General features: G+C 40.5%; 4 protein-coding genes and 1 long non-coding RNA gene across 10 annotated transcripts in view; 3 read left to right on the top strand and 2 right to left on the bottom strand.

The window, feature by feature from the left end:
- SIRT5 (sirtuin 5) overlaps window positions 1-10016 on the top strand; it is a 24501-nt gene extending 14485 nt beyond the window's left edge. For all 3 annotated transcript variants that reach the window (XM_061592815.1, XM_061592834.1, XM_061592826.1), the window contains 6 exons: window positions 3917-4142; window positions 5470-5557; window positions 7530-7583; window positions 7759-7876; window positions 8490-8605; window positions 8939-10016. In XM_061592815.1, the coding sequence (XP_061448799.1) occupies window positions 3917-4142; window positions 5470-5557; window positions 7530-7583; window positions 7759-7876; window positions 8490-8605; window positions 8939-9014 (678 nt within the window). In that variant the 3' untranslated portion in view covers window positions 9015-10016. The remainder of the gene's footprint in view (window positions 1-3916; window positions 4143-5469; window positions 5558-7529; window positions 7584-7758; window positions 7877-8489; window positions 8606-8938) is intronic.
- A 4785-nt stretch (window positions 10017-14801) lies between these two features.
- Window positions 14802-21511, top strand: NOL7 (nucleolar protein 7). Of its 2 annotated transcripts, none has more exons than XM_061592787.1 (8): window positions 14802-15028; window positions 15818-15878; window positions 17053-17111; window positions 17741-17772; window positions 18171-18255; window positions 19452-19573; window positions 19650-19727; window positions 20790-21511. In XM_061592787.1, exons 1-8 carry the CDS (start codon window positions 14853-14855, stop codon window positions 20855-20857), a joined length of 681 nt encoding a protein of 226 aa, XP_061448771.1. In that variant the 5' UTR covers window positions 14802-14852; the 3' UTR covers window positions 20858-21511. The 2 variants fall into 2 exon arrangements, with proteins under 2 accessions (XP_061448771.1, XP_061448778.1); XM_061592794.1 differs by having other exon boundaries at window positions 15028-15116.
- Window positions 21512-21828: 317 nt separating this feature from the next.
- Window positions 21829-72798, bottom strand: RANBP9 (RAN binding protein 9). The gene is made up of 14 exons (XM_061592759.1): window positions 71778-72798; window positions 64378-64489; window positions 44564-44616; window positions 38266-38433; window positions 37095-37117; window positions 35986-36170; window positions 34238-34350; window positions 33428-33536; window positions 32074-32264; window positions 31303-31450; window positions 26904-27025; window positions 24090-24241; window positions 23346-23457; window positions 21829-22785 (listed from the first exon to the last, which is right to left on the bottom strand). Exons 1-14 carry the CDS (start codon window positions 72190-72192, stop codon window positions 22655-22657), a joined length of 2034 nt encoding a protein of 677 aa, XP_061448743.1. The 5' UTR covers window positions 72193-72798; the 3' UTR covers window positions 21829-22654.
- LOC133368511 (uncharacterized) lies at window positions 71095-94661 on the top strand. Of its 2 annotated transcripts, none has more exons than XR_009758659.1 (3): window positions 71095-71254; window positions 87423-87547; window positions 94588-94661. It is a non-coding gene; the product is annotated as an uncharacterized LOC133368511 (long non-coding RNA). The 2 variants fall into 2 exon arrangements; XR_009758661.1 differs by lacking the exon at window positions 71095-71254 and adding an exon at window positions 73167-73347.
- MCUR1 (mitochondrial calcium uniporter regulator 1) lies at window positions 91095-112987 on the bottom strand. 2 transcript variants are annotated; one of them, XM_061592770.1, is made up of 9 exons: window positions 112356-112976; window positions 112112-112231; window positions 111354-111457; window positions 106359-106460; window positions 104916-104957; window positions 98343-98414; window positions 97363-97416; window positions 95033-95147; window positions 91095-94301 (listed from the first exon to the last, which is right to left on the bottom strand). In XM_061592770.1, the coding sequence occupies exons 1-9, from the start codon at window positions 112678-112680 to the stop codon at window positions 94246-94248; spliced, it is 990 nt and encodes a 329-aa protein (XP_061448754.1). In that variant the 5' UTR covers window positions 112681-112976; the 3' UTR covers window positions 91095-94245. The 2 variants fall into 2 exon arrangements, with proteins under 2 accessions (XP_061448754.1, XP_061448762.1); XM_061592778.1 differs by lacking the exon at window positions 95033-95147 and having other exon boundaries at window positions 112356-112987.
- Between the last annotated feature and the right edge of the window lie 23272 nt (window positions 112988-136259).

Raw genomic sequence — 136259 nt, 5'->3', positions numbered from 1 at the left:
CTTTCATATCCATACATAGAGATCAGGAATACCATGATCTGAATGAGCCTGACTTTAGTGTTCAGTGATGCAGCTTTGCATTTAAGGACCTTTTCTAGTTTTCTCATAGCTGCCCTCGCCATTCCTAGCCTTCTTCCAGTTTCTTGACTATTGTCTCCATTTTGGTTAATGACTGTGCCAAGGTATTGATAATCCTTGACAAGTTCAATGTCCTCATTGTCAACTGTAAAGTTACATAAATCTTCTGTTGTCATTACTTTAGTCTTCTTGATGTTCAGCTGTAGTCCTGCTTTTGTCTTTAACTTTCATCAGCATTCTTTTCAAATCATTGCTAGTTTCTGCTATTAGTATGGTATCATCTATATATCTTACTGATATTTCTCCTTCCAATTTTCACATCTCCTTCGTCTTGGTCCAATCCCACTTTCCGTATGATACATTCTGCATATAGATTAAACAAATAGGGTGATAAAATACACCCCTGTCTCACATCCTTTCTGATGGGACACCAGTAGGTTTCTTCATATTCTGCCCTTACAGTAGCCGCTTGTCCAGAATATAGCTTGTGCATCAGGACAATCAGATGCTGTGGCACCTCCATTTCTTTTAAAGCATTCCCTAGTTTTTCATTATATACGCAATCAAAGGCTTTGCTGTATTCTATAAAGCACAGGATGATTTTCTTCTGAAATTCCTTGCTCCGTTCCATTATCCAACGTATGTTTGTGATATGGTCTCTGGTGCCTCTTCCCTTTCTAAATCCAGCTTGGACGTCTGGCATTTCTCGCTCCATATATGGTAAGAGCCTTTGTTGAAGAATCGTGAGCATTACTTTACTTGCATGGGATATTAAGGCAATAGTTAAATAATTACTGCATTCCCTGGTATCCCTTTTCTTTGGAATTGGGATGTATATTGAACACTTCCAGTCTGTGGGCCATTGTTTTATTTTCCATATTAGTTGACAAATATTTGTCAAAATTTGGATAGATTCATCTTAGTAACTTGTAGAAACTCTGTTGGTATGCCATCTGTTCCTGGTGATTTGTTTCTTCCAAGTATTTTAAGAGCAGCTTTCACCTCACATTCTGAAATTTCTGGTTCTTCATCATATGGTTCCTCCGTGAATGAATCTGTCATCCTTGCATCTCTTTTATAGAGTTCTTCAGTGTATTGCTTCCAACTTCCTTTTATTTTATCTTGTTTAGTGAGTGTGTTCCCTTGTTGATTATTTGTCATCCCTACTCTTGATTTAAATGTCCCTGTAATTTCTCTAATCTTTTGAAATAGATAGGGCTCTTGTTCTACTTGTTGTTCGCTTCTATATCTATACAATAACTATTGTAATAGTTCTCTTTGTCCCTACGTACTAGTTGTTGTATTATTGCATTTAGGGTTCTGACTGTTTTTGTCTCCCTTGCTTTTCTTCTGTCTTTAACCATTTTAAGAGTTTCTTCAGTCATCCTTTGAGGTCTTTCTCTCTTTTTAACTAGAGGTCTTTTTGCATTCTTCCCTGATAATGTTTCTGACTTCAATCTATAATTCTTCTGGTTCTCTGTCAACTAAGTTTAAAGCCTCAAACCTGTTCCTTATTTGATCTTTATATGCTTCTGGGGTGTTATTTAAATTGTATTTTGGCATTATGATTGCTTTGTTGTTCTTCTTTAGCTTTACTCTGATTTTCGATACGACCAGTTCATGATCTGTACCGCAGTCTGCTCCTGGTCTTGTTTTTGCAGAAAGTATGGAACTTTTCCATCTTCTGCTACCAGTTATATAATCAATTTGATTCCTATATTGACCATTGGGTGATGTCCATGAGTACAGTTGTCTTTTCAGTTGCTCAAAAAAAAGTGTTCGCAAGAAACAAATTATTGGCTTCACAGAATTCAATAAGTCTTTCTCCTGCTTCATTTCTGTCTCCTAAGCCCCATTTCCCCACAATTCCTAGTTCTTCTCTGTTCCCTACTTTTGCATTCCAGTCCCCCATGATTATCAGAACATCTTGTTTTGGTGTGTGATCAATTTTTTTCCTGTACTTCTGCATAAAATCTCTCCAATTCCTCTTTTTCTGCGTTTGCCGTCAGAGCATAGACTTGGATGATGGTTATGTTAATAGGTTTCCCGTTTAATCTCATTGATATCACTCGCTCAGACCTTGTGTTGTAGCTCCTAATTGCTTTTCTCTATTAAAGCAACCCCATTTCTTCTTAATTTCTCATTTCCTGCATAAAATATTTTGTAGTTGCCTGATTGAAAATGTCCCATTCCCATCCATTTTAATTCACTCACGCCAAGTATTGTAATGTTGATACATGCCATTTTTTGCTTGACAATTTCTAACTTTCCCTGATTCATGCTTCTCACGTTCCATGTTCCTCTTGTGTGTGCCGTACAACTCCGGACTCTCCTTTTGCATCTGTGCGCATCAGCCTCTGGGCTTCCTTTCGACTTTGACCCAGCTGCGTCATTAGTCACAGCACTACTTGTACTTGTCCTTTGTTCTTCCCCAGTAGCTCGGTGAGTGCCTTCTGACCTGGGGGTCTCATCTTCCAGCACTATTTTGTGTTGCATTAATAAAAATCTGTTATATCATAATCAAGCAGTCACATAAACAAATACCTTTCTAGTCTTCGATGCCATGCTAAGAATTCCAAACGTCCAAAAAAATTCCATCTTTCCACAAAGTCATTAACTCCTAGCAAGATAGACTTGCTGATCACATCAATCAATACATGAGGGCAAAAGCTAGAAGTACAATTCCAGACTGGAACATTGTGCAACATTGCACATTTGCAGCAAATATTAACATGGTTAGTTCAATTCTCTAGACCTACCTTTCATGTTTAGGCTATAGTGATTAAGTAGCAAATATTTAAGCAACACTGTGTGTTTGGTTATAGTGCATCAATACATCTATCTCCCCTCCCCCCCATTTTTGGGACACAGATAGCTAGACTGTTTTACCTTTTCCAAGATTAGTCACTTTTCTAAGCCTTTCATTGCAATGCAGGGAATGCCCTGATTAAGGTGTTTATTTTGACCTGTCTAGGACTTTTGCTGATACTCTCTTGATTTAGAGTTACTGACATTCATACTTAATATATTAACTGTTTCCAATAATAGGATTTATTTCATAACAACAAAGGAAGGAATTCATGGATGAGAGTAGTATAGTGGTTAAGCATGTGAGGCATGTTATCCCTATTCAAATCTCATATCAGCCATGAATTCACAAACTGCCCTTATATTAGACAAGCCGATATCTCTCAGCTTGGTTCCTTCATTTGCCATATGAAGGGAAATATTGCTCTTATTTTATTATTTATTTATTAGATTTATATCTTGCTTACAGCATAGTTGGAAGTATTGCTCCAAATAACCAAGGCAAGTAAAGGTAACTTTATTTATCCATAAGAAAATACTCCAGAAAGCACAGTTGGGCAATAACTTTATCAGGGCCAACCAAAATGTTACAAAATAGTAGCAAGGTTTTGAGATAAAAGACAAAGTAGTTATTGTACAAAGTGGTTATCTTTGCAGTAGCAGTCAGAAAAATTGGAAAGGATTTTGTGAAGCTAAATGCATTTTAATGTTATGGAGACTCTCTGATCTAAATTCTGTATTGTTTGATTGCCCTGTTAATTGGCTTCTCAATTTTCAGTTGTGTTGTGAGCTTGTGTTTTATATTGTTTAATAAAATTCTGCTTTGTTATGATCTGATATAAAACAAATAAAAGACTTAACGTGATCAGATTACTCCAATAACGAAGCACTGAACACACTAAAATGCATTATGTAAATACCAGTTTTTGTGCTCTTACAGCTGCTTACAAAAAATGTGAGGCTTTATAATCGGATATGGACATTATTTTTATCAACAAAGCAACAAATTATTCCTCCCTTGCCCCCACAGGAACTAGCTACTCCAGAGGCTTTTGCACGGAATCCCTCTAGAGTGTGGGAATTCTACCATTACCGTAGGGAGCTTATGATGAGTAAACATCCAAATCCAGCACACATTGCCATAGCGGAGTGTGAGGCCAGGCTGAGCAAGCAAGGCAGGAGTGTTGTGGTCATTACACAGAACATTGATGAGCTCCACAGAAAAGCAGGAACAAAGCACCTCTTAGAAATTCACGGTGAGAACCCACAGTAAGGTATTATAGATAATTCATTCAACTATCCTTTATACAGGTGTTCTGGTATTTCGAACCATAAAAAATGCACATCAGTAAAGACCTGGGAATTAAATATGATGGGACATTTTCCTCCCTCAAATTTCATTGAAGGCATGATCAAAATGGAACGTGTAATTATAATTTGAAGGCAAAGGGCAAATATGTTTAGAGGGAGAGCTGTACCTCTGTTTTTCCTTTCCTGGGTTAAAAGCACAGGAGGGGATTTTGATAGGTAAATGACATGGAGAAAAGAATTAAACATCCCCCCCCCCACCATTGCTGCTTTAATCAAATTGGCAAAGGTATGGCTGCATTTCATTAAGGTAAAGGTGTCCCTGCACTTATAGTGCGAGTCGTTTCTGACTCTTAGGGTGACGTCTTGCGACGTTTACTAGGCAGACCGTATATATGGGGTGGGATTGCCAGTTCCTTCCCTGGCCTTTCTTTACCCCCCAGCATATGCCGGGTACTCATTTTACCGACCACGGATGGATGGAAGGCTGAGTGGACCTCGACCCCTTTTACCGGAGATTCGACTTCCTCCTTCTGTTGAAATCGAACTCCGGCCGTGAGCAGAGCTTCGGCTGCATTACCGCCGCTTACCACCCTGCACCACGGAGGGTCTTGCATTTCATTAAAAAAGAAAATATTGTGAAATCTACTTGAGGATTTCCTGTATAATGTGTAAATCAGCCTTGAAAGGCATATTAGGAATGATCATAAAGGGATAAGAATGACATTATTAAACAAATCAGGATCCAGAGGGTCGTACACAGCCTTTCATATATGTACAGGTATGTTGAGATGCTTTCCTTTCCCCTTGAAGCTTCTTATCTCACCCTGAGCTGTCCTTGAAAGTTGGGAGCCGTTCAAGGGACTCCATAGGAAGGGGAAATGTAGAGTCTGGAAACCTAGGTGCACTAAATAATCTGGTATTAACTATGTTTTGCAAATTATACAATTTGTGCGTGTATAACTTGTATTCAGTGGCACCAATAGTACTTTGGGATATTTTGAAAATTATTTAACTATGATCTTTTATTTATTTGGGTTTGTATTTTTGTAGTGCCTGTGTTGATTAAATGTTTCAACAGATGGCCAGCCAGTACATTATTTCACCAGTAAATGCTGTATAATATTATTCCAGGGTAGAAGTGCTGATTTAGGTAGTTTTCGGTTCTTATAAAATACGTTAGAATCATACTGCTGGTATGATGTGTAAGCAGTTCTGTATTATCAATTGCGATGTCCAGGTTTAAAATTGTAATATGGGATTGTTACTTTACAGGTAGCTTATTCAAAACCCGATGTACCAGTTGTGGAAATGTGACAGCAAATCACAACAGTCCAATTTGTCCTGCTTTGGCTGGGAAAGGGTAATCTATCTATGCTGTGATATTTAGTTTGTGTTTGTTGGCTCCAACATTTTCTCCTAAGTAGATTAGGTGACCATAGAGTGGGTGAGATATTGCATACTTTCTAGGGCATTGAGCCAGAGGGGCCTTCAAACTTGAGAAGATTTTTTTCTGCTGGTGGGGTAGGGTGCCGCTTGAAGATGGAGATTAAAAGCTTGTGTGTATGAGCAGAGCAGCCTCTCATACCAGTCCAGATCCCTCTGATAAGAGTTTATATAGCCTAAAAAACCTTGAAAACATATTTCTTCAGAGTTTACTAATTTTTTTTACTCCTGTTCATTCTATAGGACATTTGAAAAGTTACAGATTTCTTTTTTTAAAAAAATTACTGGACAACAGAAAAACAACAAACTTTTTTATTACATAGAAACTGCCAAATATATGTCTTCACTTCACATAAAACTATTTTGTCTGGTACTTTAAAACTCTAAAGTAGTTGCAGCTGCTTCACTCAGGCTTTCATCAGGAAATGATCCATAGGCTGCCTCTAGAAGGCCACTTTGACAGATAGGCAGTGCTGCCCACCTGTCAATCACCTAGTATCACCATATATCAGGTGACCAGTTTTCATTTGCAGTGCAGCTTGAGTTAAAGTCACTGCCGAACAGTGGCTTTTGGAAGGAATAGACCATGCTCTAGAGTTCCCGATCAAAACTTCAGATCTGGTGTTTCTGGTGTAGCCAATGTAGGAACTGAAATCACTGCTGATTGGCTCTGTCCCTGCTTTTGGAAGAGATTGGCGAAACTCCATAGTGAAGCCAATCCCAGTGAAGCTTGAAGTTACCCTGATCAGTGTTGTCTTGCTTTCTGGAGAAACCACTTCCAATTGGGGGCTCCCAATAGAATCCATCCCAGTCGGGCTTGCATTTGGAGCCAAATTTAAAAGGTGCTGAATACAAGCCCTGCTTGCTAGGGAACAACTGAAAGTCCATTTTAAGATTCAAGATTGTTCTTTCGCAGCTGTTGCCTGAAGATTTGGCTACTGTAACGTGCTGTATATGGGGCTGCGCTTGTATCTAATCCATAAGCTGCAGCTTGTGCAGAATGTAGTGGCTTGACTGTTCACAGGAGCAGGTTAATGGCAACATGTAACTTCTTTCCTGAGAGAGCTGCACTGGTTGCCAGTTTGTTACCAGGCCAGGTTCAAGGTTCTTGTGTTAATTCACAAAGCCCTAAACAACTTGGGTCAGAAGTACCTTAACTCTCTGAGATGGAGCATAAGGACTGATTCCTTACGCTCTGCCTTGATCACTGAGATCCTCTGCAGGGACACTTCTTGTGGTTCCTCACACACCTGAGGTTAGTTTGGTCTTTACTAGGGACTGAGTCTTCAGTGTGGCAGGCCCTGCCCTGTGGAACTCCCTTCCAGTAAAGGATGGGCAGGAATCATTCCTGCCTTCTTTTAGACAACTTCTAAAACCTGAGTTATTCAGACAGGCCTTTGCAATGTGGATATCTTTTTACCAGCCAGTATTTATTGATGTTTTTACTGATGTTTTTATTTGTAATTTTTTATGCTGTATCCTGCCTTGCTGTATTTTTATGAAAGTGCAGTCTATACATTATTTAAATAAATAAAATACATGATGGAGTGGGTGGGTGTAACTTGTGGAAAACTGCCTTGCAGGCCAAATTAGGACCCCTGCCAGGCCTAATTAGGCCAGTGGACTGTTGATCTAAAGCAGCCTTTCCCAACCAGTGTGCCTCCAGATGTTTTTGGACCACAATTCCCATCTTTCGTGACCATTGGCAATGCTGGCGTTGTGGTCCAACAACATCTGGAGGCACACTGGTTGGGAAAGGCTGATCTAAAGCTAGAAGTCTCATTTATATGAGGGTGAACATAAGACATGATGCTGATTTTAATATATTTGATTTCTTTTCTTTTTTTACACTTGCAATGTTCACATTTTTTGTTTAATTGCACTTTTAGTGCTCCAGATCGAGATGCTGAAGATAGCAGGATTCCTGTAGAAGATCTCCCTCGGTGAGTGTTGAGCTGTTGTACCATACAAAAACTGGATACATGCAAAACAGATGCTCTATCACTGAATGTGTTATAATTGCAACAAAGTTTATAGTAAACTAACTGAAGATTTTTAATTGATTTACTTTCTTTCTAGCTTTGCTTCAATGTATATCTCCCTAATTTTTCTTTGCAGGTGCAAAGACTGTAATGGCCTCTTGCGCCCACATGTTGTGTGGTTTGGAGAAACTTTGGATTCTGATATTCTTACAGAGGTTGAAAAAGAACTTGAGATTTGTGATCTGTGTTTGGTGGTAAGTGCTTTTTACATTTACTTTGTGTTTTTGTCTTTAATTCTTCAGGTCATATAACTTGATAACAGCTACGTTTTCCAGGAAAAGATGCTTGAAGGTAACTGTGAAATGTAACATTAGACATGAAGTTTCACTATATTGACATAACAACTGATTGAGCAACTGATTGCTCAAATATTATCAGCTAATGATCAGAGCTTTTTAAAGCATTAATTTTGTTAGAACAAGCTTCAGCAGGTTTGATGCTTGTGGTAATTATAAAAGAAAATGTTACCTATTAACGTGAAGTCCCATTGCACTGAGGCTGCTGTTACAATTTAAGCATGACTTAAGTACAGCTTGAGGACTGCACTATCATTGGATCCAACCAGATATGTCTGCAGCAATGTAAGGATAATCATAATTAGTTTTAAACCAGAGTCTGTAGTTGGTTACAAACCCTGGTTAAAGATCAGCGCAGTCCTCAAGCTGTATTATAATGTTGAAAAGTGAGGATGAGCCTGTAAGGCACTCCCAATCTCTGGATGGAAAAAGTGGTATCTCCACCAAGTCAAAGTTGTGGGTAGCTAGGTTACTGCTTGTTAATCATTGTGTTGTCTTCTCTCTTTCTCAGGTTGGAACCTCTTCTATCGTATATCCTGCTGCTATGTTTGCTCCCCAGGTATCTGCCAGAGGAGTGGCTGTTGCAGAATTCAACATGCAAAGCACTCCAGCCACAGATAGGTTCAGGTAACACCCTAATACTATTCATTACTAGGGCAGTTAGATTGCATTATTATCAGACTTTAAAATGTTTGCCAGGAGAGATAGTGCCATTTTCTCCCTTGCAGCCTGATCTACAGATTTGACCATAAGTGTCTTTAACACTATAGAAATAAGTGGTATAACAAATAAAAGTAGATGATTTACTGGCTTATGGAATGGGGGAGTGGGCAAAATTCTAGCAATGCCTTGACAGTATGTTTGTTTTGGTTTAGGGTTAAGGGTTTGAAGTATTTGCCAAAGAACATTTATATTATTTGATGAAATGCTTTATATAATTTGAATAATCTTCTGTTTCAGATTTCATTTCCCAGGTTCCTGTGGTACCACACTGCCCCCAGCACTTGCTCGCCATGAAACTGAGATAATCTCATGAACATTCATCAGAAACACAGAGGAAAAATAGTTGCTACAGTCAGCAGGGTGCAAACGTAAGAGGAACTTGGGACTTGTATAAAACACCTTGCCTGCAGTCCACTCTAAGGATGATGCTGAAGAAAATAAATAATGCTTTTCCAATTGATTACAAGAATGAGCAAAGGAAAGGAGTTATCATGGACAGGGACATTGGACAAGCCACTACATTTTTGTCAAAAGTGGTGGCAAGATAACATTTGTGCTTTGAAGTTTTAGCTTACACATTTGGTGGATCATAAATGAGGGTAGACTTCACCAGGACTGTACGCTTTGTGACTACGAGATTCACAAAATAATTTTCTAAACCAACTGTAAAATTCTGGGGGGAAAATTAAGAGTAAGCAAATGGGGCAAATGACAGCTTTTAATATAGCCTACGCTCAGTATTTTTCTAGGAAAACAATAAAACAAGGTGTCTTTTTCATGAGATAGCATACCCCTCTAAAAAGGTTCAGCTTCCAAGATGGTATATGTTTCTCTGTGGTTATTAGCATGAGAAAGCAATTGAAGGCACACGGGCAACAGCACCGATGTACAAAGTATACATGCTTCTTTTCACTCTTGGACTTGTAAGAATGTATTTGTGGGCTTATTTTATTAGTCTTCTAATTATTTTGTCTACTGTTCTAAGGCACTGAAATAACCTTAAATGGATGCTTTGTCTGTATTGTTCCAAAACTCTTTTCCTTATCAAAACACAAAGATGTATTGGCAGATCTCATTATAAGGTTAGTGCTGCAGTAGATATCACACTAATCTTTATACCTGCTCTCAACTATGATAAAACTTAAGTAATTGGGAAATGGAATGGAGCTCAGTGTTGAGTTACTGTGAAACAAAAGTGCCAACATTTTGATTACAATATGGCACTGCAGTTTCCATTTTGTAATTTAATTCTAGTATGTAATATAGAATTTTGGAATGATCAGTGTAATTCACATATATTATCATTGTAATTGTATGTTAATTGTAAGAAGCTTTTTCATAGGCAAAGAGAACATATTTCTAGGTCTGGAAGGAATATGAAGCTGGGGGGAAAGTTTGGCACCTTCCTCAGTTGCTTAATGACCCATACTAGTGATAACTGCTTTTGAATTTTTCATCCCCCAATCCGTTCCCAAAAGCAGACAAAAGCCCACTTCACATGTAAAGCTGAGCCAGACCATGACTTCATGCGAATGTACAACATTGAAGATCCCGAGAGAGAAGATTGTGATCACTTTGCTCCTCTTCTGCTCCTGCTGCTGTGAGCTAAGCCAGGGTTTGATTATGTCCAAATGCAGGCTGGTGGTTTACCTTGCTTCAGACCAACCATAAGTTGTAGCTAAGGTTTATTGTATGACTTACTGTATGTGGTTTGTCTGAAGTGAGATAAATCAACAGTCTGGGTTTGGACATAACACTAAACCAAACCATGGTGGCGGCAAGACCAGAGGAGGAGCAAAGTGCCACAATCTTCTCTGTGGGAACCCTCACGTTTGTTCATTTGTGTTAAGCCATGGTTTGGCTACCATTATGTGCAGACTAGGTCAATTTGAACTAATTAGCATAAATAAAGGACAACCCACATTAATAGGAACATCCATGCTTAATAATACAAGCTATCAGTATTTACTTGGATGCTTTAGGCTTGGGCATTGCCAAAGTATAATTTAGACAGATTTAAATAAAATAACAATCGTACTTAAACATTTTCCTGTTTTCATAGTGGGGAAAATTGCAGTACATGCAGCTTTCCTCACTAGAAGCTGAATTAAGCTTTCTAGGTAGTAGTTAAAAGGACACTTAGCTATACTGTTAGGTCTACTAATTTAGGAGTAAGCACTGTTGGATTCTGGGACTTAAAACTTGTATGTTACATAATTCAAATAAGCTTTGGATAATTTGGAAATCTGTATATCCAAAATCCTGTTTTGAATGGAGAGGGAAGAGACCTTTCACAAACTTTTTATGTCAGCTTTGGCCAATGCGCTTTTTTGTTCATGTAAACAAATGGCCTTAGAAGGGGAAGGTAGTAGGGCTTGGACTGGCAGAATGTGGAAGGAGTCAGCCTTACATATGAATTACTAATGCCAGTTAAGTTCAGAAAGATGTACACCACCCTTAATCGTACTGGAATTTGATATATATAGCAGAAGAGTGAAGAAATAGTCTGGTAAGACTGGGCTGAAATAATAAATGTGAGGTTCATTACTACTGGGGGAAAAAGTCATTCTGACTAGACATACATGTGGCCACTGTAGAACTATGAGGCTTATACTCAGACATCTCTGGGTAGAATCACAGTCACTGTTCTGCTGGTTCCAGTATGTCTTCATTTCTCTCTTCTGAAAACAGGCACATAATGCTAGTGAAACCCTGCCCCCTTTTAATGTGAAACCTGGTGGAAGCAGCTTGAGTCTTGTTTTTTTTAAAATCAAGCTTCAAAGAGATTTTGAGTGGTAGATCAATCTGTTCCCCAGGTGTGGCTAACAGAAATGCTTTGATATGGCAACTAGTGTGTTTTCAGCCTCTTACTGATTTGAAAGGAAGAAGGAAGTAAAGTGAAGAAAAAACTTAAGTAGTTACTCAAGAAGGAATCTAAGAAGAAAAGGTTGCTTTCCGTCTATTTCCCACACACACACACACTGATTCAGGTTTCTGGTTACAAGCGCTGGTGATTTCCAACAAACCTCAGAACAATCACATTTAAGAAATTGTGGGTGCCTTTTAGAATGAGCTATTTAGCCTGCATTCTACATGCTTACCTAGGAGTAAACCTAAATGAATACTATGGAATTTAAGAGTAAACATGCATCAGATGGCGTTCTGATACAAGATTTTTCCATGCTCTGTTAAATCATTAAAATGCAACAAAAGCTTTTTGCCTGCATCTAAGGATGAGAACCTTAGCCTGATCCCTAAGTGCAATTTACTTTCTGGATTTCAGAATCTTGGCAGTGGATCAGAAATTGACCACTTGCTATTGCATAGACACCTTGCTTGTGCCCTAGGAATATGGGGAAAGTGTGTCTACGTTCTTCACAAAAGAGACTAAACTATTGTTGTTATGTGCCTTCAAGTCGATTACGACTTATGGCGACCCTATGAATCGATGACCTCCAAGAAAGTGCTGATCCTAGAGAAACGAACAGTCGGAGTTACCGATATCAAACTGAAAGCTGCCATCGAGCCTACACCGTGGCGGGACTGAGCCCCTTGATTCCCGCATGAGGGATATGGAATGATGTTGCGTAGCGCTTTGTCCCAGATAACCACAATGTCCAGACTGGTATAATTGCTCTTTATTGCTTCATAAGACAAGCATACGTAGTACAAGTCAACACCTCTTTTCTCTTCAGTAACGTAACATTCCCCCACACTGAGCTGTTCCTTGCTCCTGGTTTATATGGCCTTGAGCAGTTAATCATCGGCTGATAGCCAGCAGCTGCTGCCTGCTGCACACAATTAACCCCTCACTGTCGTTTAGGAAGAATAGACATAAACCCTGGCCGGCAATTGCCAACAGTCCCCACCTCTTCCTATAAGACTTTGTTTTCATACATTAAGGTACAGACTATACATAGGCATATCACGCATAGCGACTTCGGTTTAGTCATGAAATCAGCCAGTCGTATGCGAGTTTGGTTATTACACACATGTGATTAACAACGTTTCCCCTTCATTGTCTTGTGCTGTCTCACCCTCTCTCATTTGGGACCGAACAAAAAACGTTTGGTGTCCATGTGTTGTCTTTTACCTTCACATTATTACATACTTTGAATCTTTCAGGAGGTCTGCCCTTGTTTACCCTTTCAGACCTTCTGACTGTTATTAGGGGCTTTTCTTTTTCTGGTTCGTCTATGGGATGCACACTACGCTCCTCTTCCTATTGTTTGATTTCTGGGTCTGTCCTCCTATCCCCTCTATCCCTACACCAGTGTTTGTGTCTAATTCAGGTATTGTTATATTTGCATTGTGTGAGTTTCCCAGTTCCACCTGTACCCTGGTCTGCCAATCTTGTTCCTGGGCTTGCACACTCCTGCTTAAACTCACTTTTCTTTGATTTGGTAGCCAGATGCGATAAAATGCATGTTGGAACCCGAGCATGACTCCCTTTTGTGCCCTGGGAACCAACTTTCCTGTTCGTTTTCCCTTTGGCACATGCACACAACACTGAGCACGCGAATGTGCTGTAGCCTGGGCTTCTCACCATGCAATTTTTCATAAGGTGACATTTGTATGGCCCTATGGTATAATCTATTTTGTATGTATGTTGCATACATCATGCCTTCGCCCCAAAAAGAGTGTGGCAAGTTTGCATCTTTCAGCATAGCCCTGGTACCATCCTGCAATGCTCTTTTTTCTCTCTCTACGAAACCGTTTTGGTGAGGAGAAAATGGGGCCGTTAGCGCGTGTTCTATTCCTTCTGTGCGCAAATACAGCTCAAACGACTGGCTAGTGAACTCTCCCCCTTGATCTGAATGCATTTGTCTTATATGTGTACCGTGTTGTCTTTAAACCCTGTTTATGAATAGTTTCAACTTTCCTTAGGCCTCATTCTTGGCTTTTAGTAAATATACGGTACAAAAACGAGTATATTCATCCAATATGACCAGGACGTAGCGGGCTCCACCCTGGGACCTTTGAAATGGGCCTGCGAGATCCACATTATTGTTTGATATGGCCTAGTGGTATGGCTCTCCGCTTCCTTACATGCAGGAGCCACAGTGGCCTTGGTTCCTTTACAGATCTCACAGTCTATGTACTTCTGCCTTTTTTCTGTATTTCTCTGTCCTTGTCTCTTACTAGAGATAGGAGTAAGAATGAATCGAGTTCTCTGTAGAATATACGGGTTCCTTTTGATTTTTTTTTCTCAACGGGAGTGAGAGCTGTTCGTAGAAAACAATGGAGGAAGCTAGGTTGCCAGTGTGTCCACTCGGAAACAAAAGGTGGCAACAAAAATAGTAGTTCTGTTCTCTATAACTAACGTAGCAGTGTGTGTGTGTGTAGAATGGTGTGTTTCGGGGAAAAAACATTTGCCATAATCTCGATATCAACCGTTGCGGAAGGCCTGTAGGTCAGTGGTGGGGCATTTTGCCTTGCATACAGAAGGTCCCAGGTTCAATCCCTGGCGTCTCCGGGTAGGGCTGGGAAAGACTCCTTGAAACTCTGCTACACTGTAGTCAGTGTAGACAATTGTGAGCTAGATGGACCGTTTGGCCTGGTTCCTGTGTTCAGACAGATCATTACACCCATATTACAGGTTTGGAGAGGGGCTTATGATACCCACGCAATGTACTCCACCTTAATTTTTCAAATGAAGAGTTGAGGCTCGTTTGGGTTACAAACAACAAAACAAAAACAATACGAAACATTCCTTAGGTTGCAACAAAAATCATAAAATTCCCCCGCCCTGATCTAGTAACTGCGTACAGAAACGTTGCTATTTTAACGGTTTAAATACTCAAATTACACTTTCACACGAAATAAAACCTAAACTAGAAAGAGCAATATATGTTATATTACAATGTTGATTCTGTTGCGATCTTTTGCGGATGAACGGGAGGAGGCAGGGCATTCTTGCTAAAACCTCATTCGGTTCCCATATGCATCTCTGACTTACTTAATATTAATTATTAGATTTATATCCTGCTTTTCCTCCAAGAAGGAGCCCACGGAACATCAAAACATGATCTTCCAAGCCTACCCGGAAGATCTTTTCTGTGCGCGAGTACAGTGTGATTAGTATATGGTAGCCTTCCTTCCGCCTCCGGGTTAAGGGATAAAAGGTCAACCGGAAGTTAAGAGTAGAACGATGGTGGCGCGGAGGGTTCGCACCATGGCGGGGAGAAAGGATGGTGTCGAGGTTGTTTCTGCAGCCGTCCTTTCCTCAGACGAAGAAAGCGACGAGGCTCCAGAGGAGGTTACCTTCGAAAGCGCGCGAGTCGCGGCTGAGACAGCGCGCCGATTGGCTGGGGAGTTCGCGCGCAGGTAATGCAAAGCGAGAGAATCTCTCCATTCCGTGACCAGCACAAAATGCCACCGTTTCTGCTTTCGGGATGCCACCACATCGGTCTAGGTAATGGTAGTAGCCGTATTAAGTTGCCCGACGCATGATCTCCCTATCCTGTGGTTGGGACGTGCTACCGAGCGCTGCTGTGGCAGCATTGAGCCCGTCGGCAAGACTAAGACGGAGAGGGAAACTGACATTGCCGTCTCTTGGGCGTTAAAAGAGCTGCAGCATTTTGTTTTTCTTCGTCCTGCTCCGGATAGCTTTGACCTGTAAGAACGCGCATGTTTGTATGGTAGGAAAATAGTAACAGGTTTACGGAGAGCTTGAAGCGACAGGGAGTTGGTGCACACAACCATCCCAGGCTTCTCCTGTAAAGAAGATAGATTTTCTATACATACCGAACCAGAAAATGTTGGCTGTGATTCCACCCAGAGAGACTTCATTTTATTTATTCATCTAACTTTGTCAAAAATTCTGGGTGGGATTTTTCGTGGCAGATGTTGTTTGCTGGAAGTAAATTTAAACATAATGCATAGTTCATGTTATAAATACAATTTACCTGTACTGCATTCCCTCCCTACTCAACACAGAGTTATGACTATTGCGATGATGCATCCTTTCCCCCTGATTGCTCTGGTTAACTGTTTTCTCTAACTCTGTAGACTGTGTTTGGTACAAACGCTCATAATTTGAATCAAATATATATTGATTCTTTGCATGCTCATGGCCTCTTATGATCATCATTGTCATCTTATTTGCTGTCTTAGAGAGAAGACTACCTTGAAAGAAAAGAGACGACAGAGAGAAGAACTATTTAAGGAGCAAAAGGTTGTGATGTTGCACCTCCTTTCTCTGCTTTTTGTACCTACCAATCTCCCACATGCTGTGTAACATTTAATAGTTGTCCCATACTGCACTTAGACACCATGAAACTGAGATAATCTCATCAATACTCATTCCCGAGGTGCTCTATCGAAGGTGCCTGTGTGAGGGAATGGCATGTGTAAAGGCATTTTAAAGTGTATTTTTATAGTATTTTATTACTATGTTGTATTCAGGATGTTGTTTGGTTCTTGTATTGTTTGTATGTTTTTGTTTTTTGAGTTATGGTATTTATTGTATTTATATATTGTCCTTGCTTTTACCTTTTATGTACACCGCCCAGAGAGCCTTCGGGCTTCGGGCGGTATATAAATTAAATTAAATAAATAAATAAATATACAAATGTTGCTTGCAAACTAACTTTCATGTTTTCCCAACTCTCAAAAAACAAGGTTTAATATTTAAAAACCAATGAAATGTTATATACATTCAGTTTTGGACCACTTGTTACTTTAATAATAGACTCTATTAATGTAAACTGTTTCACTATATTTTTATTCATTAAAATCCTAGCCCCTTGCTTTTTTGTGTGGCAATTTACAGCAGTACACACAGGATCCAACACAGGCACTGTGTTGCTCAAAATTGTAATACCTTTCTAACACAGTAAACTCTTTCTTTGTTCACTCCTATCAGAGTGCTCTTATGAGGTCCCATAAACAAAGTTAAGAGGCTGGATTAAAAAATGACCTAGGCAATGTCATTCCGGGTCAGGAAAAAACTCTATCAACTGCTGTGTCCTTAAAACAGCAGGCAACCAGATTCCTCTGGGAAGTTTACAAAGTATGATAGTGATAACCTGCCCTCAGCAAAATTGAAAGATGACCCCTTCCTTTTCCCCCATGATGAGACTTATGTGATATTTTAATCTAGGATATCATGAACCTTAAGTAAATGTCTTGTATATAGCCCAGCTATTTGGTCTTTCAGCCACAAAAGGGCAAAGACAACTGAGATTTCCACATGAAGCCTATTCCCCTATCCCACAATAAAACATGGTTTGGTGCCAGTCTATCCACACATGAACATATGCTAGCAACAATCGGCTAGGTTAGGCATACAATTACTCATAACGGTTATTAGAAATAAACCTTGACTTGCTAAAGTTGGTTCTTTTTAGAAAAGAAAGCTGCTTCCTGAAAATGTGTTAGAGGAGTTGGCATCATCAACACAGAAAAGGTAAGCGAAAGATGTTCTGGGGCACAAACAAATATTCCAGTAAGACTGAATTGTGTGTTGCCTTTGGCTGCAATTCAGAGAAATGGGACTGCAGTTAATTAATCAAATGCTGTAGGGTATGCATGCAGTTTTGTGTAGCCTGAAAGAGAGCTGGATTATGTCCTACCCTTAAAAATGTTTCTAAGAATTAAGGGATTTCATCATCATAACTTTATTTGTATGCTGCCTTTCCACAACAACAACGAAATTGTGCTCAAAGTGGTTTAAAACAGAGAACAGCAGTAAATCTCAAAATCAACAATGGCAAGAATTTCCTTTGGACAGGGATTTTGCACAGTCTAGTTCGTAGACACTTGCAGAAATCTTTGTTTTCCAATAATATTCATGATAAGTAAGCACATCTGTTAACTGTATTTGCAATATATTAGCACAGTAAAGAAAAGTGCACATTGTGTTTTATATAAATGTGCCATTGCTGGATTTGAGAATAATTGGTCAATAGATTCTTTACTAAATTGTCGTATGGTTTTAAATTGTTTATTCTATGCTCTGCAATGGCCTATGGCTAAAAGCAAATAAAGCACTCTCTGACTAAATGTCTTCCTAAGTTCGGCTTTTTTTTCCCTTAGCAAAAACCAGCCATCTGACGCACCTGAGCAAGGTATGTGTACAGTTCTGCCCAAGATTAAATTAGCTTTATTCTATACTTTGTATAATAAGTATTTGCATCTATTTGACAATGTCAGTATATTACTATTACTCATTAAATGTGGAGGTGCTAAATGTTTTTGGCTTTCTCATTCATCTTTTGGTTTGTGATATTACTTTTCCTTTCCACAAAACGCATAGTGCTGTAAACTGTGTTAATTCACATAGCCACTTTAAATGTGCTGGGCCCTAAAGTAACTGCACCTCATTTTCTGATAAGTGACCACTAGCTTCTCTTACCACATGTATTTGTGAATAGTTTAGTTCCTAAAAGGCTTAAAAATACTTGAGTCCAGATGGTATCCATTGTGATGTGTAAAATCTTGAGGATAGTATCAATTGTTTTGATAGGTCAGAATGTTGAAGATGAGTCTGAAAGTGAGCATGGCAAAAAAGATACAAAAGGCAGCAGTGGAGAAGAAAAAATAGCAACTAGGTATGGATGAGCAATTTTTACTTAGTATGTCAATTGATTCACTCTGACCTGCTCTGGAAGTATTTCTGACTTTATTATTCCATGATATACCATAACAATTTGGTAGCAAAATGTCAAATCACAGAGAAATTCTGTTGCGTATCAATTGTATAAAATACAGCGTTCTCAGCATGCAAGATTTGGATAGTTCTATCCATTAGTTCAAGAACACCTTGGAAGGTGGTGTGTTTTACATGAAGAAGGGTCCACATTTAATCAATACAATCTGCTTTAAAAAAAAAATCAGATATTGGAGAGCCACTGCCAGTCAGAAAAGACAGTACTGACATAAGGCACCTTTATTTATTTAGAATTGCTTAGATCCCATTTGATCACTCAAGAGGCTCTTTATTCATTTGATGGAAAAGCATAGTATGTTTTGAATAAGCCTGAATTTTGGTGAATCTGTGTTGTGATCTAGAAAAGAAATTACCTAATTTTACTTTGATAAATGAAGGCTTCAATTGAAACATTGTTTTCAAGCAATTTCTGAAGTAACAGAGGCTTGAAAATGTGCCACCATAAACATAGGTAGATGTTGCTACCACACATTTACATCCATATTATGGCATCCCCCCCCCCCCCAAAAGGGCATCTCCATTTTAGTATGAAAATATAAGCTTAGCGGCTGTCCCATGTACTTACAAAACCATCCTGTATGGGATGTCACTGTACGAGCCAAGCATCTGAAGTAGTGCACATGGAGGTAAGCCTAAACCTATTAAGTAATAATCTCTGAACTATGAACACCTAGTTCATCAAATTAAAGGTACAGTAGGGCCCCGCTTCTCAGGACCCCACTTGTCGGCATCCCGCTAATATGGCACCAGCGGGGCGATCAGCGGCACTTGATCTGCACGGGAAGAAGGGAAGATCAGCTGTAGCGCACTACAGCTGATCCGCTTTTCGGCGGTTTTCGTTTTCCACCGGGGGTCTGGAACCTAACCTGCCGTATGAGTGGGGCCCTACTGTATTAATTTTGACTCTGAACCTAAGCCTTATGTATGAGATCTTGATGGCCCAAGTTTTGTTAATAGGAAAATAGCATATTTGATCAAGTGTAAAGAAGTTGGAAATTGGATAGAACATCCTGAATGTAGCTCTGCTTCAGTAAGATAAACTACATCACAGACAACTAAGCATTATTTTATCATTAGGATCCAAGAAAACTATATGGCTGTGCGTTTAAAAGATCAGGATTTAACCAACAAGCAGCAGCAAAGAGCCAAAGCCTTCATACGAAGACACCTCTATGGAGCAGGCTGCAATCGAACTACTGGTAAAGTGGCTTTTTGCTTGGTAATTTTGTAGTGCTACATATGTAACTTAATCTAATGATTCTCTTGTTTTTTCAGCAAACAAGTATTTTTCTGTTGCAAACAAGAAAAGTGTAGTCAAAAAAGCTGCATTCCAGTTTGTGAAAAACTCTTGGGGTAAGTTTTTTAAGTACCTCTTTTTGTGTGGATAGTGAACAAGGGCTGTAGTGGCATAGAAAAAATCCCCGATAAGGTGCTTGTCACGTAGAAGCAATTTAAAGGAGTTGTAAATGCTATGTTCAGGCTTCTTGAAAGGGGAAGTATTGAAAGGAACTGAAAAGCTGGTCAAAAATGAATTGCGTCTTTACACTATTTCTTACATTGATGTGTTTGTGATTAAGAAACTCATGTGAAGAGCCACTGCTCAGTGGTAGAACACATGCTTTTCAGATGTTCCCAGGTTCAATCTACAGCATATCCAAATTGTAAAGGGGAAGACTCCCCTGTCATACAACCCTAGAGAACTGCTGCTGGTCAATGTAGACAATACTGAGCTAGACAGACCAACGCTTTGACTTTGGTGTAAGTCAGATTCTTATGTTCCTAAAGAAGTCTTGCTTTCTGTCTGTGGGTGATTCAAGATGACAAGTTAATTCAAGATGGTGGAATTATCTGACAGTGACCATATAAATTCCAGGTCAGATGTAGTATTTCTGAGCATAGTGCTCAAAGCACCTTGTTCTCTCTCTGTCACAAATACAAACAAATATCATCCCGCTAAGGTAGAGAGCTATTTTCTAGATATTGTATAATGAAGGGGCTGAGAGAATTGTAGCTTGCCTACTGCCATGTGGCAAGTTCTTGAATGATATGAGACTTGTTAAACCAAAACTTACTTCATGTACTTAGCTTTTACTTGTCAGAGGCTCTCACATAGGTAGGAATGTTTGGGATTCTAGTGTATTTTGCCATTAGGCTGCCTTAATTCTACTTTTCAAATGAAATTCCTATTAGCAATGAAAATAATTCAATAATGAAGCATTTGTACGGAAAGCTTAAGATCACATTAAGGAAGGCTAATGTACTGTAATTCAAAATCATGGATGGGATAGGGGCAGTAGCACATCTGAGCTTCTTTAATAGACAGTTTGAAAGGGACATGGCAGCAGCTGTTCGTAAACCCCTAGAAGTTTGGCAGAAGTCCCAGCTACATTTCAAATCAACCTTTTTTCCCCCCAGGTCGAATGGAAAAGCAAAAAGCTAAGCAGTTTACAAAGCACTGGGTTTCTTCAACGATAAACTCCTGAAACATATTGGCTGCATTTTGACATGTTGTTGTGGAAAATATCATCTTGAGGACTTGCGTTTGAGTTTACATTGCATAAAAGCTATAGTCAATATGCTTTCTTACAAAATATGTTTAAAATTATAGAAAGTTTTGATGGTACAATAGTGTTCATTACATTTTAAAGCTTAAATGTATATGCTGCTTTTTGGATAAAGATTTAGTCCTTGCTAGTCTCTTCTTCAATGTGTAATATAGCATTTTATCTTTTTGTGTTTAAAGGATGGCTTCTCAAGGAAATATTGCACAGTAATTAAATAGAGTGAGGGCTTTATCATGTTTGTATTGTGCATCCTCCCCAAAGTAGTATAGTGTACTTAGTAGTTTTTCACATTTAATCTGAATTTAAGAATGCAAGTCTTTTCCTCAGCTTGCTTAACTGTGCAAGGAATTTTATACCATTCCACAGGAATTGTTTTATATTCTGAGCTTTTTTTTTTTTAATCTCTTAATTCTTACAGCTGCAAAGGTATGCGTAAGCAATATCTGCTGGAACAACAGAAGGCAGAGGTACTGATATAAGTGAAATTCTCAATTGTTAAAAATGGGATGCAAAAGAAAAAAATAGAATTGTACAAAATTAAAAAACCCATTTGCTCAATATGGATTTTAAAAATCCAGTTTCTTGGCAGTGAATTTCAACTTTCACATACAACTCTACACTCCTGTGTGCAATGAAGATAATGTATTTCTTCTGAAAGTTACCCCTCACATACTGCTATACTTTGATATTATCTGAACAAGACTGACAAACGCAGGCAGTTCTGACCTCTTATGAGGTGGTTCTTTAAACCATTTTTAATACAAAGGGGCCACCATAATTAGGTGCCACAATATGATTTGTCCCCTACCCATGATACTTTCTTTATAACTCTAAATGCAAGTTTAGAGATTTGCCTATGCCAAGTCCAAAACACAACACAAGCAAAAAGGTAAGGTAACCATCCTACCATATGTAGAAGTATTTAATGGCTGGTTAATTATATCACTACATTTTATTGCAATAGAGTACTCATTTAAGCACTTTAAAAATGCAGGGTGTACAAAGATTAAATTAAGACTGAAACTGACTAAATATTTGGTTTTTATATAAATAGGCCATAACCACACTGTGTTGACATATAATACTGTTATAATACAACAGTTAAACAGGTGAGTCTACAACGTAAGTTGTCTGCAGTTAAACAAGAAACAGAGTTGAAAAGACCATGTTAAAACAAAAACCACTAGGAAACAGGTTGAGATTGTAAGTAGCAACGAACATATTCACTCAGCTCCTGAGTATTTCAAGTTTTACAGTACACATTAAAAATATTTCTTCCCATCAATACTATACAGCCAAACTGTCAGGTACTTATGCATTTTGCAAATTACACTGATTGATCTATGTAATAATGGGGGTGGAAGTTGGCAAATTATCCTGCTTGAAGTTTACATCACCCACATACTAACACATCCACAACATTATCTATTTTGTCCCACCTTCTATGAAGGCAAGACTTTTTTGGTTTGTTTGGAACAATTCAAAGGTTTGTCAATCTGATGTTACCGATGATATTTAACTCTGGTTAAAGATGGAAAATTTCTCCTAACAGTAGGTTAGAAAAACATTTGCATCATGCTGTAAACTAGGAAGCAATGTAAAGCAACAGATCTGTCCTTAGTACATAATTTAAAAAATCTGAACTCCAATCAGCAGAGCTGGTCTACATGTTGAATATAGCCACATTATACACCTTGGACATCTTCGTATGCATAGCTAGTGTAGATAATCTTCCACTGTGGCAAATGCACAGGATCCAATTCCTGACCGGGCCATCAATCCTAGACACTGTGAAGCCTGTCCCATCGCAAGAGCAAGTGGAGGTTGCTTTGGTAGATTGTGCGTCTCTGAAAAGATTTTGTAATATGTTATACTCCACAGCAGGGGGAAAACTTTACTCCAATTATTTTTCGAGAAAAATATCCTGCTTCCAGAGTTACTAAATTGGACTATAAATTCTTCCCAACATCCCAAAATAAATTTGCCAGGATGACACCACTGATACAAATTTCAAGTCATTTCTAGTCTATTCATAGAAGGCATCAATTGTTACAGGTGCTTCAATATGTGGATATCCAACTATACATTAGTTTTATGGTAAGTATCAAAACCTGATGAATAATTTACAGGTTATTCTTAAAATTGAGATATCCATTGCATAATGTCAAAAATTGTATCATTTGACTGATTTGGGGAATTTACCATGTAAATATTAAAGTATTAAAAAAACACGCCCATGATGGAAATAGGTATATAATTTGGACACTGACTGATAAATGAGGCACAAAGGGAAATGCTGGAAATTTTGACATTCTCATCATTTACTATTTTGGGCACAGAATACCACAATTGCTTTATGTTAGCACATTTGTTATGTTAAGTTATGAAGACAACTGGTAAACCTTACCTAGTATTGCACTGTTGAGAACTGAACACACAGGCTCTCTCTGAATGGGGTCCAGCTGATTTCCTACTGGACTACTCCAGGGATCTGAATATGCAAGTAAACTGAATGCATCCTGTTGAGAAATCAGGGTCGATTTTGTCACGATCAAAGTTCATGCCCAGTTAAAATAAAGAGTATTTTCTGTATTATTTTTTATCTTCCTCAAATCAAATTCAAACTCATGGTAGAGGACACAGTTTAATATTTGCCAAAATGTAAATTCCAAATACACATCTTTAAAATGAAAAATGTTACATCTGTAATAAAAAAAACTAAAAGTCCTAAACACAACATGAGATGGCCAGGCGAGTGGAGGTGGGGCAGAAGGTGTTTGTAAGAAAAAGGAAGCTGATTTCATTTAGTCATTTTACACAGGAATTTTCCACTACATTCTCTAGAAAATGTTACATTTGATTTCTCTGTTGGCTTACACAGAACAAAAAACCAGAGCAGTTTCCCAATACCTAAAACACAAGTCAAACTACTTTTCAGACATACGTTGTACTAGTTTTGTTATTCTAGTATTTGACATGAAGAAATGGGCGCAGTCATATTAATGCTTCAGAAAGAACAAGTCAGTTTGTGCTTTTCCCAACCCCTCTTCCTTGGCATAGATCACACTGCACTTGCAGACCAAAGCATATCTGTGTGAAAATAACAATACATCAATTACCACAAGTTCACTCGAAAGGCATTTTAACTTACTTTGAGCATTTTTTTATTTGCTGTGTTTTTGCCACACTCTCTTCTTAACTGCTCACTCATGGCTTGCAGTTCTCTGCCAAAGTGAATCATTCTTTCAATAGCTGCTTGGCTACCTCCACAAAGTTGACGTCTTAACTGACTGGAATCAACCTCTGTAAGAATGAGAAGGCACTATCACTAATACAGCACAACGAGAACATGTAGTGTTTTGACTATATACGGACTCATTTAATAGTCAAAAGAATGACTGTGGTTGAACAATTCAGAGTTTGGACTTATGCTTTTAAGACTTGAATTTCTAGGCCACTTTACAACTTTGAGAAATGCAAAGCAGCACACAGAGTAATTGCAACATATGTAAAACCAATAGGAAACAGCATAATACATAGTAAACAGCCACCACCATGCAGCACAAAATTTTAACAGGTGTGGCAGAATAAAAATAGTTTTTGTTGTTTTCAAGGAGCCAATGATGTGGATCTGGAAAGTTTTCTTGGGAAGCAGTTCAACACCAAAACTGCATTGTTCCTAGCAACTGAGATCTTGTGATGAGGCCAGCAAGATTATAACATACATTCTGGAAATGGAACTATTTAAGTAACGAAGATAGGCCTTGGCCACAAGGAAGTATTGGCTGAAAGTAGAAGCTAATTAGGCATGTTTAGGGTGTTTATAGTAGCCCAGTGGATAAAAACATAAGAACTATTCCAAAATTGGCTTTTGAGTTTGCTTTTCCCTTCTTCCCTCCCTGCCCCTTTCACCTTGTGTGTCATGTTTTTTAGATTGTAAGCCTGCAGGAAGGGACTCTTGTATTAACTGATTGTATGTAAGCAATGTTGGGAGACTTTTTGGCTGCAGAGTGAGGTACAAATGCAATCAACAAACAAGTAAGTATGTTCCCCATGCTACATTATAAGCTGATGATGAAATGTCTCTCATATTCAGAAGCAGCTATCTGTGAAGTATGCAAAACAACTGTCCAAGAAAACAGTAACACCTCCTTGTGTTCGTGGAACCAGATCCTGACCAATGTAAATAGTACTGCTTATGTAAATGACTCTTAAGGGGTGATAAGCTGTCTTAAACCATGCAGCTGATTTTAGGATTTGCTGGTTGATAAAATAAGTATTTGAAATGGCATGTTCTGGTCTCACCACACCTCAAGGTAATATGCTACTGTTTCAGACAGGCTGGGTTTCAAAGAATTGGCCCATGTGTGCATAAAACCATTTGCATGTGCATGAAAACTGTGACAATTTCCCCTTCAGCCTAGAAGCACTTGTGCTATGTTGGATCCCCTCCAGAGATCCCATAACTTTCAGAAGCAACCCTTCAGTGCCCCCTCTACCATAGGGAGCTTGCTGCAGGAGAAACAGTACCTTTTTCTTTATAAAAGTGCTACAGAACCATGTATTTGGATATGCGCAATGTAAGCAACTTTTTAAAAAACTAAATAGTGCCAAAAATGTGGGTGGGGTGGGGAGAGAAAATAGGAGCATTAGTTGTCACAGACACTCCAATACAAACCCACAACAATAGCACTAAAATTTACAGTTATTGCAACAGTGGTGCTTGGAGGGTGTGTGTATTTGGCTTTTCCGACATACACCTTGGAGCACGACAAAAACCTGAAAAAACAAACTGATCACAGTGGAGTGCACACATTCACTAAATTTCTTCTATTCTCTCCCAAATGTAGTTCCCATTCCCACTATATCTAACCTTATTTATATTTAGATTGCTCTGTACCTTAAATGCTGGGTCAGTGCTTCTCCATAAGTCTGCAAGACAGGAAGGCTTTTGGGACCAACACCAAAAACACACTTGAACACTACCCTTATCATGCAAATGGAAATAGTGTCCATGTATTATATTGTCTATAGCACTGGTGAAATGATAGCTCATTATGTAGAACAACCTTCTCCAACCTGGTGCCATTTTAGACTATTAATATTTTTTCTTACCTGCCCTTCACCGTAAGGTCCCAGGGCAAGTTAAACAATTTAAAAATTCAATATTAAAAACAGTTAAAACAAATTACAGTCAGGAATAGGGTGGGTCCTGAAAACATGTATCTCAGCTGTCAAGGTAAAGAGGTGTCTTAAGCACACAACGGAAACTATATAATGAAGGTGCCTCAGTGAAAACGGAATAGCAGAACCTAGGTGCTGCAAAGAGAATGTCCTCTCTCATGCCACCACCACTCTGAAATTCTGAGGGTGGTGGAACGAGGGCTCCCTCTGCTGATCTTTACACCCAAGAGGCCTGCAACTCCCATCATGTCTGATCACTGGCCATGTTGGCTGGGGCTGATGGAAGCTGTAACCTGAAACATCTGGAGGGCTGGGGGAGACAGATGTACATTGTTTCTACCTCAGTCACTATCGCGAAAAATGTGATGCTGGTGTGGAGACCACACAATAAGAATTACATACAAACTGGTGTGGAAAAGACACAACACTCTTTCAAGCAGCATGTGTTTCATAGATCCATCTCTTCCAAGATTATATAAATTCAGAAGATGTTTTACAACAGCTGGGAAAGGAAGGGTCAGTATTTCAAGCCACAATGTTGAATGACAGAGTGAAAAGAATCCAATACAAACTAATTAAACATGCAGGTATTACATATATAGAAAGACTTCCCACTGAGTATTTTCACTGAAATGTAAAGTTAAGTAAAGCACTTGAGAGCTATCTGAACTACCTGAAAACAAGTTAGGTATGCCTAAATTTCATTTGGAAGTCATTGCAAGTAAATTAAACAAAACATATTGGTGGCAGTAGTAAATACGTAAGAAATTTTGCTGCAGACCCATTTCTGTGTCACATTCTTCCATTTCGTGATCATGTTTAGAACTACCGTTAAGGAAGCCATTGGATGACGTCTCAGCAACCCCATTGGAGTAGTGATCTGTTTCCATGTCTACATCATTGCTGAGAAGAGGAAAAATACATCATTAACTGTATAAAGATTTAGAAGTGAATCGCCTTGTAAATGTTCGCCTCACTATGTCCCATAACACAACTGTGGATAAATATCCATTTTACCACATATCTGCATCTGATGTATGATAAAATATTAGCTAATGATATTATACAGCCACAAGAGTGGCTATATACTATAGCCAGCGTGGATTTTTCACATTCCGCAATGTTAAATTGAAAATACCCCCCAAGCCATTCTGATGCTTCTGATAAGCTCATTTCAAAACAAAACCCTACAAATCTTATAGTCCTGAACTCAGAAACGCTTGCTTAACAACACTCTCAATTTTCATGGTGATACATAAAACAGTCAGAGAGAACCAAGAGTTCAAAGTCGAAAAAGAGAGAAAAAAAACCCCAGAGCCCTTTTGGACTTCTTTCTCTTGAGAGTTCTCATAATCTATTGAAATTCATTAAAAATCAGCCATGTTCACAGAGTACCTATAATCCTAATACTGACCTTGCCCCATACTCTGACCTTCATCTTCTGCAGTTTAAAAGTTAAAAAAATGCCTGTCTGATTTTTAATTAATTTAAGAAATTTTGGCTGGCAGCCTATAACACGGGGCATGCTCAGTAAGAGCCAGCTGTCAGTGTTCTAAAAGCCTCACAGCTGCTTGACTTGCCTAATCAGGGGACCCCACCCACTCCAGACTTTGATTTCACGTAAGACAGTCATGGCTTCCCTCAGAGAATCCTGGAAAGTGTAGTTTGTGAAGGGTGCTGAGAGGAGACTCCTGTTCCACTGAGAGTGCTTCAGTGGCCAGACTGCTTTAACAGTCAGCCACTCTCATTAAAGGTCTGTGAAGGAAACAGGGTGTCTCCTAGCAACTCTCAGCACCCTTCACTAACTACACTTCCCAAGATTCTTTGAGAGAAGCCATGACTGTCCAAAGTGAAATAAAGGCCTGGTGTGGATGTGGCCAGGGACAGCTTTAGTTTAAATTTGAGTGACAGGCTACACATGCCTGCTGTAGAATAAAAAGGTGGGGGGAAATGCTGAAAAACAATGATATTGTTCACAATGTCTTTCTTTTGGAAAGTAAAGGGGCTTCCCTTCTGCCCAGTGCCCACCCATCCAATCTCCTCCCCTCCCCTCCCTTGGGTCAGTGTTGGACTACGACCTGGGAGACCAGGGTTCGAATCCTCACACAGCCATGAAGCTCCCTGGGTGACCTTGGGCCAGTCACTGCCTCTCAGCCTCAGAGGAAGGCAATGGTAAAACCACCTCTGAATACTGTTTACCATGAAAAGCCTATTCATAGGGTCGCCATAGGTCAGGATCGACTTGAAGGCAGTCCATTTCTATTTTCAAACATGATTGCACAGAAATAAATCCCATTGAACTCAAAAAGTATGCGAACGATCAAACCCATCCTCCCTTCTCCTCCCTCCTATCCCCTCCCTCTTGCCCCTTCCCTCCCCCGTCCTTTGCCCCTCCCTCCCCATCCCCTTCCAATACCCTCCTTCCCCTTCCCCCTTCCCTTCCTCCTCCCCATGGTCAGTTTTACCTATCTTAAGCATGATTGAATGGAAGTAAATACCACTAAACTCTATAAGCATGCAAATGATCAAAACTGCCCTCCCCCTTCCTTTGCCCCCCTCCAATACGCTCCTTCCTCCTCCCCTTCCTCCTCCCCCATGGTCAGTTTTTCCTATCCTAAGCATGATTGCATAGGAGTAAATCCCATTGAACTCAATAAGCATGCAAATGATCAGACCTGCTTTTCCCCTTCTTCCTCCTCCCCTGCCCATTCCAGCCCTCCCTCCCCCCGGTCAGTTTTACCTATCCCAAGCATGATTGCACGGGAGTAAATCACACTGAATTCAATAAACATGCAAATGATCAAACCTGTCCTTCTCCCCTCCCCATTCAGCCTGCTCCCATCCCAGTCCTCCGTTCTGCATTTCCTCCCCTCCCTCCTCCTCCTCCTCCTCCTCCCCATCCCCTGTGGTCAGTTTCCCCTATCCTAAGCATGATTGCAGGGGAGTAAATCCCACTGAACCCAATAAGCATGCAAATGATCAATCCATTCTCAGCAAACTTGCACAGGATCCCATTTCTTACCTCCCGGATTAAAAAGCAGGGAAATTCACTAATAGGCAAAAAAACCTTGCGGTTTAAGAATGTAGCTATAGCCCACAGATACTTCTATCAAACTTTAAAAAGCAGGGAAATTGGGCAGCTGTAGTGAATGCACCAGGGGAGCAGGAGACCTGGCCTCTCTGAGATATTGTACTGCCCTACAAATTGGTCAAAATGCAAACACAATTTGGGTTGGTCTTTCACAGTCCAATCCACTTGCTGTGTAGCTTGCAAGAATTTGGTAACACATGCCTCTGAGAATATGGTGAGTGGTGGCAACACCTGCAATCAGCCCAAATAATAGAAAGAAGATATGTGCTGTGCTGATCTCATTTTAGCAGGGAGGAAGCAACATTATGAAGACAGTTGATATAGTTCAGATGGTCACTTTAAATATGTCTGATTTACTTTGCAATTTTAGTGAAGTTTCCTATAGGAAATCATTTTCTTTTGTTTCTATTTCTGTGAACATGTGAAGTACAGCAACGCTGCAAAATGTACACTAAAAAAACTCCACACATAATTGTGGAATAATGGCACTGACTTCTGCTGAAGAGTCTCCAGTGGATCTCAGGAGAGTCTCAATTTGCACAAGATAAAACAATGGGAGGTGAAATATATTCTAGCAAAATTCTAGGTGTGCCCTATGTTTTTAACTGACCATGCCCACCTTGACTTAAAGTGGTTTAAACATAACAGGCTCAAAACATGCATCCTCTTTTTTCCAACAGCTAAGAGTCATTGCTGAAGTAGCAACATATTGTAATCAGTCTGATTTTACATCAAACTGCAGTTTCAGATTCAACTGTTAATGCACCTAAAATAGAAATAGAACATAGCCTTTTGTGTTGAAGGTTGTCTTCACCATCATATGACACTGACCAATAAAAAGGCTTTGAAATTAATAAAAATAAATTTGACACAGGTTTCTAGGATGAATAATGAGGGAAATAAAATGTTCTAGTTTAGATTCTCTGTAGAAACATTAGTAACACAGGAAAGCAAAGTAAGAACGGCAACAAACATACAAAAATATAATTCTCTATCTTTGGAGATGGCAGGTGTTACCACCACTCACCATATGCTCAGAGGCACGTTACCAAATTCTTGCAAGCTACACAGCAAGTGGATTGGACTGTGAAAGACCAACCCAAATTGTGTTTGCATTTTGACCAATTTGTAGGGCAGTCCAATATCTCAGAGAGGAGGTCAGGTCTCCTGCTCCCCTGGTGCATTCACTATAGCTGCCCAATTTCCCTGCTTTTTAAAGTTTGATAGAAATATCTGTGGGCTATAGGTGCATTCTTAAACCACAAGGTTTTTTGCCTATTAGTGAATATAGACTACACTTAGGTGAGAGCTCATCCTCTGATAGTCTAGTCCTCTGTATGGGCTCTTGCATATGGGCTCTGTATGGGTTCTTGTTGTTAAAAGCATCATTATTGAAACATGAGAAAGCTGAATTTAATGATATGTCTAATACATTATGAGGACGTCTTGATAAGGGTTGGCTCAAAAATTATGAAGGCAGGCCCAGCAAGCAGGTTGCTCTGCAAACCTGAACTTGCTGGCAGTGCCATCTTAATTATGCTGCCCCTGACATGCATGTGGGTGGCATGGCAGTATCCAACATATGCATATGGGTCTACTGATTTGTAGCTCACTTTAAAAAATCGACAGACACATATAGGATTGTCTTGTTCCTCATCTCTCAGAGATTGAAGGATATCTGAAATATAACCAGACCTAAGGTGGTATGTGTATCGCTCTAAACTCTCTCTTTTACTACAGAGGGTTAGAGAGGGAACAGAATTTTACAGAGAAGTGTGCACTACATATCAAGAATGGCAAGTGGTTATGTGGCTGTTCATTGTTGTGATGGGAGAGGAGAGGAGGCTCCCTGATTAGTAAGTGCTTGATATGGGGAAAGTAGTGATTAGTGCATATCCCATATTAAAAGCAGAGAGAAAAATATTTGAATTGTAGCCCATCTTTTTGCCCGCTATAGTGAAATGAAGGTACTGAAGCCAGTGATAACCAACTGCTTATACTGGAAACATCAGTACAAAACTACATTTTGCAAAGCACAAATGGTGGGGGGTGAAGAATAGCAGCATCTGTTTGGACTGAGTGTACTTACCTAGAGTAGCTGTTAATCTGCTGTGATCGTGTTACATTTATGTTATTAAGTTCTGGTACATTCAGACTGGTGGACTGATGTTTACTGTGACAGTAAGACTGATGTGCTTTGTTTGATATCACTCCGTTACTGCAACTACTTTCAAAACCTAAAATCAAGAAAGTGGAAACTGATTTTTAAAAAGTTTGCCTGTGTTGAATATTTCTAATTCCATACAGTATGCTTTTGCATGACATAATGCAAAGGGCAGGCTAACCTTGAAGCAATGTGGTTTCAGCCTTGGGGCACCTGAAAGGAAGATTTTTTCCTAGAGTCTCCCGTCCCCGCAACAGTGGTACAAACAAGTTATTCATTATTTGCAGGCAAACTGTGGGAGGGGGAGTGCAGAAAGAGAGGCCCCTCCTTTTGCCTACTAGACAACTATACTGAGCTCTGAACTTCTAAGAGAATTCTCCTTGATTGATCTTTATTTGCTTCTTAAACAAGATGAGAGCAGAGGCAACTGCCTACTAAGCAAGTGATTAGTAGAGGGAGCTGCACCAGCAAGGATTAGTAGAGGAAGTGGTCCCCTTGTTCCCAACTCACAGACAATGGGGACATGACCGTCCCCACTGCTAGTAATATATTAAGTATGTAGTTATTGCTATGGAAGGCAACATTTGCAGGACACCAGCCACAACACAAACCATTTCATATGCCAATCACAAAGCTATGAAGACTATGTAGTGAAACACATCTGTACAACACCTCCCTCTGCCACCTCAAACTCACCAGAACAGTGTGTGCTACTGCCTTTGCTTGTTGCTAGACTGTGAATATTCATTCCATGGCTGGGACTCATACTAGGACTACTAAATGATCGAGGACTAACAGGATAACTATCTTGAGATTTTGGACTGTGACCTCCTAGACATCGTACTTCACTGTCTGTACCATTGACCATTTCTATGAACTGCCGTACCCTAGGAAACATGAGAGAAGAGTTAGTTTATGAAGCTAAGATCATTTCAAAAATATAATTCCTCTCAGTATTATTAAAGATTTTCATGACTAGTTTGGCTGCTGATTAATACTAACAAAGATCAGAGGCACATATTGTTATTGCAGAATGAGAGCATTTTCTTCCTCTCCCACTTTCCACAGCTATATCAGTAATTACAATACTGCCACTTGGCAACTATCCAAAAATAATAGAAGTTTGGGGTGTGAAGGAAGGAGATTTGTGGTGGAGGAAAGGCCTTTTTTCAATTCCTAATTGCAGCTGCTTCCTTAAGTCCCATACATGTCAATGGCATAGTGAAATTCACCCAATATTGTAAGGGGTTTCTGAGACTATTATCTTAACTTCTAAGGGTTTTTAAAACAAAGAACAAAAGACAACATTCTTGAAAGTGCCAGAGATATCATTCAAACAAAAAACGTACTTCAAAAAACAAGTGAAAATGTTCTTGAAATGATGGGACATTACTCTGTAGGCGAGAGTAGTCTTGGAGTAGTTTTTTATTCTTCCTTTTAAAGAGGATTACGAGGCCAACAGTGGATACACACATACTTTAGTCTATTCGAAAAACTACTCCAGCATCGTAGGAGAAATGGGTGGATTGTATCAGTCACCTTCACTAACAGAAGCACTATTTCTTTTCTTTTTAACATGTTACATGATACCACGTTACTGTATTTTTTAAAAAATCTGGTCCAGGTGTTGGGGAAAGAGATCTTAAAAAGTAGTGGTTATTTCTGTGACACTGGTGGGCAACAGACATGCAGAAGCCAAGACCAGGATGTATGCAGCGTTATTAAAAGGTTCACCGACACTAGGTGTAAGATAATATCTTCACCTTCCAAAGTTTTTCTACAGAACTATCAGATCAAATCAAATTTTATTACAGTAAACAGACCATTGAATCAGAATTATAAATGCTCTTTCAAAAATAAGAGGATAACTTTGAGGAATAAAAGACTGTTTGAAGTTGTATTTTGCAATTCTCTGTATGAACATAACCACACAGATTCCTAGATAACCAACAGGGTAATTTGCTACTGTGGAAGCGTCAAAGTTTGCAAGATTGTCCAAATAAACTCCCTTAGATTTACTAACAGACATCTGCTGTGCTTTAAAACTTACTTCAAAGCAAATAAGAGATTAGGATTTCTTTCTAATAAACTTGGATACAATTGTTGTGTTGTTTCTATGGCTTCTCCCATTCTTCCTGCTAAAACCAGTTTCTGAATTCCTGTTTACAAAAAGAAAAACACAGTTTAACAACTGTATATTTTTAGGGCACAATGAAGACATATTTAAATACTTCTGAGTCCCTCTGATTTAAGCGAAATTGTTGAGCGTGTAAGTTCAGCAGTGAGCAACATCTGGCCTGCAAGCCTAATTATGCCAGGCAGGGGTCCCAGTTTGGGTCGAAAGGCCATTCCTTACAAACCATCCACACCTGATGACTTATGTAACGACAGATGTTGGGCAGGTATGGATATGGCTACAAAGGAACAATTAGGAGCTTAAAATGAGGTCTCGATTGTTTATTGGCCAATACATTGTTGTAAACAGTAAGAGAAGGTATTACAGATGGCCTCTCAACAGTTCAGTAGCCTTTGTTTGTTAAATTGGAAGTTATACATCCATCAGTATTTCAAAAATGCACTCATACTGAGGTTTTAATATGTGAATTCATTTAAATGTAAATCAGTTTAATTAAACACATTCTTTTATCAGGTAGTAGCCCTGCTAATTCTATTTAGATAAATATTTTTCTATGTACCATATTAGAACATCTGCAGTGGGAACAAACAAACCACATGACTGCTGATTATTTTGCAAATCTGAACAATGAGCAATAGAAGTCAAAGACAGAATTTCATAGGCCAGACAACAAGAATCATTTTTATATTTGAACATTTAAATCACAGTATTTTTCAGGCTTACTTTGTCTATTTTTAATGGAAGCTAATTCTTCTAGTACAGTCTGATCAGTAGATCTAGCAAAGGCCTCTGCTGTTGCACAGTACCCATGATGTACTAAGTAAGATGAAACCATCCTATAAAAAGAAGTGAACACAGGCAAGTAAAAATATAGCATGAAGGCAACTTTTCAAACAAAGAACTTGACAAAATCCTTAAGAAATAGTTTAGGTAAGTTTCCTTTATGTAATATGCTGGGATAATATTCTAATTTAATATTCACTTTTATCAATACAAATATCATTATCAACAGCTTCCATATAAAGTTACAATTTATCTGCATTTTATGTTCTCACATGAAAAATGTACGCTTAGGTACATTTCAAATACATAGAAACATTTATTTAGTTGCTTGTTACTAGGAGACTGAAGACACAAAACATGAGAGTGCCCAAGCTAACAATCCTGAGACCACTTCTTCTAAATGGCCCATTCAAGACAATGGAGCTTCTCTAGAAGAGTTAAATGATTTAACACTGCTGCCTGAATCAAATATTTAATTTAGAAATACAAAGCAACAATGTGCACAGGAAAATGCCCTGGAACTTAAGGCAGTTCTGGATGTTAACACAGAACAGGAGAGCAATTTGCACTTCCTTAGAAGGGCAAGCAAGCTGCTTTTGAGGTCACTGGCACATACTTGTACCTTTAAGGAGACATGGTTTTGGTTGTAAGGTAGTAATAGGCTAATAGACAATATATACATTTGGTGTTTATAGAAAAATAGAATGTGTAAGCCTATCCCTCCCTCATTCGAGCAGAAATAGGGTCTACATTGGGAAACAATGTCCACTGAACATGGAGGGAAAATAATTTATCAGTCAGTCCAATCATATGCACATGGCCAAGGTTTTCAGAATCCGTTCAAGAGAGAAAAATCAACAGTACTTTAAACATTCTTAATTTTGAGGTTTTTATTATTACTAATACAGTAAAAAAGAGGTACTGACAAGTGCTCTTGGTGTTTAACTGGCATGATCTAGTATGAATTGACAGTACAGAAGGGATCAGCAATTAGCCCTACATTACTAATACCCTAATTTCTTCTCCCGTCCCCCAGTATTTTAATTACATTATTATTTCTTTCTGAAGTATCAAAATGTAAAATATACAAAACTAAGTCAACACTTGATTGTAAATCAAAGCAACTACTGACAATTACCCCTAATTCTTGCACTCATGAACCAAAAATTATTGTACATGTCATGGTTCCATCATTATTTTCAGATATAGGAATGACTCAAGGTAGTCAAGTCTTTCAACCACTATACAGGGCAAGCAGGCCTAAAACCAGCAACTCTAACTTCCTGCATTAGCCATTCCAAATTTATACATATTGAAGGCAACTATCATAACACAGATTTTTTTAAAAAAATGTGATGCATAGGATGGTTATTACACTGCTGAAATTTGAGAGAAAAGGCTATTGCAGATACCAATGGGCATTGTTTTCATACCAAAGTACTTCTGTATCCTTTCACTACATGAGCAGAAACATGGCTTTACACAGAGATAATTTTACCAGATAAGTTAAGTCTCCATCAAACAGAAATGGCACATTTTAGTAGGCGTTGCAAACTTACTTCCATCAACAGAAATGTGTGCAACTACAGAAATACAGAATAGGATTTCTAAGCATGAAGATATCAATTTTAAATCTCTCAAATTTGAATAGGAAATTAAGGAAGAACTCATAATCTTCAAATGCTTACTTTTGGATCATCGTCTGCCATTCTCCTTCCCGATCTCCTATAGGAAATCGGTCAATCTGAGCTTGAATTTTGGTTCTCCATTCTCGCATATAGTCTTCAATATCAAACACAAATGGATGCTGTCCAAAATTTGCATCCACAACTTCTCCTGGTGTTTGAAGTCCAACTGTAGGATACAGGTTTGGCTGTAAGAGAGCATTGCAAGAGAGAATTGTCTCAAAATCCAAATGTATTTACTTCAAACTGGCATTCAAGCAAATTACTGAAGATAAAAAGCAACAAACGTCTGCAAGCTCTACTCGCAGAAAATAAAACCATATCATGGAATACAGGATTGCTCATCTTTTCTACAGTAGTACATTTCCTTCATTCAGTATTTCCACGTTTGTAGAGGTACTCCAGAGTAACCAAAGAATACCTGAACTGTTCAATATGCCCACATTAGCTCTAGAAAGTTCCAAAATGAAGCCATGCACAGGCACAGAACCTACATGTGCGACTCCAGAGACCACAAAGAACATATAAATATAAAAGTCCAAGGGTCAAGCCCTGGCACCTTCAGTTAAAGAGAGATTTGAGGCAGTAGGACCAGGGAAGATCTCCATTTATGAACTTGTAAAGTTGTTGCCAATCACAATAGAAAGTACCAGGCTTGATAGATTTAAGACATGAATCAGCATAAGGCAGCTTCAAATTTTTGTTCTAAATACCAGCCCTCCTCAAAGATTCTGAAGTTATTCTCATTGATGTCTGCCATGATATTGAACATTGCAAAGCTACCTTATACTGAGTCAGATCACTGATCCATCTATCTTTCATCTAGCTTTAGTCCATTAAGCGAATTTCTAGGACAGATGTCTGGCTTGCACAAACACACCAAATGCAAGGCAATCTTTTTAGCAGTTTCTTGTCAAATTAAAAATTGCATAAAAGCCTCCAACATAAAAAATTACAAACATTTGTCTTGACTGCAAATTTCTATTTTGCTCTTCTGGTTAGCATTTTAAAACAGAATGGAAATAAGTAAAATGAAAAATATATATTACACAAGCAGGGGAAAGTATATTTTACACAGGAACGTTACTGTTTTTTTAACATATTTATCTTACCGGCAAATCTGTGAAAGCGATACCTGTAATCAAGAGACATGAATTAAAAATTGTGCTGCCACAATCACATAGAAAAATGTATTTTAATAGTCAATACAATATCTTAGTGTTCTTATAATCTCAGCTGAACATTTTAGATCTTAATAAGCCAGAAAATATTAATAGTTAGGTATTTCCATTTACTAGAAATTGTTTAGGTACAGTGTTAAGAAGCAGGCAAACTATTGGGTGTACCAATGAAAATGCAACATAAAAAGACAATAAATTAAGGAAGAAGAGTTAACGATCTTGTATTGCCAAGCAATGAACTAACTCAGTTTTCAGCATCTGTTTGAGGTAGCTGGCAACAGTATGCTGTTCATTTGAGAATTTGTTCACTTTTAAATAACCAGACCTAATAGTCACCCTCCACAAATGGATGGGCTCTCCATAGAAGGCTTTTGATACAGAGGGGGACTCCACTGGCAGAAGTTACTTCTGCTAATTCCCCCTTCAGCTACCTCCCACATAGCTCCAGAAGCTCTTCTGACCCTCTGGAGCAGATTTTCAGAGGGAGCAAAGGGGTTCAGGGAGAAAGGGGAATCCCCTTTGGAAAGTTGCTTCCCAACCTTCTGCCAGTGTGTGTGAACCCTAGATCCAAACTGTTAACTGGAAAGCTATTTTCAGATTGCCAACAAGGTTTTACAATTTTCATTATTAATTTTGTTTTCTGCTTTGCTGATAAATACCAGAGCAAAATAGTACCAAAATTAATTTTGGTTTGGGGAACTACCAACCCAGCAGAACAAAAACAAAATTATGATCCACATTATTGGGATATAGAAAGCTATAGGGTAACTTGCTACGAAGCGTCACAGTACTTTTAAATTTAATTTTCCTCTAATTTTAAATTCAATTTTCCTCTAATTTTAAAGTAAGCAATTTTATATATTAGATTCCATAAAATTTGAAATCTTTTGAAATGTCAAAGAGCTAGTGATGACAAGAGATCTGACAAGAGTCTTCATCTCTGAAGAATAGTATTTGAACTTTTGAATTAATGTTTCCTATCAAGAATTAAGCTGTGACCAAATTTTTATAATCCTGAACATCTTAGATTCATAAAAAGCCCCATCACAATTTCATTAGATGCATCTATAGAAGTTCAATTATCAGTTATTCTTCTTCATACCCAAACTGTGTCCATTCTTTGTGTAGAAGCAGGTATTGTTGATAAGGTTTACACAACAGCCAATGACATCGCCAGTTGTAAATGTTGGCCCATACGGTTGTCCAGTTCCAGAGGAACAAAATGAGTGTCCATCATCTCCATGGTAACCATATGAATGTTTGTCCCAACCTAAAAACAAAATACATAACATTTAGCATTTTACCATGTCATTATGATGCATCTGAAAATAGACCCAACTGAATCAGAAAAGGTTAAACCATATGCATACACCTAAAATAAACCCAAGTCTAAACTGGAAATTTTGAAGTTGTGCAATAAACAGTTTTATCTCAATGTGGGAGAAGGCACTAGGAGAAGAGAACTGGAATGCTGGAGGGAAATTCAGATGTAATGCAATACTTATGTTCTTATCAAACGTAAACTGACTTTACTACTTTAAGAACATGAAAGATATTGTGTAAATAACCTGACACATAAAACTGTATTTTGGCATATTTATGGAACTTTAGAAAATAAATGCTGTGTTGTATTAAAATAAGAACTATAAATAAGTATTGGAGCAGCAAGCTGATATATCCAAATGGTAGGTTTTGGAAAACTACCATTCAGTTTCTAATATGCTATTCAATATCGATATGAAACCATTGGGAGCTGTCATCCAGGTATTTGGGACATGGTGCCATCAGTATGCTCATGACAGAGATCTCTGTCTCGATTCCATCATAATCAGGAGAGACTGTGAAGGTATTGGACTGGTGCCTGGACACACAGTGATGGGCTGGATGTGGGCCAATAAACTGAGGCTGACTCCTGATAAGACAGAGGTGTTATGAGTGGGTAGTTCCCATGTCCAGGAATTAGGAGTACAACCTGTACTTGGAGGAGTTGCAGGAACAAGTTCATAATCTGGGAGTACTCCTGGATTCCAGCTTGTCACTGGAGTCCCAGGTGGCTTCTGTGACTGGGAGTGCATATGCCTAACTCAGGCTGGTGGGCCTGCTATGGCAGTTCCTTGATTGGGATAGCTTGGCCTCAGTTGTCCATGCTCTGGTGAACTCTCACACCTAGACTCCTGGAATGAGCTCTATGTGGGGCTGTCCTTGAAGACAGTTTGGAAGCTGCAGCTAACGAAGAATGCAGCTACTTGGTTGGTAAGTGGGGAAGCACAATGGGACCATGGGTCACTGGTCCCTACAACACTGCAAAGGCTCCCCAAGGTCCAATTTAAGGTATTACTACTAGCATATAAAGCCATAACCAAAGTACCTTGGAACCAAAGTATCTAAAACAGCACCTTACCCAATACCAATCATATGGGGCTGTATGATCAGTAGGCAATGGCTTGTTGGTGGTGCTGCCACTGGGGGTTGTCTAGTTGGCAGTGACCCATTACAGAGCCTTCTTGGTGATGGCTTCCAGTTTGTGGAATGCCCTCCCTAGTGAGGTGTGCCAGTCTTCCTTCTTATTAACTTTTAGGAGAAATTTTAAAAGATGCCTGAGAGTAGGTGATTCCTTTTAGGCGTTTTTAACTGTTTTTAGCAGGTTGTTTTTAACTGTTTTTAGAAGTTTTAATTGTAAGGAAGAAGGCTGGGATATAAATTTAATATTATTATCATCATTCTTTTATATAGGCCATCAAACCAAGAACTAGCAAGAGAAAGCACAAAGGTGAGACCTCAAATCAGACAGCATATTTGTTGGGAGGCTGGGAGAGCAGATATGCTTCTGAGCCCAGGACAGCAACAGCAGGTGGTGCAGAGGGGGGGGGGGCAGACCAATGGAGTGTCCGTATACTGAATTAGGGGAAAGACTGTGCCTTCAAGCCATCACCAGCAATAGAAGGAGGGAAACCTTGAAAATGAAACTGCTTTCAGCACACTTGTTTATCCATCATTCCTTTCACAATTGTGTTCCATTGCGCAGAGCTGGATACAGGAATACCCCGCTATACGGACCTTCACTTTAAGGACACTCACGAGTACGGACATACTTACAGTAGCACCACTCCCCTGTTTACGTACGCTCACTTCGCAAGAATGGACACTTAACCTTTGCTTGTGGCCTTTCGGTGCATGGGGTGTGTGGACAAAGACGTGATGGCGCAACCGCAAATCAGCTGGGAGGCGCGATCGTGATCAGCTGAGAAGTGCAGCAGCGCAGCAGCAGAGGCGCCGCAGCGCAGCAGCAGAGGCGCCGCAGCGCAGCAGCAGAGGCGCCACAGCGCAGCAGCAGAGGCGCCACAGCGCAGCAGCAGAGGCGCCACAGCGCAGCAGCAGAGGCGCCACAGCGCAGCAGCAGAGGCGCCACAGCGCAGCAGCAGAGGCGCCACAGCGCAGCAGCAGAGGCTTTCGCGCGGGGCTTTGAGGCTCCGCATGAAGGAGAGGTGGCACAGTGGCGGCACAAGTGAAAAAAGGTAGTGCTTCACTTTAAATACATTTTCGGTTTACATACTCGCTCTGGACCCATTGCGTACGTTAATGTGGGGTATTCCTGTACTGCCTATTTGGTTCTGTGGGGCCAGGGAAAAATATGTCCAGAAAGTTATTTGGGAACTTGCAGGATGTTTTAGTTGCTGCATCCTTAATAAATCTATTGAGTTTTGCATGTGAACGAATGGTGATAAAAATTAAAGCCTAGTGTATCATGAAGAGATTAACTCTTCCATTTCAGTGCTCTTCCTCCCTTTCCCTTTCTGTTCCTCAATAAGGCTATCCAATGAATGTCTATTTAGAAGTCAGTCCCACTTGACTTCAATGGTACTTACTCCTAGATTAAGTGTGCGTATGGTTGTAGTTTAATCTTCCATGAGGAACGTGTTGCAGCAGCAGCAAACCAAGTAAATTTCCTGTACAGTTTGCTTAATACACATAATGCTGCAACCAGTCCCAGACAAAGCCAGACTGACACAGGGTGACACCCAATAGTCCCAGGCTGACAGTACGTCTTCTCCAATGCCACTATAAAACACCTCACTGTATCTAGGCTTGTCAGAGGTTTATAACTGCACACAAACATCAGTATTCTTTGTTCCTTTTTTAAAACAAAGGAATAAAACACAAGTTTTACAATTGCTTTCCTTTGATTACTATATCTTTGATATAGTAATATAGATCACCCTAAAGATTTTGCCTCTCTGACCCCAACTGCCCAACGAAACACCAGTTTAGTTCAAGCAATTAGCAACATCTCCACTAAGAAAGTAAGACCAAAGAAAAAACTGGGGGGGGGGGGGCAAATCTCAACCCCAATGCAAATACCGTCATCAGATTAGACAGACTGCAGTCTGGCAGAGTACCACTACATTGCCAAACCAGCAGCACCCTCGTTACATGCAGAAGGTCCCAGGTCCAGTTCCTGGCATCCCCTGGAGAGCAGCTGCCAGTCAGCATAGACAACACTGAGCTAGAGGGACCAATGCTTTGACTCAGTACAAGGCAGCTTCCTATGTACCACTCCTCGTTAAAAAATAAATTACTTCTTAGGGAAGGTTCACAAAATTGCTATAGGAAACACCAGTGTTGGAAGCAATACTGTTTAGACCAAGTACTCGGGAAGTCTTCCTGCAGTAATTCTCATATGTCCAGCTGCCCTAAATTCAAAGCTACAGGCTAGCAGAACAGCACAAGAACTGCCTGGGGGAACTTATCTGGGTAACATCCAATGATGTGTGCCTGCTTGCACAATAGGACTTCCGGTTTCTCTTATCTCCCCTCTACCCCCCCCACAGGACCCCAAAATCTGTACCAGAGGGCCCCCCAAGCCTCCAGAGCTGATAGGAGGCATGGGGATTGCAGAAGGGATGAAAGGAAGGAGAGCCTCGGTTGTGTAAGCAAACACCCACTCACACTACCCTCTTATACACCTTTTTCTTCTTCTGGTGGAGTTTCTGTATCAACAGTTCTTAAACCAAAACCCCAAACTGCTTTTTTCAGCTCAGATTGAAAAACTAATTGGGGCTTGCTAGGCAGAGCTGTTAACTGGGGATACACATGACATGCTGAACATACTTGCTTTGACCATTTTCATAGAAAGACCTTATTTTTGTATGAGAAGCAGTTCAGGTGGCAGTACATAATGCAGTAGGCAATCAAGCATGTCATATTGGACTTTTTAAAAACTTAACAGACTCCAGTCTACCCACAGTTGATATCCAAGTGCCCCTTTCCAGTTTTGGTATACTGAGTCCCCCCTTTTTTCTCCAGTTATACATGTAGAATGTGACCTTCACCTTACTTATGAAACTATTAAGATTGCAATTAATGTTCTCTCTCTCTCTCCCTCCCCCCCCCTCTTCCAAATGGATTCAGTTGGAAGGCAATTAATTACATTTATGCCATCATTAAGAACTCCTTCTTTTCCCTTTTCTCCCCACTCATTTCTTCAGAAAACATTTCCAAATGAATCAATTTATTAATCAAATTATGTTCCCAATTTTCCCTCATGTTATTTTGTTGCGCTCTAAATTACTCAGTTTTTTCATGCCGCTAACTTATTCAATGCCCACCACTGAATAAACTGCTGGGTTAAAGTGCAGCTTGAGGCTGACAGCTTTAAATTGCAATGCTTTGTCCTGCTAACACTGCAGTCCTTTGGGCAGCTCTCAGGGCTGAATGGTCAAATAATTCCCCTTTGACAGGCAAAGCATCACAGCTTCCGGAAAGAGCCAAAGTTAAGGCTATGAGCGCATGGAGTGTTCACAAGGGCTCAGGAAGCCCTATGAACATGGAAGTTTGCTGCTAAAAAAAAGTTGATTCTGGAGGGAAATTTAAAGGAAATCACCTGAAAATACCCCAAAATAACACTGTGGTAGGCAAAACTGTAGGACGCACAGAAGTAAAACCACAAAAAAAATCAATTTATAAAAGCAATTTAAAAATAAGCTTTAAAAAAAAAAAAAAAAACAAAGGGTGCCATGAGCAACTGAAGGTGTCTTGGGGGTCCACAGTCTGCAGGTTAGCTACTCCTGATGTAAAGCAAACACAGCAGCATTTAGAGAAGACATATACGTCTATCTGTATTCCTACCACTAACTTTCAGCTACCCAAGGTCTTTTGTGTCCCCACTTCATATCACAGTACCACTCCAGTCCCAACCCACAAACTACTCTTGAAACTGTGGAGCAGTTTTTGATGCAATGGCCTGGGTTCACACATCATGCTAGACCAAAGTTAATTTCTGGTTTATTAAACAGATCATGCTTAAATCACAGGGCATCCTATTGATAAACTAACAAATCTTGGCTTGTTTCGTGGGAGTTTGGCCTGTTTCTCCCCTGCCTTCTTCCTGCTTATTTTGTACTCCCTGCCCAACACCCCAAAAGGCTTTGCAGCACCCTACTACTGGCACTACCTCACCATGTTACCATGCCTCTTCCTATTAGCCAGCAGCAAGAGTGAGGGTGTGGAAGTCTTCTGGTGTTCTTCACCCATTCTCATCAACAGCAGATACCCTCCCCTTCCATCAGTTCACCCTTTAGATGGTAAAGGTGAGCTATGTGAACGTATCTCAGTGAGGAGACACAATCTAACATTGTTGCAAATACTCTGAAAAAACAACAACAATGCTGGACAGGAGGGACAAGATTCCATGCCCAGAATCTGCCACTTGCTTCCTTCGGGAAGGGGGATGAAGGGTGGGACTTCATTGTATGTGTCTGTGTAGGTCTTGGGAGTGTTCTAAGGGCAGCCAGAGTGTTGCCTATCTCATCCCCTCTCCTGTCTGTTCCCAGCATTCTAGTGCTTCCAAAGTGGCCTGAAGTGCCCCCCTTCCCTTTTTACAATTTAAAATCCAGCTTTGGCGTTTTCTGATGTGCTTACAATGCAGCCCAGCTGTAAGCCCCATTAAGCTTAATGGGAGTTTACTTCTGAGTAGACATGCATAGAATTGTAACGTAATGTTGACAGCAGAGTGAAGGAAAGACGATAATAAAAATTGTGCTTTGAAATGGAGCCAGGGGGACAGAATCCTTCAAGGATAGTAAGTCAACAATAAATCATGGCTTGTTTTCATTGGGTTTGATTTGCATGCACTGCTAAATGATGGTTTATTAACTAAGGTTTATTTAACCCATGGTTTAAGGTTACATACAAACCAGGCAACTGCAGTTTGAAAAGCAAATCAGGCACATTTCAATGCACTCCCTGTTCTCTAAATACCAGACAATAAAATGCTACATTATAAAACAAAGACTGTTCTAAAAACAGTTTCTCTGGAAGAAATATCTTTTAAAAATGACCTGGTCAACATCTCACTCAAATAAAGTAATGTTTTGAAAACCAAAATAATTATTTTATCATACCTGGTAGTCTGTTCATGTTCACACCTTGAGCAGACAGCCCAATCCCCATATAACTGTAAAATTTTAAAAAAGAGAGTTTATCTTTTTTGCATTTCAAATAAATTGCCACTATAAAACAGAGCAACATTACAAGAAAATCTGTTAAATTACAGCAGCCGAACAATCAGTTTCTCACACAGCACAAATTTCACATTTGTTCTTTTGTCAGGTACTAGCAAAATATTTCAGTTTCTTTTAAAGATGCGCTAAAGGCCCAGAGAAGCCAAACATATTGGCTTTTTACTCAAACAGAAAACAAAAATAAGAGTATTTACTGGGAGTATTAGAGACTCATAAGGCAAGCATGGAAACCATTAGCATTATAGTTTGCCAACCTTTTCAGAGGACAGCCTATTTTAGCCAGAATCTTGACCTTGTACTCAAAAGGTTTCCATTCTCTTTTCCAGGCATTAAGCTACCAGTATCTTTTATTTCACCCCAGAGGTAATCAGGAGAAAAATTATTATTTTTAGTAAATGTCTGGTGTCCACCCTGTTCATGCTCTGAAACTAGTCTATACAATGGGGTAGCCAAGTTGGTACCCTCCAGATGTTTTGAATTACAACTCCCATCATCCCTGACCATTGGCAATGCTAGCTGGGGATAATGAAAGTTGTAATCCAAAACATATGGAGGACACCATGTTGGCTATGCCTGCTATACAACATTAGCTTTCCAGGATAGATTTAGATAGCATCATTTCTTCCAGGAGCACAACAAAGATGTCTCTTCAACTGTGTCTTGACTTTTGTAATCTCATAGTGCTTGAGACACAGAACATGTACACCATGGAATGGGAACTACAACTTGATCATCCCTGACCACTGACCATGCTGGCTGGAGCTGATGAGATGTGAAACCCAGCAACATCTGGAGGATCACAGGTTCCCCAACTCTGAAGCAAGCAATGGTGCAGACCTAGCTTAGAATTCCTAGATGATTCCAGAGAACAGTAGGTGGGATTAAGGTAAGAATAAAACAACAGGGAGAAATTCTTTGCTGGAATACACTAAAAGGTCACATGCTCTCTTGGACAGATATCAAAAGTAGTTTGCAAACGAGAAATGATGGTGGTATATGAAATCTCTCTGCCTGAAAAAGGTGCCATAGTCAGTAATCACAAAAACATGCAAAGCATCCCATTTATAAATAATTTGATACAAAAAGGAAAATGGAATTTGTCTGTTAAAGCCTACACTTACAACCTCTTTAAAATGAAACATAATCATCTATCAAACACTGAATGAAATGCCACTTCCTTTGTGAATGGGGGAGGGGGACAGCTTATGAGGTTACAAGTTATATAAATGATACAAGAAATCATGTATTATGTTTCCTACAGTTTATTATTTATTTAGAAAAATATTTGTATACCGCTATTTCATTAAAAACATCAAAACGGTTTACAACATGTTTAACACAACCACCACCACTACAGAATAAAAACATTAAAAATACAATAAAAACAAAGGTCAATTGTTGCAAAAAAAGCATATTCTTAATTGCCTGAATAAGCCCAGCAGAACAGAAAGGTTTTCAGCAGGTGCCTAAAAATTAAAACAGAAGGCACCTGCTGAAACTCTGTTGTCAGAGCATTCCAGAGAACTGGGCCGATGACACTGAAGGCTCAATTTCGTGTCGATGTTAAATGAGCCTCGCCAACCTTGAGGACAACCAAAGCCACTCCTGCAGATAGTATCAGTGATCCAGCTGGGATATAAGGGTTCAGATGGTCCCTAAGATACCCTGGACCTAAGTTGCTCAGGGCTTTATAAATTAATATAAAGACCTCAAACCTAGCTCGGTAGCAGATGGGCAGCCAGTGCAGATGTTTTAAAAGTAATGGCCATGTGCCCCCATCACTATTCTGGCCGCCACATTTTGCACCAGCGGGAGCTTCCGAATCAGGACCCAGGGCAGCCGCACATAGAGCACACTGCAGTAATCCAGCCTCAAGGTTACCAAGGAAGGAACAGAGGTCAGGCTATCTCTGTCCAGGAACAGTCGTAGCTGACAAAGCTGGTAAAAGGCACTCCTAGCCACAGAGTGGTCCTCTAGTGACAAAGATGAATCCAGGAGTACCCCTAGGCTACAGACTTGGTCCTTCAGACGGAGCGCAGCCCCATCCAGAACAGGTAACTTGCCCATCCCCCGGATAGGGGAACCACCTACCCAAAGAGCCTCCATCTTCCCAGAATTCAAGCAGTTTATTGGCCCTCATCCAGTCCATGACAGCATTCAGACACTAATCCGGAGTGTTCACAGCCTCCCGACTCAGATGTTATGAAGAAATAGAGCATATTGCTGACACCTTGCTCCAAACCTCCTAATGACTATTCCCAACAGCTTCATATAGATGCTGAACAGCACTAAGAAGAGAATATCCTGTGGAACCTCACAGCACAAGTGCCAGGGGGCTGAGGAACACTCACCCAGTGTTACTCTCAGGACGAGACCCTGATGGTAAGAACAGAACTACTGTAATGCAGTGCCTCCAATACCCATCCCATTGAGTCAGTCGAGGAGGATACCATGGTCAATGGTATCAAATGCTGCTGAGAGATCGAGCAGAAGTAACAGGGTTGCACTGTCTGTCCCTCTCACAATAAAGGTCATCCATCAGGGCGACTAAGGCTGATTCTGTTCCGAAACCAGGTCTGAATCCAGACTGTGATGGATCTAGATAATCAGTCTCATTCAGGAATACCTGCAATTGCTCTACAACCATCTTCTCCACCACCTTGCCTAAAAAGGGGTGTTGGCAACTGGTCTATAGTTGTTACACTCCACTGGAGTCAGTGTGGGCTTTTAAAGAAGTGGACGCACCACTTTAAGGGCAGAGACCATCACACCATCACACAAAGATGCGTTGTCTTCACCTGTGACCCATTCAGTCATCCCACTCCGGCCAGCTTTAATAAGTCAGGATGGACAAGGATCTAATGAGCAGGTGGCCGGGTACACCACTGCAAGCAACTTGTCCATCAGGCCCCACTAACTGGAATTCATCCCACAACACTGGGTTTGATGTTGCACTGCCACAATAGTAGCATCTAAACCACTGTGGAGCTGAGTGACTTTGTCCTCTAAGAGTTTAGCCAGCCAGCTATAGTGGTACACCGTGTGCTCCAGAAGTCCATCACCCCGGTCAGAAGTGACAAACCTCTGGACTACGCAGAACAACTCAGCTGGGCTGAGGATCTCTTTGCTGCCCGCACTGCCATGCGGTAGGCCCAACTGTGAGCCTGAACACGTGCTCAGTCTGCTCTGGAGCAAGATCTACACTACTTACACTGTAGCTCTCACCCAGTCTCTTTTATTGACTGCAGCTCCTCAGTATACAAAGGAGCAAAACAGATTCCATGGCATCAGAGGGTGTCGGAAGGCAGAGCTGGGGTCCCAATCCCGGGGAGCTGGATCCCGGAGAGTTGGGAGAAGAGTATTCGGATGGATGGCAGAGGGAAGGGGGAGGAACTTCCCCCCTTTGGAGCGAAGACGAAACAGAGGAACTGCCAGTGATAAGGTCGCTTAGCAACGGGGAGCCTGAGCCCTCCCTGGACATTCTCACGCCTCCCCCTCTTTCAGGCTCAGAGCAAGAGGGGGAAGAGGGAGGGCTGCTCACAGCCGAAAAGCGGGGAGGCAGTTTACCATCAGCCCCTCCCCTATCCCCCATCCTGGCATCGGAAACTTCAGAAGAGGAGGGGGTGATGCTTCCCCCCTCACCGCGCACACGCAGACAGCTGAAAAGACAGGAGAGAAGGGGGGGAAGGCGGGCAGTACCTGAGGGGCAGTTAAGGAGGAGCGAAAGATTGCGCGCCCGTTTGGCTCCTTCTTAAAGAACAGGCGGGAAGAAGTCCCTTGCTCTGTCAACTTTCTCCCAATGCCGCAGGACCTGTATCCCTGTATTGCTTCATGAGAAAACGCAGTCTTTGTTTGGACATTACCCTAATAAAACACGAATTAACTACAGCTGTTGGTCTGGTTCCTGAGTCACATCCTGGGCCTGACAGAGGGGGCTCTCAGGAGCTATCATGTCAATGGCCCTACAAGTCTCACCATTCCATAGTGAGACTAGGGCCTCAACATGATCACCTGCTATAACCATTGGAAAATCCCGCAGAGCATTCCATTAGTCTCTGGAGGTGTTCCATCCTAACCGGTCCCCTAACCCTGCAGGGGAGAATTGCCCCTGCAAGACCAAACCTCACCAGGAGGTGGTCTGACCCTGACAATGGGGTGATAGCCATTCCACCAATTTCCAGATCACCACCCTCCCCACATGGAGCAAAGACTAGATCGAGGGTCTGCCCTACTCTGTGTGTTGGACTGATGACTATTTGAGACAGGTCCATAGTTGCCATGGAGGCCATGAATTTCCAAGCTGGACCTGAGACAGTCATCCAAAACCACCATTCTGGGTTCCTCCAACACCACTCCCGAGACAACCTCAGCTAGCTCAATCAGGGAGACTGTCGAGCAGCAGGGTGGGCTGTACACCAACAGAATCCCTAATCTGTCTCTTTGGCTCAACATCAGATGCAAGCCCTCCAGTCCTGCTACAAGACAGAGGGGTTTCCTGGTGATAGAGAGTGAACTCCTATGGACTACAGCAACACCTCTCCCCACCCCTCCAATCTGGGCTAATGTTGTACAGAATACCCAGGTGGGCAGATCTGAGTCAGATCTGGGCCGCCCAGCTCCCCCATCCAGTTGGCTTCCTACTGGATTCAGAGACTAAGAAGTCATCAAAAGGGCTAGAATCCAGATGACACCATTCTGTTTCTCACAAGGATCATCCATTGCACCTGTTGGAAGTTTGGCAAAAGCAACTCCTGTTTTGTTCTTTTGTTTATGTTCCAGAAGGGAGATAGAGTTAGGGTCCTCCAGATGGATAGGTTTGATTACCTTTACCTGTGATGCTCTGACTGACTTCCTTCCGTTGTTAGACTGATACGTCTTAAGGGAAGCTTATCTGCCCCTCCTCCTTCCGCCCTTTCCCCTTCTTATCTTCTCCGACTGTCCGAGAGAGAGGAGACACCTTTTGTCTCTGCTCTCTCTCTCCTAGCCATGAGGACAGCTCCCAAGCCTGGGCGTTGCGCCTCCAACTTAGTTAGAACTAGGTATACCCTTTCTACCTACTATGTATTTCTATAAATAAAGTAGCTTTTCTTATTCTACTCTCTGTGATCTCAACGCAGGGTAAAAGGCTGCTTTCTTAGGTACAAGCACACACGCATTTCAGACCGCTGTTGTTCTCTGCTTAACAAATATACAAATTTACAACAGCACCCATATGAAATTATGTTTGAAGCCCAACTACCAGAGCTCTGCAGCGCATTTAATTTAATTTATTTATTTATTATTTGATTTATATCCCTCCCTTCCTCCCAGGATTCAGTTCTGAAATTAGTATGACTATCAACTAAACAGCATGGACATTTACTTTTAATATCGTGGAGCAATGCTTAGGAAATTTGCTCAGTAAACACCATCACATGCTTCTGGAAGGCTTTGGACACTTGCTACAGCAAAGTCTTATGCATGTTAACTCAAATGTAAGCTTTTTTCAGTAGGACTTGTTCCCAAACAGGGTGCATAGGATCAAAACCCCAGGCTAAAATCAATTTAAGCAATCTTCTTGGCATTCTTGCATTTGTACATACATTATCTGGCAGAACAATAATACCAAGTGAGCCAGGGGGTGGGGGATCCAAGGCGGAGGAACCACCAAATTCAGAGTCCTACTAGGCTTGTGCTGCCAGGGTGAAAACTGCTGCTGCTGGTAGTGGTATTCTATTGGGTTCTTTACCTACGTTTAGGCTGTTCCTCTTCCCCCTCCTAGTGCCCTATTTTTTGCTACACAAAGAAGGATGTTGCACCAAGTACTCCAACATTTCCTACAGGCTGGTAGAACACTAAGAAACTTGCACTCCCTGTTACTAGACAAGATAGTGGTGGTGGGGAGTGTCTTAGGTGTTAGTCTACCACTTTCACTCTGACCTCCCAGCTGCTAACAGCTAGTGCTTTCATGTACCTACTCAATAAAGTTCCAGGATTGAAGCTCAGCATTGACACTTGGTTCTGGGCCTGAGTCTTAGCAACAATGAAGCCCTAGCTGTTGAGTTAGAATCATAGAATAGCAGAGTTGGAAGGGGCCTATAAGGCCATCAAGTCCAACCCCCTGCTCAATGCAGGAATCCAAATCAAAGCATTCCCGATAGATGGCTGTCCAGCTGCCTCTTGAATGCCTCCAGTGTTGGAGAGCCCACTACCTCTCTAGGTAATTGATTCCATTGTTGTATGGCTCTAACAGTTAGGAAGTTTTTCCTGGTGTCCAGTCAAAATCTGGCTTCCTGCAACTTCAGCCCATTATTCCACGTCCTGCACTCTGCAAGATCCCAGCCCTTATCTATGTGACAACCTTTCATGTACTTGAAGAGTGCTATCATATCTCCCCTCACTCTTCTCTTCTCCAGGCTAAACATGCCCAGTTCCTTCAGTCTCTCCTCATAGGGCTTTGTTTCCAGTCCCCTGATCATCCTTGCTGCCCTCCTTTGAACCTGTTCCAGTTTGTCTGCATCCTTCTTGAAGTGCGGAGACCAGAACTGGATGCAGTATTCAAGATGAGGCCTAACCAGTGCTGAATAGAGGGGAACCAATACTTCACGTGATTTGGAAACGATGCTTCTATTAATGCAGCCTAATGTAGCATTTGCCTTTTTTGCAGCCACATCACACTGTTGGCTCATATTCAGCTTGTGATCAATGACAATTCCAAGATCCTTCTCATATGTTGTATTGCTGAGCCAAGTATCCCCCATCTTATAACTAAGTGTTGGGTGTCTTTTTCCTAAGTGTAGAACTTTGCATTTATCCCTGCTGAATTTCATTCTGTTGTTTTCAGCCCAATGCTCCCGCCTCTCAAGGTCCCTTTGAATTTTGTTTCTGTCTTCCACGGTATTAGCTATGCCCCCCAATTTTGTATTATCTGCAAATTTGATAAGCATGCTCTGTACCTCCTCATCCAAGTCGTTAATAAAAATGTTGAAGACCGAGCCCTGTGGTACCCCACTCGTTACTTCCGCCCAGTTTGAGAAGGAACCATTGATAAGCACTCTTTGAGTACGATTCTGGAGCCAACTGTGGAAGTTATGCAAGTGGCATCTTGTACTTATGCTTGGTAGAATTTTAATGGGATGGTAGGGAGCTGTGCTAGACATTATGACCCTCCATGCTTCCACCTGCTAGCACAAATACAACAGGCAGTAATGAAACTGGTAAGGCTTTTGACATCTCTTCCGTATCCCACAAGGCATGTGAAAATCTGACCAGCTGAATTTCTACCTCTCAGGCAGATGTGAAGCCCTCTGGAGAATGGTCGGCTTAAAAACAAACACCCCCATGCTGGAAAGCAATTTCAAAGTACAGTATGCTTGCCAGAGCTGGGTAAGAGAATTGTGAGGGTGGAAGAATTCTATGTAGGTCAACGGCAATAAACGTTTTAGACAGACCAAATTGGAATTGTCATGATTTTGAAAGCACTATACTGGCTGGATGCCTGCTATGAACGGGTGCAGCCATGAACCAGTGCTGGGCAGAAAAGAGGAGATAGGAAACAAATAATTCTGGGGAGGAAATTATGCTTTGGAACTATTTTGGTATTAATCACCTTTTACATAGGTCTTAATGTGATTTATAATCATACAAAAAAAATTAAAATTTGGCCACAACCAATTTTTACTTTGGCCCTCAGAGGGTTGACCATGAGTCAATGTGGCCTTCTGTCCCAAAAAAGTTAGCCACCCCAGATCTATGGGGAACAAAATGTTTCAGAGTAGAGATCCTCTATTCTGCACTGCAACTCCCCACCCCACAAAACTCCTGTTCTCCTGCTTTAATAACCCCAAGCTCCAACCCAACATTTCAGATGTCAAAAAATAAAAGTAAACTTATTTCTATTCAGAATCATGTGCAAATTAACATAAATCTATTTGATTTGCATAATTTATTCTCATCACAACAGTTGAGTTTTTACTAGTTAACTAGTTGCCACTAATTTTCCACTCAGTTCATACATTAAACCAGCAAAGAGGCCCCATTAGTTCCCAAGGTGTAAAGAAAAAAGAAAAGAAAAAGATAGGCAGGCAGCCTTTTTTTTTTTTTTTTAACAATATGAAGAAAGCACAAATTAATATTTTCACCCATAAATGTAGCTAGGCCCACATGGTGCAGATCAGGTGGCTGTGATTACAGAAAAATTTGGCATTTTAAAAAAGTGTACACTCAAGTAATACATGTTGAAGACAACACTACACAGCACATCCCCTTTCAGCAGGTAATGACAAGTACAGTAGGGCCCCACTCATACGGCGGGTTACGTTCCAGACCCCCACTGAAAAGCGAAAACCGCTGAAAAGTGGAACTCATTGAATAGAATGGTGCACGATGCCCGAAAACCACCGTAACAGCAGAACAAGCGCTGTATGAGGGGCTTTAGTCTAATTGAGACCGCTGCATTAGCAAAGGGCCGTAAAGCGGGGCCCTACTATATCAATGCTATGTCCAGATCACAGAATTAACTGCAGCTGGAAGCATTTGCAAATGTGGGAGTCACAAACAGTGACTTGCTCTGCATCCAGAAACAGCAGCCCCAATCCTCTACTGGTGCCACAAAGCTGTGACAAAAAAGTTTCAGTTAAGGTTTTCAGATCAAGTAGTGCAGAGGCCCAGTTTCTGCAGTACAAGTGACTGCATGAGCACAGCAGTGGACATGTCTGCTCCTAAAACTTAAGAGGGATGCAAGTTTAAGCTTCAAATAAATACAAAGTAAATGAGCATGTTTTGTATATGCTATTCCTGAGCTTATTTAGAAATTCACAAAATAAAACAGTGCAAGATTAAGTCACCCTATAAGCATTAAAATATTGTTTGTGTTCCATATTAAAAATGTTAATATTTTAGACTTTATTAATAAACAGTGGAAGAAAATATTTTAGAGGAAAACAGTATGTTTCACTCAAGTGCACTCAAAGGGAATACAGCAGTAGCTGAAATTTAACTGATATGGATTACATAAGCAATGCCTGTTAATCAGTACAACTTCTCAGCTATGTTGTGTTGAGAACTTGATCTTAACCTGAGAACCTAGCCCAAGTTAAATATAACTTTCATTCCTCTCTCAGTGAGAACAGAGTAATATAACAATGCCATCAGTTCAGAAGTAACTCCAATTAATTTTAAATGCCACTACATATTTATAATGCAACTACATATCTATGTAAAACTACATAGTTTTAAATTTCACATTTGACCATTTTTTTTGTTAAGATCACAGTACATGTTACATAATAATCCTGGAAAGGGACCACTGAATTAACCATCAAAACATGTGGATGAATACCATTGTTAACAGTCCGTATCTTTTCTTTCTTGAAGGTACAGAAAATTTACCTTGAAGGTACCTACATTTTAGGTACAGAAAGGCTCAGAGTTCCACAGAACAATGGCTGTTAATCACGGTTGTAGTTTTATTTGATTTCACCCCAAAATCCACCTCAATTCTTCCAATGGTCCCAAAGATCCTTTAGACATAAGAACGGCAAAGTGTATTTTTTAATCCATTGATGATGACCTGTATTCTGGGACTTTCAAATATCCAACCCAGAAACCACATACAGCAGGTACACACAACTGCAGGTGCGTACATACACACACATAAAGCACATACCACTTCTATCTAACTCTCCTTCTGTTCTTTAATCATTTCTGCTTCTCATGCATCTCATGTGTAAAGACCAGTGTGTAAAATTTGAAAAGAACCCTACTGCAAAGTTTCAGGCTGGTCACCCCTTTTACACTGGGAACAGAGCCAGCCCAAGAAAGCTTGCTGCATGTACAGAATCTGACAGGACTAGCAGCTGAAGCTTACTTCAGCACTGATGATATAGCATACCACACCTGAATGCAGCAGGCTAGTTTAAGTGGTGCAGGTCAGGCCACAAGACATATACAGCTGTGTCCTCCAACAAAGGGGAATGGACAGGGAGTTCAGGAGTAACAGCTGAGGGACAGTGCCCCAGCATCTGCTGTCTGAGACAGTTGCCTCTCTCTGCCTAATAGCAGGGCACTGTCTGATTGGGAAGCTGATCTATACCTATTTCAAGTTGGGGCCCCAATCCAACTGTCACTTTTCTATAGTTTAGCTAAAATTATTTTTAATTCATGCCTACTTAAGTGCCAACGAGGCAATCTAACTTCTGAAAGTGTGGCACACACTATAAAACCATTCAATGGTACGAGGCCACAAGCCAGCAAAGATTCCATACTCTCTGGTCTAAAGACAGCACAGTTTGCATAATACAATATACACAACCTACTGTGTCATGTTTAAGATGTACAATCTTACCTCAAGTATTTTTGCTCTGCGTTTATTTTTACACACAAAAAAGGCTTTTTACAATGACATTTATAGAGATCATTGATTCAGCTAAAACACATTGCTGTTGTTGTTATGTGCCTTCAAGTTGATTACGACTTATCGCAACCCTATCAATCAGCGACCTCCAAGAACATCTGTCATGAATCACCCTGTTTAGATCATGTAAGTTCAGGTCTGTGGCTTCCTTTATGGAATCAATCCATCTCTTGTTTGGCCTTCCTCTTTTTCTACTCCCTTCTGTTTTTCCCAGCATTATTGTCTTTTCTAGTGAATCATGTCTTCTCATGATGTGCCCAAAGTAGGATAACCTCAGTTTCATCATTTTAGCTTCGAATGATAGTTCTGGTTTCATTTGTTCTAACACCCAATTATTTGTCTTTTTTGCAGTCCATGGTATGTGCAAAGCTCTCATCCAACACCACATTTCAAATGAGTTATCTGTTATCCGCTTTTTTCACTGTCCAACTTTCTCATCCATACATAGAGATCAGGAATACCATGGTGTGAATGATCCTGACTTTGGTGTTCAGTGATACATCTTTGCATTTGAGGACCTTTTCTAGTTCTCTCATAGCTGCCCTCCCCAGTCCTAGCCTTCTTCTGATTTCTTGACTATTCTCTCCATTTTGGTTAATGACTGTGCCAAGGTATTGATAATCCTCGACAAGTTCAATGTCTTCATTGTACAAATCTTCTGTTGTCATTAGTCTTTTTGACATTCAGCTATGGTCCTTTCAGCTTTGACCCACCTGCTTTTGTGCTTTCCTCTTTAACTTTCATCAACATTTGTTGTAAATCATTACTGGTTTCTGCTAGTAGTATGGTATCATCAGCATATCTTAAATTATTTATATTTCTCCCACAAATTTTCACACCTCCTTCATCTTGGTCCAATCCCACTTTCCATATGATATGTTCTGTGTATAGATTAAACAAACAGGATGATAAAATACACCACTGTCTCACACCCCTTCCTATGGGGAACCAAATGGTTTCTCCATATTCTGTCCTTACAGTATCCTCTGGTCCAGAGTATAGGTTGTGTATCAGGTCAATCAGATGCTGTGGCACCCCCATTTCTTTTAAAGCATTCTATAGTTTTTCATGATCTACACAGTCAAAGGCTTTGCTGTAATCTATAAAGCATAGGGTGATTTTCTTCTGAAATTCCTTGGTCCATTCCATTATCCAACGTATAATGATCTTTGGTGCCTCTTCCCTTTCTAAATCCAGCTTGGACGTCTGGCATTTCTTGCTCCATATATGGTAAGAGCCTTTATTGTAGAATCTTGAGCATTACTTTACTTGCATGGGATATTAAGGCAATAGTTCAATAATTACTGCATTCACTGGGATCCCCTTTCTTTGAAATTGGGATATATATTGAACGCTTCCAGTCTGTGAGCACTGTTTAGTTTTCCGTATTTCTTGACAATTTTTTTGTCAAAATTTGGACAGATTCAATCTCAGTAGTTTGTAGCAACTCTATTGGTATGCCATCTGTGCCTGGTAATTTGTTTCTTCCAAGTATTTTAAGAGCAGCTTGTACCTCACACTCTAAAATTTCTGGTTCTTCATCATACGGTTCCTCTGTGAATAAATCTGTCATCCTGGCTTCTCTTTTATAGAGTTCTTCAGTGTATGCTTCCATCTTCCTTTTATTTCATCTCGGTCAGTCAGTGTGTTCCCCTGTTGATTATTCAACATCCCTACTCTTGATTTAAATTTCCCTTTCATTTCTCTAATCTTTTAGAATAGGGCTCTTGCTCTTCCCTTTTTGTTGTCCTCTTCTATTTCTAGACAGTAACTATTCCAATAGTTCTTTGTCCCTACATACTAGTCGCTGTATTGTTGCATTTAGGGTTCTGACCGTGTTTCTATCTCCTTTTGCTTTTACTTTCCTTCTCTCTTTAACTATTTTAAGAGTTTCTTCAGTCATCCATTGAGGTCTTTCCCTCTTTTTAACTAGCGGCACCTAATAATAATAATAGCTATTGTTATTATGTTTTCCTTCTAGGCCGCCTTTTGGCCAAAAAGGCCCCCAAGGTGGCTTACACACAAATAAAAAACACAAATACAAAATACAAATAAAAACACTACAATTTACAAAAAATCAAACTAACAAAATTATAGCATTTCTAAAAAGCATCAACAGCTATCCTAAAGCATTCATCTTCCTGGTAAAGGACAGTCCCCAGAAAAATGTCACTAAAAGCAGGGGTGAGGGGGCAAAGCAGGTGGAAAAGCGTGCCCCTTGATGGTGCCAACACAGTATCTCCCCAGCAGCAGTACCTCTCAGTCTGTAGCTCCTCCTGATAAGGTCCAGGCAGAGGGGTGAGGCAAGACAGGTAGAAAAACTTGCCCCTTGATGACCCCAGCAGTCTCATCCCTGCAGCAGTACCTCTCAGTCTGCAGCTCCTCCTGATATGGTCCAGGCCAGAGCTTGGAAAAGTTACTTTTTTGAACTACAACTCCCATCAGCCTCAGACAGCATGGCCACTGGACTGGGCTGATGGGAGTTGTAGTTCAAAAAAGTAACTTTTCCAAGCTCTGGTCCAGGCAAGGCAGGTGTTAAAACTTGCCCTTTGATGGTCCCAGCACAGTCTCACCCCTACAGCATGTCTGGCTTCACTCCATAGTTCTTCTGGTTCTCTGTCAACTAAGCTTAAAGCCTCAAACCTGTTCCTTATTTGATCTCTATATTCTTCTGGGATGTTATTTAGATTGTATTTTGGCATTATGACTGCTCTGTTCTTCTTTAGCTCTACTCTGATTTTTGATATGACCAGTTCATGATCTGTACCGCAGTCTGCTCCTGGTCTTATTTTTGCAGAAAGTATGGAACTTCTCCATCTTCTACTATCAATTATATAATCAATTTGATTCCTATATTGACCATTTGGTGATGTCCACGTGTACAGTCATCTTTTCAGTTGCTCAAAAAATATGTTCGCAAGAAACAAATTATTGGCTTCACAGAATTCAATAAGCCTTTCTCCTGCTTCATTTCTGTCTCCTAAGCCCCATTTCCCCACAATTCCTAGTTCTTCTCTGTTCCCTACTTTTGCATTCCAGTTCCCCATGATTATCAGCACATCTTGTTTTGGTGTGTGATCAATTTCCTCCTGTACTTCTGTGTAAAATCCCTCCAATTCTTCTTCTTCTGTGTTTGCCACTGGAGCATAGACTTGGATGATGGTTATGTTAATAGGTTTCCCATTTAATCTAATTGATATCACTCGCTCAAACCTTGCATTGTAGCTCCTAATTGCTTTGCTACATCACTTTTCACTATTAAAGCAACCCCGTTTCTTCTTAATTTCTCATTTCCTGCATAAAATATTTTGTAGTTGCCTGACTGAAAATGTCCCATTCCCATCCATTTTAATTCACTCACTCCAAGTATTGTTATGTTGATACGTGCCATTTCTTGCTTGACAATTTCTAACTTTCCCTGATTCATGCTTCTCACATTCCATGATCCTATTTGTGTGTGTCATACAACTCTGGACTCTCCTTTCGCATCTGTGCGCATCAGCCTCTGGGCTTCCTTTCGGCTTTGACCCAGCTGCATCATTAGTCACAGCGCTACTCGTACTTGTCTTTTGTTATTCCCCAGTAGCTCGGTGAGTGCCTTCTGCCCTGGGGGTCTTATCTTCCAGCACTATCTTGTGTTGTGTTTTGGATACTCTGTTCATAGGGTTTTCATGGTAAGAGGTATTCAGAGGTTACCACTGCCTTCCTCTGAGTTTCCTCTGAGTTAAACACATTATGAATGTGGAATAATACATTTCCATAAGAGGCAGGTTTTACTTTATATCAAATTATTTAATGAAAAAATCAATGCTCTTCATCTACCCTCCCAAAATTAAGATACCAAACATCTGGATCCTGTCCTTACTTATGTGTTATAAATTTCTAGAAAGGAACATAATACCATTAAGTGGCTTTAATGTAAATTACTAAAGTGTGGTTGTGAATATAAAATTGGGGATGGAAGAAAGAGAACCATGTACACCATTTGGAATGCCTTGAAGGAAAGGCAGGATATAAATGTAAAATACATTCTCAGTCTATGCAGTACTGTTTATGTATTATTACATTAATCTCCTTTCATGCAAGTCTCAAGACAATTTACAACAAAAAATAGATAAAGGTTTAAAAACAATACAAAAACACCGAATGCATGCTGCTCTGTGTTGCATGCATGTGTGTTAGGGGCAATGCAAGGTGAGTGGTTAATGTGCGTAGCAACGAACCATCGTGCACATTCACCAGGCCTCATGGAGAATATGCACATCATTTGTCCATGAACTGCACACATTTCCAGGTCAATATACTTAATCTCCAACAGGCCTTGTGAACTTGGGGAACTTGTGGCCCTCCAGATAATGACGACGGGGTGATGGGAGGTCATAATCATCTGGAGGGCCACCGGCCTGTCCCCTACTTCTGGTTGGAATGTTTACAATACCCAATGTTTGCAATTTATTTTATCAAAACCCTTCTTTAGTGGTTTGTTGAGTAACTGAAAGGAGCCTCCATGAGTACAGTTTAAATATGTACTTAAGTCCGGTGGATTACTCCCTTTGAGCTCTTACAAATCCCCCTTTGAATATACATATAATGGAATACTAAAGTCCAAACACATGAGGAACAGACACAGCATTCACTTATGAGATGGGGTTGTGCAACCCCATCGTACAGCTAGTCTGAATAGAATAGATGTTAGCACCTTTGGGTATGCAGTTTAGGGAAATAGGATTATTTACTTCAGCAACTTTCTGTTCAACTCATGTTGTTGGCCTTAAACATGAGTTGAGAGAGTGGGTATCAAAACTTTGTAAGCCAATGCATACTATACTAACTACCAATACTGTAATATTATGGGTTGATTCACACATAATGCTCAGAACATGATACCTAGCGTGTATGTAAAGACAAATCAGGGTTTATGGAAACTGTAGGCAAACACTGCAAAAGTCCTCCTGACTGCACAGAACAAAGAGAGGAGTGTATGAGCACAAGCCTTTATTTGGTTTTGTTCTAGCTCATGTATGAAGTGCTAAACCAAGCTCTAATCAAGTTTCTAACCAAGCCAATTTAAAACAGTGGATTGTGGTTTGTTAAACCACAACCTCTGGTTCACAGACAAAGACAAGCCATAATTTATGAAAACTGAAAGTACAAATATCCCTCTCCTGGTTGTGGGGGAAGGGGACATAGGAACCCGAGGCTTCCCTTCAGGAGTGTTCTGGTTCATGTCTGTGGTGCTAAACCAGACCTATGTTTTACAAAACTTTGGTAAAATACAGGCAGTCACGAGGATTTTGAAGTCCAGTTGATTTCAGTCAGTGAGTTGAACATGTGCTTAACTTTCCCCTACAGAAACCAATGAGGCTTTATTTGAGCCGGGTTGAATTCCTTGTCCCATCAAATCTACAACCACAGAATTCACGAAGTCCATTATGTGAAATCCACCTAGCTGATACATACACTCCTATGTGGCTTCTTCTCTATCTGCCTTGCCCCTACACATCTATACCTCTTTCCCCTCTTCTGTTTCAGGTAACTCGGTCTGTAGAAGTCAGGGCTCATAACCTCCTTTTCAGCAATCTACACTTTATGCTGGGTGTGGATACTTAAGTCTTGACTTTTTGTAGAACATGTGCTCCTTTAAAAAAAAACCTGGTATCAATGACATTCATCACTACAACCCCCCCCCAATGATTGATGTGGAGTTATGACATTTTCAGTTTGTTTTATTCACAGTATAAGAATCTGATCAACATTACTTCTGGATCTTTGAACAGACAATGTTATTTGTAAGTGTTCCAACGTCTGCTGAATCTTTTATATTGACTTATGAATTGTAAATACCTAGAATACCGTATCAAAATTAAGCATGGTTTTAAAGAATTTCTAAAGCAGCCTTTCAAGTAAATTCCCAAAACAACCCACCTATACCTATGTAAGTCATATGTGGGCTAATATGGAAATGAAATTGTAGTACTTCCCTGTCTTACTACCTGGAGGCAAATCTCATTTGCCCTGTACAGCCAGATGACAGATATACAAACCAATAATAGAGAAATTGTATTTTAGAAATTAATTTTCAACTAAAGAGGCATACTCCTCAATTAAACCAATCAGAAGCCATAATCCAATTAACACAAGTACATGTTTTTAACCTTCATAAGCTATGGCCCCCTGTAACTGTTTGAACTATTTGTAGAACTATTTCTAAGCAAACCTGAGCCAGTTCATACTCCATGTATTCCTCAACCATTATGGGGTCAGTTGTCTGTGATGTTTCATCTACCCCACTCCTTTTCAACTGAAGATATAGATTTAACTTCTGAAGTATGAGGGGTCTAATTTAACCCTATTGAAATGAATGAGAAAATGAAGACACCAAATGTCTAAGCTGATTGGGGTCCATTCTATCTTCAACAACTTGCCAAAATAGGGCACAGAAAATTTAGAATTTTGCCTGTATAATAAATTCTAACAAACATTACAACGGGATTAAATTGGTCTGTCGGACCTCATGAGTAAGTATTATCCTTGGCAATTAAATGTACTCCAATTTGGCTTTATTTTGACAAGGGAGTTAAACACTGTGCAAGCTTGGAACACCAATTTTTTATTTGTAATTTTCTTTTGAGGGTAAAACCCTATTAGAGTACCTTGGTCCCCTCTGATTATTTACTAAGAGCCCAGTATTTCATCTCTGCCACATTTTTGGCTTCTTTTCTCTTCTTCTGTTAGAAGCCCAGTATTTCACTTATACATCTTTTATATTTTCTCCTCCAGAATTTCCCGATAGCTCAATGAGGAATTTAAGTTAACATTGTGGGTTCCAATGTACCCCAATAGCTTGTGTTAGACTATGTTTTTGGAATGAGTTATCAACAGAACCTATTTTTTAATATTAGAGTAATTTTAAAATCAGTTATTAATTTTCAGCTAGACTTTAAAGAGGTCCATTAAAGACGTCAAATAGCAGTTTGATACTATCGAGAGAGAAAACAGAGTGCAAGTGGTAAAGGAAACACGAATATTAGGAATATGTTATTCAAACAATATAGAACTATTAACACTTATATAACCTACTGGTTTAATAATTCTATAAAAAACTTTAAATTCAAGAACAGCTAGTAAAAATCAAGAGCCATTGGGGGAAAAAATAAACATTAAGAAAACATTATACCAACCCACCTGGTACTTGCATTTCCAACATCCACAACAGAAGTAGATATCTTCAGGAGGAGAAAATCTAACAGTTGATTACGAGTCCCCCACTTCCCAATATTGTTATCCATCAGGCTCTGTGATTTCCCCTATCCTGTTAGGCAAACAGGATTTTTCTGCATTTTCCTTAAAGAACTTGCCTATGCAAGATCAATACACAAATGAAATGCAGATTATAAGCATTCTTAGATAAACTGCTATCATCAAATACTGAATGCTGATCAGTAAGGTTACAGCCTAAGAGAGAATAAGCTATGGAAGAAAAATAGAAAGTGTAAAGGAGCTTCTTCCTAACTAGGAAACACTTTCCAACATAAAGACAAACAATTTACAGAATATTGCTGAGTAGATGTGTGATTGCACCATTACAGTATATTTCAAGTAATCCTGTTTTTACGTAACCTGTAGAAAACAGCAGGAACTTTTTGTGAAGGCAGTTCTTCCCAAAGAATGCTACATCCTAATCCACCATCTATGATCCCCATACAGTTATAATGGAAAAATTGGCATGAATCAGACAGGTCAAGCTCCAACAGCTGATCAAATACACCTCTAGATACAATCACTGTGGCAATCCATGTCCGATTACTCCCTTTTCTTCAGATAAATGCCATAAATTGAAATTAATTTCACTGCAATAATAATTCTACTGTTTAAATACTTTGGATCCTTACCTCATTCACCATCCCAATACTACTTTGATATAGATAACATATTCCCATTTTATTAAGATTGTGAGGTAGCAAACTGACCAGGTTTAATCCACTGAATCCCAGGCCAACCAAAGTGACTTTTTAAGATCCAAGTTCAAATTTTTCAGCGATACCATGCTGATGTTCAGCTTCTCAAGACCTCTCCCATATCTATATATGCAGTGAATTACACAGAAGCATTTATTATGTAATTCATTATTTGTATGGCACTTTACAATCCTTATCTGTTGTCACAACCACACTGAGGCAGATCCTATCTGTTCACATTTTATAAATGGGGAGATCTGAAACTGACCAGTCACCAAACCTCTGTATAAAATTCAAATGCAAATATAAAAGCTGCTTCATGTATTGTCAGTTGGGGTATCAGAACATCAGGACATCGCCAAGTTCTACTAAACATTATGGGAGGGGGAGTTAAATGCAGATTTCCCCCCCTCTTACAATGCAGAACGTTAAAGGGTTGCACACTGCAGTATGAACAAATTTATGGACAGAGAGCCTTTAGTCAGTACCAAAGTCAGTCTTGTACAGAGATTACCTGTTTGAGATTCTCCCAAAGATAATTACTACTTGAAACTTGATGTTGCCCATGCTGGAATTAGCAGCAACGTCTGTGCAGCACTCCAGTTGTAAGATTTCTAAGAATTGTTCTTGATATCAGTCAAGCAGAAATTGAGATTTTTTTGGGTGTGGCCGCTTTTTCTGGGGCATTAATCTTGATCAGGAAAAGACACAATCAACTTGTGTCCTAGACATTAACTTTTTGCATGACAGATAACCACCAGAATTGTACAGTGAGACATGTCAACTCTAATCACAGAAATTATAATCTTGACATTCCATACTGAAGTACAATGTTTAAAAGGAGCGGCAACTTTTGAGTTTACTAAAATGATATCGTACTTAAAGAAAAACCCAAGAATACCGAACTCTGCTTATTGAACAAGCTAGGAAGTGATCAGGTGTCTATGTTCATAAAGACCTGCATGGTTGCAAGGTATCATATGCAAAGAATGCAACTCAGGGAATTCTAGACGCCATTTGACAGTTACAATAAATAATTACCAATGGAAATGAAAACTGTCTGTTTACAATGCGATCAGAATTGTTCATGTGAAAAGTGGTTGATAAAATAGAGAACTTTATTTCACAAGTCTATTTGGAAACTGGTCTGCAATTCCAATTACCTGGATTAAGTTTGAAAAACATGGAGAGCACTTGATTTGCACTATCTACTACTTTGTTAGATCTGAACATAAAGGACAATCTGAATCTTTTTTCAACATAAACATAAAATTATGATAGCAGAAATTGATGGACCGTAGAAATTAAAATGCATTTGAAACAAAGATGCACTTGAATCTTACCCATCTCTTCCTTTGCTGACAATCTTAACTTCAAAATAGTATATTCCACAAGCAGCAGGTATGGGATGGGTAGCTCGAACAGAAGCAGCATCTTTTGGAGTTTTCCCATGGCCTGCAAAATATATTAAAATGCAAGTCAACATTTAATATTTTAGTAAAATAGAATTATAAATGAAGTATTCATGACACTTAAAGATCAAGTCATCCTAATGGCATCCACCTAGAAATGAGTATCAAATCCATTTGCAAAACAGTTCAAATGGCTGGCCCATTAAAAATGCAATATGGCTTTAGAAGTGTCCAACTACTATTTTTTTTAAGCTGAAGCATCAGCCAAGTTTGACCTAGTATTACATGTGCTTAAATTGCTTCTTTAAAACAAAGAAAATTTGGACAAGTATTTTGCTACTGATAGTGGAACCAAAGTATTATTATTGCAACAAGTTCTGTAAACCGCTTACAGGTTTTTTAGAATCAAGCGGCATATAAAGTCTTTTACACACAAAAATAAAACTTTTCTGTGTGTATATGTGCATGTAATAGATCAACAATGTATTAAGTATTTCACCTGATAGCCAGAGGCAACCAGTGATTCCATGCAGGCTAAAGAAAGGGCTAGCAAAGGAGGGGCAATTAGCTTCATTCCTCCTCTACTAGTTTGCTTCATTTCCATGCTGGCTGCAAAGGAAGGAAAGCCTGTCCCTGAGCTGTTCCTTTGTTAGAAGGCTTTAAAAAAAAACCTAGTCTGCTAAGAGGATACCTAGGACAAAAATAAAGGCTACAAGCCTTTTATTATTTATTATTGTTGTTAATAATATTTTTGCTGGCTATTAACTTTTACGGGCTTACTTACAAGCCCCATTATCCCCAGTCTGGTACTACACAGTAAATAGCCTCAATCATCAGCCAATCTCTAGGCCAAATTTCATCATGTTATACTTGAATGTACATTTGATCATATATTTTGCTTGACCATATCCTGCATTATGCAACATGGTTTTTAACTATCTGAGCTGCAGTTCTGCATAGTTAGGCTGCTTTAACTCCCACTGACTTCAACAGGATTTAAGCATCCCAACTCTGCAAGTGCAATTGGTGGGGATGCAAGATAGGGCCTTCTCGGTGGCTGCCCCCAGGTTCTGGAACTCTCTTCCTAGGGAAACACGAATGGCCCCTTCCTTGCTATCCTTCCGTCAGCAGGCAAAGACTTTTTTATTCCGACAGGCTTTTGGACTAGAAGATGTTTAAGATAGGGCCTCATAAGGTCTGTTGTATTGTTCTATGGTCCTATTCTTAATGTTTTAAATTGTCTTAGTATCTTAAGTGTATGTTTCATGGTTTTAATGTCACGAATAGTTTAATTCTATTTTAATTGTTTATTTTTGTATGTTTTTTTACCTATGTGTAGTTTTTATTTGTAAGCCGCCCTGAGTTCCAGTTTTGGAAAAAGGGCGGGGTAAAAATAAAGATTTATTATTATTATTATTACACTCATAGTATTTTGATATTATGATACTTTATTTCTGCAACAAGGACTTGTCAAATTAAAGAACGCCAGTTTTAAGTAATCTTGGCAAAAAAAGACATTTACACCTGCCAAGGTTGACTATTGTCTTTTTCAAACCACTATCTAGACTCATGACTAAATGTATTTGCAGATATGAAAGTTGCTTGGACACCTGCATGTCATTTCACCCAGAAATACACAATTTTTAAAATAAAATTGGAGGTGACTCCCACATTTGCATATATTTTCAAAAGTTGAGCCAAGGCATTAGCTTTGAGTCAAAGCATTATGAAAAGCGATAGCTCTGGTATTTTCAGAACAGGATAGAGGTAACTATCTCATTCCAATCCAGCCTGCCATTTATCGTAGCTTGCATGAGCAACAAGGAGTATATTTATTTATTATTTTCTTACATTTATATTCCGCCCTTTCTTTAATCAAGGCACTGATTAATGGCATTGACAAGACATAGACCTGCTAGCTTCAGCAAGGTGGTGGTCTCATGTGCCTTCAGATTATGCCATACTTACTTTCTGCTATGTCTGAAGAATTAGTTCTATTTCTTTAGCAATTTGTATGGACTATGGGATATTTATGAAACAGGTAGCGAGATCTACTCTAGTTGTGCTACTGGGGCACTAAAATCAACTTCCAGAAAAGGAAGCCACAGATTGCCAATGTCAGATGCAGTGAAAAAGTCTACAGGCCACATTCTGACCATTCCAGTTTTTAACAATACATAAATCCCTGGACTTATAAAACAAAAGTTATGAAGAATCCTTATAGATGCTGATGGACACTGAAAGCCTAATGCAAAAATGAAAAGCCACTACTAACTAAACGAGCAACTACATTTTATGTTAATCTACAAATTTGTACAAGTATACAATAAGTGAAATAACCCATCACCAGCTTGGTTTATTTTTAGCATATTTTAACATACAGCCATGTTTCTGCTATTCTGTAGTCAACTGAATGTTTCCTATATTTTAGAGTCAATGAACTAAGACTTACTGAGGAAGCAAGTAAGTGTTTAGGATACAGAATACTGCTCAGAGCGTCAATGTAGTGTCACCAGCAATGACACTGTATTCTTAACATTATACTGTTCCTATAATAGCGCTGCAATGGCACAGTGCTCCAATGGCACATCCAGGCCAAATCCAGCAGGGTTACCAGGAGGGCTTCCTTAGTCAGCCAGAAACTTCCCAAAGGCCGACAAAACTCAGTCAATCCAGTAGATTCTATTTTAACTGATCCTCCATCCCCATGATCCCAGCAGTTACAAAATAATGATCTTTCTATGACAAGAGAGTCAGGTTCCCCCAAATACAGACTGCCCTCATACATCCAGAACACTAACTATAGAGTATGACCTGTTGAATGTGTTGGAATGATAATACACTGGGGCAGCCCCATCTTGGCAATGAAGTCCTGAGCTATCCCTGATGAGAGACCTCTGGAATGAATACTGAAATCCATGGGTTGCCAATATGGTATCCTCCAGGTGTTATTGGACTAAACGTCAGTCAGCCCCAGGTGAAGAATTAGAAGCTGCAGTATAGCAACATCTGGAGGGCACCACATTGGTTACCCTTGCTCCAATCTGTAATATTTTCCTTATTTTATTTTTAACGTTTGGCTGCAGTCCTTCCTCCTGTGCAGTGGAGTTAAATTCTCAGCGAGTCAACTTGAACTTTGTCCCAAGCAAAACAAAGAAGACTAAGGCCACTCATTTTTTGTGAGTTTTTTTTGTCATGGCATCTATTATATAAAAATCTCATTAGCATTAAACATCAAAAACATCTTTTTAAAAGCTAACGGTAGTTCAATGTTTATATTTGATCACTTGCACTAAATTCCATTTCCTGTGAAGAAAGATTTTAAAATGCTTAATATATGAACAGCAATCCCTTTTCAGTATTCAATCCAACAAGGATTCATTTTTATATGCTCTTCATCTTAGATAATGTTAACACAAAAATATATTAGATCCACAACTTATTTTTAGAAATAGCACAATCCCATGGATGTTTACTCAGAAGTAGTAAACCTCACATAATTCCATGATACGTTTTCACAGTAAGTGGGTACAGGATTGCAATCTGAGGGTGCAAGCAGACATACATAGTATGTGCTGAGTCCACTGTGAAAGATGCTCACTGGACTTTAGATGAATGTACCATCTTCTTACAGAAGAAACTCAGGAGATACCTGTTCTTCTAGTTTGGCAATAAAAGTCAGATTTACACAGCACTGATTGGCCAATTCTTGTGTCACATCATGAAGCCCCCCACCCCCACTTCTTGGAAGGAGGGCTGTGCATAGTGCTAATCTGCTGACCCTCTTGTCAATTTACAAAGCTTCTCATCCCTCCCCACTTTTGGAGCAGAATTTAGTGTAAAAAATGCTAAACAAAAAAACCACACACCAAATGTTTAATCATATAACCACTGGGGTGCTTTGAAAACAAAAAGCAGAGCAGACAGCCCACACAAGTTAGAGGAGAACAATCAGCATTCAATTCAAGGCCTGGTACATTTATGAATTTAAATGCATTATTTGTACTCTTGAGGAACAAGGGGAGAGCAGAAAAAAGCCTGTCCATTTGCACCTGTTTTCATGCATGTCCATATGCAGCCTGTGTTAGGTAGTAATGTATAGCATAGTACTTTATTTAAAATATCAATACTACAAAAAGGTAAAAGGTGATTTTAAAGCAAAATAAATATTCTAGTCAATGTAGTGTTTTTATCTGATTTACAAACATCCCAAGGCTAACCATATTATCAGTTAGTTCATTATGTGTTAATGCTGGAGAGGATTTAACAGGAAGCATTTAAACTTAAATGATCTGAAAATTAATGTAGACATTACTGAAACATGAAGCTAACCTTACTGGAAGATAAGCAAACTTTCTCACTACAACATATGGCTGCACAGATAGCTCAGGAACATACAGACAAATTCTAATATTCTTACATTACTCCCCATCTCAACCATATTCTATACAAAACTTGGCTATGGAGATCTCTCACCTGTTCACCAATTTCATGCTTTTATTTCCCCTATCTAAAGTTTAATGAGGAATCCCATTTGTTTCATTAAAGTTTTGATAGGTCCTTAAATTGATATGGCTGACTGCTAAAGCAATAACTGACAAAGAACTGAACTTATCTCAAATTTCATTATATGCAAAAACACAATTGCCTTTTCTTTCTAATAACTACTCTCTCTCATTTTCTAACCCTTTAAGTCACTGTGCAAGTCATTTTTCTAAGTATCGTTTATCATTTATTCTTTGATATTTAGTACCACTAGATGTTATAACTTACACAGTGAGGTTGCTGCTTACATGAAGTAACTGTTTTTCTATCTAGAAATGCCACCATCCCTCACAATGAAGAGCTATTTCACTACTTTCCTACTCAGGTCCAAGCAAATTGTTTGTCTTAAAGTTACCCCTCCATGCCATGCCTTACCAGATACACTTCCATAGTTTTAAATGATACATACCTAGTCAAATCTTCAGTATTCTTCTCTCCACATCCTCAGTCAATTAAAGATATTTTTAATAACAGTCATTAACAAGTGTTGCATACTTGTCTATGAATAAGTTACAGATTTTTCCTTTTCTCCACAGGTGTGGTCACACCGCACAGCAAGTTTTCTGAAGAAAATGCAATATACTCCTATTTCTGAGCAGGGCAGTACAGTGAAAAATGATGCCACTAAATATAGTTGTACATTATGCCACACCGTACATTATGCCACATCATAAGTATGCTATACTTGTTAACACAATATCACTCAAGGTAACAAAGCCTAAATAAATAAATAAAACAGAAGTGATAGTTGAGACAGCCATGTATTAGGCCCAAAATTGTAGACCACTACATAACAGGCATACTTTACCAAGCAAAAAATACATAAATAATTACACACGTGAACAAAATAGGAAGAACAAGTTAATGCCAACAATTTTCTTACATACAATGTTTCCATACAACACAAGAGCGGTGTTCAAACAAACAAAAAATATAAAGATATCCTAAGAGGAGGGCTTGGGAAATTTTAAATTCCAGGTCATCTAAAATTCATGTTGGCACCTAGGGATATGAAGTATTATTTCTGTTCTTGCCCCTAGAAATTAAGTGCTGAAGCATAGGGACCCTTTCCTAGCCTTTGAAAAAGATGCCAAACTATTAACTTACCAACTTTTGCCAGTTTGCATGAAACTTAATGGTCAAGTACTGAGTATTTTGTACTGAGTACATACACGACCTGTAGTAGAATATTTTACAGAATTTTCATGCTTTCATACAAGCCAACTAATACATCTTGCTACCATTTGTCTGTATGTTTATCAAGAATGTTACTTGAATTTCAACATTTTACACTGTTACAAAAGGCAAACTCACTCCTCCCTTTCTATACTTGTCTGATAGTCTTACCAAAGTCTGCCTTTCATACCCAACTCAGACATCTCAAGTCTAGGACAATAGATATATGTTTTTTCCAAATTCACATTAACTCATATGCTTTGAGTTTTAATAGCATAGTTCTACAACAGGCATTTATCAGTTGCCTCCTCTTGCTTTATTTAATTATATCTTGTATTATATGTTGGTTCTAAAAGCTGCAGAAGGAAAATGTCAACTACTCCAAGAAACTTCAGCATAACAGAAAATTCCATTTCTTTCATGCGATAAATTAATCTTCTCCCCATTATTTGCTAACACCAGGAAGAATCTGTCAAACTATATTGTGGTTACTTTAATTCTATGTTACCTACATAGAAACAATGGTACTCTAACCTTCAATTTTCTGCACTCTGTAGTTTTACATTCCAACTTCTACTGACCTTTGCTCTTTTGTTAAACAAACACACATTTCTTGCCTTAACTGGTTATTTTTAATTGGACACGTCACACTGACTGACTTGCTTTTCTCCTCCCCGACCCCAAGCTGTTATTCAACAAGAGAACTGATCCGCCGAAAAAACTTGCCAGTTTATATCCTCCTCCCCCAAGCTAGAAAGCAAAGAATCTTCCAAGTGTCCCTACATCTTTTGAGTCTAGTGGAAAGAGACAAGCAAAGAGGGAGGGATAAAGCCAGATTGTCTCCACTTGGCTGCCTAAATTCTTCAGAAGACCCAATGACAGCTATTTCCTGTTGTTCTATTTTTCTACATTCCCCCTCCCCCATGATGGTTCCTACTCAAGATGCTTCTGTTCTCCGCTAAGGAAAGCATTTACCTTGGGGTGGAGGGAAGAGGTCAACAGCCTCAGATTAAAGACCCAAATGTCTTTTACGCACACAAATATACACCTCAACCCAAGCCCATAGGAGTGACGGTTTGACTAAAAGGTAATCCCAGGCCTAGTTTGCAGAACAGGCCCGATTGCTCATAACCCCATTCGAAGATGGGAGGGGGAAGGAAAATAAAAGGGATCAAAGATGTGGGGAAAGAGCAGGTGCTATCAGATCTATTTGTGGGTGGGTTGGCTGGCGAGCTTGTGGTAGTGGCATAAATATTGTCTGCCCTGGGTGGAGGAAAAATGATGTATCGGGAAGGAGGGAGATCCTCCATCGACGCTTTCTGTGTGTGAAGAGCAAAGGCTATTATGCTCCAGTCACGAAAGGGAAGTATTTACTGGTCCAACTGGTGTAGCGGCTTGGAAAAGGGGAGGAAGAGGGAATGGTAGGTTTGGGGGTCTACCCATCTAGAGACAGAAAGCAAACAATCGAAGCCTCCTGACTGTTTCGGGGAGACGTTGATTATTCTAGCAGGATCTGCCTGGCGTGTCTGGGAGTTTGTCAGCCTGGCATTCGAAGGAAGAGGCAGGGGGTGGGGGTGGCAGCGGCCTTGTCTCTCGTCCCCTCCTCTCACCTTTGTAGTGGACGCGCAGGTTGTTCTGCGAGAGGCCGATGTAGCTAAACTTGTCCTTCGGGCTCCAGGAGCGGGGCAGCGGCGTTTCCTGTTCGTCCACGGCAGGGTAGAGTCGCTTGAGGCGCCGCTTGAGCTCTTTATCTTGCTCGTTGAGGGCCGGATCGCCGCCGTGAGGGAACGGGGCCGGGGCGCTAATGCCGCTCCCGGCAGCCATGGGCCCAGCTGAGGCGGCGGCGGCTGTTGTTGGTGCTGCTGCCATAGCAGGCGGAGGGGGAGGCGGCGGGGCCGAAGTGGCCGGAGGCGGCGGCGGCGGCGGCGGGTGAAGCAGAAGCGCGGCCGAAGCCGGTGATGGAGAAGGGTTACCCGGTGCTTGAGGAGCCGTCGCCGGGAGTTGCTGCTGCTGCTGCCCGGACATGCCGGCCTCCTCGTCCGCTGTCGAAGTGAACTGAGCGAAGGTTTGAAGAAGGTGTTTATAGGGGGAGCCCCAAACTGGAGTGACAGTCCGAGATGGAGGAATGGGGGTGGGCACACACAGTGGAGGAAGCGAAGGTTCAGGTTCGACTGAGGGACCCGACTAAGCTCGCGCGAATGCGAGAAGGGGTTGGAAACGACGAAGGCGATGACGAGCCGGCGCGTGCGTGCAGCGGCTGGTCTCGAGCTCTGGAAGCTGCGCGCGACGCTGTTGGCCGGGGCGGGGAAGGGCTGAAGAGAGAGTTGGGAGCGCCAGGCGCTGTTGCTTATTGCGCGGTGAACTCGGCTAGTAGTAGCGGCTCTGATGGTGGTGCACCGGCCACCGCAGAGCGCGCTCTCCAATCAGCTGAGCTGCGTGGCGGCGCAGGAAGCCAAGAGGCGGCGCTTCCCTTCAGTGACACTGCAGGCGGCAGGGGTGGTTCTCAGTCGCCTTCTGCGAAACAGTGGGCGAGAAAAAGGAACCGGGAAGGGAAGTAGGCTGGCTCCGCTACAAGCGAGACGTGCTGCGCGAAGCGGCGCTGGCTGGCTGGCGGTGGATCAGAGCGTCCTTCCTTCCGCTGGTGTCCAGGGGAGGGAGATTGCCTTTGTGTGCAGTGAAAAACTATCCCCTCCTCTCTTCCAGCTCCTAGCAAGTTGTCCCCTGTGGCAAAACGGGGTTGGATTCAGTGACGTAACTACAAAAAATATTAGGGAGTCAGTACGAGGGGAGGGGAAAGGGTGAAAGACAGAACTTTGCCCCACATGTTGCGTTTTTGAAAAGAGAAACAAGTGCCTGTTTCATATCAACGTTCCCATCCTAAACGTATATTTCTCGGCAGGAAGCCCTGTTGTTTTTTCCATGGAGCTAACTTTCGCGATTACAGCCTTATTTTAATTTCCAGCTTATGATACAGTTATTATTTTCACAGAGATCCAGCAACGGGATGGGTAGGACGGTTGCTGCTGCCTCACCCCCTCCCGTCTGGCAAGATTTGACAGTAAATGACACTTAGAGGGAAATTAAAGTTGCTGATCAGCGCGATAGGTTGCTGCCAAATGTGAATTGATTCACTCTTAACGCTGAGACTGAGTAGAAAAGGAAAATGGGATATATTTGCAGGTAACAAAAACAAAAGCCAAGGGAGGTATCTCAAAAAGATGTCCTAATGTCCATTAAGTGATCTATTTCAATAGTTTACAAATTCTGTATTAAGCAAAAGGTGTTACTCCCACACAGTCTTAAAATATATGTTAATTTGACCAGATGTGCACTATTCCAAATATTCCATACCATTTTGGGTTTTGATGCTGTTTTCCACCAGACACCAGTTTCCAGTTTTGCCATTTAGATATTTAGCTTAAACTAGGAATGGATGAAAAATTTGATTCAGTTTGTATTTCAAACTGAATCTAACAAATTCACAATTTCCAAAACAATATGAGATCTCAAACACAGCCATCTTTCAAAATCCACACTTATTTGCAATGCAGTTGACCAACCAATCAACGTGTACAAAAATGCATATGTTAGGCAAGTATGCATAAAAATGAATATGTGAGTGAAAATAACAAGCAAAAATGCATTATATGGCAAGAAATGGCTTGCAAAAATGTGTACATTTGTCAAAACTGCTTACAAAAATATGTTTATTAGGAATAATTTGCATTAAAATGCTGGAGAATTTTCATGAGCATTTTTTTTAAAAAAAATCCGTGAATTGCTGCAAAAATGTGGAGAACTGAATTTAAAATTGGAAAAATGAGAAACTGAGAGAACTGAAATTGACAGATTTTTCCGTCTCTAGTTTAAGCTAATGAAAAATCATTTGGCCAGGCCGCTTATATATATAACATACAACCAGATCCTACGTATGTTTATTCAAAAGCAAGTTCCACTATTAACCCAATCTATGCATTGTGATTTTTTTTAAAGTCCCATTAAGGTCAGTGGTGTTTTCTTTCTATAAATTGGGCATAAGATAAATGTGCAGAGGACTGCAGTGCCTTCATCTCCATAGCAAGTATATACATATCTATATCCTGTCAATTCAGTTATTAATTTTAATATCTTACTCCAGAATTATTTATTGACATACCTCTCTTAATCCCTAACACTGAGGCTGTGTGTTTAGTTTGATTTTTTAAAATATTTAGTAGCAATCTTACCTGATTAGTGAACTTTTTTAAAAAGCAGAAATGTGGTGATTGTTGACACTTACCAGAAAGTATTTAAGAAACATCTATAATTCTTCTAATGAAACTGCTTTTTCACATATATTCCTTACATGATGGAAAAAGAATAAGAATAACATTATACGTTCACTGAAAGTATTGGGTTGACTATGATATGGGTAGGGCTAGAGTTGGATTGATTCCATAAAGGAAACCACAGACTTGAACTTACATGATTGATCAGGGTGGTTCATGACAGGTGCTACTGGAGGTCACTGATTCATAGGGTCGCCATAATTGACTTGAAGGCACATAACAACAAGTGATATGGTAAATATCAGAATGTTATGTCTGGGCTTGTTCAACTCTTAAGACTTACTGAGGAAATGAAAAATTCCATCATTGACGATAACATAAGATTTGTACGTATAAGGTTGATTTATACATACAAATCATTACTGTCTTTTAGTGTGTAGTCTTAAAATCACAGTGTAATTCCAAATGAATTAATCTGGAATAAATATACCTCCATATTCTGTTTTCACACAGATTAGTTAACACCACTTACTATAATAGAAAATAATTTTTATTAATCCCCTTTTCCTCATCTTTATTGCAGTGGAACACCTTTGTACTTGCTGAGTAACTTTAGAAAATGATAAGGGCTTGATGCATTTTAGTAATTAACTATCTTTTCCAGTACTACTTGTTTGGTCCTTACCAAAGATTCATATCTGGAAAAATTGTACTAACCCTTCATTGATGTCTAAGACCGTCTTCATGTGCACGTGCTAGGATTAACTGAAACACAAACTACTAAATAACATAGATATTTAGTTAAGCACATAATTAGAGGAAATACAGCAGCCTTTTTAAATATGCTGGAATTAATTTATGTAATCCATTGATCTACTAGTTGATGTCATTTTAAAAAAGAGAAATAAGAAAGCCAGAGAGTGACAATTTCAAGATAGCAACCCCTGCTGAGAATGACAAGCTGCATGATTTTATTTATTTATTTTGAAGCATCAAGTTCTGAATGATATTAAGAGCTTCTTGAATCACCTGCTGCATGCTAGGCTGTGCTTAAAAAGCTAATTTTAAATTTTGCATAAGATGCGTACAATTAAACACCAATGATGTTATAATCCAAAGAATATTGACATTAATAGGAAGAGGATCGTTGGATTTATTAGAAGTGAAAAGGAAAAGAGGGGAAAGAGGATCTGACAGGCAAGATGGTTACATATAACAATATTAACATAAAAGTTCTATTAGCTCTTTTAAAAGTCACTTGGTAGCACTCAAGTATGTTGCATAATTATTTTTCAATTATTTATTCACTTAAAAAATCCTAATCTACCCTCCTATATTAATTTAAGAAAGCCTTAAAACAATTCGTAAGTTTTTATAAAAAATAACAATAATACAATGAAAGAAATAGCCATACCACGGTGAATAGATTTATTTTATGACAACTGATATTTCCCCAGTAAGCCTTAAGATTTGAACAGGCCCAGATAGAAATGTCAGAAAATTCTGATACTAACCAAAACATATCATAGGACAAGGATCTCAAGGCACACGATGCAGGAACTTAAAGTTGACCTGCTTTGTGCCTAGATGGAAGACTGCCCACCTTGAGTTCAATAGAAGAACAGTGGAACAAATAAATAAAATTAGATTTGGGTTAAAAAGCGTTTTACCTTCTTTTGAAATACTTGTTGTTGGGTCCTCTGTGAGGAGGATATTCTATAGAACTGAGAAGAAATAGTATAGATTTATAGCTAGGTTTTACAACCTAATGTTATGCCTATGTTGTAGGGACACTGAGATGTACATAATGGAGATATATCCGCACTAATATTTAGGATTAGAGTGCAAGGCAATACATTTTGCCCAAGTATCACAGCAAGTTTTTAGTATAGTAATATGCACTGTTGTATATTGGAGTTGTTGACAATCTGATGACATGGACTGGGTGCTTGCAGGGATGCCTCCAACTACCCGGCCTCTTGATCCCTGCCTGTCACGGCCATTGAAATCCAGCTGAGGATGGCTGACTGGCTGGGTCCAGGGAATTCTAAATGCTTTTTTTGTGTGAGGGGGTGGTGCCTGCCCCTTAAAAGAGGCAGTAGTGCAGCCACTACTGAAAAAAACAGACCTGGAACCAATGGATTGTAACAACTATCACCCGGTCACAAATACTGCCTACCTGGGAAAGGTAATTGAGACGATTGTGGTGGAACAGCTGCAGGCATTCTTGGATGAGACTGTTTATCTGGATCCATTCCAGTCTGGGTTCAGGACCGAATCAGCCTTGGTCACCCTGATGGATGACCTTTATAGAGACAACAGAGGGAGTGCAACCCTGAACTCCTGCTAAATCTCTGCGGTTTTTGATACCATTGACCATGGTATGCTTCTGGACTGGCTCTGCAGGATGGGTATTGATGGCACTGTGCTGCGGTGGCTCCATTCATACCTGCAGGGTCATTTTCCAGAAAGGAGTATTGGGAAAGTACTCCTCGGCCCCCTGGTGTTTACACTATGGGATGCCACAGGGTACTATTATATCCCCAGTACTTTTTAACATCTACATGAAAACATTGGGAGTTATCAGGAGTCTTGTAGCAAGGTACCATCAATAAGCTGATACCCAGTTCTATTTCTCAATTACACCTGAATCAGGAGAGGCTGTGAAAGCCCTGGATTGGTGCCTGGATGTGGTGATGGACTCTATGAGGGTCAAGAAACTGAGCTTAAATCCTAGAAAGATTGAGGCCTTGTGGGTTGGTGGTTCCCATGTCCGGGAGATAGGCCAATTGCCTGGATGGGGTTGCACTCCCTCTGAAGGAGCAGATAATGCAATTTGGGGGTATTCCTCAATCCATCTCTGTCACTAGATGCTCAAGTGAGCTCTGTGGCCAGGAGTGCTTTCTGTCAGCTTTGGCTGGTACACCAACTGCAATTGTTCTTGGACCGTGACAGCCTGACCACAGGGGTCCATGCACTGGTAACCTCAAGTTTCCATTACTGTAATGATTATGTGGGGCTGCCCTTGTATCTGGTCTGGAAGCTGCAACTAGTGCAGAAAGCAGCAGCCAGACTGCTTAACACGTTACCCTGCTGCTAAAAGAGCTGTAATGGTTTGCTACCAGAACAGGTTCAAGGTACATGTGTTAATTCACAAAGCTGTAAACAACTTGGCCCAAAGTACTTTAAGGACCGCCTGACTCCCTATGTTCCATCTCGATCACTGAGATCTTCTGATGAGACACTTCTACTGGTTCCCCACATCCCTGAGTTTTGATTGGCCTCCACCAGGGACCGAGCCTTTAGTGTGGCAGATCCTGCCCTGTGGAACTCCCTACCAATAGAGGTTCGGCAAGAACAATCCCTCCTTTCAGCCATCTTTTAAAAACTGAACTTTTTAGACAGGCCTTTTAACATGATTCCCACCCCAATACAGTATTATTGATGCTTTTATTATTGTTTTCAATGATATTTTTATTCATTTTTAATTTTATGATGTTTTTGTGTGTTGTAAGCCACAGGGCCGGTTCTAAAGGGCGGCCAGGTTGGGCACTGGCCCGACGGCCCCTGAAGCGACAGGGGGCCCCACAGCCGCCCTGCCGCTCCCCTTCCGTGATCCGCCCCCCACATCCCCCCACTTACCTGTCTGCTGTCTTTTTCCGTTGCCCTTAATGAAGATGGCGGCTGCGGTTTCCCTAAGGTACTGAAGCCCCTGCCGCCATCTTAGTTGATGGCAGAGATGTGCGCGCATAGCACGCATGCGTGCCATCGACAAAGATGGCCGTGGAGGCTTCATCCCCTTAGGGAAACCACAGCCACCATCTTTGTTAAGGGCAACGGTAAAAGATAGCAGACAGGTAGGGGGGCTGCGTGCGCAAACACGCACACACGCCAGGGCCCAGGCAAGCTGATGCCCAAGGGCCCTGGCATTCCTGGAGCCGGCCCTGGTAAGCCACCTTGTTGTACTTTTATGAAAGCAGCTTATAAACACTTTAATAAATAAGTCTCCATATCAAGCTGATCTTCATGTGACTAATTGTATGTTACCAACTCAGTATTCATGCCTAACTGAGTACCATCTGGCATCATAAGCCCCAGTCTGCTAAATCTCAGCGTAAACAATTGTATTTTCAGCTAGAAAAAGCAGTTTAGATATGCTTTTCAAGAAAACCAACCCTCACCATCAACGAAGTTGACAGAACCTCTTGTGTTTTTCTGGATTTTGGCCATAGAAAATTAATTTATGTTTAAAAATTCATATTTAAATTTTGGGAAAGTAGAACTGTTGTTCCTTACCCCATGTTCACAAGATAGGATAGACCCTATATATAAATGAATATGTAATAGTACTTACTTCCGTTGGATCAGATGTTGCAGACACGCTAGTTCTTCCGTTAAAGCAGCCTTTCCCAACTAGTGGGCCACCAGATATTGTTGGATCACAATTCCCATCTTTCCTGACCATTGGCAATGCTGGCTCAGGTTGATGGGAGTTGTGGTCCAGCAACACCTGGGGGCCCACTAGTTGGGAAAGGCTGCCTTAAAGGATACCCTTGGTAAAGTTCAGAACTCAGTGGGCCTGTGTTACCTTCTAATGATTTGCAGCCTTTCAAAGCTAAGGTGGAAGAAAGCCTCTCAACCCAACATCAGCTATAGCCTACTGGATCATCTGAGGACTGAAAGGAAGTTTGTAAATACTTTTGCCTCCCCCCAGTAACTTGCCTCTGCCGCCATACTCTTTGTGAATATGTGAAGGACTGAAAGTAATTTGCCAGTTGTACTTTGAGAGCAATCTCTTATGATAAAGTATGGGGGGGGGGAGGAAGAACAATTCTGTAAAATAAGTTTTGTAATTCTAAATATTGGGGGGGGAGTGTTCCCGTCAAGCACAGATAACAGTTCTGTAATGGGTATTAGCTGGTGGCCATTTATTTATTTAATTAATATCCTACCCTTCATCCCAGCAGGAGCCCAGAGAGGCAAACAAAAGCACTAAAAACACTTTAAAACATCATAAAAACAAACTTTAAAATACATTAAAACAAAACATCTTTAAAAACATTTTTTAAAAAGAAAAAAAGGTTAAAAATGTTTTTTTTAAAAAGTTTACAAACATATTAAAAAGCAGTTCCCACACAGATGCAGACTGGGATAAGGTCTCATCTTAAAAGGCTTGTTGAAAGAGGAAGGTCTTCAATATGCTCTGAAAAGATAACAGGGATGGTGCCTGTCTAATATGTAAGGGTAGGGAATTCCACAGGGTAGATGCCGCCTTTTAAACAGCCAATCCGGCCTACAACTGCCCCCAAGATTTTGTCAGTTTAAGATGTATCCATTTGGGACATGGGTGGGGGTTTTGTTTTGTTTTTCATGTGTCAAGACACTGCCCTGATTTGTGTTTTGAAACACCCTGGAAATGCTCAGCCTCTTCTTATAATGGCCTACAGTAATATTTTTTATTATAAAATTATTTCTATAGAGCCCTTCACCCCAGAAAATACCATGGCAGTTTTCAACCAGTAGAACAAGGCATCATGAAACATACCTGTAAAAGTATATTAGTAAAATATTGAAGCAACCTCATCTAAAGCAGGTGCAGTTCTGGATCCAGGCTACTCTTGGCTAAGATGTTACAGAGAAAAAGAGCTGGATGTCATCAGCATATTGATGACACTTTGCTACAAATCTCCTAATGACCAATCCCAATGAGATGTTAAATAGAATTGGGGACGAAGTAGTGCTTTGTAGCACCCCATGGCATAACTGTCCGAGGGCCAAGGCACAATTCCCCAATGTTGTTTCCCTTGAGTAAGTTATCAAAAGCTATTGAGAGGTCATGTAATTCCATTGCCACTCCCGTTCCTCTTACCACAGTCCAGTATCCATTCAGGAAGGAGAGAGTTTTTATAGCCCTATGGAATCAAGGAGAGAGTTTTTATAGCTCTATGGAAAGTAGCAGTGTCCAACTCCCAGAGTCCTCTCAGATGGTTCTGTTGGCAGGTGGTGCAATAAGCCAGCCAGTAAGAATTACCAATTGTGTGTGGGGAGGAGACAGCGCAATTCTTCTCCCCACCCCTATTTCTCTTAGGCCAGCAGTTACAGCCCAGTGTCCATTCAGAGACAGTAGCTGCAACAATTATAAAAGAAGTGGATCAAACAAGGTGGTTCAGGCAAGAGGCACCTGCATGTTTCATAGTTTAGAGAATCTATTCTAAAGCAAAATCATACACCATATGGAAAGCTGAAATCCTCACTGCATGATTTGTAGTAGTAGCCAACTTCCAAGCCAGTGACTAGTTAAGTGAAATGCCTAAAGTATGGATGGGGAACCTGTGACCCTCCAGATCTTGCCAAAGCATTAGCCATGATGGCTGGGGCTGATGGAAGATAGAGTTCAACAACATCTGGTGGGCAAGAGATTCCTTGTTCCTGGTATGAACAACAACTGGCTTTGCCTCTCAGAAAGAACATTGACTCCAGTTTACATCCCATCCATTATAGCACTGTTTGATGTCAGAAAACTCATCCCCACATTTAAGGAGCAGAGCCTTCCTTAGCCTCAACACAACAGAGTCCCAATCACAGTTTTAAAACGTATTTTTCCTTCTAAAAATGCTCCAGGTGTTCTGATTTGATTAACATTGTTTAAAAAGGTCTTTTTGTGTAGTGGCAAAGTTCTTTTGTTTTAACTGAACATGCCTCATCATGTGTTTAGGACAGTGATTCTCAAACGGTGCGCCCAGGCACACTGGTGTGCCCTAAGAGGTGGCTAGGTGTGCCTCAAATATTATGAAAGTATATTTTAAAAATGAGAAGAAACCCATTTGTATAGGGTAATAGTTTTCTACAGTTTATTTTTATTCATAGTTTAAAATATATTAATATATTTTTAATTTTGTACACGAAGTGCGCCAGAAAGTTTTTATATGTTTTACAGTGCGCCACGAACCAAAAAAGTTTGAGAACCACTGGTTTAGGATATAAAGAGTTATGAATGTCCCACTCTGTCCTCTAGTTGACTGGAACTCAGACACTAAATTATACCAGATTCCTGTTCAAGAGGAGGGCAGGCTACTACTTCTTTCTCTCATTATGGTTGCTAGGGAGAAAGAGAATGTGCACTGCACCCTCCGAGTAGCAATACTTCAACTGCCATGAAAGCATTGTCAAAGATGCCTGGCGATCACAGATCATGAGTCAACTTTGAGTTAGCCAGGGTCTTGCACATCTGTAAACAATACACTTCCCCCACCCTGCAAGCCACATTCTCATTCAAATTCTTTTAACTTTCAAAGTTTACAATTTAAACAACTTTCCAGTAAGGGATCAGATTCAGTAGATTCACATGACTTAGTATAGTATGCAAGATACTCTCCCTTCACTGCACAAGTACAATGCCAGTTTTGTGGCATGTCAGTGCAACAGCACTGCATATTCCCAGTAATGATTATCTTCACCCCCTACACCTTCCCAATCGATTGAAGGATAACAGTCGAGTTGGGGCTTGTACATATGATCATTTGTGTTGGGTCATTGTTAGAGTGTTGGACTATGACCTGGGAGACCAGGATTCGAATCCCCACACAGCCATGAAGCTCACTGGGTGACCTTGGGCCAGTCACTGCCTCTCAGCCTCAGAGGAAGGCAATGGTAAACTACCTGTGAATACTACTTACCATGAAAACCCTATTCATAGGGTTGCCATAAGTCAGAATCGACTTGAAGGCAGTCCATTTCCATTCTGAATGAGACCCTGGTACTGATTACTCTGCCATAGCAATTGGAAGTGACATTTGTGAAAGAAGGATATTCTAAAGCAGGGGTGGGGGACCTGTGGCCCTCCAGATACAACAACTCCCATCATTCCTGACCATTTACCATGCTGGTTGAGGCTGATGGGAACTGTAGTCCAATAATATATAGAGTACCAGATTCCCCACTCTTGGGGACAAAGATAACCGGCAAACTATTGGCTGTGGCCCAGAATTTTTCCCATGATAACATGCCTCAAAAGTAGTGTTCCCACTTACCACTATTCCCACATCACCCCCAGTGCTGCTGCTAGCCTTTAACAGCAGCCTGACATACATAAATTTAACCAGCAAAGCTTCTCTTCTTCATCCCTGTAAATAAAATACATAAATAAATTTTAGAGTCACTGTGGCCCTTGGGTCACTTTTCATTTTTAGGAACAAAGGAATCTACCTTATTCCAGCACAGGCCATTTGGTGCCATCTAGCTCAGTACCGATGACATGGACTAGCATTGGCTCTTCAGGAGTCCAGACAATAGTCTTTTCCAGAAACTAAATTTTGGACCTTTGCATGCAAAGCATATGACCTATCCACTTCCCCTGTTTAAAAAAGTATCTTTTAAAATTCCACATCATTCATTTAAAGCACATTCAACACACATTTGAAGCACATGAATCCCACCACAGAATAATGGGAACTTTAGTTTGTTAAGGGTGGTGGAAACTATAACTGTGAGGGGGGAACTACACTTCACAGGATTCTTTAGGGGAAGTCATGTGCTTTAAATGCGACTTGGATGTGTTTTAAACTTATTGTGTGGATCTACTTAATAAACTTTGCCTGCATGTAAATTGTTTTAATTAATTTTTTTAAATGGAAATGAGCTATCATGTTTACTGGGTGACCATGGGCTACTCACCATCCCTCAGCCTAATGTGCCCCTCAGGATGAAAACAACAGAGGGGAACCATGACCATCCCAAGGAAGAAGGGCACACTTAAAATGTAGAGGAAATAATAATGTACAACCGTAGTGTGAAATCAGATATTCATCGGGACATAGTATGAAGAAATATTTATATAAGGATGACTGTCAAAGATGTTTATTATTTACACAACCTGTAAATATATTTATAGTGCAATATTATGCATGTTTACTCAGAAGCAAGTCCCAATGTATTCAATGGGCTTACTCAAACAGAATCGTGCACAGGACCGCAACCTCAAATGATAAGGAAATTCACTCCCCCAATCCAAAACTCAGAATCATGCCAGTAAGTAAGTCCTATTGAATTCAGTGGGGTCTACTCCCGGTATATAGGATTAGCATTGCAGCTTTACTCCCAGAAAAGCGAATATAGGGTTATTGGGAAGATTTTCAAAACAGGCTATGAATTAGATAAATAAACTGCCCTCTTCAACAGCCCAGAAAAATTAAAACTTGTTTACTCCTCATAATTAGAAAAGTATAACACATTGTAATCATAAGCAGAATGTACAGTTCTTTTAAATTTGTTCAAAAATTATTTGAAAGATAAAGTATATAATATGCTATTTTTGCAAGTAATTTTTAAAAAAGCCTGCATGTACACTTTTATTATAATCATGAATGGAATTGTTTACAGTAAACAATTGCCTACTAAGATCCTGCTGTGATTTTTTGTTCTACATTTCCTGACCTGCACCCAATTTATGAGATTTTCAGACAAGCTGGAAAGAACAGCCATTTTCTGGCCTTGTAATGGGTTCTACTTATTGCCTAGACGTCAATAAATCCCTTGTCAATGACAACCCTGACTTCACTTACTGGCTATAAAATCATGAAAGAGCAGTGTTAGAGCAGCCAGCTACGAGCTCATTTAACAGAAGTTGTGGTGGGGAGGCGGCTGACATTTTGGTATATATCTCCTGAGCCAGGCCATCTAGAAACTTTTTTTTAAATGAAAGCTGGGAGTCTGGTGATTGGGGTGACTCACCCGGAAACCCAGAGAAAACCCCCAAAATCCAGGATCTCTGGGTGAAAACTGAAGATCTGGTAACCCTAGTCAAGAATTTCAGGCCACAGATAGCTCCAAGTGAGCAATTTACTCAGACAAAGGTTGAGAGCAGACAGAGCCCTTTAAAGCCTCTGGCCCCAGATTACATCTCCTAGGCTCCAACCCTATCATTTTAGTTTTCCATAATTTTAGACTCAACCCTCTGCCCTGAAGATGGGCGCTCCTCCTCCATAATCTCCTACCTGGTGTGTTCCCTACACTGCTGGACCAGTGAGGTACTGTGGCAGGCCATTGGTTTCCTAGGCTCAAATGAAGCTGTCCGTGAGGATCCCAGCTCTGGTGATATGAGAGGTTATTCTAGTGGTTTCTATCTGACAGCCTCAGTGAACTCCTGATCTATAGCAGTGGTCTCCAAGCCCTGAACCTTAGCTAGAAATTCTGCAACCTCTGACTCAGAGTCGTGATTGCTGCTAAATTCTGGGGGTCATGACACTCAGGTTCAAATCCCCACCATGAATCTCACTGGGTGACCTTGGGCCAGTTACTATCTGTCAGCATAACCTCCCTCACAGGACTGCTGGGAGGATAAAATTGAGCAGAGGGGGAAGAGCAGGGAAGAGAACCATTAATGGTCCTCAACCCCTTGGAGAAAAGGCAGCATATAAATCTAATAAATACTTTTGATACTGCTCGTGCTCCTGTTTTTTAAAAGTGTTTTATGCTTTTATGTCTTAACTATAAGCCACTCTGAAAATCAGTGCTCTGAAAACTGGGAGAGTAAATACATAGAACTACTAAATAAAATAAAAATGTTAGAGTGGAAGTTTCCAAAAGACAAACCATATAATTAGCAGCTCTTAACCTTTCTTCTTCTGTAATATGCTCAATGTTGTACTAGATTGCCAGCAATCATAACTTAGGAAAAGAGAGATAAAAGGTCACTGAGATATAATAGTTGTGGGGGGTTTTGGTGCTTTTATTCAGGACCACATTCCTATGGCCCCATATTTTGAAGACACCTATGAAGCTGTCGTTTCACTGATCTCCGCATGAGAATGTGCATAATCCAAATGATAATGTGGCATGCAGCCAAGTGGCTATCAACAGGCACATAGCAAAGGCTATTAAAGATTACACTGGTGCACCTGTAGGCAAAAATCAGACTCTCTCTCCAGGTGCGTTATGTAAAGGTTCAATGCTATTCTAAAATATGTACAGTTAATGGCACTATAGTGCCTGCATGCTTCAAGACTTTTTTTTGTCAGACAAGAGCATTAAGGACAGTGCTGCTTTCATGCAGAATAAAAGGCCACTTCTTTAGAGATATTAGACTCTTAACAATGCTGCAAAAAATTTTTATTAGGAGCCTCTAATGAATAGAGGGGATTTCCCCTCTCCTTTCTTCTTCTTGCATATTTCAAGGACATGGATGAAAGCATTTCTTAAAACACTGTTGAGGTTCCTTTTAATGTTATCAACAGCAAAGCAATACAAGAATACATATTGTTAAAGAGTTTACAATGTCATAATTTTAACAGAAATGGAAAATCATATATCATATCAATTTGTTTCTAGTTACTGTGCCTAAAATTGAACAGTTTATTTAATTAGCACTCATCCTCATTCGCTGCCCAAATAACATTTTTAATGTTGTCTTTTTCATCCATCACTAGCCAACTGGTTAATTTTCTTCCCCAAACTGTTTACAATGTTTCAGGAGGTTCCTGCTACTACTGCAATCCTGTTCTTCCCCACATCAAGAACTGCAGCTAGGATTGTGTCTGTTATTAATAATTATTGACAGCACGTATTGATGCTGTTAAATAATGATTATGCCTAGGCAGCTTGGGAACTCTGTAAAAAGTTTTAAATATCAGTGTCCATTTAGTGGTCTTTATGTTATTCAACTTCTACCCAACCCAGCCGGTTTAGCTAATGAGCATGAATGATGTGAGTTTATTGTTATTAATTAAATTTATATTCCACCCTTCAACCCAAAGGTTTGCAGTTGTAACCACAGGTTACCAACTCCTGATTTAGTGCTTTAAAAATAAAAAGTGAGAAAGACTATTCCATTACTGTAATGCCCTACAAATTTCAAGAATTTGTTATTTTCATTTTAATGATGCACACTCTTTCTCCGCCCCTCCATCACTATACTTTCCCCCTTACTACAAGGCTATTTTCACTGCAAGAAGATTGGGACTATGGATTAGCTGTTGCATTTCTGCTGCTATGCAATCTTTTAAAAATACAGCACCCTGGGTGGGGTGGATGGAGGAGGCTGTCAGTACTAGTTGGCCACTGTCATCTGGAGATAATCTTCTAGTTTTCAAAGCACATCAGTGGAAAGAGGGTTACATTTTTATTTTTTCATATGTAAGACAATAAAATGTACCAAGTAAGAAAAATGCTTTGCACTTGCTCTCTCCTTTCCATTTAAAGATCGATCATTCCTCTAAAGGAGAGGCTGTGACTGTTGAGGTGACTAGGATTAATAAACCAACCTATATTTAATTATCATGCTTCTCTTAGGCCTGGCTTTGAAGTTTGTTTTTGCTTTCCTTGTTCAGCCAACAGGAGGACACATACACACTTAAAAGTCAGCCTGGCCTAGAATAATACACCAACCCCTCAGCCAAGTGACCCAGTTCTTCCATGTCATCACAAAGATTTCAGTGCTGGGAGACAAACTGGTGAGCCCACAGAGTGAAAAATAATTAAAAACACTTTATTCTTTCATCTCAGTTTTCCCACTCATTCCCCGATTCTTTTATTAACTCACTCTTTTAAACTTAAGCTCTGGTCAGTTCATCAGGACAACAGTCTGTTAAGGGCTTCTTTCACAACATTTGGAAAAGATTTCTGTCTTCGCAATTGTCATAATCTGGATTCAAAATTCCAGCTCATACCATGCGTCTGCTTGTAGCACAATAGTGAATATAACTAATCAGGCAAATTTCCACTGAGCCATTAAACTCACTGGGTAACCTTGAGCTAGTCACTCTCCACCTAATCTATCTCACAGGTTTGTTGCAAGGATGAAATGGGGACGAGTATAATTTCGTAATCTAAATTTGACATTTAGCAGTTCATGCTTTGCCATCAGTAGATAACATATTTCTGCTGCTACATTTCTCCCACAGGAAAACTTCAATTTCTAAAAGCTAACATAATGGATACCATACTAGTCGAATTGGCCAATATCAAAATGATAGTTAACTTTTTTTTATATAGATGACTGCAGGCTGCTTCTTCAAAGGACAGAAAAGGAGTGGGATCATGGCCATGGAACTCATCCTAACCTCTGCATGTCTACTGGCCTTTCTTCTAACCATAACACGTTCCATGGAGAATGTGATGTATGTATGCACAACTGTACATCTGATCTAGTTGTAACATCTCCACATGTGATCAGGAACTCTGACATAATCAGGAACCCCCATTGAGCCCAGGAGTCTCCACTTAGCCAATTTTTACCAGGACCGATACAATCCCACCCACCTCGCATCCGTTTCACATGTGGATGAACTCTGCAAAAAAGGTTTATACCAAGCAAATATCTACATACCGAATGGACAGCTCTTTGGGCAGGCAAAACTATGTTAACAGTTTTCAGTGCCTTCATTTCCCCAAAAATGTAAAACAATAGCAATAGAAGTGTGTGCCACTGAACTGTCGCATCTTAAAATATTGAATAGTATTCCAATAAAAATAAGGTCCAATTAAAGCTTTGAATTCATTTGGATATAACACTGAAACCACAGTTGAAATGGAAATGGACTGCCTTCAAGTCGATCCCGACTTATGGCGACCCTATGAATAGGGTTTTCATGGTAAGCGGTATTCAGAGGAGGTTTACCATTACCTTCCTCTAAGTATGCTGTATTGACTTTTTTTCTAATAAATTTAGTTCAAAGCAATTTCAGAAATTAGAAGAGCTTTTGAGATATTTGTACACCATGTAAAATTAACATGCTATTAGTATTGTTTACTTAATATAAGTTAAAAAAAACCCACTATTTATTTACAGGTGATTATTATACATCTTCCCGTTAGCTTTATTGAATCTTTTGGTTGCTTATTTCTTGAATATAAAATACTGTCAAATCAGACGACGTTAGTATCTGGAATAAACTTGTGTTTCATGGTGTAATGCTAATTTTGAATAACTGTTGTCAGAGTGAATAGATCAGCTGCTTCATTTAAATGCTGCACTGTCAAGAATGCCTGGTTTGAAAGGTTAAAAACTAAAATGGTTCTGAGGCAAGGAATTGTGGGGGAAAACATCTTCTCTGAAATGGGGCCATGAGATTGCAGTTCTCACAACTGAAGCTAGTTAATTAAGCAACAAGTAAGAACACCTGCTTATCAGTCAAACTGGTACTTCAAGGCCAATTGGCCTGGGAAGGTTGGTGAGTGCGTGACTGTTAGGCATGAAAGTTTCATGACCAGAAAGCTCCCTGATTGGCTAATTAATACCTGGCTGTTGTTGGACATTTCCCCTAAGAATAGGATCCAGACTTTGGGTCTTTGTTCCTAAATGTTCTTGATGTTACCTAATGTTGAGGTTCCATGTTCTATCTGCTATCCAGGCTATACATCTCTGGGAAGATGTGGAACCATGAAGTTATTTTGGTGTTTACCTCTATTGTAAGTATAGACTAGGCTAGAGAGTTGTATTTTGTCTGACTAACTCTCTCTGTATTTTACCTGGCCCTCAGGGGTGTGGATTTTAAGGAATCATTTTACTGCCATATATTTGTGCACTTATTTTATTCTAATAAAGCTGCTTATTTACCAGCATGTGTTCATTGCAGGGGAGATTTGGCTCTGAGTCCAACACCTTGGCCATTTAGCCACAGACTACTGGATATTGAGTATTTTGCCTAAAGGCTCCAGGACAAGGAGTATACCTTTGGCTCTTGTGTTTGGAATCCTTGGCAGGTCTATTTCTGGCACTTTGGGTTTCCCCTTGGCCGAGTGGGTGACCAGGGGTGGTGGCAGTCTACCTACCTTGCAGGTTGGTGTTGGTTTACTCAGCCCTGGTAAGGGAGGCATGGGTTATGCCTGGCCAGGATCAATTGCCCTGGGTTTGGGAATTGAGTCCTGGGACTGAACTGGCAGCAGTTCATAAAGCACAGTACAGTACAGTAAAAAAGTTAAAACTGAATAGGGGAACTCGCATTTCACATCAGTTCCAAAGTGCTGTCATTCTATAATTGACAAAACATCACTACACATGATTTGTGTGTAAATAGATCAGAGCAACAGCCCATCAGTTTTATTTTCAGGTTTCTACCAGTGTGGTGTAGCGGTTAAGGTACTGGACTACGACCTGGGAGACCAAGGTTTGAATCCCCTCACAGCCATGAAACTCACTGGGCGACCTTGGGCCAGTCACTGCCTCTCAGCCTCAGAGGGAGGCAATGGTAAACCTCCTCTGAATACTGCTTACCATGAAAACCCTATTCATAGGGTCGCCATAAGTCGGGATCGACTTGAAGGCAGTCCATTTCCATTTTTCACCAGTTGCCTTTGCTTCTTTTCAATAAAAATTAAAACTCTTTTTAACATAGAATGTTTCTTCTCAATGAAGACATATGATTTGTGGCACAAATTACTGTGTGTATTATTTATTTATTAAATTTATATCCCGCCCTTCCTCCCAGAAGGAGCCCAGGGCAGCAAACAAAAATACTAAAAGCACTCTAAAACACCTTAAAAACAAAATACTTTAAAACATACTGAAACAAAACATCTTTAAAACCATCTTTTAAAAAAGCACTCCGGAACCACCAACCCACGGCATCTCCATCTTGCTGGGATTCAGACACAGTTTGTCAGCCCTCATCAAGTGTGTGCAATTATTAGTTTCACCTACAAAAATGAATGTGGACTGCACATGCACTTGACATCCATATGCATTTTAAAAAATATATTTTACTGACTTCTGTTTCAAAAGGTAAGGAACAATATATCTATGAGGAATCTATATGCATTTCTGAGTGCACAGCCATACCTCTGGATCAGAGTCTGATCTTTATTAACAAGTCAAGTCCAACAAATAGCTAAATGAATACAAAAGGATCTAGATACTAAGGCTGCAATCCAATGCATGTCTACTCAGAAGTAAGCACCACTGGGTTCAATGGGTCTTACTCCCAGGTAATGGTGTATTGGATTGCAGCCTCAATACACTTGTTCTGAGCTAGGAATTATTTATGAAAGGCAACATCAAAACAGATGTAATAAATACTTCTTAAAATATTCAATATTTAATTGATTTTCTAGTCTGTCCATACATACACTTTTCACTTCAGGGCAACTTTTACTCAAATGAAAGTGTAATCAATTTTAATTAGATCACAGCCCTGAAAAAAAATGGAAGAGCTCAGGGGGTAAAAATATTTCTAATATTTCCGCCCCTCTCTCAATTTATGGTGCTATGCTGAGCTCGTACTGCAATTTCTCCAACTTGGTATACTTGTTTTATCCTATCCTAGAATGGAATTATCTCAGCAGTTATCCATGTTGTAGTAACCTTCAGGATTGATTACTGCACTGTTTATGGGGATGCTTTCAAAAAGTGTTCAGAAATGTTCAACTGTTCCTGAACACGGCAGCTATGCTGTTTGCAGAAGCTCACAATATTATATTTGTTTTAAAAGAATTGCACCAATTCCCACTATTCCCAAGCCCAGCTCAGTGTCTGGTTATGACCTATAGGCACCTTGAGGATTACTTATTCCTGCATGAACCTTGTGTGGCGGCCAAGGGAAGGAAGAGCGGTCTGCAATGCTTTGAGACCAATGCTTTGTAGTCTAGAACAGCTGGAAGATATCAAGTTGTGGAAGGCAGATACGGGCAATATGTATTATTAAGGCACAAAGACCACATTCTCCTGGATACTTTATTCATGAGTAAGAATTTAATTCAAATAGAAATATTCTGGTATTAAGTGGATCAAAGTCTCCAACCTACATATGTAGTATAATCCTCAAAACACTTTGGTTTAACCATTAAAAATCTGTTGCCCAAACTTGAAACTGAGAATACAGCCACTGTTGATTAGAATACAGAGAATACAGGATAGACTTTGGGAAGTGAGGGATGATAGTGCTTTAGCATCAGCATAGAAGGCCAAGTATATAAAAAAACGGGAGGAGACGCACAGAGGATCTCATTAAAAATGCCACTGAAGCAATTAAGGTGTGATCCTTCATCTACCATTTATGTCTCAGAACCGTAAGACTTACTTAAGATCACAACTTACGTTTCCAAGAAAATAAACCTGATGTAGTAATCTAGTGTACACACACGTACATGACAGTCCATAGATAAAACATTATCCTCCCCCACCCCTCTACTAGAGTTTCTACTGTAATTCAAACTGCTGAAAATCTTTCTTTTCAGAAGTATTTAAGGGTGCCAATATTGTCTCATCTCTAACTAGGAATCTGAACTCATTAATATAAAAATAAAATGAAAACAAATGCACCTGCTGTTTTAAAAGCCAGACAAATTTGGGGGATTGTGGAGATACCCTATGCAAGTATAGATATTACAACATATATCAGTATAAGGGGGATGGAAAAGTGGTCTGCAATGCTTTGAGACCACAGAAATAGTTGCAGCGCTACTAATAAACAGGGAAGTACACTATATTCAAGTGGGTAACTTCAGAGATAAATCCACTGCAAAAGTTCCTAGCTGCATTCATTTCCAAAAAGATACTATACAGATTATTTCAGATCTAATTCTGTATATGATCTCAATCCTGAACACACTTTTTCAAATTTAAATCCTAGGGGTGAAAAAACCCAGTGGTAATAATGTAGAGCCCAGCATTAAGCACTTTACTGGGAACCAAGTCCCACTGAACTCCCAAACATCAATGGGACATCAGGGTGTGATCCTGGACATCAGGGTGTGATCCTGAGCACCTTTCTCAAAAGTGCATTCTACTGAAATCAATGGGCCATAATTCTAAATGGCCTTATATAGGATCATAGTTACTGCAGTACATTTAAAATGGCAATCTAAAGTTAAATATGTAGGATTTATATTAACTAGAACTAAACTACACCCGCTTCAGCTTTTAAGTATCTTGGTCCAAAATATTATTTGTCACTGGTTTAGATAGACAAATGTATTATACAAGCACTTCAAATAAATTCTGACACCTTACATATAGAGGCTTTGGATTAAGCTGCAGTTACATAATTCTTCAAAAATCAGTTGTGCACGCAGCATATTGGGAACAACAAAAAAGTAAAGATCTTCAGTGCTTGCTTTTTTGGCATGTTGAACATTCACTCATATTATTCAGCAAATTCGGCTCATCTACTTTACTTCTCACTGCTCTGTAAATGTTAATTAAAACAGTACTAGTAATAGCAACCAAGGAAGTCAGTGCAGAATAGCTAAAGAGGGGGCATGTAGTAAAGTAAACCAAGTATGTCACTTGAAATCTTTCTGAAGACTGTGCTAAAATTTCAGTCCTTGAAACAGGGATGTTAGTAATTGTCTTGGTAATCCTTGATACTCAAAATGCAAAAAGGAGAAAATGTTAAGTCAAGCATGGGGAATGACTGATAAGTATTGGGAAGCACAACAGCAGAATGGCTGAAGTAGTATACTAAGCACTTTCCGCAGGAATCAACTCCTTATGGGCCCATTGTAATGGAAGCAGCAAATGTGTGTGCACTTCTTTCTGCACAGGATCTATCTATACTATACATTTAAATGAGTAGACAGTCCGTACACAAGGCTCTCTGGGACAGAGGAATTATATGCAAGTTAGTCCTCCCAATCACAATAGAACTTATTTGCAGGTACAGTAGGTATTTGGAGACTGTGTCCTAAAAAGTAGTATGTTCTAGTTGCAATTTCCAATCCTACTGTCAATTTTTTTTATTTAGGATGGCTTGATCTAAAAAAAGTGAAATTCATCAGCAATAAGTCTACATAATGATATTCCTCAATAATCAGCAGTATTAGAAAGTACTCATTATTAATATTTCCAAACAGTTCAACACACCCCATAAAACAAGACTGACATTCTAGTGAATTTTCCTACTACTGAGTCACATTTGAGCTTGCATTCCGTTTTAACTTTGTTTATAGCATGAAGGCGAGTGAAAAACACCTAGCTTTGGTTGCAAACCTATACCCTTTGCTGGGAGTGCACACCATTGATCTCAACAGAACTTACTTTTATTTATTAATTTATATACCACCTACTTACCAAAATGGCTTCTAAACAGTTTTGGTTAAGTATGTATAGAAGTGCCCTGTCAGCCTTTTATTCTCTGTCCAAGAACTCTACCTTATTTTTCCTCAGTTCTTTAACAGAGGCCACTCTCTATCAACCAAGACATTTTCAATTTCTATAGAAAAACCTAATACATCTCACTGAGCTTTGTTTTCTTCAATTGTAAATCAAGGTAACAGCAAGCATATAATTCCTAGTTGATTGTTCATTTGGCATTTGTTTATAAACATGAAATGTCTACATCTGCTCATAAAACATTATTATTTGGATAGAATTTTACAACAGCAGACCACAATGAACCAATCTGTTACAGTACAGTAACAACAAATATTTGCAGTGTGTTTTATCAACATAGAGGAAATATAAGCTGCAATTTAACTCAATTTTTCAGCTCTGAAGGAATGGGGTCAAAAAGGGTGCTTATTTCTTTTTCCTCCCTTCTTACTTAGTACTTGACATATAAAATACTAGTGCATTCTTCTATAACTTTTCATGCTTGTTATGTTTATAACCTGACATTTTAGTATTCCAATAGCCCAGACACAGACAAAAATTTAAATGGGTGGGCAGTGATGTGCAAAATATGGTTGCCTGTGATCTAGGCTAAATTTCTATCAATATTTCAATACTTGCATTACTTTTCAGGCACATTCTTTAGTCTTAACAAATAAATAAAAAGGTAGTGACTCTGAAGTAAAGACTACATTATTTCAGCTAGGTGACAATGCATCTTTTTTTGGGGTAAGGCAAGACAGTACAAGTCCTTTTAAAACAGATGCTTTGTTATATCCATAAACGGTAAAATCCCAGTGCTACTGTAAGGCATGTAAATACTGAACCTGGAAGAAAATAAGGGTGGGGAAGAAAGTACACATATTGTCAGATTTTAATCCTTTTGAAAATACAAATCAGGAAACATCAAAATATTAAAATGCTTCAATCCAATAACTTGAATCCTGCATGCATTGCTGGACAACATGGAAACCAATAGGATTTGCACGCTTGCAGGATCAGTTTAGTAATAATAATATTTATTATTGTTATCCGCCTCTCACCTGGCATTCAGGTCCTGAGGTGGATTAGATAGATTTAAAAACTCAAAGCATACATATACTGCATTTCCAGAATACAAAGAAAATTCCAGGGATGAGGGCACATGGGTCACCACAGAAGAGGAGGAAATGGAAAGAAAAAAGAGTAAGTAGTATGCTTGCTGAAAATAAGCTTACCATTTTGGGACAATTATTACCATAAGTATGAAAATATTGTTTCCTATTCAAATTGTTTAAATGTTAGTATAATATATTCAAAACATTTCTTGAAAACAATGATTAATTTTGGATTTTTGTAGTGAAATATATCACAAGTGAAAGATCAGCAAAAGATGCTAATTTTCAGGTATTATCAGAGGTATCCATGCTCTAAAATCAATGGGTACAACTCCACTACCTAATTAGTAACTCTTAGACATCAGAAGCCATAATATTTGATGCAAGAATGTTAAACGTGTATGAATATCAGACAACCGAGACAACTGACTAAGTACATGCACCGTTACAGTACTACCTACCTGCTAAATATTTAATGTTGTCAAGTTTGTGCGATTCAAGCATTGTTTTAAGACCTGCAACTTCGGTGTCTATTTTCCTGTCTGTCTGTGTTAAAGCTCGATCTTGTTGTGCATGCTTTAAAATGCAAACAAACAGTATTTCAATACAGTTTAAACATTGTGCTCACATCTCCCAAGAGCAATACCATAACTTTCTACACAGCAATACCTGCAACAAAACGTTACTCTGCAGATGCCCCCTGTTCAGGATTCCAGACACTCCATTCCATTCTCTCCACACCCTGATTTTCTGTTCCCTCTCCCAATTGTCAGTCAGCATTCCCTGCCCATTATGCATGCTCAATCCTCTTTGGGTACTTTACCTCGGTGTTTGGGGCTACATACTTGCAATGGTTGAGGGCAAAACATGCGCACACCATTCACGTGCCCACATACAAACTTCACTTTATTTCCATGCTGTGCAGTAAGAAAATGACTTTCTCATCTTGGACAGCACAAAATCAATAGTCAATCAGGCAGACAAAGCAGAGCACTGCTTTGATAGCCCAATTTTCTTCTATACTGTCCACTGAGGAAGTGAAGCTACTTCCTCCAGGCAGTACAGAAGCCAACTGGTCTGGCAAACCAGGGACAGCACACTCTGTTTTGCAAGCCTGACAGCTGGAACAGGGACACTGCCAGCGATGACCTGGACAGAGTCCAGCGGGAAAGAATAAGAGGCCTGGCAGACCACCTTCAACCAATGGGCCAGAGGTTCCCCACTTATATAGGCTATGTGTCTAACCTACTAATATCCAATTAGGTTTTCGAAAAGAATCTCTATAAAAAATTAAGCCACTAAATGTCAATATATACTGTATATGGAATATCCTTTTTTTTTTCAAAATGTGAATGAAGCACTGCCTTAGAAAGGGCACATTTGTTTTTATGGGAAGGGATGTAGCTTATAGGCAGAGCACATATTAACCATGCAAAAGGTCCCAGTTTCAATTCGCAGCATCTCTAGGCTGGGCTGGAAAAAAAAGACACCCTGAAATCCTGGAATGGGGCTGCCAGTGTTGATAATAGTGAGCCAACAGATGCAGTATATCATGAATTTATGGGTTCAATTTTAAGCCATTTGTTTTGGCCCTAATTATTCTTAAATCAAATGGGACTTTGTTCAGAGTAAAAGTAATTAGAACTGAATCTGCACATTTAGATTAAAAAAAATAAAATAAAGTTTTATTCTCCATTGTTGGTTAGTTTGTATGTACTAAAAGAATTAAAAAAGAACCTGTACGTATTTCTTATGAGATTAAAATTTGAAATCAGTAAATGCTTTATACATGCAAGTACTGATTAACCAGAAACAAGCCCAATTTGATATATTTTTTCCACAGGTAAAGCACCCTTTCCCACATACTAAAAGCAATTTTGTGTTATGTTGAAGAAATGCCAAGTGATGCACAGCAGAATTAAAATACACCATCTGCAGTTATGCTCCCCCTATATGCCCCAAAAACTCAGTATGTGTGAAAAGAGCTATTGAATTACAAATGCTGGTGTTATACAGGTTATGGGTAGTTCCCAAGAGAAAAAAAGTTAGAATTGTAAATAACACGTTGAAGCTAAACTATAGCCAGTAGAAGCATACCAGACAACTTATGCTTTTTCTCCATTCATATTTTGAAGCGTGGCTAATTCAAATAATTAGATATTTCATAGGGATCTTTTATAGATTTCAGAATAAGTGTGTAGTTTGAACCAAGTTTATTTCAAGTTTTGATTACTCCAAAACTCTTCACCAAGCTGGACAAAAATCTAGGGTCTTCGTATTTCCAGCAGAGATATTAAAATATACTTTAGCATGTATAGCACTGCCATAAATTACTGAGTCAAGGGCTTAATTAATAGGGGGGAAATCTTAATGCTTTTATTATGTCCAAATCAGAAATTCAAAAATAGACACTATTTTTAAGGCTGATGTGTGCACAAAATTAATCTTCCAGTTTTGTACAATTCATGATTTCAAACTCACCTAAGCTTCATCCAAAAACCCTCATGTTTTACATCAAGTTGAACCCAACACTGTATTGGTGAAAGTCTATTCTGCTCATACAGGGACAGCGTTAGATTTAACCCACTGCACTTGCATGGTTTAAACTGTAATCCAATAAAGAATTTTAAATAACAATTAATTGCCATTTTGCACACTGAGATAACTATTTCTGCTTCAGGTGCATGGTTATTTAAATGCCATTCCCACTAATGGGGGGTGTATGTAACCCTACACAACAGATATGTAGAGGACTATTATCATGATCGAGCATTAAGTTTATAATTCTTACCAATTCCACTATTTCTGTCCTCATTTTTAACAGCTTTCTCTCATTAAGCGAATACTGAAATACAAGAACAATGGATTACCTTCTGCTAAACCCCCCTTTCTTCATGTGCACTTTTCATTAACATTGTGAATGTTAACCCACCTTCCAGTATCACTCAAACAGCTTATATTCTTCATATCAGGGCGGGGAATCTTTTTCAGCCCAAGAGCCACATTCCCTCATGGACAACCTTCAAGGGGCCACATCACAGTGGCAATGTGGCCAAAGGCAAAATTGGGCAGGGCAACACAATACTTTTACCTTTAATACAACAGTTTAGCTATGCAAAAATCAGAATTTATACATACACACCTCCAACTGAACAAGCATTATTACAGTTCAAGGAACCATTCTATCTAGGCAAAAGCACTTGAGGTGTGAGGGATGGCCAATGAGAGGTATAACTTGGGGGAGAGGCATGGCCTGGACAGAGTTCCAAAGCCAGAGGGAAAGGTTTGGAGGGGATGCATTCAGCAGTGGGCGAGTTTTTCCACCCCTATGCGATGACCATGCCAACTGCAACCAAAAATACCATCAGTTAAAATTTAGCATTAAATGCTTATAAACCTACACTGAATTAGAAAGGCTGTTCAGTATCTGCTTGGTTACTGCTATGCTTAGGACAAGTCTGCTTATGAGTAAGTGCAATACTGACAGAGTTAATAGGAAATACTCAGAAGATTCCCAAAATGTGGAGGCAATAAGCCTAAAATGTTCATTTCAGATTTTGTAACAGATGGACATTTTACATATTAATCATGTTTTAAATTCAGCATTATGTCTTCTCACTCTACACTATAACACCATTCCCACAGATCTGTTATAATCCTTAAGAAGAGAAGGCTAACAACAGAGTATAAAGATCATCATTGTCCCTGCTGTGCACTGTATCAGGGTTTCTGAACAATCTTTACATAAATATTAAAGTGAAATGTACATACCAATTCTTTTGTTCTGCTCTTTTCTAGGTTGAAATCTAGTTTGCTGTCTGTACGAACTTTGGAAACTTCATCCTAGAGAAAAAATGCACAATACTAAATAGACACCCAAATTGTTTAAAATCATTTCACAAGTAAAGCAATACTAGTTTTAGTTTTCCATCATCATCTGCACTGGTTTATTTCAAACGTTTGGTGTGTTTTTCAGTCCTACCATGATCTTTCCCCAACTGAACTGTCCCAATATAGAGGTCCAAAAAAGTGCCAAATGGGTAAAAGCATGTACAGGTATACTAAATATTTATAGATAGTATAGACAGCTCTAAATCACACACTGACCTTCATTATAGACACACCAGTCAATGATTTACTCATTCAGCAGACATAAACTGTTGTAGGCCCCCAGGGAAATGTATAGTTGTTTTAGGCATGGAGGTCTGTATCCTCTCCAGCTGAGCCATACCATTCTTTAGCCTTTAGCTTCTACCAAGCAGCTTGGAAGATAGGTCAAAGAACGGTCAATGTGAATAGTTAGCTCACAGCCACCTGGTATCTCATCTGAGGGGCTAACGAGCTTGCATTGCCAGGGAGTGGTGTGATGTACTGCCAGGAAGAGTATGTCAAGATGTTCTGCTTGTTAGTAGTGCCAATTAGCACAATATCACTTTGATTTTGCGAAAACCAGACATTCAATCAAATGCTATGATGCCTCAAAGATCATTGCGATGCTTGCAAGCAGGCATGCTATATAACCACCTTTGATGCTCAGTTTGATTGTTCAGACTGGTCAACAGTTCATGCAGGACCTTGCAGTTTGACCCACCTATTGGGTACACCTTTGTGCTGTAAGTTACTCAATAAACTCTCCTTGTAAGCAAACCTAAATCTGCCTTATCGTATCCTTGGTATCTCTGAAACCTGAAAGCCCACGGCTGGGGCATACAATTGGTGTAGTTGGCAGGATACCAAGAGACTCGCTATGTTCAGATTCAAAGGGAAGGAGGATGCAGATGTTGGTTTGAAGAACCGACTCCCGAGCTGGCCGCAGTATGAGATGTGGGGTCCGGTCGCAAAGCAACTGGCGGTCCAGAGTGAACCGGTGGCATGGCCAGAGATAGGGCAAGACTTCACGCCAGCTGGTCTGGTAGCTGCTATAGAATCTCTGAAGCTGGAAAAGTTGTCAGCTAAGGAGAAGCAGGGTGCAGGACCTCTAGCATGACTTTTGCTGACAGCATTGAGAGCTGTGGGGCAAAAGGAACTGGAGTGGAAGGAGAAAGCTGGAAAGCTTGAAGATGAGCTGTCTTGACCACAGAAATACTGCAGGACAGGCAAAAAGAGCGCCAGGAGGACCGGCAGCAAAGGCAACAGAAGCAGCAGAAGCACTGGCAACAAATGGGAGAGATATCTGAGAGCATCTCTGGAGAGGAAAAGGAGACCCCATGTGAGGAGGTGAGAGCCCTGCCTGATCAGCCGCTACCAGGGGTTGAGAATGACCCAGGAGTCCAGCTGCAGAGCACCCAGACCGGGGTGGCTAAAGAGATCCAGAAAGTGGATGGGCAGCTGGAGGGATTGGACTGTGAGGAGTTGCAGTCCGTAGCAGAGGAAGAAGAAAAGGCTGTCATTGTCTAGGAGCCTGCGGGGGGGGGGAGAGACAGCAAAAAGCTGGAAGTAAAGCCCCAAGATGTGAAAGAGGACAGGCTGGAAAATAAAGAAGGAGAGGCCTTGGAGAAAGGTGAACTAGAGGCTGGAGAAGAGCAGCTGTTGATGGATTTCTTCGCCCCGTGTGTGCCAGCTGTGGAAGAGAAAGTGCAGGAGGAAAAGCTGGAGGCGTGTGTGTGAGAGGAGCTGCCAGTGCCTGGAGAAAATGGCTGTGCAAGAAAAAGTGCAGGAGGAGAAGCCTGAGGTGGAAGTGCAAGTCCGAGAGGAGCTTCCAGTGCCTGGAGAGATGGGTGAGATAAAATCCCCAAGTGACTTGGCCCCTTGGGTGCCCCATAATGGTCTTACAGGGTGGGATGCAGCTCCTATGATGGGTGCAGTCCCTGGGCAAAGCCCAGCAGTGAGAGGCACCCTGTGAGGTTGGAGAGCAAGAGACACTGGGGGGGGGGTTACCTGTGTCTGGGCCCATACTTTACACTGGAGATTGTGAAGGAGGACAGAGAATATTTCTTTCTGGCAACCTCGGTGGGCTAGGCCAGCTAGTCCTGAAGAAGATGCCCCCAGATTAAGACTTGTGGCAGGACTCTGATTTGGAGTTTGGGGCAGGAGATGAAGTGGACTGGCTTAAAGCCCTTTCCCAGAGCAGAGAGTGGGAAGGAATGGCTACAGCCTACTGTGTGCTGATGAGGAAACAAATCTGTTCCTGGAGAGGAGTCCCAAGACCCTGCAGGCAGCAGCAGGGATCAGCTTGGAATGGGAACTCCATGAAGCCCCAAGACAAAGGGCCATGTCGGTAACCGCATGGTTTGGAGGAGGCGGTTATGCATATGGGGACTGTGTCCTGATTTGCTGCAGGAATTCTTCTGATGGTTTTAGTATTGCCTTTTGAAATGCTGTTGATTTGCGCTTTTTGCATGCTTGTGGGGATATGAGCAAAGTATTAGAATATGCCACCTAGAGGAAGGCTCAATCTTCAACCCAATCTTTGCCTGGTTTCAGGGGATCAGGGGGTGGTGGAAACAAGTTTTTGCAATTGGTATCACTGTCATTTGTGGCTTTCTGCTTGTGTGTATGTGCTTATATTGTTGGCATGTCATTAGTTTGTAATGTGCTATTTAAGGCAATGATCAATACCCCTTGTGGTCAAATGACAGGGCAAAGACGATCTGGCCCTCAGGGCAAGAAGAGATTGTAATGAGCAGCACATTGTATGTCCTCTGACCATCTTGGGGGTGGAATGTAGGCCCCCAGGGAAACGTATAGCTGTTTTAGGCATGGAGGTCTGTATCCCCTTCAGCCAAGCCTTGCCATTCTTTAGCCTTTAGCTTCTTCCTAGCAGCTTGGAAGATAGGTCAAAGAACGGTCAATGTGAATAGTTAGCTCATATCCACCTGGTATCTTATCTGAGGCATGCTATATAACCACCTTTGATGCTCAGTTTGATTGTTCAGACTGGTCAACAGTTCATGCAGGACCTTGCAGTGTGCTGTAAGTTACTCAATAAACACTCCTTGTAAGCAAACCTGAATCTGCCTTATCGTTTCCTCGATATCTCCGAAACCTGAAAGCCCACAGCCGGGGCATACAACTGTTCAGCTCAGTGAGAAGGTATGTTCGTTTAATACCTGAACAACAGTTTCAATGAACTAACATTGCTACCATAACAAGCTACTCAACAGGCTACACATAAACAAAAGTTCAAGAAATTGCACTGTTCTATACCATTAAAGTGTTTTCACTAAAGCAACTATGATTTTAGAAAAAAAATTATCCCCCAAAGTTGATAGAGAATATACTGAGAACTTAATTGAAGAGAGCAATGTGAAACGAGCAGAGCAGTCATACTGCAAGGAAGACAGAGAAGGCAACTAAAAGAGGGCAACAAGAGAGCACATCTAAAGGGCATGTCTTCATTCCCATGCCTGCCTCAAGAAAGATGGCTGTTTTTGCCATGACTTACCTCTCAGCAACAATTATCCCCAACCTGACATCACTGGATTTATGACAGAATTCTAGTCCCTCGTTGCTTATTTTTTTATACATTTCCTTAGGCTTTTAGTTTTTTTATCTTCACTATACTGTTTTTATTGCATTGTACTTTTAAAGACACAATCAAAACTTCATGAAAACTGCTTTGTGGGATCTGGTCTGAAAAGATATATAAAAATACTATAAATCAATAGGAAATAATGCTGAAGTTCCCTAGACTCAGGGCCAGAAACAAGTTTCAGTGGTTTATAACGCTCATCTCAAAGCGAGATGAAAGTATTACAAACACGTCTCTATCTTGGATTAAAACTGTTAGCCAGGGAAGATTTTCCTTTTTTGTATGTTGGTACAAGGTTAAAGAACTGCTATGGGGCAGATGCCCATCACCAGCAGGAGCCTCTTACCCTTCAAAGGGTGGGCTTCTGCTCCCCAGCTGCTCTTTCCCCAGGTGCACTCTTGGAAAGTAGTCTTCATTTATGTACAGAGGGCATTTTTATTGTCTTCATCTATTTGCATAGAGGCTGTCTTCACAGGCTGCATCCTGAGGATAATGGTAAATTTGGATTGGTCCAGAAATTAGCTATGTTATTTCCCAATTGCTTGGCTTATTGAATCAATCCATGAGAACATAAGAGCCCTGCTAAACCTTGGAGTTTAGGGTATTATTTATTTATTATTTGATTTATATCCTGCCCTTCCTCCCAGCAGGAGCCCAGGGTGGCAAACAAAAGCACTAAAAACACTTTAAAACATCATAAAAACAGCCTTTAAAATACATTAAAACAAAACAACTTTAAAAACATTTTTAAAAAAGCTTTGAAGACATCTTAAAAAAAAAGGTTAAAAAACATTTTGTTTTTTTAAAAAAAGGTTTAAAAGCATATTAAAAAGCAATTCTAACACAGAAGCAGACTGGGGTAAGGCTTGTTGAAAGAGGAAGGTCTTCAATAGGCGCCGAAAAGATAACAGAAATGGCATCTATCTAATATTTAAGGGGGGGGAGTACAACAGGGTAGGTGCCACCACACTAAAGGTCTGTTTCCTATGTTGCGCAGAACGGACCTCCTGATAAGATGGTATCTGCAGGAGGCCCTCACCTGCAGAGCGCAGTGATCGACAGGGTATATAAGGGATCAGATGGTCTTTCAGGTATCCCGATCCCAAGCTGTATAGGGTTTTGTACACCAAAACTAGAACCTTGAACTTGGACCGGTAGCAAATGGGCAGCCAGTGCAATTCTTTCAGCAGCAGGGTGACATGTTGGCTATACCCAGCCCCAGTGAGCAGTCTCGGTGCCACATTTTGCACCAGCTGCAGCTTCCGGACCAACCTCAAGGGCAGCCCAACATACAGCACACTACAGTAATCCAGTCTCGAAGTTACCAGTGCTTGGACTACAGTGGTCAGGCTATCCTGGTCCAGAAATGGCTGGAGCTGTCTTACCAGCCAACGCTGGTAAAAGGCACTCCTAGCCACTGAGATCACCTGGGCCTCTAGCGACAAAGATAGATCTAGGAGTACCCTCAGACTATGGACCTGCTCTTTCAGAGGGAGTAGAACCCCATCCAAAGCAGGCCAATTAATTGAACTCAGGAACCACCAACCCACATTGTCTCCATCTTGCTAGGATTCAGATTCAGTTTATTGGCCCTCATCAAGCCCACTACAGAGTCCAGGCAGTGGTCCAGGGCTCGCACAGCCTCTCCCAATTCAGATGTTACAGAGAAATAGAGCTGGGTATCATCAGCGTACTACTGACACCTCCCCCCAAATCTCCTGATGACTGCTCCCAAAGACTTCATAGAGATGTTAAACAGCATGGGGGACAAGATGATACCCTGCAGTACCCCACAGCACAACTGCCAGGGGGCCAAAAGACAATCACCCAATGCTGTTCTCTGAAAACAACCCTGGAGATAGGATCAGAACCACTGTAAAACAGTGCCCCCAACACCTATCTGACCAAGTCGACCCAGAAGGATACCATGGTCAATGGTACCAAAAGCCACTGAGAGATCAAGAGTAACAGGGTCGCACTCCCCCTGTCCTTCTCCTGATAAAGGTCATCGATCAGGGCGACCAAGACCAATTCAGTCCCATAACCAGGCGTAAACCCAGACTGGAATGGGTCAAGATAACCTGTTTCATCCAAGAGTACTTGCAACTGCTGCGCCACAACCCTCTCAATCATCTTCCCTAAAAGGGTTTTTTTTGCGACCGGTCGGTAATTGTCACAGACTAATGGGTCCAGGCTGGGCTTTTTCAGGAGTGGTTGGATCACTGCCTCTTTCAGGGAAACTGGAACCACTCCCTCCCGCAATGATGCATTGACCACACCCTGGATCCACTCGGTCAAACCCCCTCGGCAAGCTTTAATAAGAAGGGCAAAGGTCAAGTAGACATGTTGCTGGCCACACCGTCGCAAGCACCTTGTTTACGTTATCAGGCCACATCAATTGAAACCATTCCCAAGATGTTGCAGCAGACGTTGCACTGGACACCTCATTGTGGACTACAATAGATGCAGTAGATCACGTACAGAAATACTAGTACAGATATACTCCAAGACTTTTACTACAAGACAGTTATTGATGGAAACAGCATTTCACATCTTAAGCAGATGTGAAATGTCATTGCCATTCTGATTTAACAAGAGCAGGGCACAACAGATTCCTTCATGTCAGTCACTCTTCTAGACTGATGCTGTACATAGGTGCACTATAAAAGAAAAATCCTGCATCCAGTTGTGTTTGTGTGGTGCACCTTGCTGGATTAATAGGTAGATAATTGGCACCATCACTTTTGACAATGCTATTTACTTGTTTAAAAGCACTGGTAATCTTAAAATATCATCTTCAAGAAAGATCAGACATGGCTAACTATAATGCTATGTTCAGTGCAGTTTTATTATTCAAGTCTAAAGAATCTTACCATTACTTGCTTTCTCAGCTGATGAAGTTCAAGTTTTATTTTCTTTGCATTAAAAAAAGGAGAGAATACACATTAAAGTTACAACAGCTCAAGATACAAAAATAATGCTGCATACATATACCAAACAGAGCTCTTAAGCCACAATTGACTTGGTTGCTTTGATGTTACAGAGGGACTAAGCAAAGTCAATATCTCCAATAAGCACCTTTGGGACATTTTAACAGACAGGAAGAAGAAAGAAGCCTTCCCTGCACAACAAGAAACCGAACATTTAGTTTGTTTCTCCTAAGCCAATAGAAAATACACTTTACCAACCGAGCCTCTTGTATCTAACTGAGAAACATGAATAACTAAATTAACTGGTGTGCTATGTTTCTGCAGGATAGTACAGGAATACCCCGCATTAACGTAAGCAATGGGTCCAGAGCAAGTACGTAAATCGAAAATGTACTTACAGTGGAGCACTACCTTTTCTTTTCACCTGCCATTAAATTGCAAAGCCAAACGTGTTTGAACGGGGAAACGGCAGCCGCCAGAGCCCTCCTAAGGAGGAGGGAAGGAAAGTAAAAAAAAACACCACCGCTGCCTGGAAAGAAACGAAGCTGGCGCCAAAAGGCAAGAAGGCTGCAATGGGGAGCTGCAGCCACAGCCTCCCAGCTCAGGCTCGTCTCACGAAAAACGTGAGAACCGAAAAGGGGAAACGGCAGCCACCGGAGCCCTCCTAAGAAGGAGGGAAGGGAAGAAAAAAAAACCCCCGTCACCTAGAAAGAAATGAAGCTGGCAGCAAAAGGTGAGAAGGCTCCCAGCCCAGGCTCATCTCGGGGGAACAGCAGGCGCTGGAGCCCTCAACAGGGCTGAGGAGGGGAGAGGTGAAAATTCCCCCAACAAACGCCCCAGACAAAACAAAACTGTGAGAGATGGGAGGGAACGAGGAAAAGGGAATAATGGGTTCAGTCCCACACACTCAATCACTCATAAAACTTAGCTATAATGCTACACTAGTAAAATTAAAACAGTTAAGTGTCCATTCTTGCGAAATGAGCGTACGTAAACAGGGGAATGGTGCTACTGTAAATATGTCTGTACTCTCGAGTGTCCATAAATTGAAGGTCCGTATAGCGGGGTATTCCTGTACACCAAAATTCCACTGACATTAAAGGGACTTGCATATAACTTACTTTCTTTGCATTGTACCCAGTTACTGTTCCTGTTAAAATCCAAAGGCCATCTCCACATACTAGTTTCTTTTGTTGCTTTTATTGTGACATTTCTTCTCCCAAACATACCAAGACACAAACCAAAATGCTGAACAAAATCAAAGACTAATTAAAAAACAGTAACTACAATCTTTCCCCTTACTTCTAGATGAGGTTGGGGGAGTTCATAAACTTATCAAAAACATGTTGGAAAAATAAACCTGGATATTTTTAAAAAAGATTTTACCTCATTTTCTGCTCGAAGTGCTGAAAATTCACTCTTTTCCAAAATAATCATGTCTTTTTTCACAACACCAATATGAGACATAATCTGCTGAAGAACAATCTCCTTTGGGGAAAAAAAGAGTTACTTCAGTCTAATAACACTAACACCATTAAGATGTTTTCCTCTACATTTACAATATCAATGACTCTTGCATAGCTAGTATTCCAGCAATTTTGATCTAGCTGAAGGCTTCATTCAGCATCCAGACCACACAAGACAGTCTTTATTGTTATTGCTTTAAGCCAATGACCATTAGAAATGTAAGTAACAATATGGAAAACATACAGTAAAACATATTTATAAAACATTTGTAAAACCTTAGATTTCAATCCAATGGTATGTGAATAAAACCCTGGGCTTTCAAAAGCTAATAAAAGTAGTGATAGAGATGATAAAATTTGTTTAGATTAGGAGTGTACTCAAGTGGTCCCCCTTTTACTGTTGAGGCTAATGCGTTTCAGAAAGGCCATTCTGATCTTCGCTGCGGCTAATGTGAGCAGGGTACCCTGTAAGTAACAAATTTATCTGTGTCAGCCAGCAGCCATCTGATCTTAAATTCATCTGCCTGGCCTTCTAACAAAGTCTGAAAGGGGAAGATGAACTTGGCACTTAGTGACTCGTATAGAGCGCAGTTTAAGATGTAATGCTCCATACCTTCAATTTGCCCAGATCCACATACACACAATCGGTCTTCTAATGGTTTTTTAAATATCTGCCAGCCAGATATTCAGTGGACATCAATTGGAATCTGAGCCGAGTGAAAGCACTCCTTATGGGGAAGAAGGTTAGCTCCTGCAAATAAGAGGCCCTTTCATGATCTAATTTAATTTTGCCATACCAAGAGGCGAATTTACAGTTTTTTAGATAGTCAAGGTCTATTTGAGCATCTTTATCATAGACAAGGTCCCTGATCGTACTTTCAGAATTATCCTGTGTTAACGTAGCTGAAAAGATCCTCCGTGGCGCAGAGTGGTAAGTGGCGGTAACGCAGCCGAAAGCTCTGCTCACGGCCAGAGTTCGATTCCAACAGAAGGAGGAAGTCGAATCTCTGGTAAAAGGGGTTGAGATCCATTCAGCCTTCCATCCATCCGTGGTCGGTAAAATGAGTACCCGGCATATGCTGGGGGGTAAAGAAAGGCTGGGGAAGGAACTGGCAATCCTACCCCATATATACGGTCTGCCTAGTAAACATCGCAAGACATCGCCCTAAGAGTCAGAAACAACTCGCACTACCAGTGCGGAGACACCTTTACCTTTACCTTTTTTAACATGGCTGGGGAGATTGAATAACTGAGCATCAGGCGTCTGCTGCATTGTGCCCAGCGTTCCCAGTTCTGTAGCTCAAAAAAACATGTTTTGGCTAAATAGTGTTCTGGCTTTTTCCAATACAGTAAGATGGATTTGTGTATGTGTGCTTTAAGAGAGGGGAGACCTACTTCACTCCTTAGCAATGTGCCAGGTGTGCTATGAGCTACAGACAAGATCCCTTAAATATGGAAATGACTGACCACAAATCTGAGGTGAAGGACAGAAAGGCAAGCAGACCACAGAAGAGTCACACTAAGCACAAGAATAGGCCAGTTTTCCAAACAGGTGCTCAGAGGAAGAGATGGATGGGAATATGGGTGGACAGGTAGATATGACAAAGATTTTATTGTGCAGTCTAGGTCATATTTCATATAAACCATATTGCACCATACACCAGATCAAGGATGGGGAATCTGTGGCACTCCAGATGTTGTTAAGACTCCAGCTCCCATGATCCCTCACTATGCTAGCTAAGGCTCATGGAACCTGGAATAAATATTGGGGGGGGGCAGGTTCCCTATACTAGTTCAAGCAGTCTATTCAGTTCATGCATGAAAATGTCTCCATCAGCAGCTAGACTGCACTAGTTTCCATATCCCCTAAAAGGGGATATGTGCAGACGCACCCCATTCCTCAAAACTGCTCCTTGTTTTGCAGTCATGTCCTTAAGGTGGGTGGGGGGAAATAATTGATAAACTGGGCAGTATTAAGATCTGCAGGACTACTATGCGCATGGCATCATGTTTGCGCTTGGCTGCAGTAAACCAAGTGCTCTGGATCTGAAATGTAAGCAAGTGAGTTTCTGCTCAGTATAAGCTAAATAATAGAAGCAAAAGCCACAAAATTCACAATTGCAATGCATTATAGGTCAGAAAGCATGTAATACTGTACCTTTCTATCTTGCATGATTTCTGTTGATGGCTAGCATTACTCTGCATTTATGACACTAATAAAGTTGCAAAAAGAACTCTTTGAAGACCCATGATAAGCTGAATTCACAAATCAAAATTTCATAAGCCAATATTTACACAGGAAAGATTAGCCTCTTGGATATTACAAACTATTTCCCAGTAAAAAAAAGCCTAGATTAAAGACTACAAAAGAACCCTACAACAAAATATTCTTTTGGGGCGGGGGTGGATACCATCTACATTCTCCCTCACCAGCTCTTTTTCAATTTGCAGCCTTTGAAGGTAAAGATTGTGCCAGTTGCAAGCTGGCCCAATCCACACCCTCAAAGCTCTCCCTTCTTAAGTAGGGGGAACTATACAGAGTGGGAAAGCCTCCCTGCTTGAGGAAGGACAGGTTTGAAGAAGTGGAATAGGCCAGCTGACCCAATCCCATGTTCAAAGCTCTGCTTTCTCAGGCAGGGAGGAATGTTGGTTAACAGCAACCCTTCCTCACCAGTGCTCCTTCTCTTTTACTTTGAGTGCTCTACTCTTTTACTGTGAAGAGTCAGGAAACTTCTCTCCCCATTTTCAAGTCTAGCCAAGACTGGGAAGCAGTGAAAAATATTTCCCTGCACTTCCTCAAAGTTAGGAGGAGTGTGGGGAAACTTCCAAACTGGTAGTGCTGGGGCAGGCTGGCCAGGGAAGGATTGGTTACAGCTGTGCATGTGTTCTCTCCCTGCTCCTTCCTTTTCTTCCATGTGACTACATAGATGGGCAGTTGTTTCTTCCGTTTTTAAGTGTTCTTTTAAAAAAACAATTTTGTACTTCTGCAAATTTGGAATTTCTCCAAGCCTATTAATACCTCTCATATTTTGCATGGATGTAGTAATTTTGACTATATTCAAATTGACACCCTAAGTTTACTATTATTTATTATTATATTTGCCACCCTGGGCTCCTGCTGGGAGAAAGGGCCGGATATAAATCAAATAATAAATAAATAAAAATATTACATAAACGCAATACTACATCCCATATTATATACAGAACGCACAAACTGTGTCTTACCTAGTAAACTAAGCCATAATTGAGGGAGGGGGGAGAGGAGGGTAGTGACAGAATTTTATAATTTGTACCCCAGCTCAAAATAGTGCGATCAATCTTTCATGAAATATACAGAGCATTCAACTGGGCCAGTGATCATAGCAATGCAACACATCTAATGTATGCTCATAACTGGCTGTAGCAGCAAAAAGAAAAGCCATTTGGTCTAACTTTGTGGAAACATATAAATGTTTCAGTAAGAGTGCAGTCTTAAATACGCATATTTGAAAGTTTGTTTCACTGTAATCAGTAGAATCAATTTCCAGTTAAGAATCTTTATAATTGGGGGGTGGGTGGCCATATCCACAAGGACACTTTGGTGCAAACACGTTTTTCTAAAATCTGTACAACATCCTTCCTAGTATGCATGTTTACGACTATGGAATATCAGAAACAGACCCACTTCTGAAGTTCAGGTTTCTTCTTTGTTCCAGGAAATATAGTCCTAAACACATATTCACAATAATAAACTATTTGAAAGCTGGCAATCTGTAGCCTTACAATGGATGCTACTACGAAGGCTCAAGGCTATCGGAAAAAAGGAACCTAAGTGCTATAGCTGGCATGTTTTTCTTTTCTGCTTGGACCTGATGTCTAAATTGTGATGATGGCACCTAATAATTTAGATTACTCTTCCAACTCTATTGCCAATAAGGTAAGGGACAAGAATCTATTCTTATTTGGTCACGTACCATTTGTCGATGTATGTTTTAATAAACCAAAAACCTTGGATGAATGCCATACAAAATCTAGCCCATGGGCATAATTATCATATCATAGTGAAAAATGTGTAAAGTGTTACACAGCTAGTAAGTGAGAAAATTAAGTTTATCTCCTAATAGAATCATACAACAATAGAACACATGTTCATAACTGACAGAAGATATAAAGTCTGAAAACTGACAGAATGGTTTGAACTAGAAAATAATTCAATTTTGTACACCGCCCAGAGAGCTATGCTAGTCGGGCGGTATAAAAATCTAACAAATAAATAAATAAAATAAATAAATTAACAAAAAAGCATTCAGTTTAACATGTTGCGTTAAGAGACGATGGAAACAGTCATTCAAGATCGAAAATGCCAGGAAATTACACCTGTTAAGGGCCATGCTCATAACAGAATGCATAAGCAATATTGATAAGGTATTCTATCCTGTGATAAATGTTAAGAATCTAGCTGGGTAGAGCAATCCTAACCCCCAGCTGGAGATCAGCAGGGCAGAGTGATCGCAACATTTGAAGCCTGAATTTGGGGGTAGGTTTGGGTGTTATTAGGGTTTTTTTGTGGTGTGCCATGTCTAGGCTGGTGTGGCTGAGGGGCCCAAGGATCAAACCCCTTGGAGGATCCCCAGGGCCTTGAATCCAAACCTGATGGCATACCTCCCTGAAACAACCTGTTTCAAGGCTCTCTGCAGGCTTGAGTGCTATGCAGGGAGACCAGCTGAGGGTCCCCCTCCACCAAATTCCCTCCAGTAACAAAGATCACAGGGTTAGGACTGCACTGAAATTTAAGTGATATCAGACTATTATAAAACCTACATACTAACTGCTAACAGCAAAGGGATTTACTTTTTTGCATCATGTTTTACAAAGCACATTAGTTATAGGTTTGGCTAACACTGGATATTAAAGAAATTTCCACTTTCATTTATACCTGTTGTACTTTTGTGACCATGTCCTTGTACATCACATTCATGTTACTACTTATGATGTTCATTAAGGCAGACACAATGATCTCAGATTGCTGAGTAGTAAATCCTAGAACAATAAAGAACATTGCAAAATTCAGATACCTCTATGCTTTGCCAAACATTAGTTCTGTACAATTCATATATGACTAAATGAAAACATGATGTTCAAAAATATAAAGGTAACTAATATTTTACAAAATAGCTTAAAATGAAAGAAATGGAATGTTTCTCATCGTCTCTGTGGCATGAGCTCTAGCTTCTTTACAGCCTCCATGAAAATTTGATATCCTATACATAGAGCAGGGCAAAATTATGCATATCTACTCAGAAATAAATCCAACTGAGTCCACCATTAGCAGGGGTTTAGCACTGCAGAACAAATAAATCTAGCACCCCCCATATTTTTCATTTTTGCAATACTGGAACGTAAGAAAAATTTAACAGTTTAACAAAGTTACTTTCCCCAAAGTATGGTGCCAGACAGAAAAGTAAAATACTATTTTGGCAAGGAAGCATTTTTGTGATGCTACCAGACTTTATCCAAAGAGAGCTAATGCTCATTATTATAACAATGTGTGTAGAACAATGTGTGCACTTTGGACTATAGTAATAATAAATGCAAACTTATCCCCCACCCCAAAACTTTACACATGCAGCTATCCACAATTACTCATGAATAAGTTTACAATCTGCATATTAACATCCATAGCAAAACAATTACCATTATTCTCCAGAAGGCACACAAATGCATGGGTATCAAAATAAAGCTTTCTGCTTCCTGATGGGGAAAAACTACCCTTGCTGTTTTCGAGTTGTGGATGTGATGCATTAAAAGTCACATCTAAAAAAGAAAAACACGTATGAATAAATGTCAACACAGAATAGAATGCCAATATATGCTATATTTGAATCCCTCCAAACTTACAAACCCCACCCTCTGGTTTGGGCGTGTCAATCCATCTCACCTCGCGCTCCAGAGGCCAGGCAACGACCCACATTCAGACTGAGGAAACGGGTCCCCGTCCCAACCGAACAGGCGCTCTCGCTGCATGAGAAGGAGCCGCGAGCCGTTGGCCTCGAGCTGCTACATCCGCACGCGCCGCCAACTCCCTGTGCGAAGAAGCCGGTTCGCTTCCAGTCTCCTAGGCAACGGCGGGAGACTGGGGAGCACAGGACGCCATAACGTGAGGCATCCTTGAGCAGGGCGGCGGCGTCCGGCTCCCGCTGAATGAAAAAAAACTTCCTCCCACTCTCTGCCACCACGACGGCTGCGGCCTGACCTCTGACCATCCCTGCTTTGCCTTCCGGTCGAGGTCAAGGCCTAAGAGCGTTACTTTTTCGCTTCATCACAACAGTAGCCGGCCGGTAGTTTCCTCCAGGTGCCCAGTGGTTCCGGCGCAAACACGTTCCGCCTTCCCTAACACATACGACGTCACGAGAGACGGCCCGTTTCGAGTGATACTAACGCACTATCTCCCCTTTGTCTTACGTGACTGATTCCATGAAAAGCGGCGCTCTTTGCGGAGGGAGGAAGCAGGGAAAGAAAGGAGGCGGAAGCGCCGCTGACAAAAGAACCCGCCTCTTTTTTTTCCTACTCCGGTTACTAAAAGATGGTTACTACAGACTCGAGCCACTGGGAACCCTGACCTGCCCGACGGTTGCCAGGCTGTCATTGATTTTTGTGACAGTTTTACGATCTGCTTTTAGCCTGATGCGTTTCAGGGAACTAAAAATTCAGGGCTCTACGTTTACCTGGGAAAACTAGCGCTATGTTCGATTGTTCGTGGGCGCTTGCAGGCCCTATGAATGTGAGCCATACACACTGGAGCCCCAGCTTTCATTTAAAACAAATAAACAAAGCAAGTCTTTAGACCTTTATAGAACCCGAGATACGAATCTGATATTTTCTTCTGTTGGTTTCATAAGAAGCAAGCCTGCTCCCACCTTTCAGGCAGAGTTTTGGCCAATAAATGAAGTCATAGCAGCGATTGACATCTCGGGAAGCAAGATCTAGCCAATTAAGGCAAAGAGAAGGTTAGACTGATAACATTGTCTATATAGAAAGAACTTCTTAGTTCATTGTTAAGACTTGTTGAGAAGCGAATTGCTGCACAAAAACAGTTCAGGTATCCAGGATTTTAGTGTAGGTAGGATTAGACAAAAGGTAGCAACGAATATGGGAGCAGGCCCGCCCTTAGCATGTGGGGGCCCCGGGGCAAAAGCATAGTTGGGGGCCCCCCACATTCTTTCTCTCTCTATATTATATATATATTCATATAGAGAGACAAAGACGTCGAGGCGGCTGTGGGGTTTGTCTAATTTCAGCTCCCCCCCCACTCCCCAGACTTTCATTGACTCTAAATATTGGTTTGGGTGACACCTTCAGAGCCTGAGTTTCTCTGCATGTTTACTTGGAGGTAAGCCCCACTCAGTTCAGTGGGCTACTTGCTCACATCCTCGATGCATGTACAGAAGGTGTCAGGAGTTTCACCGCACCCCGCACCCCCGGCAATCTCGAAAGGAAAATTTAATTTTTAAAGCATTTTATTTTAAAATTGACCACACATACGCACGCGTATGTTGTGACATGGAACTGATCTTTTCAAACACACCATACTCCTCAGGCGATTGTATTTTTTGGGGGGTGGGGTGTAATCTTTTGCAGGATTTTCGATCATGCTCATGGAAGCTTGATGTGCAGTGGTACTCGCGATTTGTATATAAAAGAGGAATCTGTAGTGGATGTGACAACCCCACTTCCCATAACACTTTTTAAAAAAATAAATATAAATGCACTTTCTTCCTTCTTCCACAGTTCAGATGGCGATCCGCAGCCTATATAAAATTTCAAGCCTATGCATACTTATCTATAGGAACAGAGGCGACCCTAGGCTTATTGATTTGGATTGAATCCATTTAAAGTTCCAGTCCGTTTTAGATCCCGATTCTAAACACATTTACTTGGGGGGTCCTTTGAAAATCAACCCCTTAACCTGCATCCTTGTACCCATTTACCTGGAAGCAAATCCCATTGAATGCAGTGGACTTGGTTCTGAGTAGTCCACGTAAACAGGCTTGCACTGTTCACCTCTTCAGGGTGCCCGAACTGGGAGCAGCACTTGCTGCAAGCCAGTGTGGCTTACTCGCAAGCAAATACATTTAACTTCACGCTGCCTCTTTTAACCGCTCAGACCCAACAGTGGGTTGCTCCCTGGGAAAAATGTGCAGAGGATCGCAGCCCCAATCCGGAGACTTGGGTTTCAACGGGGAGTGGAGCCTTCACTGGTCCGGAGTCAATCTGGTTTCAAATCAGAAGCCTCCCTGGTACTTCAGGAGGAGGGCTTTTGTTTGAATGGCGTGGGACCCTCAGGAGTGGCCAGCTGCCAAATCTGGGCGCCTTTCCTTTTGGAGCTCAGTGACTGCTGTGACCCCCTTGCTTTGGGATCCAGTGCAATTGTGCGCCTCATTCTGGAGGCGCTCCCAGACCCCCTCCCCATCCATATCCATCCCCCCTTTGATGCCCTTCTGCCAAAAGGATCTGAGGTGCCCTGATGGTGCGGGTGGAGATAAAGGAAAAGAGTGTGCGGGGGGGGTGCGGGGGTGTTGCAGAGAAGCAAAACAGCCCCGCTCTTTTCCCTAGGACTTTCCCTCTGCATTAGGTGAAAATTCCAGGCAATTATAGCATTAGAGGCAAAGGAACGAGTGCCTCCGTGTTCAAAGGCAGGGAGATTTTCACAGCCTTTTCAAGGGAAATTGCTTCCATTTCAGACTGAAATGCACACACCCAAACACGTGTCCTCCTAGGGGACAATGTCAAGGCTCCAGGAGCTCCTTGTGGGCTGTGGGCGACACAGGCACTTGAGGCGACTTAAGACTGTTGCTGGAGCGGAGGTGAGCCCCAGAGGAGGGCTGTCTTCCATGCCTCCCCTGCCACTCCTCCTCTAGGTAAAGCCAGTTGCGGGGAGGGGTGGAAGGGTCTAGAAAGAGCAAGGACCCACCACAGAGCACACCTACTGGAGCCCTTGCTTCTCAGGGGTAGGTTCAAGGCAAGGCAAGGCCCAGCGTGGCGCCGCTTCACACCGAATCTGTCCCCCGCTGCCGGCTGAGCCAGAGAAGCCGTCGGGAGGGTCCGGGCCCTGGTGCAGGCCTAGCAGATCCTGTGACCAGCTTCACCTCTGCTCTGGATTGGGGCGCGAGCTCAGCGTGGGGGAGAGGGAGACCCCAGGCAGGCCTGTGAGAAAAGGGAGAGCCTTGGGCGGCGGCCCTGAGTCCAGGTTTTCCAACAGGGGCCGGAGGCTTGAACTCGGGCAAGGTCCTGTTGTGGAGTCAGCGCAACAGCGCCACTCATGATTTGATGCCCAAGGACCGCGACGCCGCCTCCCCGGCCGCCTCTTTCACACCACCACACAAAAACAGGCTTCCCACGCTCGCTCGCCCGCCCGCAGATCACCAAGCGTGGGCCCCCCCAAAGTACAGGGCCCAGGGCAACTGCCCCGCTTCCCGGTGCCTAGGGGCGGTACTGTAAGGGAGTACATGATCTTTCTAACTGCTCCTTTCTCATACAGCAAAAGTGATTTCCCCCACCCCCACATCATTTGAAAATGATTTTTAAATGACCATGCTCTTGAAAATGCTGATAAACACCATCATTGTAGGGAAAAGCCTTAGCTCATTGGCTGAGCATCTGATTTGCATGAAAATTGGCCACATTTCAATCGCTGGCATCTCCAGGTGGGGTTGGAAAGACTCCCTGTCTGAAACCTCAGAGAGCCACTGCCAGTCTTTTTTTTTTTTTTCAATAATTTTTATTCAGATTTTCATAAAACATACAAGACAAAATCATAAAACATTCAAAGACAAAAAACAAAATCAAAAATAGTTAAACAAAAAGAAAAAAAGAAAAGAAGAAAAAAAAAATAAAGAGTAAAATATTGACTTCCCATTTGTCAAAGATCAAATCAGTTATAAGTCTATAATATATAGCAATCCTGTCTCTTAAGTCATATTATAAAATCACTTTCCTCCAGTAGTTATCTTACTTAATCATCAAATCTCATAAACATTACTTTATTCTTTCCACAAAAAGTCAAAGAGAGGTTTCAATTCTTTAAGAAATATATCTATCAATTTTTTTTTCCAGATAAGCATATCGATTAATCCATCTCATTACTAATTATGATAATCTTATTGTCATAACCATAGTCAAAATAAACATTTCAATTAATCCATCACATCAGAATCTGTTAGGTTCAGTAATTTCAATAGCCATTGTTCTATTATCTCTATTAGTTCCATTTTCCATCTTCCATCTTCAGTAGTCTTGTTAAGTCCAGTAATTTCAATATCCAATCTTCCATTATCAGTATTCCATAATAATCTTGCTGTCAAAGCCATAGTCATATAATAAGAGTCTGATGGGAATTACCTCTATCCCAAATATTTTCTTGCCATCCATTCTGAATAAGTTGCTGAAATACTGCTGTAAAATCATATCTCTGTTCTTTTTTTCAAAATACACTGGGTCATCTCTTAAAAGTTTTTCCATTGTCACATGGCTGCAGTTAATTCCATAGATTTTCTCTATATTGGGCTCCATCACATCATTCCAGTCCAGAAGATAATCCATGCCATTGATAACTTTATCTCTAGAATCTTCATTAATTTCTTCAGAGATAACATTGAGTTCCAAACAATAGATTTTATTTCTAAAGTCCATAGACTCCAAATCTTGTTCCTGTTCCACGTTTGTTCCAATCTCCGGGATCTCCTCTCTCACAGGGACCCCTATTCCAGTCTCCAGGGTCTCCTCTCTCACAGGGACCCCTATTCCAATCTCCGGGGTCTCCTCTCTCACAGGGACCCCTTCCAGGGTCACCTCTCTCACAGGGACCCTTATATCTTTAATCTCCTGCTTCATTTTACTCAATTCAATTTTCGTTATCTCAATCTCATTCATTATTCTCTGAAACATAGTTATTTCCAGATTCTCAGCCACTTTCTTAATTGCCATTTTAAAAGAAAAATATAGGAAAACCACTTCTTATTTCAGCAACAATTGGGTTAATACTCCAAACTTGGTGACATCACAGTATAAACAGAGCAGACAGCCTTATCTCTCCAATAGTTAAGTAAACAAAATGCAGTTCCCAGGATCGAAGCAATTAATGGCAATCGTCAAGAAACAGATTCGTCAAAATAAAATAGACCAAAAAGAGAGTAGTCTCAAAACAGTATAATATTTTTCAAAATAAAAATCTGGAATAGAAATCCCTCTTCTGTGTGTATCTTTAGAATGCAAATCCAGGACAGCTTTTTGCAACAAAAACAGAGATAAGCTATTAATTAGTGCGTAGCAGAGAGAAGTTACGGCTCCCCAGTGAGATGTCAAAAACCGATCAATCTGGCAAATCTCTTTTAAACAGCAACAATTTAAGTCAAGTAAAAGAAAAATATAGAAAGAAGGGTGCTTGCCTGTTAGTGCGTTCTCTCTTAGAAGATAAGATGAACGTTCGCTTTAACAGATAGAGCTTGCTGTTGAAAATCCGTCCCACCTTCGTCGGCTGGACCTCGTCCCATAAATTAATGAGATCTGGTCGTCCCAACAAAAATAGGCTTTGAGGTTAATCTCTTCGTTTCTCCCTACCCGGGAGAAGTTTAATCAGTCAAAAAAAAAAGAAAAAACTGACTGATATATCTGAATAAGCTTCTTTTGAGGCAGGAGCCCGTCTCAAAAGCAGGCACAGGCTAAGTCACCCTTCCCGGAGAGCCACTGCCAGTCTTAGTAGACAATCCTAAACTAAATGAACCATAAGGTACCTTCCTGTGTTCCTATGGGCAGTGCAATTAATTAAGGGCTGGAGATAGTTAGACTGAGGATTTCAGGTGTGGGTGAAAGGTCATAATCTGGGTACCAGGTCTACCCTGTAGATGAACAGCAGGTCTCCCCATTCAGAGTGATAAAACGAGACTACTGGTTTCTCAGAGGCCAGGTCCAGAGCTTGGAAAAGTTACTTTTTTGAACTACAACTCCCATCAGCCCAATCCAGTGGCCATGCTGGCTGAGGCTGATGGGTGTTGTAGTTCAAAAAAGTAACTTTTCCAAGCTGTGGGCAGGTCTTAGTCCACTTAATCACCAGATCTACCAGAAATGGGAGACCAATTATCTGATGTTTGTTTATATATTTATTTGGAGCAATTACTTTGCCCCATGTCAAAAATCTTGCCAATACTGTTTTTTAAATTAAATGTATATTCTGCCCTTCCTGCCAAAGGAGCTTAAGGATGAAAGCACATCAGTGATATGGGTTTACTCTGAGTAGGACTAGCTTTGGACACAACCCATTATTTGTGAGTACAGGCCAGATGTATCAACGCCTCTTTTTTAAAGAGACTATGGTTATTTTGGCAAGAAGTGGCATGGGAATGGGTTTTTTAAGGAGAAGGTATGGAGAATCACTACAAAAGAGACCCCCCCCATGTTAAACAGCTTTAAGACGGGATGGGCAGAAGGTAGATTGGGATATACTGGTAGACCTCTGAGTGATTTGCAGTAGAACAGCAAGAATATTTGACTCCCAACTAAAAATCTTCCCTTTCCTAAATGACCTTGCTAAAATATAATGCCTTTTTTTCCAGGGAGGGGGGAGCAGGGGAACCAAGCATGGATTTTTGGTAAAAGGGCTTATGTACTTCATTCTGGTACTGATCAGAAATTCCTGGGCTCAGAGGTATCGAGTTCCTTATTTTTTAGTGAATGTCCAGCCAGCTAAGCCACTTTGTTGCACCTGGCTCTGGTTAGTGGACCTCAGGATGCTAGTAAAAACAAGGTAGATCCTGCAAGCCTGAATTCTGCCCACCCTGGCTTTCAGGAGTATAGTAATATGCCTTGGATGGAATACTTGCAGTGGAAACATACCAGATGAAATTGTTTTCAACAGAGGTGCAAGGGAAGAGAACAAATCCTAAGAGATTTAGTCTGAATTTGTCTTGAAAGCATTCACTTGCTCCAAAACTTTTCCCACCTTCGTCAAACAGGATGTTTACATGTTTTTCCTTTACTGAAGCATGCAATTATATGGGTGATAACAATCAGGTTTTCCATCTGATATTCATTGACCTACATAAGGAATGTGTAGTAAAACAAATTAAGAAAACTGATGCTTCATGAAACAGTGCACTTGTGAATCATACATGGAATATGTAGCTTGTAACAATTGTACCCATAGATGGCAGTAGCTTCTTGCAAAGTTCTCTGCCAAGGCCATTTCAGGTCAATGAATGTTTTACACACAAAGTCCAACACTGAGAGGCAATTTCTAAAGGGTAGCTTCTCACCTGAGACTGGTGCTGCAGTGTTTCACATTACTTGCTGTGCTTTCTGTATCCAAGTTGCTCTTGAACCTGCTCCCATTTCACATGCAAAGCATCAGTTCTAAACTTATGCTTGAGCATCAAAACGCCAGCTCATGTGAGCAGCCTGTATGGCCATCAGGGCTGTGGAGTCGGTACGCCAAACCTTCGACTCCGACTCCTCTATTTTTCTACTGTCCGACTCCGACTCCACCCAAAATTGCTTCCAACTCCACAGCCCTGGAAAGGGCTGTAAATGTCTTTTTAAATTGGAAGCTCTCATAGGAGCATTTTTATCGCTGCCTGAATATGCACTGATCTTGGCATCACAGCATTTGTCTTCATCTGGGTCCTGTGTCACACACTGACACACAAAATGTTTTCCATCTTGAGTTATGGCGAAATGCTCAACTACAGCTGACTTCATGGGAAGCTTCTTTGACATTTTGAATTTATATTTTAAAAAATTTGTCAATCAAAATTTATTTTGAAGCCAGAGTGGAGTCGGTACATTTCTACCTACTCCGACTCCACCCAAAATTGCTTCCGACTCCACGACTCCAACTCCACAGCCCTGATGGCCATATATCATTACAACCTATACCACATTTTGCTACACTCCCCTTCCCAATCTTCCTAACTGCCATATCATGGTAAGCCTCCCCTATCTTCCTAGAACTCACTGTCACATCTTTCTAAGCCATATATTGTTAGCTCCTCTTCAAAGATCTTGCTATACTGCTTGACATATATTATCTCCCCTCCAAGAATGCAGTTCCTCCAGCACAACTCTCTCAAGCATCTTCCCTAAAAGGGGGCATTTGCAACCAGGTGGCATTTATCATAAACATTGGGTGGATTTTTTCAGGAAGTCCACCCTGTACCCAGTGGTTAAACTACCACTTCTTTTAAGGCAGCAAACACTACTCCCTCATGCAGTGAGGCACTGACCATGCCGGGCCCTCCGGCTGCAATTAGTCAAAACTGATCCCAAAACACACAGCTAGATGTAGCATTGGACACCTGTCTCAATGCTGACAATGGTGGTGATTGATTTTATCCTCGAAGTGTTCAGCAAAAGAGGCATCGCGAGCCTTTGAGGGGGCCAGAGTCCTGGTAACCAGCAGGCTATGCACTGCCTTGAGGAGCTCTGCTGGATAACTACTTGAAGACGTGGTTAAGGTAGGACTTCCGGGAAAGGTGACTTCGCTTGTGCCTGCTTTTGAGACGGGCTCCCGCCGCAGAAGAAGCTTATTCAGATATAAATCAGTCAGAACATTTTTTTTTTGACTGATGAAATTTCTCCCGGGCAGGGAGAAACGTAGAGATCAACCTCAAAAGCCTGTTTTTGTTGGGAGGACTGGATTTCATTAATTTATGAGAAAAGGTCCAGCCAGCAATGCCGGACGGACTTCCGAACAAGCTCTATCTGATTAATGCGATACGTTTATCTTTTCTTCAAAGTGAAAACGGACTAACAGGCAAGCACCCTTCTTTCTATTATTTTTTTTACTTGGTTTAAATTGTTGCAGCAAAAAGAGATTTGTCAAATGAATCAGCTTTAAAGAACTTCTGGGTGAGCTATAACTCTTCTCTGTTATTCACGAAATTAACAGCTTATCTCTGTTTCTATTGCAAAAAGCTGTCCTGGAAGTGCATTCTAAAGATATAAACAGAAGAGGGATTTCTATTCCGAGGAACATTATATTGTCTGGGACTATTCTCTTTTTGGTCTATTTTATTTTGACGAATCTGCTTCTTCACGACGCCACTAACTGTTTTGATGCTGGGAACTAAATTTGTTTTGTATTCTTGAACATAGAGAGATAAGGCAGGCTGCTCTGTTTATACTGTGATGTCATCAAGCCTGGAATATTAACCCAATTGTTGCTGAAATAAGAAGTGGTTCTTCTTTATTTTTGTTTTGTTTTGTTTTCGTGGTTTTAAAAATGGCAATCAAGAAAGTGGCTGAGAATCTGGAAGTAATTATGTTTCAGAAAATAATGGATGAGATTGAGATAACGAAACAAACCCTGCGACAGGGCAGTAAGGAGCTGAAAATGGAACTGAGCAAAATGACGCAGGAGCTTAAAGAAATAGGGGATCCTGTGAGAGAGGAGAATGAGATCAGAGATGAGAAAAGAAAAAATAAAGGGAAGATACAAGCCCTGGAGATTGGAACAAATGTGGAATTGGAAAAAGATCTGGAGTTTATGGATATTAGAAATAAAATCTACTGTTTGGAATTTAACGTTATCTCTGAAGAAATTAATGAAGATATTAGAGATAAAGTTATCAATGGCTTGGATAATCTTCTGGACTGGAATGATGTGATGGAGCTTGATATAGAGAAAATCTATGGAATTAACTGCAGCCATGTGACAATGGAAGAACTCTCAAGAGATGAGCCAGTGCATTCTGTAAAAAAGAAGAACAGAGATATGACTTTACAACAATATTTCAGCAACTTATTCAGAATTGATGGCAAGAAAATATTTGGGATAGAGGAAATTCCCATCAGACTCTTATTATATGACTATGGCTATGACAGCAAGATTATTATGGAATACTGATAATGGAAGATTGGACACTGAAATTACTGGACTTAACAGGACTATTGAAGATTGAAGATGGAATTAATATGGATAATGGAATAATGGTTATTGAAATTATTGGACCTAACAGATTTTGATGAGATGGATTAATCGATATGTTTATTTGGACTATGGTTATGACAATAAGATTATTATTATTATTAACGAGATGGATTAATCGACATGTTTATTTGGAGAAAAATTGATAGATATATTTCTTAAAGAATTGAAACCTCTCTTTGACTTTTTGTGGAAAGAATAAAGTAATGTTTATGAGATTTGATGATTAATTAAGATAACTACTGGAGGAAAGTGATTTTATAATATAATTTAAAAGACAGGATTGTTATATATTGTAGACCTATAACTGATTTGATCTGTGACAAATGGGAAGTCAACATTTTATTTTTTTTGTTTAATCATTTTTGTTTTGTTTTGTTTTTTGTCTTTGAATGTTTTATGATTTTGTTTTGTATGTTTTATGAAAATTTGAATAAAAATTATTGTAAAAAAAAAAGAAGAAGACGTGGTTAAGGTAGCAAAATAAGTCCTCTTTTCCACCCTCACTGCCACACATTAGGTATGATTAAGTGCTCTAACTCGTGTTTGGTTGGCTTCACAACCACTGGCACTCTAGCCATCTTGCACATCACTCCAAACAGCAGGAGTCCCAACAGCAGGGAAAGGGTGGTGTGAGAATTGCCATCTTCCACAACAATGTGTGGCAGTTTTCAGTGCTGGAAAATGAGTTGCTCCTCAAACAGAAATGCTTCCTTGAGGGATGTCACATCAGAAATCATCAACAATTCTGCATTTGTTACAGAGCTCACTACATCTAAACTTGCTAATGAAGCACCGTGACAACGTGAGCTGCCAAATTACAAAACAGTAGGGGTGAAAGGACCAGTCAGTTTTGGTTTGTTCAGTTTCTCATTTTGCCAATCTTAAATTCAGTTCTTCACATTACTGCAGCAATCTGTGATTATTATTATTTTTTTAAATCCTCATGAAAATTAATCAACATTTTAGTGCAAATTTCTCCTAATAAACACTTTTTTGTATTCAGTTTGCCTAACATACATATTTTTGCAAAGCATTTTATCTTAATATAATGTATTTCTGCATCATATTTTCACTAATATATGCATTGTTACATACTTTACCATAATATATGTATTTTTGTATATATTACGTGGTTGGAGAATTGCACTGCAAAATTCAGAGAAGAGTAGATTTCAAAGGATGACTGCTTTGGTTTGGATATTGTTTCAGAAAGTGCAAATTTGGTAGGTTCACCTTTAATGAACTTGAATTTGTCTCCCATCCAGTATCAGTCAGCCACTCTCTCTGCCTCTCTTAGCTTTCGACTCTAGGACCCTTTAAAGCTGCTGGTATTGTTTTCACAAACAGCTGGGTGCAGAATTAATATTGTGATTTCATAGGACATTTATTATAGAACTATATTATAAAGCAGTCACTCTGTAAGCACCTTGAAAACAATGCAGTGATTACTGAAAACAATGCAGTGATTACTAGAAGCCAACATGGATTTGTGAAGAACAAATCCTGCCAGACTAAATTCATTTTTTGATTGGGTGACCTCCCTGGTAGACTATGGGAACGCTGTGGACATAATATGTTTTGACTTCGGCAAAGCTTTTTACAAAGTGCCCCATTATATTCTAATTAGCAAGCTAGCTAAATGTGGGCTGGATGAAACAATTATCAGGTGAATCTACAGTTGGCTACAGAATCGCACTCAGAGAGTGTTTATCAATGGTTCCTCAAACTGGGGGGAACTAATGAGTGGGGTACCACAGGGCTCGGTCCTGGGCTAAGTGCTCTTCAACATTTTTATTAACGACTTGGATGAGGAGGTGCAGGGAATGCTTATCCAGAATCACCAACTATGCTGCCTAACGAGATCAGCCTCACAAGACCTTCTCTCGGTCCCACCGGTTAAAACAGCTAGGCTGGTGCGGACCAGAGAGAGGGCATTTTCGATTGTGGCCCCCACCCTCTGGAATTCCCTTCCTTATGACCTTTGACATGCATCCTCCCTGATAGGTTTCCGTCGAGCCTTAAAGACCTGGCTATTCAGGCAGGCCTATAGGATTGGGGTGGATTAGTTTTATGTACGATTTGAAGGCTGGTTTTAGATGTTTTTATGGTTGTTTGATATGTATGCTGTGTTTTATATTATTGTACGTCGCCTAGAGTGTCCGTTAACTCGGACAGATAGGCGACTCAAAAATAAAATTTGTTATTATTATATTATTATTATTATCAAAGGTGCAGATTATACTGGAAGACAGAAACAAAATTCAGGGTAATCTTTAGAGGCTGGAGTATTGGGCTGAAAACAACAGAATATAATTAAACAGGGATAAATGCAAAGTTCTACACCTAGGAAAAAGAAACCAAATGCACAGTTACAAGATGGGGGATACTTGGCTCAGCAATACTACATGTGAGAAAGATCTTGGAATTGTTGATCACAAGCTGAATATGAGCCAACAGTGTAACGTAGCTGCAAAAACGGCTATTTTAGGCCATATTTTTAAAAGTATAGTTTCGAAATCATGTGAAGTACTAGTTCCTCTCTATTCGGCACTGGTTAGGCCTCATCTTGAGTACTGCATCCAGTTCTGGACACCACACTTTAAGAAGGATGCAAACTGGTTCAGATGAGGATAATGAGGATGATCAGGGGACAGGAAACAAGGCCCTATGAGCAGAGACTGAAAGAACTGGGCATGTTTAGCCTGGAGAAGAGAAGACTGAGGGGAGATATGATAGCACTCTTCAAGTACATGAAAGGTTGTCACATAGAGGAGGGCCAGGATCTCTTCTCGATCATCCCAGACTGCAAGATGTGGAATAATGGGCTCAAGTTACAGGAAACCAGATTTTGGCCATATACTGTTAGAGCGGTACAACAATGGAACCAAGTACCTAGGGAGGTGGTGGGCTCTCCAATACTGGAGGCATTCAAGAGGCAGCTGGACAGCCACCTGTTGAGTATACTTTAATTTGGATTTCTGCATTGAGCAGGGGGTTGGACTCGATGGCCTTATAGGCCCTTTCCAACTCTACTATTCTATTATTCAGTGACGTTGGGACTTCCTAGAGTTCAATCTAGACCATAATAAGGACCAGTATGGTATAGCAATTGAAGTGCTGGACTAGAACCAGGTAGATCCAAATCCTTATTCAGCCATGAAGCTCACTGAGTACCTTGGAGCAGTCAAGCAATGGTGTGATAGTTATTATTATCCTGCCCTTCCTCCCGAAGGAGCCCACTCTCAGCATCATCTGCCAAACAGAGTTGTTGTAAGGATGAAATGAGGGAACCATGTACACTGTGCTGAGTTCCTTGGAGGATGGGACAGGAATTTAATAAATATCCCCCCCCCCCAACCCAGCTCAGGTTTCCTTCTGCTGGACTGCCTGAATGTAGCAGCTGAATGATCCAGCAATTCACATTTAACTGAAGGATGTAACTGTGTGCTGGATTGTAGCCAGTGGTTTCTATACTAAAAATTCAAGCTGACTACAAAGAAAGCCTTTATGAGGAAAGAATGTGGCAGATCAAATAGGGATTTAGCCTGTCATATTACGTATAAGAATGCAGATAACACACCACATCCAGAGTAACTATGTAATGACAAGATGTATCATTTTACATTAATGAAGCTCAAATTCAAGTTTTTGAAACCTTATAATAGAGGAAAATGTTCCATTTTCAATATTTGTGAGATAATGTTATTCTAATACACAATCATTCCAGTAATGTATTCCTTGCACTCAGACTAGATTCAGTTGATATGACAGAAAACAGCTGAAAGAGAGGGGGAAATAGAAAGAGGAAATGAATTAGAGCAATCTTTTCATGTTCTCTCTAGCTTGCCCATCACAGAGAAATTTAAAAAGAGGTTGTTTGATAAAATGTTTGAAGCCAAATTGTCTGTGGCAGTTGAGTGAAACTCACAGGTGGGTCAGCTGAGCTAGGAACACTACAGCCAACTTTGCTGAGAATATGAGACATGTTAGTAGAAAACCTTGGATGACTCTTCACTAGTTGTTCCCAACCTGGTGCCCTCCAGATATTTTAAACTGACTCCCATCATCCGTGATCATTCACTATGCTGGGTGGGTCTGACAGGCACTTTAGTCCAAAGCACCAAGTTGGAGAAGGCTGACCTATATAATTAAGATATGGGGAGTACAGTTTGGGAGTACTCCTGGATCCTGCCCTGCTGCTTGAATATTAGGTGGCTGCAGCAGCCAGGAGTGCTATCAGCCAACTCAAACTGGTCTACCGGGTGCACCCGTTCCTGGAAGTGGTTAACTTGGCCACAGTCTCACATGCATTGGTGACATCGGCTGCATTTGAAAACGTTCCAGAAATTGCAATTGGTTCAAAATGCAGCAGCCAGAATGTTACCTGGATATCACCCCTGTGCTTTTTCGACTCCACTGGCTCCCAATTTGTTTCTGGGTTCAGTTCAAAGTGCTGGTTTTGACCTTTAAAGTCCTAAACAGCCTTGGACCAATGTACCTGAGGGACTGCTTATGCCCTTATGTACCTGTCCGTGATTTAAGATCAGCTGCCTGGAATGATGTTAGATTGGCAGGCATGTAGGAGACAGCCTTTTCAGCTATGACCCCCAAGCTCTGGAATACCCTACCCCAAGAAGCCTGCTTTGCTCCCTCCCTGACAGCCTTTGGGAGGGACTGAAGGTAGAGCCTAAAACTGAATTTATTTCCCCCCACTGTTTTAGATTTATCTCTTTAGTCCCTTTTAATATCACTCCCCTACATTATTTAACTGTGTTTTATGTATTTTTATCTATTTTAATTTTTTATGTGTTGTTATTGTGTATGATTTTATTGCGAGCCACCCGGAGTGCTCTATTGTAGGATAGAAGGGTGAGATAGAAAGAAATATAGAAGTAACCAGTTCAAGAGATATCTCCTTTCCCCAGTGACCCCTGGGAATTGTAGGTGTGCACAGAAAAGATGGATCGCCAACAGGATTTTCAACAGAGGTGTTCAGACAAATTCCCTAATGTGTTATGGGGAACAAGGCTGCACCTGCTGGCTATGGTCTTCCACTGCCAGTGTGCCTGCCAGCTATGCATCCCATACATTAGGGGAGTGTGAAAAGGGGCTAACCCTATTCATGTACCAATGTGAATGTGTAAAGCTCCTCCACACGAGGAGGGATTGTGGGCCAAACTGTAGTCTAACTGCACTCCTGATTCTTCCTTTGCAGCCACTTTGGTGCTTTTTGGATTGGCACCTGTTCCTGTTGCCCCACAGAGCACCAAATTCAAAAAGTGCAGAGGCTTCAAAGGAAGAACCTTATGATGTCAGGTGACTGAAAGCTGGTGGGTCCGTGTGATGTCCTTATATGTTAAAAACTGCAAATATGGTAAGTGCGGGTTTATATAGGGATATATGGTAAATGAATTGAGTAAGAGGGGGGAGTACATGTGTTAGAATGCTGGAGAATGTTGGATGATGATTGGCTGAGTGTTTGAATGGCTGAAGGTATAAATGAGAGGATGACAGTTGAGTTGGGGAGGTTGCTTGGGGGGAGTTGAGAGGAGAGTGATTGGAAAGGAGTTGAAGTGGGAGGCAGTTGGGATTGAGTTGGTAGAGTTCTGAGGGAGGTTTGGATTCTATTAGGCTGATATTTGGACAAAATATATATAACTGGAAACATAAGAGTGACACTATATGAAACCATATTCTTGTTAAACATTCCTAAAGTAATCTTGTTATTTCCTAGTGTTATCAAATAAGTACTTTTATTGGTTTACCAAAAGCCTGATCCTTGGCTGGGGATATACAGACCAGAAGGGAGGGCAGGGTAATTACCAAGGCTGAAGGGAAACTGTATCTTATGGTGGCAGCGGTGAAGGAAGAAATTGTAACATCGTCAAGTATCCAGAGCAACCCAGGATTATATGCTTTATAGACAAAGATACAGGGGGGTTGTGGACAGCAAGGGCACCCAGACGCAAAGTAACAAGCCATAGGGAGACTAGGGCGAAGTCTCTAGCAGTATTGTTTACAGAGAGTGGCTGGTGGTGCTACCTAGCAGTGGGATCTTGAGAGATCTGTGCTAGAGCAGAGTGAGAAAAAATAAAAATGACGATCCTGACTGGCGGTGTCCTGAGGTGGTGCCTAGTGAAAGGCGGCAGCCACAAGCAGGTGGGAACCTGACAGGTGGAGCCGAAGGTGGGAACGTCACATGTGGTGGCTGTAGCGGTGGGATACGAACAAAAGAGAGTCCCTAAAAAGTGGTGTGACTGTAAAGGAATAACAAATAAAGATTACTTGTGAGTGTGTGACAAAGTGTGTGATCTCCGAGAAACATGGCTGAGTTCATGAAGATGACGAGAGAGGAGCTGGTGGAAAAATGTATAGCGTTTCATTTACCTCATGAGGGTAAAGGGGTGGATGAATTGAGGGTGGCATTAATAACGTATATGTCAATCCAAACCAAAGAACCTGTAAGAGAAGAAACCCCAGAAGGGTGCTTAAGTAACCTTGACTTTGTGGAGTATTTAAGAGGGAAGTTAAAGTTGGAGGCTGAAAGATTGAGAATGGAGGCTGTGGAAAAGGAAAAGCAACATGTGTTGGAAACTGAAAGATTGAGAATGGAGGCTGAAAGACTTAAAATGGAGGCTGAGGAGAAGGAAAAGCAACGAATGTTGGAGACTGAAAGGTTGAGAATGGAGGCTGAGATACAAGTGGAAAGGTTAAAATTAGAAAGAGAGAAGTTTCATTCTGATGAAACAAGAAAAGAGAGAGATGAAACAAAAATAAAAGTCACTCGAAAAGACTTTGCTGTGTATGAGCCTGGTCAAGATCCATAAATTTACCTCACAACATATGAAAAGGCAGCTCAGATGTGGGGGCTACCTGAAGATAAATACATGCAGTATTTATCAAACCTAATTAAAGGGGAATTGGCTGAATGGTATCAATATTTCCCCTCAGACAGGCCAGTAACCTATGCTGAGTTTAAAGAAGCAGTGTTCAAAAGGTTTAGACTGGGGCCTGATTATTTTAGAAAACTGTTCAGAAACTGCCAGATACAGACAGGGAGATCTTTTCTGGAGTTGGGGACAAAACTGATGGACATATTTGAAAAATGGCTGACAAGTAGGTTCAGTCCCTGAGACTGATCCTGTATCTTTAGGAGACATGAAAGTCAGCCAAGTGCAGGTGTTCTTGCAACCCTGTAATGGGAAAAATCACAAGGTGGAATTCTCCCTCCCCCCTGCAGAACTTTTAAAGATACAAAAGACCTCTTGGAGGCTGGGCCTGGCAACCAAGAGATCTTCTGTATCTTTAAAAGTTGTGCAAGGGGAAGGGAGAATTCCACCTTGTGGTTTTTCCTATTACAGGGTTGCCAGAACACCTGCACTTGGCTGACTGTCTCTTCTCCTAAAGATACAGGATCAGTCTCAGGGATAGAACCTGGCAACCCTACTGACAAGTGCTAAAGCTCAGTCTGTGGAAGAGGTGAAAAGCCTCATGATATTAGACCAATTATATCATCAATTGCCATCAGAAATTAGATTGCTGGTCAAAGAGCGTTCCCCTAAGTCTGTGCAGGAAGCAGCAGAGCTGGCATATCATTTTACCTCAAACCGAACTGGTTGGATGGGAAAACCACAAAGAGATTTTAAACCAAGACCAAATAACAATGGCAGAAAAGATGTGGCACCACAGAGAGTAAACCCTCCAATAAAATCAGAAGGGCACAGGACACCTCAGTTTGGGTCTGTGTTTCCTAAAATGGAGAAACTCTGCTACAAATGTGGTAAGGCAGGCCATCTCCATTTTCAATGTGAGAATATAAACCCCATCAGTAATCCTGTTCAAGGAAGAACAGTGAAAAGTGAACTGAGAGAGGGAGAAACGAAGAAAATACAATTCTGTTAAATAAGCTGGTCAAATGTTCAAGATTTTGACTCAAGCTTGAGAGAAGTATGTGTGCAAGGGACAAAATATTGGGCTTTGCTGGACACTGGTGCTGCTCAGACCTTACTGAGGCCAGATTTGATAAGATCTGAAGAATTTTTACCTCAGGAAAAGTTGGTAATCCAAGGTGTGAGAGGTGAGCCAGAAAGCATTCCCATGGCCCTAGTGAAATTGAACTGGAGAGGAAAGGAGGAGACTTATAAATGTTGACCCATTAGGCCTGGTTGTTTTCCACCAAGTCTGAAAGTCTTGAAATCTGTAGCTAGGAGGAGTTATGTCTTTGCTGGCCTGGGAGCAGACAATCCAAGGCCAGCCGTTGCCATGGTAATGGGAGATAACAGCTGGGAAAGTTGTAACTGCTGTTAGTTCTTCCTTCTTCTGTGTCTTGTCTCTAAACTGGAAGCTTCTCCTTGAAGGGGGGAAACTCTACATGTAATCTACCTTTAAGCTTTAAGCCATAATGTCTAATAAAGACTCTTAACCTGATCTACTGCCTCTGTGAAGCTTCTTGCTCAACTTAACTCCAACGTAATGTATGCTGTTCACGCAACAACGCTCACACATCAACAATAAAATGGGTATCAATGCCCAGCAACAAGAACCTGTAATTTTGGGCAGAGATGTTATGGGGTCACAAGGAAAAAATTATGTGGTGGCCAGACAACAACTTGGCAAAGCAGCAGAAGCCATTTTATCTGACGCTGAACAAAACAGGGTGGAACCTGTAATCGAGCCTGAGGTCGCCATAGCAACCCCTAGTGTGCCTGGAGTGAATGAAACTTTGTTACGAATGTTTTCTACTACAGAAACACAACAGTTCAGGGATGAGTTGGAGAAGGATAGCAGTTTGAAAATAATAAAGGAAAAAGCCCTTCCACAAAGAATCCCCTTTACAGAAACTCTGAGGGATCAAACTGTGTGGGAGAATGGTGTACTGTATAGGCTGTGGTTACCTAATGAGAGAGAGAACTACTGTGAACCAGTTAAACAATTGGTTGTACCTAGCAAATTTAGATCCAGATTGCTAGAGGTAGCACATGATGTTCCTTTTTCAGGGCATCTTGGAATAAAAAAGGCCAAGAAAAGGCTGGCTGCACATTATTATTGGCCAAACATTTCCAAGGATGTCAAGCAGTACTGTTCCTCTTGTATGATATGTCAAAAAGTGGGGGAAAGTGGGGTGAAAACAAAAGCTCCACTGAGATTTCCTATTCCTATGATGTGAAAGAAACCTCACCCATTTGGCATCTTTATGGGGGGAAGGACTTTGGAAATGCACCACCTACATCTTCAGCTAAAAACTACATTAGTCATCAGAGTTCTCCTTCTCACACACCCATGAGGCATGGGCGTAATACAGCCTGTGGAGAAAGAGGAAGGAACCCAGATTTCTTGATGGAAATACAATTAAGCATGGTGAAATTCCAGCCTGAGGTATATCCATCTGGTGAATCAGAGTATGCGATCAACTTGTTAGAGCAACCAGTTTCTCGTCAAGTGTTGGTAGTTCAACATCTTGAGATCAAAGATCGCTTGGCTGCATCTCAGATGAATAAATTTCTCTACCTTTACTGTAGTAAGGAAATGCTTAGAAAGGCACATTCTAATATGTTGACAGTCAAAGCGTTGCATGTACGTCCTGAGTCGGGCAAATCACAAGAGTGTTATTTACGAGTGTCATTAATGCCACTTCATCTCAATATTGATCAGGATGCCCTGTTTATCTTGAAGGATTTTTTCACTAGTCTGTCTACAGAAGTAGAAATCCTAATGTCTCCAGATCATGAGTTTAAAAAGCCTCCTGGTGCAGACATAACATGTATCTTACCCAAGCATCCCAGCAGTTTCAAGGAGCCAAGCCCGATTATTTCTTTCTCATTACACAACGAGTGAGTCAGAATGGAAGAGTGCTTGAGGAAATCAGGAAACAAGTGAGAGCATTTTTAGGTATGGCTGGATTTTATAGAAAGTTTATAAAGGGGGTTGGAGAAATAGCAACCCCACTGCATGAGTTAACCCAGAAAAAGTGTGCTGAGTGCATTAGATGGGATGAAAGGTGTCAAAAAGCTTTTCACCAACTGAAGCAAGCGCTGTGTCAGGGTCCGATATTGATAGCCCTGGACTTTGAACAACCGTTTATAGTGGCAACAGACGCATCTGATCTGGCTCTTGGAGTTGTGCTGATGCAAGAGAGGGAAGACATCAAGCATTCCATTGCAAATCTGAGTCGAAAACTGTCAGCGAGAGAACAGAACTACTCATCTGTTCAGAAAGAGTGTTTGGCAGTCGTGTGGGGCCTGGGAAAGCTGCGTCCCTACATGTGGGGAAGGAAGTGCATGGTCATCACGGATCATTGTGTGTTGCTGTGGCTGAACATAATGAGAAACAACAACACAATGCTGCAAAGGTGGTCCTGGGCACTGCAGGAATATCAATTAGACTTCGTTTTCATCTAAGGGAAGGACAGTGTGCTGGCAGATGGACTTTCAAGGCAGGTTGCTGATACTGCAGTCCCGTGAACAAAATGAGAGACTGAAAGGACACTCTACCCCTGAGTGACAGACACTTATATAATGTGTTGTATTATTCCTGGGAACAGGAGTAATACTTTGCTTTTATTTAAAGGGGGGGTGAAATGTGATGTCCTTATATGTTAAAAACTGTAAATATGGTAAGTGCGGGTTTATATAGGGATATATGGTAAGTGAATTAAGTAAGAGGGGAGAGTACATGTGTTAGATGCTGGAGAATGTTGGATGATGATTGGCTGAGTGTTTGAATGGCTGAAGGTATAAATGAGAGGATGACAGTTGAGTTGAGGAGGTTGCTTGGGGGGAGTTGAGAGGAGAGTGATTGGAAAGGAGTTGAAGTGGGAGGCAGTTGGGATTGAGTTGATAGAGTTCTGAGGGAGGTTTGGATTCTATTAGGCTGATATTTGGACAAAATATATATAACTGGAAACATAAGAGTGACACTATATGAAACCATATTCTTGTTAAACATTCCTAAAGTAATCTTGTTATTTCCTAGTGTTATCTAATAAATACTTTTATTGGTTTACCAAAACCTTGGCTGGGGATATACAGACCAGAAGGGAGGGCAGGGTAATTACCAAGGCTGAAGGGAAACTGTATCTAATGGTGTCAGCGGTGAAGGAAGAAATTGTAACATCGTCAAGTATCCAGAGCAACCCAGGATTATATGCTTTATAGACAAAGATACAGGGGAGTTGTGGACAGCAAGGGCACCCAGACGCAAAGTAACAAGCCATAGGGAGACTAGGGTGAAGTCTCTAGCAGTATTGTTTACAGGGAGTGGTTGGTGGTGCTACCTAGCAGTGGGATCTTGAGAGATCTGTGCTAGAGCAGAGTGAGAAAAAATAAAAACAATGATCCTGACTGGTGGTGTCCTGAGGTGGTGTCTAGTGAAAGGCGGCAGCCACAAGCAGGTGGGAACCTGACAGGTGGAGCCAAAGTTGGGAACGTCACAGTCCGCCACCTGCCAAAGTGGCCCATGGAGAGTTGCTCCCTTCTGGCTGTAGGCCTCCAGCCATAAGGGATACCTCACCCTGATTTAGAGTGACCTCCACCAGATTGTCACTGGATTATTTCCAATGACAGTAGATGACCTTGGTTTCTTCCAAATCAGCCAGTTGGCAATATATGATTACCAGCCCCAAACAATTCTGAGTCATCTGAGGCCATGTATTGGGGGGGAGGATGCCATGTAAAGATGGCTCCCTCCCACTTACCATGTTGACTAGTAGCCAGCATCAATTTGAGCCAGGCTGGGGGTAAATCTGGGATGTTATTGGAAGTCTCTGTAGAAGAATAATCAACCAAGCAGTTTGGGACTGGTAGACATGGACCATTGCTACCTAGAAACAAAATCAGCTAATCTCCCTGGGTTTTGTTGTTAAAAATGCTGAGTGCCAGCAAGTAACTGGGAAACCTTAGACTCCCACAATCCACCATTTAAAGAATCAGTGTGTTAAACTCCCACTTGACTGGCAAACCTCCAGAATCACTTATTAAACAAATGTTTCCATAGCTAAGAGAACCTGCTGAGAAATTGTCTCCAACCTCTTATCAAGACAGCTGTAACTATTCAGAGCAAAAAGAGGAACAAGAAATTAACTTGTAGCCTCTCTTTCTTTAGGCAAGGGCTTTCATTAGAACCTGGCTCCTCTGAAAATTACTCAAACGTTCCCTAAAGCACACAAAGCCAATTTCTAAATGATTATTAATGGATTTTGTGGTGGAAGGAGGAACGTTAACAGGCTTTTGTTAATGAACCATGTTGCAAATTTTCATTATCAAATGTGTTTGATGAGCTATCAAACCAACAAGTATCCTGTGGGATTGTGTGAGTTATAGTCCAACAATGTCTGAAGGGCCACAAGTTCCCCATTGCTGGTATATACAGTCATCCATCTCCTTACAAAGAATAAAATGAAACTCACAAACATTTTAAAAATGGAAGCAAACCTGCTCTGAGCTTTGGAGTGGGAGAGGAATCGGGGAGGGGGAGCAAATAGGCACCATCACATCTAGCTTTTCCTCAGCTCAAGCAGAACTGAATTCAGATACAGAATAGGCTCCCCACCCCCACTGGAGCTCACCTTAGAGATGTGTAGTTGGAGGATATCAACACTGCTATTATAATCAAGCCATCTCCATCAGTGTTAAGATGTTATGCCTCACATCAGCCTGAGTCTCTGCAGAGCCTAATCATTTTTTTAGATCAGATGCAGAGGTTAAAGAGCTATGTATAAAGTTATTGATTAGGATGCAAAATAGTTCTTCACTTTAAACAAAATACCTGCTTATTCTTATAATATAACACTTAAAACTGGTCACGTTGAGTCTTGAATAGGGACGTTTGGTTGTCATTTCATTGAACTGACAGGTGGTTACAATTTGTGGTCATTCTTTTTCCATGATCTTTTGCTTTTGCTGTTTCAATCCCCCCCCCCCAAAAAAGGTTATTGTTAATGTTCTTTCTAGTGATGTTTTCCTTCTTTTGACTGATGGCCTGTTTGTTTTTCATTCAAATGTAAGTAAGGCAGGCAGTTGCCCATCAAACAGGTCTCATGCTGCAGGCTAATCCCCCCACCCTGCAATTAAGTGGGGTTTGTGCAGTTGAATTTTTTTCAACTCTGTGATGTAGTTTGGAAAGTTGAAAACTGAACCACTACTGAGTTCTTGTCCTTAAATTTAGCCTATTTGAAGTTAACCAGCCCAAAACTGTGTGTGTATGTGTGAGGGGAAGGCAGTAAATCTTTAGTCTAGGAGCTGTATAAAGAAAACTGAGGTCATTCTGAATTGCCCAAGTTTTATTTAGTATTCTTATCTCTAAATTCATCATACATTAATATCAAGTTTTTTATTTATTCCTCTTACAGAAGAGGAAACAATCCAGGTGCTTTCTTCCATTGAGGAGATGGAGAAGGACATACCATTTATGTTTTTATTTAAAATGTTACTGAATTTTTAATAATGTTTCTTTTTCGTATTGAACAAGTAGCATTTTTTAAAAGACACCAAATTCATTGATACAAACCATACCTTGCCTTCATCATGGTCCAGTGGATGGATCAGTATTTGGGGGGGAGGGGGGAGTCACACACACACAGAGGGACATGTTACATGTGAATTTGATGATCATATTGTTGTAGAGATGCTTACTTTAAATATTTTTTCCTTTCTCTCTTATGTGTTTGTGGAAGAACTGGCAGTGGGCGGGGAGCACCACTTGGCATGCTTAAAACATCCCACTGCTATCTCTTTGCTCGTAGAGGGTTCGCTATGAAATTCTAGCCATCTACTTGGAAGTAAGTCCCACTGAGTTCAACGGGACTTATTCCCAGGTAGATGGGTCTAAGCATGCCAGCCAGGGATCTGAGAAATGAGAAAAAACAGA

This window comes from Rhineura floridana, chromosome 1 (assembly GCF_030035675.1).
Source record: "Rhineura floridana isolate rRhiFlo1 chromosome 1, rRhiFlo1.hap2, whole genome shotgun sequence".
Lineage (NCBI taxonomy): Eukaryota > Metazoa > Chordata > Lepidosauria > Squamata > Rhineuridae > Rhineura > Rhineura floridana.
The sequence above is the reverse complement of the archived record's forward strand: the minus strand, read 5'-3'. Positions and strand labels throughout refer to the sequence as shown.

Bases quoted from the DNA above. Each gene is read 5' to 3' on its own strand.
- NOL7 (XM_061592787.1), top strand. From the start codon at position 14,853: ATGGTGGCGCGGAGGGTTCGCACCATGGCGGGGAGAAAGGATGGTGTC. The intron at 15,029-15,817 runs GTAATGCAAAGC...TTGCTGTCTTAG, and splicing joins GCTGGGGAGTTCGCGCGCAG to AGAGAAGACTACCTTGAAAG. The intron at 17,112-17,740 runs GTAAGCGAAAGA...TTTTTCCCTTAG, and splicing joins GCATCATCAACACAGAAAAG to CAAAAACCAGCCATCTGACG.
- MCUR1 (XM_061592770.1), bottom strand. From the start codon at position 112,680: ATGGTCAGAGGTCAGGCCGCAGCCGTCGTGGTGGCAGAGAGTGGGAGG. The intron at 106,461-111,353 runs GTATAAATGAAA...TTTTCCCCAAAG, and splicing joins TGGTCACAAAAGTACAACAG to GAGATTGTTCTTCAGCAGAT. The intron at 95,148-97,362 runs GTAAGAATTATA...TGCATTTTAAAG, and splicing joins GGACAGAAATAGTGGAATTG to CATGCACAACAAGATCGAGC.
- RANBP9 (XM_061592759.1), bottom strand. From the start codon at position 72,192: ATGTCCGGGCAGCAGCAGCAGCAACTCCCGGCGACGGCTCCTCAAGCA. The intron at 34,351-35,985 runs GTAAGCATTTGA...TTCTTTTTATAG, and splicing joins TGGCAGACGATGATCCAAAA to GATGGTTTCATCTTACTTAG. The intron at 32,265-33,427 runs GTAAGTTTTAAA...CATGTTTCCTAG, and splicing joins AATCTCTTATTTGCTTTGAA to GGTACGGCAGTTCATAGAAA.